Source organism: Caretta caretta, chromosome 2 (assembly GCF_965140235.1).
Source record: "Caretta caretta isolate rCarCar2 chromosome 2, rCarCar1.hap1, whole genome shotgun sequence".
NCBI lineage: Eukaryota > Metazoa > Chordata > Testudines > Cheloniidae > Caretta > Caretta caretta.
The window spans coordinates 258,580,868-258,706,666 of NC_134207.1; the positions used below are offsets into that span (position 1 = coordinate 258,580,868).

The window sequence follows — 125,799 nt, forward strand, 5'->3', positions numbered from 1 at the left end:
TTGTGATCCAACAGAGTGTTTCCTTGAGGTGCAGGATGAGATTTCTTCTGAGCAACAGTGTTACAAGGAAATATCTAGGGAGGAGTGTGGACATATATACAATCCGGTTATTTTCTCTGTTTGTGAAAAATCCTTATAGGATTTAATAGAAAATGAAAATATTTATATTTTTATAACTATCATATAGACTTCAAATAAGAATTGAGGCCCCCCCCCCCCGACACTATTATAGGATGTTCGTTCAAACAAAACAAACTCACTCAAAAAAACCACAACCAAACTAAAATAAAAAAGTGTAGAGGCCGGCTCTTATTCTCTGTTTAAATTCTACAGGTGTTTAGAGTCATTTCTACAGAACCCTTTCAAATTTCCATAGGACTGTACTTGTCTCATTCCTGTTAAATTCTATCAGACATTTCCATAACGGGACAATAGATGCTTTTCCTTGACAGCCTGCTCTAGCAAACCTGGGCGCTGTGACATTCGTGTGGAAGGATGGGTTTGACAGTAGTGGGGTTGTGTCTGACTCTAGGTCAAGCTGGGAGGAAGAAGGAATAGGTCCAAAATTGACCTAGGAGGGGCCCCTATCTAAGTGGGCTTAGGTTATGCCTCCACACTAGGCAGTAGCTACACTGTCTCATGCACAAGGCCGGCAGGACAGTGTCAGCAGTAGGTCAGGGTCCATTGCGAGGGTAACTGAATCGGTTGGACACAGCACTCAACTGGGAGGATGGAAGACTACAGGCCCCAGCAGGCAAAGCGCCAAAAGTCTGTCCACTCGCGGTGGCGCGTTGCATCCTGGGGCCTGTAGTCTCCCAGGCGCCCAGCCCTTCAAAGTAGGGAATTGTCACCGGGCGCCATGTTATGTAAATCAGGGGGCGGCCCCTCACTCGCTCGCCCTTGGCCCCGCCCGCAGGGCCGGCGTGGGGCGGGCCGGCTCTGTCCCAGAGTCCCGCGCGGCCGCAGGCTCCGGGAGGCCGCTGGCCGGGGCGCGCGATGCAGCGGGTGACGGTGGTGCTGGGGCACCTGGCGGCTAGGCCTGCCGGGGGGCCGGCGCTGCGGGCGGCTCAGTGCGGGGGGGTAGCGACGGCGCCCGGCCACGACGGGGAGCAGGACGACGTGGTGGTGGTGCACGGGCGGCGGACCCCCATCGCCAAAGCCAAGCGGGGCGGCTTCAAGGTAACCCCGGTTGGGGGAATCCCAAGGGGGCCCCGGGGGTGCGGGCTGGGGGGCCAGCCCCTAGAGCCGCAGTGGTTGGCTGGGGCGGGGGAGCCCTGAGGGGAGGAGGGGTTTTGGGGTAGGGGGCTGGGGGGAGGCCTGAGGGGGTGGAATTTGGGATTGGGGGGTTGGGAAATTCAGGGGAGTAGGGGTTGGGGCCGGAGCCCCCACGGTAAAGGGTTTTCCCTCTCTGCTCTTACCATGTGTGACCTCATCTCCCCTGCTTTAAAGGGGGCTCTGCACTTCTTTCTCTGCACCTCTGTGTCCCCTTCCCCTGTGTTCTCGGGCTCTCCCCTCTCTGCACCAGGGTGGCTATATGAGGGCAAATCCCCAGTGTGGACCTGCTGCACGGATATTAGAAGCGTGCAAGTGACTTTATTGGTGCGAGTCGCTTTCTGCACTAGTGCAGTGTCTGAGGGCATAGACGCTGCTGCAGTGCAGCTGCGCCACTGAAGCGTGCCTGGTGAAGACACTCTATGCCGACGGGAGAGCTCTCCTGTCAGCATAATAAAACATCCTCTGCAAATGGCAGAAGCTATGTCAGCGGGAGAATGGGCAGTGGTAAGAGCCACCTAGGGAGCCCAGGCTGCTTTGGGGAACCCTGGACCCTCCACCTGCCCTGGGCAGGGGCTAGGGTGCCTGAGAGCGGCCCCCAGACCATGTCCCCGCCTCCAAGGGCACACCGCTGCCCATGGGCCCTGGTGACAAGCTGCACCTGCTGCCAACTGTGCTTTGTGCCTGTCAAAGTCAGATTCAGGACTCGCATAATTTGTCAGACCACTCTGTTTATTGGCAAAGCACTTTGCCAATGCACCCAGATATGTGAGCCCCTCTCTGAGGCTCAAGCTAACTTATTTATACAGATAAACCAAAGCCAATTTAACATAAGAGACAAAAGGAAGCAGAAACTGACAAATATACATACATATCTTATTTGCATACTAACGTTTACCAATCTCCTAGCTCAGTAGGAGCTCTAAGTTAATTAGTTTGAGGACCCATTGTCTCACACTCCTTAATGTTTCTCTTCCTGACAACTATATTTCAACAAACCCTTCAAGTAGCATTTCTTTAATGAATTATAATTTCAATATAATTCATTCTACTTTCACATGCCGAAGGCAGCTGTCACGTGCAGCAGTGCGCCTCCTGTTGCCTCTGGCCTTCCCAAATTGCAAGCCTCGGACAACGCCCCCCCTCCATTCCCCAAACTATGCCCATGCCACTGCTGCTCCATGCCAGCCTGAGGCTACTATGCTGATGTTAAAAAATGGGCGGGCATGACCCTCCACCTTTTGAAAGCGTTGGGGCCCTGGCTTCCCTGGTTCTGGGCTTGCAGGATGTGGGGGGCCCAAATGTTCTTTTTGCCCAGACCCCCAATAAATCTTAATTCACCTCTGATTCATAACTCTGAGAGACACAAGTTATGCCAACATAAACTGTAGTGTAGACACAGTCTAAGGCATGGAACCAGTGGATCTAAACTGATAAATCCCCAATGTGTTGTGCACAAACTTCTGCCCTGAAGCCCCGGCCTGGCTATCCCTGTCTGCAGGAGGTCTCTTGCCTACTGTAGATTTGTGACCTGAAAAGCTGCTCTGTTTCCTCTTAAACAGTGTATGGAAAGAAGATTGATGTAGTCATTAAATAAAACTAGTTGGCCAGGTTGCAAAGGCCTTGCACTCAACTTGCGGCTGTTTGCCTGAATAATGCGAAGAAGAGCTCTGTGTAAGCTGGGAAGCTTGTCTTTCTCACCAACAGACATTGGTGTAATAAAAGACATTGTCTCATCCACCTTGTCTCTCTAACATCCTAGGACTGACACGGCTACAACAACACTGCTTACATTAGTAATGTGATAACATTTGAACACTGCATCTGATCAATTCCAAAATTTTAGAGAATATTCTGGGCATCAGTGGTCAAAACCCTACTGATTTTGAGGAAAACTGGGGAACTGAAAAGGGGGGAAATTGAAGACACACGAAGCCTCTGCCTGCTCTTTTGCAGAGGGTCTCAAGACTGTGTTATCTATAGATAGGGCTTCTTATTTTAAGCTTTAACTGATAAACACCCTGTAGTGAGGCGGAATAGCCTCCCTCCAGACTTGAGAGCGAAGGACCACTACGCTCCCCCTGGTGGGCAAAGCCGAATCTGCCCCGCCACTCTTCCTGGAAGTACCAGAGCGGGACAGGAAGTATAAAGGGAGGACTCTGCATCTCAGTTGAGCAGAAGTCAAGGAAGGAGATGGATGCCTCCACTCTGCTGTGGCACCCTGGAACGGAACATGCACTCTGCAGCACCTGCCCTCGGAGAAGACTGACCCGGAAGAGGAGTTGCCGGGACTGCTGTCCACTGCGTACCCAGAGGAGCCCGAGGACCTGTGGACTACAGAGGTACCAAACTCTGGGGAGATAGGAAGTAGCCCAGGGATAGCCGACTACTGTCTGGCTATGTTGCTGGCTGACTCTAGGTCAGTGTGTTGCTGCTGGATCCCCGCTGACCCAGTGGCGGACCACTCCGCCATTGTTAGGGCCCTGGGCTGGAACGCCATGGAGTCGGGCGGGCCCGCATTCCCCTGCCACCCTAACCTTGGGCCAGGAGGCCTGTGTAAGTCTACTGTCTGCCAAGCTAGGATTGTAAGCTTGGCTGGCTCTCCCCCCAATGGAAGCCCCTAGACTGTCGGGACGCTCACCCCTGCCAGAGCCTGGACTGTGGGCTAGTCTACACTGGCAACATTAAAGTGCTGCTGCAGCAGTGCTTTAACGTAGCTTGTGTAGTCGTGGCAAAGCACTGGGAGAGAGCTCTCCCGGTGTTCTAAAAAAACCACCTCCACAAGGGGCGTAGCTCCCAGCGCTGGCAGCATGGCTCCCAGTGCTGGTGCACTGTCTATACCGGCACTTTACAGCACGGAAACTTGCTGCACTCAGGGAATGAAATGAGCGCTTATCCAATAAACACTGGAAAAACAACAGAAATGGCTACTTGTTTCTAAGGGCTTGTCTATGTGGAGCAGTAATGTGCACTATGGGACGGGGGCGGTGATTTCTAAAGCTCGCTAATGTGTTGCAGATGAATTAATCCTTGTAGACCCTCTTGGTGGGCACTAAAGGTTCCCTAGTGCACTTTAATGTACTACTGTTTGAAACGGTACCATATTAAAGCACCCCAGGGAACATTACAAAGACTAGTCATTACAGTATATGCTATTGTAATGGTACATACAAAAAGCCCTGAAAACCCCTGCGTTTTGGACATTTACATAAAACACAAATGCTGCTCTCCCCTCCTACCCTCTGACAAATATAATTTATAAACCCTCAAAACCAGAAGTCCTATCTATAGAGTAAATAACTGGTTGATCGCACCCATTATGCCTTTTAGCCTAACAGTTACCCTATCTCATTTCTGTTCATCTTCCCAAAGGAGTTTAATAGATTGACATTCAGAATGTCAGTCTCCTAGACAAATAATAATGTGGGTTGGGGGGAAAGGAATGATGGTACATGTATTGCTCCTGGTATGGGGGAGTAGGATGGGGGGACTGTGATATGAGGGAAGGGGGACCCACAGAACCTCTGGCAGGGGGGAAGGTGGAAATGGGGGGGGACATACACCCAATGGCATAGGAGGAATGGGGAGGTGCATACACAGTGGCATGGGGAGAAGGGGAGGCCCTGGTATAGGAGGAATGGGGGCACACAGAATCTCTGGCAGGAGAGAGAATGGGTGGAGTAGGGAGTTCCTGAAAGAGAGAGGGATGGGGGAGTGGCACACAGGGAACTTGGGGGAAGGGGAGGGATGCAAGAAGCCCCAGGTGTGGTGCAAGTAAGGCTATGAAGTGTGAGACCTCATAGCTAAATGAGGATTTTAACTGTATGTTGCGATTTGGAAATTGAGAGGAATTGAAGCAGTAGACAGAGGTTAATAGGAATTAATCTCTATACTGAACTGGATATTAAATAAAAAGAATTATAATGGAATGGCAGCTTGGTTATAAAAGACTACTATTGTAAGCATTCTAAAATATACATGGTGACTCAGATTGTCTTGAAATTTGCTGTGCCTCGCAATTTGGGGATAGGTTAGAGGTCCAAAGTTGGGTCATATGAGCTAGATATTCCCAAGATAAAGCCCCTTAATTCATGAGTTTACAAAATCGTTTAGTTCTTATGTTTTTGTGCACATCCAAGGCTCAGACTAAGGTTCTGAGCCTCTCCAAACTGATATTGTTCTGGATTAATCTCAGATAGTGCATGGCATGTTTTTTCACACCCCTGACAGACAAAAATTTTACCGACAAAAGTGCTTTTGTAGACAAAGCCTAAGTTTGTGGAACTCCAGCTCAGCTTGAACCAAACTGATGCTTCAAAGGAACTGAAGCGTATGTGTGCAAAGATAGAGCTCCTGTTGCAAGCCGGCAGGTTTGCTGGCAGCCAGTTGTCACAGTAATTGAGTTGCTCAACATGAACATGCTGTTGCCGTTGGCACTGCCACTGAGCTACACCTATGTATTGAGTTGGAGCGCTATTCTTGGCCTCTTTCAGAGAATGTGTCGTGTGCATGTTCCTGGCTCTGCCTGCATTCTGCAGGAGCTACTTTTGGAAGCTTTATCCTGAGACCAAAATTTCTGGTTTAACAGTGATATTAAAAGTGTTCTAAAATCCACGTACAGATTCTGATTTTCAAGGAAATTAATGCTAATTAGAGGGAAGATGGAAGACTCTAGTAAGCAGTTAGGGTAATGTAATCCTGCCTCATTCTCCTCAACCTTATCTATCCACATTGAGGATGCCCCAACATGCTAGTAATACACATACTAGTGCAATGGATTAGGGAGTACTGAATTGGGTGTGATGGGTTGGACCCCCGCCCATCCGGGATGCCACGTGATGTACTGGAGTTTCTCTGAGCCCTCCTGCTCCACCAGCCTGGATTCCCTCTCCCTGTTTTGCTTAATTAGGCTCTCTGGCCTCTTGCAGCGCACACACACAGAGGTAGAACCACACCCATCTGCAGACACAGACTGAAGTCAGCTCTGTGTGAGTGGACTTATCCAGCATTCATGTGCACACCCCTCAGTGTGAAGAGAGATATGCACATCTTCTTGCCCCTTCAGTTAGAAATTTTACAAACTGGGTTTAATAATAAACAAAACAAATTTATTAACTATAAAAGGCAGATTTTAAGTAGTTAAAGGAAGAGCAAAAAGAACAAAGCAGGTTACTAAGCAAATAAAACAAAACACGCAAACGAAGCTTGATTCACTAAAGAAATTAGCTACAAATAGTAATTTCTCACCATAAATATTGTCACAGGCAGATTACAGAGAGTTTTGAAAGTCGGCAATAATTCCAAAAGTTCCATCACCAGCATCCAGCAAGAAGTCCACAGCCTGGGGTCAAAGTCACACAGGTTCTGCGATGGGTTCTCATGGCGGACACGCCTTCGTCCTCTGTTGTTCAACTGCTGAATCCATAGGGTTGTCTCAAACTCCCCTATTTATAACCATTCATACCCAGCTCTGACTGGCTTAGTCATGTATGCCACCAGACTGCAGACAGTCCCTGTGACAACAAAACCCCTGTGCACTGTTACTGACATGTACAGAACTCAGTACTGAAATGATGGGTACTTGATCCCTCAAAGTACATCTGCGCTTCTTATATCAACTCTTCCAGTCTGCTCCAACTGATCCCTCTACAATTCAGTACAGCTACACTAAACACAGCTGGAGTGCATGCAAATAAATACTACAAGAATACAAGACACACAATGGCACATTTTCTTAGTTGTCCTGTACATCTACATATTATGGCACTACCCTTACTGAACCATTCCCAGTGGCTATTACCAGCTTAATGGGATAGGTCAAGATTGCGTTGTGGGGTGGCGTTTTTCTTAACTCTGCATTTCCTGGTTGTCAGACTTTTGAGTGTAGTTGAATTCGAGGTTCTGGAAGGGCACAAGGCACCACCAGGCAGGGCTGAATCACCCAATACGCAGACTAAACATGTGCCTAGGGCACCAGCAGGGCAGGGGCACCAAAACAATGAGAGTGGTTTTTTTTTTAAATTTGATATTTGATATTTCAAAAAAAGCATCGAAGTAGTCATCATGGGGAAAAATCAGAACCTTGTTAGACTTTCTTACATGCCACTACACACTCTTCTCCCATTTTTCTGTTCTCTTTTTATTACTTATCCCCACCTACCATGTGCTGCGCGCACTCTCAATCTTGTTGGCCGCGGTGCTGCTGGTTGTTGTCCGGTGGCAGTACCTTTTTTCTCAACAGTCCAGTTACTTGATACCTTTTTCTCTGCCCCGACACTCCAATGGGCAGTTCTTAAACCATATTTGGGCAATGATTGTGTGTTGAAATCTCTTTCTAATACTCGCTGGGAGGCACATGCAGTGGCAACAAGTACAATTCTGGAGTCCTACTCAAAGATTGTGGATGCATTAGAAAGTATAGCTGAAGACCAATCACAAAAGGGAGAAATTATACGAGAGGCAGAAAACATTGCAAGCAAGATGCAAGAACTAGAGTTTGTATTCATGTTGACCATGTGGAATGAAATTTTACAACACTTTCACCACACAAATCAAGCTCTCCAAGAAAGAGAATTGGATTTGAAAACGTGTGCAGACCTCTGTCAGTCATTAGCAGACCACTTACACACTTTGAGGAATGACTTCGAAAGATTTGAAGACATATCAAAAGATCTCTTGCCTGGTACTACCTACAAAGAAGCCCAGTCCCGCAAGCGAATCGGGGAAAAAACAAGCAAATGATAGCTGTGCAACAGAAACAGCATTGAATCTTAGAGACAAATTTCACGTATCTACTTACTACACTATAATTGATACACTTGAAGCTCATATGAAGAGGAGAGGTGAAGTGTACAAAGAAGTATCAAGTAGATTTTCTTTTCTAAACAGTATGGACTTATCTGACCAACAATATTCGCAAGTTTTCCAAAAGCTAGTTGACTCATACCCTGTTGGCTTGAACATGAATCTCTGTGGAGAATTGCGGCAGTTCCACTGTGATATGCGCGCAAAGTTTAATGAAACAGGAAAAATGAAATTCAGTCACATTGATCTTCATGACACAATACTGAAAGACGGAATACAGTGTGTATTTCCAAATGCAGAGATTGCACTATGTATTTGTCTAACATTGATGATTACTAACTGCTCTGCAGAACGCTCTTTCTCAGCTGAAAAGAATAAAAAACTCTCAGAGAACAACAATGTGTCAGCAGACATGTTTTCGTCGAGTCAGCTTCAATGAACTTATCCAGAATTTTGCAATCAGAAAATCTAGAAAGAAGCTATTTTAATTTCAGCATACATGTAAATTGTGTCATTTCGAAAAATAAAATTTTATTTTACGGTATGGTATTGTTTTTATTTTGAATTACATATGGGGGGCACCATAATCTTTTCAGTGCTTAGGGCCTCTAAAGGTCTTAATCCAGCCCTGCCACCAGGCAACCTTATTTCTGCATTAGTGAAGCTTTTGGACTAAGGTTTAAACAACAAAGGCTCTTTCTGGGTCGATTTAGTATAGCATCAATCCTGTGAAGCACCAAGCTCCTTCAACTCAAGTATATCAGCTTGTGGGATCTGGCCATATATCTTCCCAGTGACCTCTTTCTTTTGCCAAAGTAAACCCAGGAACCATAGAATCTAGTCTGAAATGCTGGGCTGTTGTGCACTGTTATGGCTAACAAACTGGAGCTGCTTTTGAATTGGAAAGATTTACAACAGCACTATTTCTTGTACTTACCAAAGCAGAATGGAAGGCAGCGTGTTGTCACAGGGCTTGAAAAATCCACAATGTAACATGGACAATATACAAATGTTGCACTAAATTGCAGAACATGTGGTTAGTTACTGGTATATTGGCTGGTAGGATTAGTAGATCTGCAAATTTTTCAAGCCCTGTACTAACATAAATCAGTTGGCCATTAAAATAGTATGGGGGCAAGTCAGTGGGAGGGCATTGTTTCTAATTTCCCCTTAAAGCAACATTCACTCTCTTAAATGCTCTTCATAGCATGTTTTATTGGACTGAGTTCTGTTGGTGAGAGATCCAAGCTTACACAGAGTTCTTCGGGAATCAGGTCTGGGAAAGGTACTCGGAATGTCACAGATGAATACAAGGTGGAAGAGATTGTTTAGCATAAGTAGTTAACATGTATTTCAAGGGACCATTCAAGGTGAAGTGGCCTGTTAACAGCCCTCTAGTCATAGGGAGGAAAGAAATGGGTGTTGGGGGGGGGGGGGGAACAAAGGCAGCTGGGCGGGGTTGTTAGTGAGTTATAGATTGGATTTATGGCTTATTACCACAATGTCTATATTCAGTCCATGGTTTTTGGTGTCTAGCAAAGTTATTAATTTAATCTCGCAGGCTGTCTTTTGAAAGTGTTGTGCAGATTTCCTTTGAGGATGAGAACTGAAAGGTCAGATATAGAGTGATTGCTTTGTGAAAAGTGTTCAGCCACAGGGGATGTGGTGTTTTTCTCTTATCATTTTCCTGTGAGTTCATCTGAGAGCATAGTGAGTGTCTGGTTTTACCCACATAGTTGTTGTTGGGGCTTTTATTGCATGGGATGAGATACACAACATGTGATAGGCATGTGTATGACCCATAGATCTTGAAAGGTGTTTTGTGGGGGGTGTTGATCATTGTAGCAGTGGAGATATGTCTGCATGTTTTGCATCTGTTGTTCTGGAAGGATCTGGTGCCACTTTGAGTTGGTGTATCCTAGTCCATGGGGAGCTTGCTTCTGATGATGAGCTTTGGAGAGGTTTGGTGGGTGGTTTGAAGGCCAGAAGATGGGGTTTAGGAAAGATTTCTTGGAAGATGGAGTCGCCATTGAGAACGGGTTGTAGTTGCTTGATGATGCCCTCTATGGTTTCCAGTGTGGGGTGGTAGGTGAAAATTAGGGGTGTGTAGTTGGAGAGGGTTTTAATTCTGTACTGAACAGGTTCTCTGTGGATATTTGGGTGCCCGTTCCATGATGCAATCTACTTCTCTGGTAATGTCCTTGTTTGGTGAAGGTGGTTTTGAGTGTGTTACGGTGTATATCACAGACTTTCTCCTCAGAACATATTTTGTGGTAACTGAGTGCCTGGCTGTAGATAACAGATTTCCTGGTGCGTTTGGAGCGGTTACTGGATTTATTAAGTTAGGTGTAAAAAGAAAAGGAGTACTTGTGGCACCTTAGAGACTAACCAGTTTATTTGAGCATAAGCTTTCGTGAGCAACAGCTCACTTCATCGGATGCGATCATCTATGGCTTTTTTGTATATAGTTGTCTGTCAGGTTCCAGTGCTGAAGCTGATTGTGGTGTTCAGGAAGTTGATGCTAGTCTGGGAATGTTCCGGAGAGAGTTTAATGGATGGGTGATGGCTGCTGAAGTACATGCCTCAATACAGAAATAACCCACACTTTGGCTGCACACCTCTTTGCTTGAAAGTTTCTCTTTCTCTCACTAACAGAAGTTCATCCAATAAAAGATATTACCTCACTCACCATGCCTCCCTAATATCCTGGGACCCACACAGCTACAACAACACTGCATACTTCACAGGATGTGCCGTTTTTCCTTTCAGGATACTACTCCTGATGAGCTGCTATCTGCTGTTATGACAGCTGTCCTTACAGATGTCAGTCTGAGTCCTGAGAAAGTGGGAGATATCTGTGTTGGTAAGTGAGCCCTCTTCATTCTGAACTTAAACTTCCAGTCTTGGGCCTCTCTCTGAAAACAAGAGTGCCCTTTGTGGCCAATGGATGCCATCTAGGCAGAGCTCTGAAATCAGCAGGGTGTTAACACTACACTAGAATAGTATTAGCTTAATCTCCAGTGTGTCCTCTGCTGGTGGGCTGTTTCCTCTTCTGTCAGGGGTATGGGCTCTGATTTAAGAGTTCTTCTAAAACGCTGACTGTCGTGATCTTAATATTAAGATCTTAATACGCTCAAGCGTCTACAGAGTGTTAAATAGCCAGGGTAAAGAAAATGCAGCTAATCAATTGGAATTACATGTCTTTGCATGCAGGGAATGTGCTGCAACCTGGAGCTGGGGCTTTCACTGCAAGAATTTCCCAATTTCTAAGGTAAATTTTTTTTCTCCTTGAGTGAGACTCCTTTCATTGTGTTCTCTGGCACTGAGTTCTCCTGGATACTGAGAGAAAAGTGGAGATGTGACTCTTGAACTCTTCCAAAGCCAATGTCCCCTAATCTTTAAACTAGAAGTTAAACCTTGACTCACAGTTCAAAGTCCCTGCTTATTTTATATTGTCTCACACATTTCAGACTGGGAGGAACAAGCTCTATTGCATAATATATTGTTAGCTTTTAATATATTCTCTTACATGTAGTTACCAATTTCTAGCAAAACTAGCAAAAATGAGGTAGAAAAATAATTTTGGAAGTCAGGAAGGAAATTGGTAATGGTATGAACAGCTTTTCACCCATAGAGGTAAAGTCAGGTTGGGTTGGTAGTAACTAAGTCACTACTGCACAAATGATTAGTGGCTCTTGTGAAATGATTTGTTGGCTCTGCCCAATACCTCGTGAATCATTGTCTCAGTTTCTTGCACCAGCACAACTGGCAATGATAACAGAGAGGTTAAGGACTGAATTCTCTTCTCACTGCTAGTTGGGTTCACTGGATGCCAGGGCTGTGACATGGGTGCTGTGTGACTAAACGCTTTCTCCAGGGACTTACTGTACCTGCTGCTGTTTGTACCACAATACAGATCACTGAGTAGTCTAAAGGTCTTTTCTACACTACACAGTCAGGTTTCGTCGACAAAACAGTGGAGGTGTACACGCTGCAGTGTGCCTTCCACCGATTTAACTCTCCTGCTACACCAACGTAATTAAACCATCTCAATGAGTGGCATAGAGCTTTCAGTGACCAAGTGAGAGCGACACACTGTAAGTGTAGACACTGATCTCCAGGAGGTATCCCACAATGCCCATCGTGACCACTCTGGTCAGTAATTTGAACTCCACTGCCGTGCAGCCAGTAACACAGGCATGCGCCCCTCCCCCTTTAAAGCCCCAGGAATTTTTGAAATTCTACTTTCTGTTTGCTTGGTGTGGACATTTCACATAACATATTTCCAGCTGGCCATGCTGACTTTTCACAGCAAACACGCTCCAATCTGGAGTACACTGGAGTTGTTGGGTCTATGAGGAGAGGAGGCTGTGCAGTCGCAGCTCCGATGCAGCCCTAGGAACGTTGACATCTACGAGCAGATTGCTCATGGCATGGAGGAGAAGGGGTACGAAGGGGACATGCAGCAGTGCCATGCTAAGATCAAGGAGCTGAGGCAGGCATACCAGAAGGCAAGGGAGGCCATCGGTTGCTTTGGTGTGGCACCAAAAGCATGCCACTTCTACAAGGAGCTGCACGCCATCCTCGGCAGTGACCTCACCTCCCCCACCCAGAGCCTGTGGATGCTTCAGGGGGACTGGAGGCAGCAGCCAGCGGAGTCCACCCCGAGGGTGAAGTGGTGGACGAGGAGGTAGAGTTGGAGGAGGATGTGGGAGAGGCAACAGGGGCATCCGGTGGTGTGGCAAGCCAGGACCTCTTTTTGACTCTGGAGCGGTCTAGCCAGTCCCAGTGCTTTGGCCTCCCTGAAGCAGAGCACTGGTAAGTACTCGTTTTGATACTACACGGTTACATGAGGTAGAGATGTCCTTAATTTTGTTATACGCTGCATGTGGGAGAAGGGATAGAAACTAACAACACTAGCTACTGTTTTCATCTGCTTCTCATTCCCCTATGCAGCTATACAATGTGGGCCCTGCAAAAAAAAGTTTAATGCACACCGGGATCACCTGGGAATCCTCCATAGAGATCTCTAGGAAACTTTCCTGAAGTTACTCTGCAATCCTCTGCCAAATGTTCCTTGGCAGAGCTGTTTTGTTTCTTCCCTCCATTGTAGGAAACTTTGCCATGACAGTCAGCAATTACTTCTGCAGGAACCAAAGCAGCACACTGGCAAGCAGCATGCGGACTCAGTCTGAAGTCACACACGTGCAGGAGATGCACCCTTGCATCCTTGATTACCCTCAGTAGTGAGAGATCCACTTCAATCACCCACATCTGTGGAAAACGGTGCCAGTATTCAGAATAGTGTCCTAGTGTTCCTAGGCACTTGTACTGATCCCCTTCTGAAACCACCCAGACCCTTTGTATCATCCTGCACACCCTAGGCCAAACTCATCATATTTAGTGTTCTGGCCATGCTGTGTGCTTGCCAAGGGAAAGTGAGAAAGACATGTATGTAACTTTTATGATTCAAGATTGCGAGTGCACACACAATACTGACTCTGTGTATTGTTTCTTTTGTTTCTGCAGAGGTGCCCTTTAGGACCAGCTCCTACACACCAGTGTAGCGCCTCCATCAAACAAGCAGGCAAATGAGGAGTAAGGAGGACATGTTTCGAGAAGTGGTGCAATTGTCAGAGAGAGACAATAAATGAGAAACTAGAAATAGATACCCAGGAGAGGATAATAGAGGGTCAAAGGAGCAGACGGTAAAGCTCACAGAGAAGCAAACAGATGCTCAGGTCCTGACTGTGCTGCAGTTGAAACATATTCATGCTAGAGTTCCCTGGCAGCCCATACAGAACTGCGTTCCATGCCCTCCAAAAACTCTCTTCCCCCCTCCCCCGCATTCCTCTCATGGCCCTGGCACTTACCCCCTAGGGACATGTTCCATAATGACAGCTGGACTTACACACAGCTGTGGAATCTCATTTCAGAGAGTGCTGCTCAGTGTCATGTTTCCTGTAAGAAATGTAAATCTGTGTATTGCTGTCTTGTAAAACTGAGTTTTTATTAAACAGTGGTTCTTTATTTGTGTCCTACACGCAGTGGTTGCAGCAGAAATTCATACCCAGTGGCAACTGGCACATTTGCAGACTACAGTTGACATTGAGGTAGCAATCATTACAAGGGTCGTTCAAGGTGGCAAGTAAACAATGACTGGCTGAATGCTTTACAGAAAGATACATTACTGGAGCTCTCTATCAAAATGCAGCTTCAAAGCCTCCCTGATTTGAATAGCCTCCCTGTTGAGTCCCTCTAATAGCCATGGTGTCTGGCTGCTCAAAATGAACTGCCAGGTGATCCAACTCAACGCTCCACTTGTGGGGAAACTTTCTCCTTTGGCTTCACAAATATTATGTGGAGCAGAGCAGGCTGCTATGACCATGGGAATATTTTCCTCATTGAGGTCTAAATAGCCAAAAGGACAGTGCTGCGACCCTTTCATCTGCCAAACACACATTCTGCCATCATTCTGCACCTGCTGAGCCTGTTGTTGAAGCAAACCTTGCTGCTGGGAAGATTTCCGGTGTAAGGCTTCATGAGCCACGGGAGTCAGGGGTAGGCTCGGTCTCCCAGGATCACAATGGGCATTTAAACATCCCCTATTGGAATCTTCTGGTCTGGAAAGAAAGTCCCTGCATGCAGCTTTCTGTATAGACCAGTGTTCCTGAAGATGTGTGCGTCATGCACCTTCCCTGACCACCCTACATTGATGTCAGTGAAATGCCCATGGTGATCCACAAGTGCCTGCAATACCATAGAGAAGTAACCCTTTCTGTTGATGTACTCCCTCGCAAGATGGTCTGGGGCCAAAATTGGGATATGCATGCCATCTATTGCCCCACCTCAGCCATCCACCATTTCCTGCACGTTGCTCAGAGTTACAGTCCTTTATAGCAGAAGGTGATTAATGGTCCTGCATACTTGTATCACTGCAACCCCCACAGTGGACTTCCTAACCCCAAACTGATTCACGACTGACAGGTAGCAATCTGGAATTGCCAGCTTCCACACAATGATTGCCACATGCTTTTCCAGCTTGAGGGCAACTCTCATTTTAGTGTATGTGCACCACAGGGCAGGGGCAAGCTCTGTACACAGTTCAAGGAAGGTGGCTTTGCACAGCCATTGCTTGCCATCCCATACTTGCATCACAATCCAGTCCCACCAGTGGGTGCTTGTTTCCTGAGCCCAGTAGCAATGGTCCACTGTATACAGCTGCTCCGTGAATGCCAATATCAATCTTGAATTGCTTCTTTCCGTGGTACGTAGCAGGGCAGGTACCACGAATTCCTGTTCAGATTTGCAGCTCATGAAATACTGCAGGATCAGTTGCGTTGTGTTCGTAACACTCATCACAAGACTGGAGAGCAGTGCAGGATCCATGCTTTCAGGCAGAGATGGCAGGTGCAAAATTTACAGGGGCATTTGAAAAACAGTGCGATACATATTTGGAGTCCCATGGGATGATGGGATTTAGAAAACTGCATCATGGGGCTGTGAGCCCACCCCCATGATGCACTACAATCCATTCCCAGAAATCCAAGCGGCAGAAGGTGGCGATTTGCACATTAGGATAGTTACCCACAGTGCACTGCTCTCCCTGTCATGCTACAGCACCAACTGCGAACAGGCTTCGCCAAAAGAAGGAGCGTTTTGTGAACATGCACAAGTGATGTAATTACAGTGGTTTATGATCGTTGATGTAATTTAAGTCGACTTAACTCTGTAGTGTAGACATGGCCTTAGAGGAGTCTGACAACAGGTATGTCTGTCATTGTGTTAGAATTGACTGAGTTAAAGATAATTTAAGAGATTAGTTTCCTCTTTAAATTTGTTGTTGTTTTGGTATGTGGTGTCTTTCACTCTGTGCCTTTTCTGTTGTGTCTTCTGTTCTAGTGGCATTCCAGAGACTGTACCCATATCATGTGTTAACAGACAATGTTCCTCTGGGTTGCAAGCTGTGATCAATATAGCTGGTAAGCATGTAATGAGCCTTATGGGCAGTCAGAGAATCAGAATTTTCCTTTATTGATGGTGATTTAGACTGCTGGAGCCAGACTCTGAAATAATGATTTGATCCCTAATTTCTCTCTCCCCTATGAATTTCTTATACTTTTGTGTGACTGAATATAGCCTTTACGTCTGAAAGAAACTTTCTGTGAAGATCCCATAATTCTACTCTGTAGAAATGGTAGCTAAAGGAACTCAATATACTCCTAACAGTCCTCTCTGAAAATTATCACTGTCCTTGAAAGAGTGGGCTACCTTATTCCAGGAAAATATGATCCTCTGAGTAACAAGATGCTGAACAAATATTTACTGCTAAGTGGTGGTAAAAATGTTTACACAGTACTTTTGTTGCAGGTGGCATCAGAAATGGGTCTTATGACATTGGTTTGGCCTGTGGGTAAGAAAATTTCTATATACACGTTTACTCCTGTAGACTTCTAGATAGTACTTTGCCTTCTATAACATCTCTCATATGAGAATCTCAAAGTGCTCTCCAAACAAACTTCAGAACTCCCTTGAGGTAGGCATTATCCCTGTATTACAGATGGGTGAACAGAGTCTCTGAGATTAAGGTCTGGACTTTTTAAAAGTGACTAGTGATTTTTGGGTTCCTCATAGGAGACGTTTTAAAGTGGCCTGACTCTTTCAGAAAGTTTGAGAACCCACACCCTGAAAACCAGGCTCTTTTAAGGTGTGTCAAGCAGGGTACTCAGTGTACCTAGTTTCTCTTGGAAAATGTAGGCCACAGTTACTTGTCCACAGGGTCACAACAAGGCAGTGAGTAATCAGAGAATGGAACCCAAGAACAGAGTGCTAGTTAGTCATCCATCCCTTATAAGTCTTTTTTTAAAGAATTGGTTTGTTAGGCCCCTCTGGTGCCCTGCCATCATGTGCACTTTTTGTGTGTGGAGATCTAAGGACCTGAAAAAATGCCATCTGTGATTGGCTTTTTATAAGCCTCTGGTCAGTTTGTGTTGATCTCAGATCCCAGTTGTCTCATATTTGGAAATGAACATCTCATCTGTTCTAGTCACTGATGTTCCAAAGCAGTGTAACAGATATTTCTTTGTGCACTGTTATAAATTCAGTTGAATTAATACATGGTGCTTCTCTTAGTGCTGGTGACTTTACTGGAACAGTGAGTGGGATGAAATGTACTAATGCTGTACAGGGTAATGAAATCATGAGCTGGGATGTAACACACTTCAGAAGAATCTGAATTATACAGAAGCAAAATCTTTTAGATTAAAGTGGTGAGTGTGTGTTTACCTCTGAAGTTTCCAATCTGGCTTGGGTTACTAACTTAAATCAGTAAGGAGATCAATTTGTAACCTTCAGTGACAATCTGTTACCCTAATCATTGCTCTTATAATTCAGCATCATTGAAAATCTCATCTTATGAGAAGATTTATAAGAGTTAGGGTATGTCTGCAGAGTAGCTGGGTGGCGTAATTCTCCAGTCACGTAGACATACATGTACTAGCTTTGCTCGAGCTAGTGCGCTAAAAATAGCTCTGTGGCAATGGCAACTAGGGCTAGCTGCCCAACGAATACAGTCCCACTGGAGCCCCTAGGTATGACTCCCTAGGTATAGCCTAAGCTCCTGCCTGTGCTGCCATGGCCACACCGCTAGTTTTTAGGCACTAATTTGAGCCAGGCTAGGGTGTGGATGTCTACTCGAGCTGGGAATTGCACCCCTTGACTGCTGTGTAGCTGTACCCTCAGACAAGAGAACTACTCACTACCCTTCTTAGGACTGCTGTGAAGTAACTAGCATAGCAAGGTAACAAGTCTGTCTCATGGCTGGATGCATAGCAATTGGCATGTACCTGGAACAGCCTTGTGCTGGCCGAATACTTGGTACTCTGTTATCATTCAAATTCACTTCTGTTAACATGCTTGTTCCAGGAAGTCTTTCAACAGTAACCCACTGAGTTGATGCAATTTAAAGGCCCTGGATGGCTCATGGCACTGGATCCAGTCCTTTCACCTCCTGATCCACAAGTTGTTGGGCTCAGTGCAGGCAGGAGTCGCTGACTGAAATTCTACGGCTTGTGTTATGTGGGAGGTCAGGCTGGATGATCACAATGGTCCCTTCACATCTTGTGTTTAGTAACTTTATGGATATTAATGAACAAATGTTAAACAAAACAGCTTTTATGTGCTGATCCCTTTACGAAACCAGACACTACCTGTGGCAGTATTCCCCCTCCCACTTGTCTCCCTTTACCTTAATCATGCTCAATTGTTGTCGTTCACTCTAATTTAGGGCCTGAGTTTTGCCACCTTACTCTGAGTAGTTTCAGTGGAGTCAATTTAAGTAAAGAATAAGATACTACTTAGAGTAAAGGTGCAGGATTAGACCTCTAAATTGTAGGCTCCTTGGGGTGGGGGCTTGTTTTCCTGCTTGCCTGATGGTGGTATGTAAATAATATGGCTGGAAAACAGATACACAGATGGCATAGAATATAAAAACAAACCCTTATCCCGTCTTAGGACTCATGGCTTGATTTAACTTTACATTAACTTATTAGTGTAATAAATGGCTTCATAATCATGGAATCGATATTTTCATTTCTTAATCTGTTAACTCACTTGTAGGACAAAGGCTGCAGCTCTTTGTTGGATAGTAATCCTTTCTTGTTTATCTTGTGCAATACAAGACAAATGACACCACTTCCATGAAGTCTCTCTGTAGTGGTTTCCTTATCACTTGCCCTGTTAGGATCCTAGCCAGCTTTTTTTAAGATGCAACTCTTGTATTTTTATTGCTTTTGTTTATATTTTACCCGTGGAAACTCCTGCCCAGAAACCTTTGCTTTCCCCATATGTTTACTGCAGAGAAGGGCTCCAAGAACGACCAGTAAACTCTCCTTCCCATGCTGTGAAAACACTAGAAATGAACTGACACTGTGATATTCTTCCCTAGAAAAATAACAGGCACCTTAATCTGTAGGGAGGTGGTTTTATTGCTTTACATTTATGTTGCAGATTGAAACCAGAGTGAGGCACAGGTTAGGTGCCGGTTGCTTCTGCAGTATGATGTACAAGGTTTTTATTCTGAGCTTTTGACTGTGCAAATGGTACTAAATTTGCATGAATTCTTCTAAGGCAAACAATGGTAGTAAATTCTAACTTTTCTTCCTGTTCAGAGTGGAAACAATGTCCCTCAGAAATGTAGACACCCCTGGTGATGTTAGCTCACGTATGATGGACAATAGTAAAGCCAGAGATTGCCTTATTCCTATGGGGTAAGTATTATTTTCCTTCCTAGAACTTAGTGATTTTTCTTGACTGTGTATCTCATAAGACAATGTTTTGTTGTATTTTAAAATGCACCAAACTTATTGTCTCAAACTCACTCTCTTTAATGGTTGACCTTTAGATTCGCTACTGAAGTCTGTGCACTTCAGCGTTTCCTGTGGTTATGGTAGAAGATTAATTGTATAAGGACTGGTAGTAGTCCAGACCTTTTGAAATCAGTCGTCGTTGTCTTACAGTAAAGATCAATGGCTTAATTAGCAGGAGTAGGAGAACATTTTGAGGGGCTCAGAACTGCAAATTCTACCTTTTTAATGTTTCTAGAAATTTTGCTGCATTTCACAAACGCTGAAGTTTCTATTGCTTTCCATTGTGGAGATGTAGCCAGAATCACATTAGAGGCTACCTCTGCACTCCCCTTCCCCCCAAGGGCTGCGTGTGGAGCCTCTGCATCTGTCCCAGTCCCTCTTCATTTGGAAAGCAAGTGAGCGGATTTGAAACGTGACATAATTCTGTCATGTGGTACTGCAGAACACTAAGCCCACGGAGGGATCAGTCAACTTGAGAGTAGAGCTTGCACTCTTCCCTCTCTGCTTGTCTTTGATGGCAAATGGAATTTTAATAAAATTCTGTCTCGGTAGATTAATACCAGTGGTATTTTTTCCCAGAATGACCTCAGAAAATGTGGCAGAAAGGTTCGGCATTTCCCGAAAGAAGCAAGATGACTTTGCCATGGCTTCTCAGCAAAAGTAAATACATGGGTTTTATTTGTGTGCCAAGGAAATAAAAATTACATAGATAATCTAAAATGCTTGATTTCTATAGAGAAAACTTTCCTATTTCCCGTTAACAGTTTTTGTGTTATCCTGTGGTAAAGGCTTAAAATGTAACATTTCAAATAACAGCAATGTAGTGAAGTGTAAATAGGCGACTGCCAAGGGAATGAGGATCGTGGAGGTGGGGGTAGCTGTGACTCCTGAACTGTAATGGGAGTCACATGACTAAACCCCCTTCTTCTTAGCATATACACAACATGCCTGAGTTGACACGTGACCAGGATTCATCACCAAATTTGGTCTGCTGGTTGGATCATTAGCTTCCCTAGCTCAGGCCAGGTACTGACAGGGAGTGCAATGTGAATGCTGATCCAAGCCCCCCACTAAGCCCACTGTGTACATATCGCTAGAAAACTTAGTCAAGAGTGTTTAGAGTATCTGTAGTTGAGATCAGGCTTTCTATATTTCCCACCACTCAAATGGGTCACAGCTTTCATGGTTTCTCTGAAACCCAAAATACAGTTAAATGCGCTTTAGCTAGATAGCTTGAGATCCCCTTGGACTGAAGTCTAATGCTGTGGTAGAAGGAGGCTTTTCTGGAAGGAAAAGTGTGGGTGCAGACACAAAATATGTCACTTCTAGAGAAGCCCTAAACTTGTGAGTGTAGCTGGCGGTCATTGCCGTGGATGTTTTGCTTCATATGAGCCCAGTACAAACTCTAGTAATCTATCCTTTCCTTAGATTAAATTATTGCAAAAATAAATTGATTGATTTCCTGGTGACAATAGAACTGTTCTGATAGATAATCTGTTGCTGACTATGGATTATCTGCAACAATTGGTACCAAGGAGTTAAACTAAATTACAGTAACAGTCTAATCCAGTGGTTTTCAAACTTTTTTTCTGGGGACCCAGTTGAAAAATATTGTTGATGCCCGCGACCCAACGGAACTGGGGATGAGGGGCTCAGGGCTGGGGCAGAGGGTTGGGGTGCGAGGCTAAGGGCTGCGGGGTGGGGCCAGAAATGAGGGGTTCAGGAAGTGGGAGGGGGCTCTGGGATGAGGTAGGGGGTTGCGGTGTGGGAGGGGGTCAGGGCTCTGGGCCGGGGATGAGGGGTTGGGGTGGAGGGGCTCCGGGTTTGGGGGGGGTTCAGGGCTGGGGCAGGGGGTTGGGGTGCAGGAGGGGTGCAGGCTCTTGGGTGGGGCCAGGGATAAGGGGTTTGGGGTGGAAGAAGGGGTTCCAGGTTTGAGGGGGGCTCAGGGCTGGGGGAGGGGATTGGGGCGTGGGGTTGGGGCAGGGACTTACCTCCTGCGGCTCCCAGTAAGCTGCTCAGCCAGGGTGCAGAGGCTGGCTTCCCGCCTGTCCTGACACCGCAGACCACGTTGCACCCTGGAAGCAGGTTTGGCTCCTGGGCAGAGGCGCGTAAGCAGCTCCAAGTGGCTCTTGCCCACTGGCACCACGCCCTGGGAACTGGCCAATGGGAGTGCGGAGCCGGTGCTTGGGGCGGGGGCAGCACGCAGAACCCTGTGGTCCACCTGCCTAGAAGCAGGACCTGCTGCTGGCTGCTTCCAGGGTGGAAGTGCAGTGTGGGATCAGGTAGGCACGGAAACAGGTAGGCACTATCCTGCCTTAGATGGTAAGCACCGCTGACGGGAGTTTTATGTCCTGGCAGTGCTGACCAGAGCCGCTAGGGTCCCTGGGTGCTGAGCAAGGCGACCCAGTGGCTTATGTGGCCCAAACTTTGAAAAACACAGATCTAATCAAGTGTTGCCTGGTCCAGCTATTTATGTAATACAGGAAGCCACTGCACAAGCTAGTTAACCTTTAGATTTTGGCCCTGCTCCTAGAAAACTTGGTGTGGTAACTTTTCTTATTGATATTGGACCAGTAACGTAAAAAGGTATGTGTACACACTCATCGCTGTGAGCAGGAGAAGTGGGTGCTGCTCTGTCCTTGGTCTTGGAGTATCTGCGACTGTATTGGCTCATCCTACAGCATTTCACTCTTATCTTTCACTTTCCTGAACCATTACATTTGTTTAAGCATCAATTCACTTTTTGAATGAAAGCATGAAGTGGTGGGGTTGTATTTGAGCAACTCTTAATAGTCACCTATTCAGTAGATGGCACTCTTCTCTGACCCATAGGAATAGGAGCATGTGCTGTTGGAGGTGCCATTTCTCAAATCAGATGTCCAGTAGGGGTCCTTAAACCCCTTGTTGGTGTAAAAGAGCCCTTCGTACTTCCTGAAACAGAGTATTGCATCGTAGTGTCAAAATCAGATTCCAGTTTGGTTAATTGCATTCAGCCCCTCCTAAACAGGACCAGTAATTTTAGTTCAATACAGTATTTTTATTTTCTGTCCCAGACTTAATATTTCTCTGTGCTGAAATAGCTGCCACACTCCACTCCACCTGCATTTTGGTGCTAGGTGAAGTGATTCTGGTGTATGTAGTTTGATAAATTATGTCACGTGGTCTGGAATCCTTCTGGGATGAAATTAGATATTTAAATGTTAGTGCATTATGCCAATAGATTTCAACACCCCAGCATAAAGTTCAACTTCTCTTTATTGGAAGGCAGACGAGTGGGAGAAACTTGATGCATTCTGTGGTAACTAGCAGGAAAACGTAACTGTCGTCATGCTGCTTAGCTTGCTCAGCCTGTACTTAAACTCTTAAAGAATGTAAGAGTCCAACCGTATGTTTTGTTTTGACATTTTTGAAGTATTTTGATTTTAGATTTGAATTGACCTTTTGGTTCAGAATTTCCTTTAATTTTATTTAAATAATTAAAAGTAAGCGTGTGTGTGCGTGTGTATGTGTGTGTTTGAATTGCCAGAGAATCAAAAAAAATCCATTATTCACCCAGCTCTAGTGATAGCAGGGGTAGAACCTGGCTCTTCCTGCTTCAAAAACATGGCCTCCAACCACTTATGCTAAAGGAGAATTTTCATTATGTTAGCAGTATAGGGCCCATTGCACACAGTTGTACAGTTCTATTTCTATTTGTTAAAGAACAACACTACACATACTCGACTATTTTTAAGCAATGAATGATGCATCTGTAAACCAATCCCTTCATAATTTATGTTGTCATTAATTAGCTCTGGTGATTTTAGAAGCATTTGGTACAGTCCTACTCCAGATTTTTAACCATTCATGCATTCTATACTAATAGAGCTGCGAGAGCTCAGCAGATGGGATTGTTTAAAAATGAAATCATTCCAGTGAGGACCACTGTTAAGGATGACCAGGGCAATCAGAAAACTATTACTGTACTCCAAGATGAAGGGATCAGACCTAGTACAACTCTGGAAGGCTTGGCAAAACTGAAGCCTGCCTTCAAGGAAAATGGCTCCACTACAGCTGGTAAGCACTCTCAGTAGATGAATAGTTATTTGTGAATCCATGTTCTGTTGGCATGTACTATTAGCCATTTTGTTATCCTCCCAGTCCCACCTGCATTACTGGTAACTAAACATGCCCCAGGCAAAGGTGATATTGTCAGTGAAATCTCTCTCGACAGGGAACTCCAGTCAGGTCAGCGATGGAGCTGCTGCAGTTCTACTGGCAAAACGCTCTAAAGCAACACAGTTGGGGCTTCCAGTCCTAGGGGTGTTAAAATCTTATGCTGTGGTTGGAGTCCCACCCGATGTCATGGGCATAGGGCCAGCCTATGCCATTCCAGTAGCTTTGGAGAAGGCTGGTAAGGTATCATGTTTTTTGTTCTGTTATACTGTGACAAGCAAAATGGGGTCCTGGTCCATGAGTAGGGGTCCTAAGTGCTGCAGTATTATAAATTATAATGTGATCTCGATCACTTCAGCTCATGGAGTTATTTAGCAGCAGTGGGAATACTGATTCATTAAATTATAATCTTAGAAGAAATTCTGCCTAGGATTATTGTAAGATTCTATTCACATGCATTACAAAATATAAATAATAATTTCATTTGTATGTGCTCAGAAACTTGCCTTGAAACCTTTTACAGTTCCAGCAAAGCATTAATAAGTGTAGTACATGATTTGTTCTCTGATGTTGTGCTTCTCTCATCTTAATATGGGTGAGACACTCCAGTCTGAAATCACATGCCTGTAAATTAACCTCATTATTAATTAATACTCTTCCAGGAGAGGCCAGTTCAAAATGACAACTACTTATATTCTGTAAATAAGCATAGTATTTTACATGTTTTATCCATGGAATTTGAGCTGTTTCTGTAATTCCTTTCATACTCCAGGAGTCTCACAGAATGAGTTTGGCAATGAGTTAGGTAAATTTAACAGCAGTTCTTTTGCTCTCACATCCTCTCTGAAAATATCCTAAGATCTTTAACCTCTACAAGGGTTGGGTGGAAGGGAATTTTGTTTATATCTTATCCAAAAGTCTAATAGTGATACTTAAATCATTATGCATAATTTTAAGTTTTATGACCTTTGATATCCAACTATGCTGCAATTACCCATATATCCCCTCATTCCTGTGATGGGGAAGTGGAAATGTTTCATTGAAAGCCTTCTATTTAGGAATATTTTCTTTCGGACACTATTTTTCAGTTATTAAATCTTCTTTTAACTTCTGGTCTCTCTCTAACACACAGGTTTGACTGTGAATGATATTGATATATATGAAATTAATGAAGCCTTTGCTAGTCAGGTGAGACTGCCCATCTTGTTTAATTTTGGATTTCTACGTTGCCTGGTGACTGAGCAGAATTACATAGTGGTTACAACTATAAATGTAACTGATCTAGTAAGAGGGGTGTTTAATAAAAACCCAGATGGAATCTTCAATATAGTGTCTTCTGCTCTAGAAACCAAACTCGGGTGTGTTTAAAATCTCCCTAATTGTATCTTATGGCTTATTTTATAAAGGTGAATTTATAAATGTATCAGTCTAGCTCAGTTTCCCATGTGTCTTGGGTACACAATGTAGTTCCAGTGTCTTTCATAGAGATGCATGTAGATGCTGAAGACAGACTTACGAATATCTTCACTCTCAGTATGCAAGACACATCATGTAGGCTCAGTTACTAACACAAATTTATTTTAAATACTTATTTGGAGTGGTAAATCTGAATGCCATGCTTTTCCTTAAATTATATATTTTGAGCTAAATTCATCCGTGGTGTAAATCCACTGAAGACAACAGACTTACACTGGGAATGCACGTAGCCAGTTGGGTTCAGTATTCCATTGAATGTACAGACCTGAGTTTACTTATAAGCTTTGCAACTGTATACAAATGCAAGGTGCCTAATACTAAGATGGGTGAACTTGAGTGCCTGCTATTAAATGAGGATATTGATATAACAGGCATCACAGAAAGCCTCCAGCTTTCACCCTGACCACACCACACGATCCATCGTCTACAGCCAAGCTTGGCGATACAACTGCATTTGCTCCAACCCCTCAGACAGAGACAGACACCTACAAGATCTCTATCAAGTATTCTTACAACTACAATACCCACCTGCGGAAGTGAAGAAACAGGTTGATAGAGCCAGAAGAGTTCCCAGAAGTCACCTACTACAGGACAGGCCTAACAAAGAAAATAACAGAACGCCACTAGCCGTCACCTTCAGCCCCCAACTAAAACCCCTCCAACGCATTATTAAGGATCTACAACCTATCCTGAAGGATGACCCAACACTCTCACAAATCTTGGGAGACAGGCCAGTCCTTGCCTGCAGACAGCCCCCCAACCTGAAGCAAATACTCACCAACAACCACATACCACACAACAGAACCACTAACCCAGGAACCTATCCTTGCAACAAAGCCCGTTGCCAACTGTGCCCACATATCTATTCAGGGGACACCATCACAGGGCCTAATAACATCAGCCACACTATCAGAGGCTCGTTCACCTGCACATCCACCAATGTGTTATATGCCATCATGTGCCAGCAATGCCCCTCTGCCATGTACATTGGTCAAACTGGACAGTCTCTACGTAAAAGAATAAATGGACACAAATCAGATGTCAAGAATTATAACATTCATAAACCAGTCTGAGAACACTTCAATCTCTCTGATCACGCGATTACAGACATGAAAGTCGCTATTTTACAACAAAAAAACTTCAAATCCAGACTCCAGCGAGAAACTGCTGAATTGGAATTCATTTGCAAATTGGATACAATTAACTTAGGCTTGAATAGAGACTGGGAGTGGCTTAGTCATTATGCAAGGTAGCCTATTTCCCCTTGTTTTTTCCTACCACCCCCCTCCCCCCTCAGACGTTCTTGTTAAACCCTGGATTTGTGCTGGAAATGGCCCACCTTGATTATCATACACAATATAAGGAGAGTGGTCACTTTGGATAAGCTATTACCAGCAGGAGAGTGAGTCTGTGTGGGTGGGTGGGGGTGGGGGGGGGGGATGAGAAAACCTGGATTTGTGCTGGAAATGGCCCAACTTGATTATCATACACATTGTAAGGAGAGTGGTCACTTTAGATAAGCTATTACCAGCAAGAGAGTGGGGTGGGAGGAGGAATTTTTTCATGCTTTGTGTGTATATAATAAGATCTGCTAAACTTTCCACAGTATGCATCTGATGAAGCGAGCTGTAGCTCACGAAAGCTTATGCTCAAATAAATTGGTTAGTCTCTCAGGTGCCACAAGTACTCCTTTTCTTTTTGGTGGAATGATGATAATCATTGGGACATGGTAAAGTCAGGGTATAAAATAAATAGCAATCACAGTATAGGTTGTACTGGTGGGGGAATGGCACTATATGTGAAAGAAAACATAGTCCAATAGCGTAAAAATCTTAAATGAATCAAACAGTACCATAAAAACTCTATGGGTAGAAATTCCACGCTTGAATAATAAGTGTATAGCAGTAGGAATATATTACCAACCTGACTGGCATGATGATGATGATTGTGAAGAGCTCAGGGAGATTAGAGAGGCTTGAAAAACAGAAAACCTAATAATAATGGGGGATTTCAACTATCCTCATATTGACTAGGCACATGTCACCGCAGAATGGGTTTTAGAGATAAAATTTCTAGATACCATTAATGGATGCTTCTTGGAGCTAGTCCTGGAATGCACAATGGGAGAGGCAATTCTTGATTTAGTCCTGAGTGCCATACAGGATCTGGTCCAAGAAGTGAATATAGCTGAATTGCTAGGTAAAAGCAACCATAATGTAATTACATTTAACATCCTTGTAGGGTGGAAAATACCCCAAAAACCAAACCATCGTAACATTTAGCTTCAGAAAGGGGAACTATGCAAAAATGAGGAGGCTAGTTAAATGGAAATTAAAAGGAACAGTCACAAGAGTGAAATGCCTGCAAGCTGCATGGAAACTTTTTAAAAACACCAGAGTAGAGGCTCAAACTACATATAAACCACAACTAAAAGTTAATAGTAACAGGTCAAAAAATGCCACCATGGATAAACAGCGGAGTTAGAGAGGCAGTTAGAGACAAAAAGACATCTTTTAAAAATTGGAAGACAAATTCTACTGAGCATAAACTCTGGCAAGTCAAGTGTAAAAGTATAATGAGTCAGGCCAAAAAAGGATTTGAAGAGCAACTAGCAAAAGACACAAAAACTAACAGCAAATTTGTTTTAAGTACATCAGAAGCAGGAAGCCTGTGACAAAATCAGTGGGGCCACTGTCTGATTGAGGTGCCAGTGGAGCATCAAGGTAGACAAGGCCGTTGCAGAGGATGTGCTGGAGATTCCCACACCTGAGCCATTCTTTTTAGGTAATAAATCTGAGGAACTGTCCCAGATTAAGTTGTCAGGAGAGGTGGTTTTGGAGCAAATTGATAAATTAAACAGTCATAAATCACCAGAACCAAGTGGTATGCACCAAAGAGTTCTGAAGGAACTTAAATATGAAACTGCAGAACTACTAACTGTGCTATGTAATCTGTCATTTAAATCAGCCTCTGTATCAGATGATTGCAGAATAACTAATGTAACACTGATTTTTTTAAAAGCCTTGAGAGGTGATCCTGGCAATTACAGGCCAGTAAGCCTAATTTCAATACCAGGCAAATTGGTTGACACTGTAGTAAAGGACAGAATTATTAGACATACAGATAAAACACAATTTGTTGGGGAATCCCTGGCTTTTGTAAAGGGAAATCTTGCTTCCTAATCTATTAGAATTCTTTGAGGAGGTCAACAAATGTGAACAAGGATAATCCAATGGATATAGTGTACTTGGACTTTCAGAAAGTCTTTGACCAGATCCCTCACGAAAGGTTCTTTAGCAAAGTATAGGCAGTCATGGGATAAGAGAGAAGGTCCTCTCATGGATCAGTAACTGGTTAAAAGATAGGAAACAAAGGGTAGGAATAAATGGTCAGTTTTCAGAATGAAGAGGGGTAAATAGCAGTGTCCCCCTGGGATCTGTACTAGGACCAGTGCTGTTCACCATATTTATAAATTATCTGGAAAAAGGGGTAAGCAGTGAGGAGCTAAAATTTGGAGATGATATAAAATTACTCAAGATAGTGAAGTCTAAATCTGACTGCAAAGAGTTACAAAGGGATCTGACCAAACTGGGTGACTGGGCAACAAAATGGCAGATGAAATTCAATGTTGATAAATGTAAAGTAATGCACATTGGAAAACATAATCCCAACTATATAAACAAAATGATGGTGTCTAAATTAGCTGTTACCACTCAAGCAAGGGATCTTGGAGTAATCATGGATAGTTCTCTGAAAACATCCACTCAATGTGGATGTCAAAGAAGCTAGCAGAATGTTAGGAACTATTAGGAAAGGGATAGATAAAAAGACACACAAAATCATAATACTACTACATAAATCCATGGTATGCCCAATCCTTGAATACTACGTGCAGTTCTGGGGGCCCCATCTCAAAAAAGATATATTAGAATCGGAAAAAGTACAGAGAAGGACAGCAGAAATGTCTTGGGGAATGGAACAGCTTCCATATGAGGAGAGATTAAGAAGACGGGGACTGCTCTGTTTAGAAAAGAGACGACTAGCGGGAGATATGATAGAGGTCTATAAAATCATTAATGGTGTGGAGCAAGTGAATAAAGAAGTGTTATTTACCCCTTCACATAACACAAGAGCCGGGGGACCTGATGAAATAAATAGGCAGCTGGTTTAAAGCAAAAGGCAGTAATTCTTCACACAAGGCACAGTCAACCTGTGGAATTCGTTACCAGGGAATGTTGGGAATGTTAAAAGTGTAACTAGGTTCAAGAAAGAATTAGGTTCAAGGAGGATAGGTCAATCAATGGCTATTAGCCAGGATGGTCAGGGATGCAATCCCATGCTCTGGATGTCCATAAACCTCTGACTGCCAGAAGCTGGGACTGGAGAACAGTGTGGATCATTTGATAGATTGCCCTGTTCTGCTCATTCCCTCTGAAGCATCTGGCATTGGACACTGTCAGAAGACAGGATACTGGGCTATATGGACCATTGGTCTGCCCCTGTATGGCCATTCTTGTGGCAATCCAGGCTGTTCCCCAGTATAGGATACATGCTGAGAACTGACACATAACGTGATTAATTTCACAAGGACATTCTTGATATGTCTTTCTAGGTTGTGTATTGTGTTGAGAAACTGGGGATCCCAAAGGAGAAGGTCAACCCCCTTGGAGGAGCTATAGCATTGGGTCACCCACTAGGCTGTACTGGGGCTCGTCAAGTGGTCACTTTGCTCAATGAACTGAAGCGAAGGGGAAAACGGTGAGCATTTAAAATAATGTGGTAAATGGTTGTTTCTGTAAAGTATCTACAAGGTAATGGTCAAAGCTTGTGATGTCCCTTCCTTAAAATGGAGCGTTCATGTTTCTACCATAGCCTAGAGGACAGTAGGAGATGGCAGGCTATTATTGCTAAACAAATTGAGTAAGAGCGACTCCGGTGTCTTCAAACAGAGTAGAGAAACTTAGTTTAGAGTTTCCTGGTGGATTTACACACAGCGTATTTCCCCACAAATTCTGATGAACAGCATGAGAGTTTCATTGTACACCTGGAGTAGATCATAGCTGAGCTTCCTGAAGAGTAGTAGAGGGAGGCAGTTTGGTGGTTTTCTTGTGGCAGTATTCTGTACTGATCCCATCCCTTCATCTCCGAGGGGGAGTTTCTTCTTCAACACGACCTCAATCAAAGCAGAGTCCTAAAGCTCACCCCCTCTATAACCCACGTCCCCCGTTAATTTATCTTCTTTGATCACTGAGGGGCACAGTTCTTACAGTGTGCCACTCCCGGGAGAGTGGATATATCTGTGATGCCATTGGGCATAGAAGAGTTGGCTGAAAGGAAACTTGTATAAGGAATCTCTCTTTCCCACTTTAGGGAAATAGGCACCAGAGACTGTTCCTGAATTAGAATCTTTTTGTATCTAAGCCAACCTTTAGGTTTGTGGGCAGTATAAGTTAACTTTATTCACTGATTTTTTTCAGGCAATCTAGAACCAGGGTTGTTGTTTCTAACCACACACTAACTTGTTTTGTTCCAGAGCGTATGGTGTTGTATCCATGTGCATTGGAACTGGTATGGGAGCTGCAGCAGTATTTGAATACCCAGGGAAGTGAATTCCATTGTACAAGAGAAGCACCGCATCTGACTCTTCATTTTCCAATGATGATGAATAATTTGCACTGTAAAAATGCAAGTGGGTTCAGGAATTTGTTTAATGGAACTTAAAGGGTATAAATGTCTGTGCACTGTATACTGAAATACTTTGGGGTGGGAGGAAATGAGCTTGGTGGCTGCCTCAAAGCTAAGGTATGCAAATGCCAGGGGACATGGATGAGCTCAGTTCAGTCAGTTTTGATCTTAAAAATAGAGGCCTCAATTCACATGCATATTAGTAATCCCACTGGAGTCAATGGTACTCATAGGTAAAATTACTCCTGTGGAACCAGGGGATCAGGGCTGTAATTCAGAAAGATGAAGTTCATGTGGATCTTGGTTTTTTTAATGACAGATGTTAAGGTACAGTTGCATAGGCAACTGAATGTTGATGCACATGGAGCAATTTTTCCAACACACGACATATGTAGATTTTTTACTACCTAACGATAACGTTTTTAAGGGATCATCCTGGGATGATTGATTAAATCAGCAGCAACAATGAAAATGTTTTTTTAAAGTGGTTAAGCCCTGGTATTTCACCAACAGCCTGAGTGATTACATTCAGGTTATAACGATCCTTTATGGCTCATCTAATTTGTCCACTTGCCCAGTATGTGTGGTGTTTTTTTTTTATTATTAAAAAACTCCCATGTTTTTCTGTTAAACAAATTTGGGCAGAGTAGATGGAATTGTATGCAAGTTTGTCCATTCACGAATAAGATTTCTCTTGTAAATGAGAGGAGTGAAATAAAAGGCAGAGAAGGGCTGAGCAGGCTATGCAAACTAGTAATTGTAAAATAAAAGCTGACCATTCCATCCTTAACTTTATAGCGTTTTTACTTAATGTTAGCTTGTTTTGTGACTTCTAAAAAAATCAGCCTTTTTTCTGAATTAACATTTAATAAAAGCTTATTTTGTATCTCACTACCCTAATATAGGACTGATTTTGCCCCCCCCCCCCTTTTTTTTCCTGTTAACTCTACATGAATATCAGTAGCATTCTCCCTGAGTCAGTATGGTTTTATTACCAGTGCAAAGACATACTTTTTGTATTGTACAACCATTTCGCTTCTTCAGTAGCAAGCTAATGTACTTTGGTCACATTAGGCGTAGAGTTGGAGATAACCTTGAGACAGTTATTATGGAAGGAATGGTGGAGGGTTATCGTAGTAGGGATGACCAGAGAGGAAATGGATGGTGTGTGGCAGATCACCGGAAGGTTAGCTGCTAGAAGTTAGTGATAGATTGTGAAGGCTTCCAAAATTTCTGCTGTGATGTCACTGGTATTCAGACATGAATAAATGGATTTAGTTACTACCTTCAAAAGACCATTTAAACTCCTAATGCTAACTATTTTAAAAGGAAATGTACTTATTGTCATCTGACAAGCTGAAAAGTTGTGTCCTGTTTCTTGGTTATGCACTTAACATAATTGGGTACTTGAATGTAATTGCTATGTTCTAAAAATCGGGATCAGTAATTAAAGGCCACAGTTAAAGATGGGCTGATTTTTTATATTCTTTCCCTACGAATGGGGAAAAAACGCACTAAACTAGTCACACTTATTCAAATGGTATGTGAGCAGCATGCTAGAGTTCCAAGGCAGAAGTCTGAGGTGGGGCTGCAAAGTGAGATGCTGAAATCAGAGGGACAGGGAGGCCTCCAGTTCCTATCTCTGGAAAAATTAGACTGTTTTGATTTAGATGAGTTACTACAGAGAGAATTCTTTCCCAGGTGTCTGGCTGGTGGTCTTGCTGACATACTCATAGTTCAACTGATCACCATGTTTTGGGTCAGGAAGGAATTTTCTTCCAGGTCAGATTGGCAGAGACCCTGGGGCGTGGGTGAAGGGGGTTGCCTTCTTCTGCAGCATAGGGAAGGGGCCACTTTCTGGTTTACACTAGAGTAAATGGTGGCTTCTCCATAACTTGAAGTCTTTCACTCATTAGTAGAGGACTTCAGTAGCTCAGCCAGGGGTTATGGGTCTATTACAGTAGGGTGTAGGTGAGGTTCTGTGACCTGTGATATGCAGGAGGTAAGCCTAGATGATTGCAATCAGCCCTTCTGGCCTTAAAGTCTGTGAGTCTATGAGATGCCTCACTTTGCATGCCCACATTTGAAAATTCTGGCCCAGGCTTTTATGGATACATGGGATTGACTGGTTGAACAAATCTGTCTGACGCTTGCTAAAACTACTTCTGTTTCTGCTCTTTGCCAGCAAAGATTCCTCACACACTGTCTGCAAAATACTTCTGTTGCAGGATGAGGGTGGGAAACTGTTATGCTCTCAGAAATGGGAACATCAGAGTGACTTTCAGTTTTGTTGGTATTACTGTAAACAGGAAAGTGTGAGTAGGTGAGAACCAAGGGAGCGCAAGAACATGAAGTGGGGTGGAATCCCCCTTCTATAGTTGCAGGGGTAGGGGACCATGACCAACTCCCAGACACTTACTACTTAAAAAATACCAACCTAAATGTTTAAAGGTGCCTAAGGGATATAGATACCCAGCTCCCATTGACTTTTATATTCCAAGGCACTGAAAGAAACTGAGGCAGTCAGAATGATGGTCTTGTTTGCTATTTCTAAGTCTCTAGTTTGCACCTAACTATTATTATGTGGAATTAATGGCTGACTTACTTTTAAACCAAGGAGCAAACTAAACTGTTACAGGAGCCTCCTTCTACAAAGCAGGGCAATTTAAAAAGAACTGTGAAACAGATACCTTGGAAGTATCAATGGGCATATGCCAATAAAAGGTAACTATAAAACTCAACACATATTAAACACCTGTTGAATGGGATTTGTCCAGTAGACAATTATCCTAGTTCAGTAAAATTCTTTGTTATATACTACTTGGAATTTATTTTAAAACTACAATTTTTATTTAAATCTTAAGTACATGAAAATATGGGCAATGTAGTTTAAATAGTGGCATTCAGTATACATATGTAACTTCCAGTGACTTCAATAGCCAAGAATGTGATCTTGACACCTAATCTATACCATCTCTCTTATATTAAGCGGAGATCTTCATATTTCTCATCGTAAGATCCTCTGCCTCTGATCTGTAGTTTGCAGGGCTTTTCTCCCAGCATTCCAGAAACAGTCACTGTAGTTTCATATTGCACATTATTCCTAAAATACAAAGGGAGAAGACATTCAGTTAGTTTGCCATTCTACTACATGCAAGAATACAGCACAGTTCTATAAGGGGGCTGGGAGGGGGAGAATGATGCTGTTCTGACATTTGTTGTGCTGGCTAGCTATCTGATACTGCAGAAGTTAACTTTGCTTTCCTTATGGGTGAGTTTTGACTACTGTAGCCTGGCCCAGTTTCATGTACCATCACATCACATCACATGTAGTAACTGGGTACCAGTATGCTTTTTAACAGTGTCTTACCTAATGGTATATATGATGTTGAATGTGTTAATGTGGTGTTTGGAAGGAAAGCTTCAGTGTTCTTTTTGTTGTGTAGTTGTATTTTTATAAATATCTAAATGACAGGTATTATTGTGATGGCAGGGAATGACGCTGAGCTTTCTCCAGGGGACAGCTATTGTCCTATGGAAAAGGCAAGTTAGATGAGAGAATTTTCCCATTGGTTCTAATAGGGCAGGAGGCAGTCAACTGAACGTTAGCTTTAGGCAAACATTTACAGTAAGTGTAGTTTTGGTTAACTTGTGACGTGTGAATTCTAGATCTAGAGCAGGAGTCGCCAACCTTCAGCAAGTGGCCCGTCAGGGTAGTCCACTGGTGGGCCACGAGACATTTTGTTTACGTTGGCAGTCCGCAGGCATGGCCCCTTGCAGCTCCCCGTGGCCGCAATTTGCCATTCCTGGCTAGTTCAGCGTGTAGAGACAGTGTGGTAAGCTTCTTAGTGTGACTTCACAGAATACTATGTGGAACAGCAAGGGTTCAACTTTCCTGAGCACTTGTTGGGCACCATGGGCAGGATATGAGCCCTATGATAAGGAATTTAAAATCTAAGGAAACAACCAGAGGGCTTGGAGATTGGCCATGCACAGCAGTTTGTAGTACCAGCACAGAAACAGTAGCTGTAAGAGCTTCATCTCAGCGGGGTGCCTCTGAACTCTAATGATAAACTCATGGTAATATTTCTAAAACGTCATTGCCTAAGGTTTGCATGAAAAAGCGTGTACCTTGATTTGGGCATTTACTGTACCGTGACTCTTGTGTGCATGCTGTGGAAATGTATGGGCAAATGGGAATTAAGATGTCTAAATCCCCTTTGTCCGGGTACATGCAGGAACTGCGCAGTACAGCCATGTTAAAATGTATTCCCATGTGTAAATGGGCCTCTGTTGACTGAATGTCTCAATAATTCAGCTACATAATGGCTGATAATTTTAGCAGAAGCATTTGTTCTTGGATTATGAGGGAAGCAAAACCACTTTTATTCTCTTCTCATAGACAACACTGTAGCCCAGAGAACTGGGCAGCTGTTCGGTGGAGGCACACACTGGGGTAACAGTTAATTTCTGTTTTAACTACTCCTTACACCATAGCAGTCTGCAAGGCCGTTCTTACTCAACTCCAAAGACAGCAAAACTTCTGTTCTCTTACTCTACCTTGCGGTAAAACTGATCTTTAAAGCTGCTTTGGTGGGTAAGCTGCCTTCATGTGCCTCAAGAATTCCGTGAGTGGGGCAGATGGAAAATACTGCCATGCTCTTATGCTCTTCCTGTTGGTCTGCAGCAAAGTATGAAAATATCAATTGACATGATATAAGAGCCTTGTGTATAACACAGTATTCATGTAAGTAAACAAAACATCTCCTGACTTGCCAGTGAAAAAGTGTCTGGTATTGTCACATTTGACTTGTCTGCATTTTCATTTGCAGGGCAAGCTGGGGTAGTGGGAGTTGTAAATGGCAAAATAAAATGGTCTAGTCCTGCTCCCACTGAAATAAACGGGCATTTTACCATGAACCTCATTAGAAGCAAGCTCAGGCTGAAGTCAATGGGAGTTCCTGGTGCTCACTTCCTCTTAGGATCAGGCCTTAAGTTAGAAAAGAGAGATCAATAAATATGGTGGGTCTGATTCTATTCTCTGGTGTACATCTGAAGTAATTACTGAAGTCAGCGAAGAAACATTGGAGTAAAAATAGTGAGATCAGAACCTGACCTGCTTCTTACTGAATGGTTGTCATCATGTCATATGTATTGACTAGATGTGCGTGCTCATCTTACTAAAACAGAACACAAAGTGTTAGCCTAGCCTCTTATAACAAAGGGAATCTATTGCACAGGCTTAATACCCAGTAAAGCAGTCCAGTAACTTCTGCATCTGCTCCTGTTTAACAGGAAGACCTCTTCTGTCCTAGTTTGGTCTACAAAGCAGGTCTCAAAATCAACTGTCTCACAAGAGAGCTCCAATAGTGGGACAGTAAGGTATGCAGTCACTGGCACGAGCTGGAAGAATACAAGAGAGGAAGGGAGTTAAAAAAACAACAATCCATAACTTTGTCCAAAAAGTAACGAGCACTGAAGTCTTTAAACCACGATTTGAGGACTTCAGTAGCTCAGACATAAGTTAGGGGTTTCTTACAGGAGTGGGTGGGTGAGATTCTGTGGCCTGCTTTGTGCCGGAGATCATCATAATGGTCCCTTCTGACCTTTAAATCTGTGATTATTTAGGGCAAGCCCACGCTTAAAACACTGCATTGGCACAGCTGTGCTACTGTAGCGCTTTAATGAAGATGCTTTAAGCTGCCAGGAGAGAGCTCGTCTGTCAGTAGAGTTAATCCACCTCCTGAGAGGTGGTAGCTATGTCAGTGGCAGAAGCTCTTCTGCTGACATAATGCTGTATACAAGGGGGATTAGGTTGCTATAACTACGTTGCTCTGTGATGTGGATTTTTCACACCCCTGAATGACGTAATTATACCAGTATAGGTCTAGTGTAGACCAGATCTTAGTTTCTCAGATGTTGGCTTAGGCAAGAGATTACACTCTATAGTTCAGACTTTGTTTAAGCCAGTGGCCTATTACAACAGTTAAGGGTGCTGTGTTGCTTTTTCAGGGAGGTTTTCAGAACAGCAACATTGTATGTCCTCAGCAAGGTAATGTTCATTGTACATTCTGATGTGTGAAGACACAGACATTCTAGTTTCTCTTCCTTCTTTAGAGCTGTATCTGGCACATAGTTGCAAATTGTTTTTTTACACAGGCTGTCTACAGTTATCATTATGTTGTCCATATCTTAGATACCACAGTGAGCAAAACTTTAGAAATACCTTGAATGAAAAAATTCTGCACAGCACTGAAACTGCTGATTTTATAGCCTTCAGTCTGGAAGAGGTCAGTTTCAAACTGTGGGGGCTGTGATCATATCCCATCCCATCAGCTAAGCAGCCACAAGAGACCTCCAAGGAATATTGCTGCAGGAGGTGATGCTGGTAACTCAGTCCCTAGCACTCTCGCTGAGTCAGTACTGAGCAAATGCCTCAGCATGGTGTCAAGGGGCAAAGTCTCATTGGGGGGTGCTGTCTTTTGGCTGAAATCTAGGCCTTCCTGTTGTACAATCAAAGAACCTATGGGACTCTTTGAATTAGGCCGCCACACTGAGATTAACCGTCTGTTATCCTGAGAGTCCCCTGCAGTTTCAGTTGAAAGCTATTACTTTTGTGCAGTGCTGCTGTTCATTATTGGTTAGTTGGCATACTTTACCCTAGAAGCAGCTGCATTTCAGTGGTGGGTAAGTTATGAAAAATAACTGATCATTCTGTATTAAAGGTCCATCATGAACATAAGTTTTTAGAGTTACTTTTGTTCTTCAGTACTTGTTACCTGGGTCGTTCTGTTACTGTATTCAATAACCAGATTTTGACTGAATTCCACTTTCCTGTCTCCATTCTCAAACTGGAGCACTTTGATTCCCGAGAGCAGCTGGTCAGCTGGCAGATTCTGATAGGTAAGTAACTCCAGAGTTGTGTGAAATGTCACTTTCACCTGGGGGGAAATTCAGATGAAAATGTGTGAAGTAACTGTAGGAAATCCACAGCTCTGCCCCAGAGCGCACATTTCCATCATAACCCAAAAGAATCATGCCAGTGCCCAAAATCCCATGGGATCCTGTACAACAAGGCAAAGGTTTAAAAAAAATCTTGACTTTTTTTCAAAATCCAGAACTATTTCCTAAAGGCGAGTGCAGTGAAACAGAGGGCGAAAGGTGAACTGTAATGCTTTAAAATATGAGGAGAAAAACCCGCAAGTTGAAGATTGTGAATTCTCCAGATTCTCCTCTCCCTAATTGCACTTTTACAGAAGTAATTCTGTTGCCTTCCGTGGAGGAGTTAGTTTTGCTGTCAGAATCAAGCCCTGTGTGCCCATGTTGAAGTGTAGTTATTTCATTCTTTGCTGAGTGACTATTCCCTGACACCAACATATACACCTAAAATGAAACAGGATTCTTCTGCCTTCCCCTGTCATCTAACATAGGAGTTAGCAGATGGGAAGCTCAGGCCTTGAAAGGAAGAGTGGAAAGCCAAATATTTTCTTTTACATTGTAAATACATCTATCATTATGATATTCTGATACTGATTTAGTGCTTCCTGCAAAGTGACTTCAGTGGGACATTGCCAGTAAGAAAAGCATAACAAGCACCATTGTACAATTGTGTTTTTCCTTCCTCCCCAAAGCTTTGCAGTTCACCTAGGCCATGTTTGTATACTAATTACTAAGGGCTTGTCTACATGGAGGATTAATCTGCACTAGAGAGGTGTAAATTCTAGTGGGTACCAGAGTGGACACCAGTCCCTGCTGAAATAGTACTACATGAACATGCACTAGGGAACGGCTAGTGCATGCCAGCAGGGTCCATGTGGGCCAGTTAGTGTGCAATAGAATTGACACCCCTTTAGTGCGGACTAATGCACTGGGTTGACAAGCCTTAAACTGTCCTGGCCTGAGGGGCTTTTTTGAACCTACCAGCACATTTTGCTGTGGATGAAGTAGAAGTTGCTTCCCTTGCTCCTCCCTGTCGCTGTGGGATGTTTTCAGGCTCCTGTTGGGGTCGATACTGGACACAGTGAAGGGCACAGATAGAAGGATCCTGAAGTGCAGGGGAGCCTCTGTGGAATTGGTGAGTTTCAGGTTGTGAGTAAGGACTGACTCTGTCAAAACCTGAAGGAGAATGTATTTATTAAACTACTTTCAATCTGAATTCCCTCCAGAGGCTTGAAGGCTATCTAGTCTCTCGAGCCATTCCATAGCATCTGAGATTTGGAGATCCTTCCCCAAACCACTTTCTTTTTTCTCAGTGTGGGTTCTTCAGAATCTCTTGATTAAAATGTAAAATAAAAATATAATAAAAGGTTTAAAAACAAAATTTGATAGAACTTTGTGAATCACCAAAATTCACAGACATGCTGGGAGCTAAATCACCTTCATTCTGCTCCAGAATCTTTTAAAATCTGAAAATGAATAATTGTTTTGATACTTAAAAGATCACTACGGTAAATTAACCTAACACAGAATAGCCGTCTTCCTGAAATAACATCTCCCTTCTTGACTTACAGGTAATTATACTCTAGTCTCCTCTGGCCTAGTTTGTAGTCTACCAAAAAAAATAAAGGTATTGCGTTGTGGGTAAACATTTAACACTGCATCACCAGGACGTGGTCAGTAAAAACATTATTTTACAGCAATGTGAGTGTTGCCATGAATGATCTTAACAGCTGAGCAGTATATTTAAATACACCTTAATATAGTAATATGTTAGATACTCACTCCAGAAAGGGGTTGATTTGGTATGAGATCACTTGCCATGGAATGAAACACCATTCCTCCATCATGATCCATTTCTATAGTTAACCTGAACGTAAGGAATCACAGGCTGTTAGAACCCTTTCCTTAGTCTCTGATTTCATTTAGTTGTTTACTGTAAGTTTATGACCTGTCGGAGCTGTTGTACTCACAAAGCAGGCTTTACAAAAGCTTGCAAGTCCATTCGGAATGGTGCAACTCCATAGCCATATGAACGAGTCACCTTGCCAGGTATCCCTTGTGCAAGCTGATAAGAAAAGGAAGAATACATGAGGATCAGACTAATGTGTCAAAGCTGAAGCACTAACTTCAATCTGAGAGGGTGTTTCTCAAAGCTGTCAGCCATAGATGAACTCTGGCAGTGTTTGGCCTATTCTTTGTAGTAAATTATGCTACCTCTATAAAAATTCTGTGAATAGCAGAATCTGAGCTATATTTGCATTTTGAATGCAAACAAAAATTCTTAATAAATTAGGTGAAAGCCTCTCATTAATATGGGGGCAACTCATATGTTCTAAAATTTTATAAAATTTCTTTACTAAATATTTTATTATAGTTAATAACACTTTGTGCTTCACAGCTGAGGATCTCAAAGTTCTTTACAAACATTATTTAAGCTTTGCAGCAGCCTGTAACTTGTACTCCAATTTCACCAGGGAAGAGTCTGATAGAAGATAGGTGACTTGTCCAAATTCACACAGTGAATGAGAGGGAGAGCTGGGAATAGCACTCAGGAGTCTAAGTCCTAATTCCCTATTTCCTTATTAAAAACGGTTTTAGTATAAATTAGCTGTGTGTGCCGTTATTAGCTAATCAGTAGCAGAAATCACCATTCACCACCTGCTCCCCATGTTGTAAGGAATAAATAATAAAATAGCTTCACTGTTACTGATCAGCATTCAGTGCAGAAAGAAGCAAACGGAAGTGACAATACCACTTAGCTAAATACTTAGCTGTGCTAGTACATTTACCTTGCTGTCTAGACTCATGAAACCCAATGCAAACCCCTCACATTCCGTTTTGTTAATGAGCTTTGGTAACGTGAGTGGAGTGAAGGAAATATGGATGGAGGCACTGCCACCTGCAGGAACAACCTGGAATCAAAATATTATACAGACATTTAGCTAAAGCAAATGAGCAGTTTTGCATTATGGAAGCATCTTAACAGATCTACATCTAAGGTTGCATTGAGCTTTGCAGTTAAAGCATACATAATCTCTTTGGGCTGCTCTATGCCCAGACTTGCACAAAAATGACAAAATATGAATTAAAACCAATGTAACTATTTCCATGCAAATCTATGTGGGTACACTCAACTTTAGCCACTTTTATTCTGAAATAAAGGGGTCCATGCATACACGTGCACCAAAATAACTAAATTAGTTTTAAGAAACTGAATTAATTTTCTGAGAACTTAGTTAAGTTTCTAATTACTGTTGAGTTCCAAGAATTTACAAATGACCCCTTTAAAATTTTCTTTTATTAAGTCTAACCATGTACTTTAACCCTTCGGCAAAGAAGTTTCTTACATTTGGGAATTGAAAATTGATACACTGCTAGATTAGTCCAAGATTTAAGATGTGGTGGGTTTTTTTAAAAGTTCATTAATGTTCAAATTTTTGATGTATGGACACACACACTCATAACTTTGTTTCCAATAAACTGTTTGTCATTTTTTTCCTGTCAAATTTCTGAGCATATTTTATTCTAGATCTTGTGGTCCCTAATTGATTTTGCATCAATTATTTTTGAAGCAGTATGAGTTATACAGTATATTTGTACAGGATGAGTCACCTGTGAAGACAGCCTGAGGTCGAAAGGCCTGCATTCAAGCTCAGCCAGTTATGCTTGCCTGTTCTTCACAGGGCAAAGGACCTGCTTCCAGAGCTTGGTACTTGGACTTCTTGGACCTTGGGAAGTCTGTTGGAGACCATTGTTATCCTGTTGACTTCCTAAGGTCTGCAGAAGTATTTCTCCACACCTTCTTTAAGATTTCGTTTTTCCACTGCTCTTGCCCTGTACCAATGAAAAGCCTTCCCTTTCTGTCCCGTCTCCCCAGTCCTATACAGTTGGCTATTTGCAAACTATAAGGACACATAAGAGCCACAGCTTACGATTTGTGTAGGAGTTATACAGTAGGGATAGTCAGAAGGAAACCCTTCATGAGCTTGTACAAGGACAGAGATTATTTTCTTTTGATTATTTACTGGTCTCCAGACTTCAGAATCACTCCTTCCTTTCTCTTCCTTGTTGTCTACATCTGACTCCTACAGGTATGAAAGGGTAAGGAATGTTACATATTCAGCACAGGACTATGGGAAGGCAGAACCATCATTCTCAAAACAAAAGGAGAGAGCAAAAATAGCTAATATCATTTTGTCTCACTTTCCAGCATAAACCCTGGTTTCTCCCATTAAACACTGTGACTCGGGGTAACTCCTGCGGACGCTGGATGCCCTGACCTCCCACTGAAATCAATGGAAGGTCAGGTACCCCAATGCTGTTCAGATGACAGCAAGACTGAGCCTTAGGAGTGTCTTGCTCATCATGCAAAGCAGCATTCCAGCCCATGGCTTCCTAGATTAATGTTTTCAAAACAAAAAATAGTGTTGGTTTAATACCGATACATAGATTCTAAGAACAGAAATTACCATTATGATCATCTAGTCTGACCTCCTGTATAACAAAGGCCAGAGAACTTCTCCAAAATAATTCCTAGGGTAGATCATTTAGAAAAACATCCCATCCCGATTGATTTTAAAATGGTCAGTGTTGCAGGATCCACCATGACCCTTGATAAATTGTTAACAATTTTTAATTACTCTTACCATTAAAAATTTATTAATTTCCAGTCTGACTTTGTCTAGCTTCATCTTCCAGCCATTGGATCATGTTATATCTTTCTCTGCTAGACTGAAGTGCCACTTATTTAATATTTGCTCCCCAAGTAGGTACTTATAGTCTAATCAAGTCACCCCTTAACCTCTTTTAAAAAAATGACACATTAGCTCCCTTCCAATCTTCTGGAACTTCCCCTGTGGCCTCCACAACATCCTCTGGCAAGGAGTTCCACAGGTTGACTGTGCCTTGTGTGAAGAAATACTTCCTTTTGTTTGTTTTAAACCTGCTGCCTATTAATTTCATTTGGTGACCCCCTAGTTCTTCTGTTACGAGAAGGAGTAAATAACACTTCCATATTTACTTTCTACACACCTGTCATGATTTTATAGACCTCTATTATATCCCCCTTAATCATCTCTTTTCCAAGCTGAAAAGTTCCAGTCTTATTCATCTCTCCTCATATGGAAGCTGTTATATACTTCTAACCATTGTTGTTGCCCTTTTCTGCACCTTTCAAATTGCAGTGTATCTTTTGAAATGGGGCAGCCACATCTGCCCGCAGCATTCAAAATATGGATGTAGCATGGATTTATACAGAGGCAGTATGATATTTTCTGTCTTATCATCCAGCCCTTTCCTAATGATTCCCAGCATTCTGTTCGCTTTTCTGATAATGGGGTTTAGAAAACCAGGCTGCCATGACCTTACATCATCTGTCACGAAGGAGACTGGAGAAATGGTGTCTGGGCTGCTTGGAATTTTATCCCAGTTTAACACAATTTCAGTCTCTGAGGCGCTCGCAGTTGACTCAATCTCATTCTCCTCTACGTTCTTCATAGGAAAGTGAGGGCCATAAAACAGCAAGAGGTCCACCAGCTTCTCATGATCTTTTTCTTGATTGTAAGTTTTCCAGTCCATGCGAATGTCTGAATGAAAAAGGAAAGAACTATTAATCTTAGTCAGGCCAACAATAACATAGCTTTTTTGGCCCTTGAGAAAAAGTGGACTAGTTTGACAATGGCACACGGACACACGGATGCCAAGTGCACTTAAGTGGAAGTTTTTTACTCTCAGGACCAGTCAGGGATTCCTCAAGGATCAGAAGAGCGTAAATGTGACTTAAACCCATCTTTGCCTGTCACTGGTCTTGCACTAGACACAGTCTAGCCAGGTCCATGGATCCCAGCCTAGCTCGTATATCTTAGAATATGAAACCAGCCTTACCACAGGGAGTGGGGTTGTTGAGTCTGATGCAGCGGGTGACAGTATCCCCACCAGAGACATGAGCACCAAACCTGGAAAGGAGGAATAAGTTAATATTACAATGTGCAATTGTTAAGTCAACTCCTAAGAATTTTTCTTTTAAATGAGTCATTAACAAAGTGGAAACAGATCAGCTTAAAGAGTTACTGTTGGCAGTTTGTTGTATTGGAAACCAGATAATCTACAGTCAATCTAGGAAACAAAGTTATTTTGTACATTCAGATTACATTCCATTATCCATTCCCTCCATATTCTGATGACATAGTTGTCTCAGACTCGTGTGTGTGAGCAAATGTGCTTATGAAAGATGGTGGATAAAGAAGTCAATAGAAGCGTTGGAGTGGCAGAGGCTACCTCCTCAGTGACAGGAGTAGCAGGACTTTTTCCACCATTGGTACTGGCATGCCAGTGATCTCTGTCCATGCTGGCCCTGAATCAATTGAGCCTGGAATGACTGAAATTCAATCAGTATTAAACCCCGAGAAAACAGTCTGGAAGAATGGTTGGTAGCATGGTTGATGAAGGATTTAGGAGATGTTGTATATGGAAACAGGGCATTTTACAGTCATGCTAGGAAACACAAACAAAGCGGTATGCTAAACTTATCTACATCAGATAAGGCCTTAGTGTAATGTTTGACTGTCTAAACAAAATAAAGCACACACTGTATTTTGACAAATATACCATTGAACATTATCAGCCTTCTTACTGAACAACAGCAAATGACCAAAAATGAACACTGTAGGCATAGTCTAATGGCATTTGAAACGTCTGACGTCCTTACAAACAGCATTTGGGGGGCTATACCTGATTATTGGTATCTTTGTTTGGTGTTCAGTCTGGGGTCCTGTCATCTGCAAGAAGATTGGGCAACCTTTCACAGTCATTTGCATAGGAATTAATGTAGGCCGTAAGTCTCCCACCTAAGAAAAAACAATGCATCTTGGCAATTAGAATTAAATGCTACCTTAGAACGTGGGTTACTAAAGTATATCGTAGCCTTTGAGCCAAATGGATTTTCAGTTTTTTTTAACTCTCTCTTTTAAAGGACATTAGTGAAGTGAGAGATCTAATGAGGACTCTTGTCACCAGAAAAGTCCTGTACCTAATCTATTGGTCATTCTGCTTAATGCCTTTCTAAGGCTATGGCTACACTACGAGGCTTTTAGCAACACGGTTTTGCCGCTACAGCCATGCCGCTAAAAGGCACGCCATGTAGCTGCTGTTTGTCAGCAGGAGAGAGCTCTCCTGCTGACAAAAAACTTCCAGCCCCCACGAGATGCAGTGGCTTTGTCGGCAGAAGAGCGCTCCCTGGTGACAAAGTGCTGTTCACAACAGTGCTTTTTGTCGGTAAAACATTCGGGGTGTGTGTGTGTGGTTTTTTAACACCCCGGAATGACAAAAGTTTTGCCGACAAAGTGCCAGTGTGGACAAAGCCTAAGAGCCCTTCCACCAGGCACAACAGCACAACATATTGGGTTGGTGGAGCCGAGTAGCGACTGTTACAACTGGATTTTGTAGATGGAACAAAACTATGTTGTGGAACTCTGTTACAGCCTTCTCAAAAAAAAGGCCTTCAACATGTGGCCAAAACCAGATCCATACATTTTAACAGGAGAGGACAATTGTCAACTAAACCTTGTCAAAAGAAACAGTCTAGAAAAAGCTACTCTGAATCTTCATTGAAATCCTGACAAGCAGAAGAATGTGTTTTAGCAAAGAGGAATTTGGGGAAAGACAATTGGCCTCAAACTGACCATGCAGATTTGGTTATCAGAAGAAAAAGCCTCACCTACCCTACAGATGAGATCATCATGGTACTCTCCCCACATGTTGTTATAAGCTGTTATTTCTATAATTAGCTGCTGGAAGGCTTTCAGAGTTCCTGTGGAAGGTTGGGCATGGAAAGCCACTCCTCTCCCATGAGACAGTAATGCCAGCATAAATGCTGAAAGAATAGAAGAGCATTTGATAAGATTTCTAGGAAATGGAATAAGGTTTGTTTTTCAAACAAAATACATGTTCAGATCATCAGCTGGTATTAATCAGGGTAGTTCCACTGGCTTCAGTGAAGCTATGCCTATTTACAAAGTTGAGAATTCAGCCTCTAGAATAGTTTCCCAAACTTTTCCTGTTGTATACCCCCTTCCAGAGCTGCCAGCAGCCCACATACCCCCTTCCAGATCTACCAGCTGCCCATGTACCCCTACCCTTCTTATCACTGATACTTTGTGTGTTCTTCTTAACACTATTTGTCTTTAGCCATCTGTCTGTATTTCACTGTTATATACGGATATAGGTATAGTGCAATGTATACAACCGAAAAAAACCCTAAGTTCTGAGCTCAGATAGACTAGACTGGACAGTTGCTGGGCAACTGAACCTGCGCTGTACAGTGATTGGAGGTGAGGGCTCTGTACGTCAGCATCTCTGTGTATTTGTGTTCTCACTGGTACATCTTGAAGTAAATTAACTACCGTACTTTATATAACAAATTCCCACAGAATTTTAAAGCTTCGTCTGAGTAGCCTATTATGAAAATGCAATAAATAAAATAATAAATAAAATCCACCATTACACAATTTCTCCTGCATACCCCCCAGTGGTGTCTCACATACCCCAGGGGTACATGTACCACAGTTTGGGAACCACTGCTCTAGAATCAAATCATTTTCACTCCAGCTTCCTATTCAGTGGTTCTCAATCTGTTTTTATATTACGGATCACTTGTTAAGACAAAGATTCTTCCAAGGACAACCTCCCCTGCCAGCCTCCTAGTTCTGCACTTTTCTGTCACAAATGTAATGCTTGATTACATGAAAAAGCAATATTGGTAAGATGAAAGTAAATTGACTCCAATGGGATTGGAGTGACTGATTGGTTAACTTCGTGATCTATGCTACCTATTTATTTCTAGATGTCTGCTAGCCCTCTAGTTGTGGTAGCGTCTGGAAATCTAAACATCTAACAAACACCTGACTAAGATATTTAGCAAGCACTCCAGATGTAGATAAGGACTTGTTTGTTTACTTGATCAAAAAAATGTCCCAGAAACCCCAAGACGGTCCTGACTGGATAATACGTGGTAGGAGGCATCACTTCTTGAAAACAGAGATGCTCTGCTATTGACATAGATGCAGCTCCATGGACCATGTGGAAGTGCATCACAGGATACAACGTGAGAACTAATGTTAGGCATTTACTTCTGGGGAAATTCTGCGCCAAAAAATTAAAAATTATGCAAAATTCTGCATATTTTATTTGTCAAAATAAAACAATATAATCACACCAGTTTACATTATTTTTGGTACTTTATTTCAAAATTCCTGTCAGTCAGTCAGTATGTCTGTAACAATACAGACAATGAAAAAGATTCAGGAAATGTTTTTTGACAAATAGATTCCTTACTAGGCATATAAATATAGAACTCTGAGTAATTAATTTAAATGACAATACAGACCCTATTTCCCACACCCCTCAGAAGCAGGGCAAAGGCTTGGGGGAGTCAGAGGTACCAGAGGAGCTGAGGAAAAAAGGATCCTGGGAGTGTACCTGGAGGGTTGTTGGTGGGAGAAATATGAAACAGGGTTTTTTGGGGGAGGAAGGGCAGGATTGTTAGGCAGTTGGGGCCTCTCCCCCAGACAGACCCTTGCTGACTCCTAGCCTCTCCCATTCAGTCAGGCACATCTACCCCTGTCCCCATGTGGTCCTGCGCCTGTCTGTCCTGCCCCACTAGCCCTTAGTCTGTGATGCCCCCACCAGCCCCGTGTGCCCCTCGCTGCCTGTCCACCCATATCCCCTGTCTTCTGTCCTGGCCCCACAGGCAGGGCGCTGCAAGGAACACAGTGTTTTCTCTTCCCTATAGCAGCAGGGGAGGGCCCCAGAGTGTCTGCTCTGTTCTAGAGCCACAGCGGACCCTGGTGGGCAAAAGGTGTAACTGCAGCAACTTTCCGGCAGAAGTTATTTTCTGTGGCACATGAATTATGCGCATGCGCACTGGTACAGAATTCCCCTGGGAGTAGACCTTCTATCGCATCTTTTAAATTATGTTTCATTTGCTATTGGCTAGATTCTGATATCACTACTCACTCATAGCACCTTACTTTATAAGTAGTCTCAATGGCTACTTGTGAAGTAAGGTGCTCCTGTAGATGAATAAGGGTATCAGCGTCTGATTCTTTGTACTGGTATAATACCTTGCACAACGGAGCTGTGAACCTTCCTGATTAGGACCTCTGGGAGCTACTGCAATATAAATAATAAACAACAAAGGATCAAATCCTGTCTGGTCAGTCCATCCAACCCTACTAAAATCAATGAGGCTACAGGGGATGGAAATCAGCTTGGAATTTGGCCTAATTTTTTTAAATTTTAGAGCTTGTAAAAAGGACCAGATTGACTGCCCTGGGGCCTGGACTCCTCTATCTACAGACTAGACACTGAATGCTGTGGGCAAGCCCCACAATGTCCACCAGTATGTTTCAGTCCTGTCCTGGAGGCCCAAACTCTAATATAAAGGGATTTCCATTTCCATTCAGCCCTCTTTCCATAAATGCTGTTGCTGAGTGTGCCAATTGTGAGGAGATATCTTTCTGGCCAATAAAAATAGCTTTTCTCATACCTGATTGTGCTCTCTTGGCTCCATCTCTTCTGGTATGTGCTGTTCTTTTCACCAGGCTGGCTGTGGAGCTTGTAAAAGGAAAAGACTCAATGATAAGTCCGTGAGCCGCACAAGTCTTTGCTAACTTTACAAGCTAGTTCAACCAAACTCCTAGATTGTGGGTAACTATTGCTCAAAGACAGACCTCCTAGAATCACCTGCTAAATGAATTTTTAAAATAGCTTCTTTATATGTGAAGCCATTTAAATGCCAAGACACAAGTTCAGGATTCCGTAAGCCAGATCCTCAGCTGGTGTAAATCAGCATAGCTCCACTAATGTCAATAGTGCAATGCTATTTACACCAAATGAGAATCCTGCCCTTTGTGTTTCCTGCAAAAGTTGATGGCCTGCAACCATAGTACCTCAGCCAGAGGATTCATCATTTCTCATAAGCAAAGCAAAGTCAACTCAAGAAACACCCAGTATTGCACGAAGTGGCATGGCAATAGGGGATTGTCCCCTCACACCAGTATACCTCCATTTCAATGAAATTATTCCAAATTTACACAGCAACATGAAAGGAAAATCAGGCAGAGAATCTGATTCATTAGCAAAAAAGGCACAACTTACAGACTGTTTCCTTGTTCCTCTGTGGTAACTGGACAGCTACTGAAATATTCAGCTTCTAGTGTGAATGGAGCATCGATTCCAGTATGATTGGTAAGTATTAGTTGGCGTGTTACTATGCTCTTCAATGCAACTTCAGATCCAAAGTCCAATAGAAGATCTTGAGGACTTCGTAACATTTGCTTCTCATCACTAAAGATAAAAGTGACGTCAGATATTAAAGCTAGCACTCCTCTTTCTTCATAGCATAGAAACAGTTTAGGCAGAGTTGAGATTTCCAACATAAGGCAATTTTGATGTCCCTTGTTAAAAGGACCAGCTAGCCTAAGATTTATACCACCAGCATTTGCCAGTATTGGTTTCCCTCAATTATATTCCTGTAGGAATTTATTTCAGGTGTAGTGATTATGCTGATCTGCCAAATTAAAACTATTTCTGGCTCACCTGAAAAAAAGAAACAACAAGGACTTAAAGTACATCCTGAAACAGAGTAGTCATGTTAGGTATCACAAGGATACAATTAAAAATACCAGGCAGACGTAGGCTTTGAAATTATCAAGGAGAGTTGCATTTGTTACATACCAGATTTGGCAATGTGGCAGGAAAACTTCGAAACAGCCCAGGATATTTGATCTTAAATTGTATGGTATAGAACTCAATACTTTAATATCCATATCTGAGAGTTAAATTTACATATTTTAAACATTGCAGACAGTTACTTTGGCTTGTGAAGGTATGATGGGCATAGGATCCCCATCCCTTGGCTGGCAGCGAGAGGGCTAATTCTTTCACTCCAAGCAGAGAAAGCAAAGATATTCAATCAGAATATAGATGGACTATTACAGTGTATTAGATGTTAAAAACCAACAAACAAGTCTGGGTGATTATTTTATAACACCTTCATTTACCTGGTAACGTTACTGTCACAAGGTATCAAGTATGTGACATGCAGTCCCTTTACTTGGCCAGAAATGCCCATAAAAAGAGGTTCAATCATATCTTCTATGCTACAGCAGAGGGTAAGGTCATTCAGCTCATCCTAACAGGAGAAAGTCACATCTTCTTTGTAAATGGAGTCAAACATACAGACGAAAGATGTCATCATCAAAAATGTATTAGTAAAACAGGTAAAAATCTTACTGGATTAAAAAAACCAACAGAATTGCAGGGGAAGACTGAGAAGTTTTACAGGTTGCTTGACATGGATTTCCTACCAAAACACTGCATCAGATTTGTTTGGTAGTAGATACCAAATTAAAAATTTGCTGATGTTACTGTATGTTTTGCATCAACATCAAATACTGTAAACCTAAAAATGCACCATTACTGATTTTTGCCACATTTTCTGGTAGAAGCCTGTCTTTTCAGTGCAGGACTGCTTGTGGAAATGGAGCTCATTGTCTGGACACATTAATTCTGACCTCCCTCCTTTAAGTTTTTCCAGGTAAGGAAGAGTTAGGATATGTCTACACTACAGATGCTACAGTGGCATAGTTATGGCGCTGCAGCTGCACAGCTGTAGCACCGTAGTGTAGACACTTGCTACAGTGACGGAAGGGGTTTTCCCATTTCTCTCAAGAGGATGAGAGGTGGTAGGCAGGTCGACAGAAGAATTTTTCTGTCAACCTAATGGTGTCTATAGCAGGGTTTAGGGTGACAATTATGTCTCTCGGAGGTGTGAATTTTTCACACCCCTGAGAAATGAGCTAGATTGACCTAAGTTTTAGGTGTAGCCAAGCCTTAGAATGAGAGAGAAAAATGGTGAGAATTAATGTAAGGAAGATGTTTTCAGGACCATAAAGTAAAATTTAATCAATTTAATATGTATTAAGAATAAAGGTCAAAAATAGTTTTGTATATTACAAAAGCAGCATTAATCATTAAGTGTAAAGAAAAGGGCATAGTAGAAAAAAAAATAAAACAAAGCAGCAAGCAAGCCGATTACAAAGTCAATTTAAGGTGCCTATAGTTTAAATCATATTATTATCTTCTGTCTTCAATCATGTAGTCTATAAAGCATATCTGAAAGGCAGTTTGAGACAGATTCTATGCACAATTGCATTGTACTGTACTTGCAAATACTGTTTTTGCCACATGGTCTTGAAATAAGAATCCCAGTGTTCTCTGTGCTATTAAAATTAGACCAGTTTTTAAACTTACCATAATATTAGCTGTTAGCTCTATACACAATTCTTTTTCTTCATGTGGGCCCAAAGTGCCATTTCTTGGGGAGACACTGGCAGAGCAGAAAGCTGACTGACTTCCGATAAGCTATCAAGTAGGATAAACACTTGAACATTCAGTTAACTGTGATGAAATCTACTCCATTAAAAATTCATCTCCAAATTGGAAATGATTATCAGGATGAAGCAACACAGAGAATCTATATGTTTCAGGAAAATGATAGATCTGATATGTAGAGTCTGGACACACTTTACATGCACTTTAATTCCACTACGTTCAGTTACTTAGATGCTTTTGTCCATTACTTTTTTTTTTAATAGTAATTAGGGCTGTCAATTAATCACAGTTAATTCACGCAATTAACTCAATTTTTTTATCACAATTAATCGCACTTTTAAACAATAGAATACCAATTGAAATGTATTAAATATTTTTGGATATATTTCTACATTTTCAAATATATTAATTTAAATTACAACACAGAATACAAAGTGTACAGTGCTAACCTTATATTATTGTTTTTATTACAAATATTTGCACTGTAAAAATGATAAACAAAGAAATTGTATTTTTCAATTCACCTCACACAAGTACTGAAGTGCAATCTCTTTATCGTGAAAGTGCAACTTACAAATAAAGGTTTTTTTTGTTACATAACTGCACTCAAACAACAAAACAATGTAAAGCTGTAGAGCCTACAAGTCCACTCAGTTCTACTTCTTGTTCAACCAATCGCTAAGACAAACAAGTTTGTTTACATTTACGGGACATAATGTTTCCTGCTTATTTACAATGTCACCTTAAAGTGAGAACAGGCGTTTGCATGGCACTTTTGTAGCCGGCATTGCAAGGTATTTACGTGCCAGAGGTGCTAAACATTTGTATGCCCCTTCATTCTTTGGTCACCATTCCAGAGGACATGCTTCCATGCTGATGGCATTCGTTAAAAAAAAATGCAAATTTGTGACTGAACTCCTTGGGGGAGAACTGTATGTCTCCTGCTCTGTTTTACCCACATTCTACCATATATTTCATGTTATAGCAATCTTGGATGATGACCCAGCACATGTTGTTCATTTTAAGAACACTTTCACTTCAGGTTTGACAAAATGCAAAGAAGGTTCCAATGTGAGATTTCTAAAGATAGCTACAGCACTCAACCCAAGGTTTAAGAATCTGAAGAGGGACGAGGTGTGGAGCATGCTTTCAGAAGTCTTAAAAGAGCAACACTCCGATGCGGAAACTACAGAACTGAACCACCAAAAAGGAAAATCAACCTTCTGCTGGTGGCATCTGACTGAGATGGTGAAAATGAATATGCGTCAGTCCGCATTGCTTTGGATCATTATCGAGCAGAACCCGTCATTGGCATGGACACATGTCCTCTGGAAGGATAGTTGAAGCATGAAGGGACATTTTTAACGCATCTGGCATGTAAATATCTTGCAACGCTGGCTACAAACAGTGCCACACAAACACCTGTTGTAATTTTCAGGTGACACGTAAACAAGAAGTGGGCAGCATTATCTCCTACACATGTAAACAAACCTGTTTGTTTGAGCGACTGGCTGAACAAGTAAGACTGAGGGGACTTGTAGGCTCTAACATTTTACATTGTTTTATTTTTGAGTGCAGTTATTTTTTTTTTACATAATTCTACATTTGTAAGTTCAGCTTTCATGATAAAGAGATTGCACTACATTATTTGTATTAGGTGAATTGAAAAATACTATTTCTTTTGTTTTTTACTGTGCAAATATTTGTATATTTATAATAATAATGTAATATTATAATATAATATATATAACATAAAAATAATAATATAAAGTGAGCACTGTACACTTTGTATTCTGTGTGGTAATTGAAATCAATATATTTGAAAATATAGAAAACATCCAAAATATTTAAATGAATGCTATTCTATTATTCTCTAACAATGCAATTAATCGTGATTAATTTTTGTAATCACTTGACAGCCCTAATAGTAATTATTATTATATGTACACTTTTCCCACACAAGTCTGCCTCCAAAGCCCAAATGTGGTATAGAAGTCCAGAATGAGGGATTTCTCAGTTACCTCATAATATAATCACAGAATCATAAATTAACTCCAATAAATCAATGGAATTCCTGACACAGCACAATACGTTGTGTAACATGCAGGCTAAGTGTGTCCTGTCGCTTCTCTAGTGGCCAGTCAACATAGAGAATAAGATAGATCTACTGCTCCCAGTTAACAGAGTTACTCCTTTAGCTGAAGGGGAAAGGATTGTGCCTTAGTCCAGGGGTTCTCAACCCTTTTCTTGCTGAGGCCCCCCTCAACATGCTATAAAAACTCCAGGGCAAAGCAGGGGGTGGGAAGGGGACCCTTGGGCATAGGCATAGTTTGACTTCTACTTTGGGAGGTGAGGGCTGGTGGGGCTCGGGCCAGCTCCGCACAGGGGAGTCCAGGGAGGGAGCACCACCTCCACCCCCTGACTCACCTCAGCAGGCCACCCAACCTGTCTGGGTTGTGGAGGGCCGCAACCAAAAAATATAACTCAAAGGGGGGACTCAGCTCAAAAATTATGAAAACCACTCAGGGTGCAGGCAGGGGGGCACCTACGGGCTGTGTGCAGTGAGGGCTGTGGTTCAGGGTGCAGGGAGGGCATAGCTAGGGGCTGTGTGTGGGCAGGGAAGTAGCGCAGGGTGCAGGCAAGGGATAGCCCCGTGCCGCTCCTGGCTGGGGAAGGGGGATGCTGGCTTCAGCCCCGCACCGCTCCCAGCTTCAGCCCCACGTGCGGCTAGGGGCACCGGGTTTCAGCTGCGGGACCATGCGGCCCCCCTGAAAGGGCTCACAGACTGCCAGGGCGCCACGGACCCCGGGGTGAGTACCGCTGCTTCAGAGCAAGAGTTCCCAGATTTAATTCCTGCTGATGACCCAATCAAGGGGTCACCACACATAGGACACATCGCAGAAGTTATCTTATTATTATTTTTTATTATTTGTATTGTGATAGCAAATACAGAGCTCAGCCCCTATCTTGTGTCATAGAATCACAGAATTCAGAGTTGGAAGAGACCTCAGGAGGTCATCTAGTCCAACCCCTTGCTCAAAGCAGGACCAATCCCCAACTAAATCATCCCAGCCAGGGCTTTGTCAAGCCTGACCTTAAAAACTTCTAAGGAAGGAGATTCCACCACCTCCCTAGGCAACGCATTCCAGTGTTTCACCACCCTCCTAGTGAAAAAGTTTTTCCTAATATCCAACCTAAACCTCCCCCACTGCAACTTGAGACCATTACTCCTTGTCCTGTCCTCTTCCACCACTGAGAATAGTCTAGAACCATCCTCTCTGGAACCACCTCTCAGGTAGTTGAAAGCAGCTATCAAATCCCCCCTCATTCTTCTCTTCCGCAGACTAAACAATCCCAGTTCCCTCAGCCTCTCCTCATAAGTCATGTGTTCCAGACCCCTAATCATTTTTGTTGCCCTTCGCTGGACTCTTTCCAATTTATCCACATCCTTCTTGTAGTGTGGGGCCCAAAACTGGACACAGTACTCCAGATGAGGCCTCACCAATGTCGAATAGAGGGGGATGATCACATCCCTCGATCTGCTCGCTATGCCCCTACTTATACATCCCAAAATGCCATTGGCCTTCTTGGCAACAAGGGCACACTGCTGACTCATATCCAGCTTCTCGTCCACTGTCACCCCTAGGTCCTTTTCCGCAGAACTGCTGCCTAGCCATTCGGTCCCTAGTCTGTAGCGGTGCATTGGGTTCTTCCGTCCTAAGTGCAGGACCCTGCACTGGTCTTTGTCGAACCTCATCAGATTTCTTTTGGCCCAATCCTCCAATTTGTCTAGGTCCCTCTGTATCCTATCCCTGCCCTCCAGCGTATCTACCACTCCCCCCAGTTTGGTGTCACCACTGTCACAGTAGAAAGTCACTTACCTCTTCCCAAAAGTATTTTGCCGGCAGCAGTGTCTGGTTACAGAGTTTGACAGTAGCTTGCACTGGAACTCCGACAGAAATGTCACTGAACACCAAGTGACTAGACACCAGACACGCCCGGGGGGTCTGAACTTCAACAAGAACAGGAAGATGACTGGAAATAGACCCAGAAATGGCCCAGTTTTACTGTTGCGTAGTTAGTGAATTTACACAGACATTCTGGGAAGCATGAGGGTAGTGTTAATTTAGCAATATGTGTAATTGAGCAGCTTATTGATATATTACACTGCTCTGAGTGCTGCAGGTGTGGGTCATTGTCCGTGGTGTTTCAGGAGACAAAAATATCAAAACTAAAATATGGCTTAAAGGAAAACTTCCATTTTTTTCCTCACCTTCCTTCTCCATTTTCGACATCTAGCTCTAATACTGTCTGGAGACGTTGACATAGCAAGGACCTGAACAGAACTGACACGCTGCATTTGCCCAAAGGAGGTAATTCTCCATCAGATGGCTGAATCGTAAATGGGGATGCCTAGGTGATAGAGAAACAGATGTGAATGTCACTCAAAACCTTGCTAGGCAATGTAAAATGCTGAACCCAAGTTCTCAGTTTGGTAAGCGCTTTGCATACCATGCAGCTAAAGACCCAAACTGAAGAACTCAGGATATCGATCAGGAGACTGAGAATACAGCACATGACATTATGGATCTTCCACTGTTTAAGGTAAGAAGTAACTTTTAATTAACTAGATAGGGTCCCTCATTTAGTTCTGCTAGCCTGACCCATTCTGTCCAAGAAAGCTGTGCTTACAAAATGTCTTTAGACCAAATTTTGGCCAACAATCATGTCCAACTTCTACTGACTACAGTAGGAATTACATGAACAACTCGAAGGGCAGAATTTTGCCTTCTTTGTTTTAGAGATATGGACCTACAATGATTCTTTATATAAAAATAAAAAGCATCTATCCCAGATTCTAGGTGCCCTAGACATTTATTTTAAAACACAAAGCATGACAAATCCAGCCACAAATGCAACCATATGCTAGCAATAATCAGATATCCGATACAGCTCCCTATGCTCCTCAGAGTCAACCCTCTGCCACCAGCCTCCCTACCCCCAAAATCCTGGATTTGTAGCATGGTCTGAAGGTCAACATATTCTGGCTATCACAGACCAAAGTGGGGAGTGTGTTCCAAAGCAAACAGGCCCTCCTGGGAAACACCCTGCCAGCAGCCCCTTCTCTTTTAAACAAGAAACCTCCATCTTGCTTCTGCTGACCTTAACTGCAACTGTATAATATGAAGAGAGACATGATCTTTCAAAGTAAGTAAGTTTCAGGCCTTTATATGTCAAAGACAATCTTAATCATCATCTTAATCCAGAAACTCATGGGCAGCCAACTCAGATTACAAAGGACCAATGTAATGTACTTGCTTAACAAATTTCCAGCATCAGGCTCCAAAGAGATTTAATATGTACCCCAGGCAGAGTATGACAGTGGCATGAATCACTATGTCCAGATCTTTCCCTTGAAAGAACATGGGACCAAATCTGGTTTTCAGTGAGGGTGGCAGAGATACACCTTCCTGTTCATAATAGTTCTCTGTTCATAACAGCTACGAATGTACCAAGATGGACAGTGCCAAAATATTCTGGGGAGCGAGACAGATAAATCTGGCACTGGGGACAGGTACACAAGAACATTAGTGTGACCACCATTTTAAACCATGTCTAAGCCAGTTCTTGGCCAACAGATACTATCTAAGAGAAGAAAGATTTCCTCGACAAACAATGGGGTCAAGAATGTGGATGGAATATATTTGATACGTAACATTCTAGGTGATCATAAACAATGCTTTTGGTATTTTGTTGGGTATGAAGTTTTATAGTTGTTTTTGTGACAAATTTGCACTTTTTCAAATGTATTGTTTAATAACCATAAGGCCCAATCCTGCAAGGTGCTGATATCCTTCCAGGAGGCTCCTATTAACAGCAGTGGGAGTTGAGGTCATTCACTGCCCCTGAGGATATGCTCAGCATATCACAGAATTAGGCCAGCAGGGAATTTGTCCTAGGCACATTATAAATAGAAACAAAGAAAAATAGCTAAACATTATTGCACTTAATAAGACTTGTGCTGTACTTTCTTGATGTGCAAAAATCAGTTTGTTCATCATCATAAGAAAACTGAAAATTACTTTTCTGATTTGGGGGATGAAATTTAGTGCCCTGGGAGCTGAGACACAAATGATAAAGAAGATAGTGTAGCTGGTTCTGGGCAGAGTCGTACAGAACTATATTACCAGTCTTATAAAGAACCTCTTGGAACGACTTACATCTTCGTTCCTTTCAGCTAAGCAAGCTTGACTTTCTTGCATTCTCCACCATGCTGGCAATTGACTTAGGTTTTGAATCTCAAAGGTACTTAACACATTTTCTCCCAATTTAATCAAACCTAAATGGAGTGATGGAACATCGATAGAGAGAGCTGGACCCTAGGACACCAAGAAATATACATTAAAATGGATATCAATACCGAAATTGCCTGATTAAAAAGCATACATTAGCTAAGATTTGTGTTTACATTAACTTATAACAGAAAGCAAAGGTTCAGTTTCTAATACAGAAGAGATCATAAAATCATCAAGAAAATATCCTTCTGACTAATACATCGCACTACACTGAGATTTCATTTGTGGCCCGGGAGTCCCTCAATGCTAACAGGCAGACGGCAGCCCATACCATAACTCACCTCTGGCCTGATACAAACACATTCCTCCACTGTTGGCATAATCTGTATCTAAAAGGTGTCATGTAAGGTATGCAAACCAATAACATGCTGGTCATTAATATTATTGAATGATGAATGTATGGGTGGTGTATAAACAAATATAAATGTGTGCTGGAAATATGTTCTTAAAAGGTGTTTTGGAAACAGTCTGTCCTAGACAGGCCTAGACTCTAAGCCCAGCCTGTCCTAGACAGGCCTGTCCTGGCCTGTTTTCCTATGTCTCCAGTGTACACTGAGCCAGGTAATACCTCAGAAGACAATGAAGATTACATCTACATATAAGATAAAAAAAGCCATCAAGCTAAATGCATGGGGTGGGGGAGAAGACAACTTAATGATTATGATGCAGCCTTCCTGGCTCTTGAAAGGGTGACAGTCGACCTTGGTAAATATAAGCAGAAAGAGAGTGACAGTCTGGCATCCATCACCTGGGAGATAAAGGGGAAGCAGCACCTTTTGAGTTCCTGAAGAGTGGATCCTCTTGGCCTGCACACCAAGAGTAGCTGGAAATGACTTTTGGTGAGAAACCTGCTTCAACAAAATTGTAACTTGCTGAAGTTAAGTTTTAGTCACTAGAAAGTGTGTTTTGTTTTATTTGTAATCATATCCGTGTCTTCTATTCTTACTTATTATCATTTAAATACGTTCCTTTTAATAGGCAATCCATCTCAGTGCTGTGTATTAAACGGAAGGGTAAAGTCCTCAGCTAAACTAACAGCTCTTTGCTCTTTGGAGGCAGCAAGCTTAACAACCTCTGTCAGTATCCAGTGAAAGGTATTGGATACTGCAGGTCCAGGTCAGATGGTTTTGGGGGAAACTCGGGACTGGAAGAGCTGTTGGTGTTATCCTGCAAGGAGTAACCAGGCTGAGGCCATTGTGCAGTGAGCATGCTTCTGGTGTCAGGGCTCTCAGCCAAAACTGCACAGTACAGAAGCACTTAGGGTTACAGGACAGGTGGTGACAGAATCGTTACTATCTGGGTGACATTCATGCCAGTACTTTTATGTGAATTTAGTACTCCTGAAAAGGCTTCTGATAACCCTAAAAACTGCAATCCTCTTTTCGGGCCTGATCCAAAGCCCACTAAAGTCAATGGGAGTCTTTCCATTTACTTCAGTGGGTTTTAGATTAGGCCCTTTCTGCAAAGAACATATACAGCACAGGGAACAGCAGAGGAAGCCTGCCCATACTGCCTCACCTGTATCTTCCCTATGCTGTGGGCCAGACTTCTCGAAGGCCCAGGCTACCTGTCTGTAGCAGCAATTTGCAGCCACACAATTTGGACCTGCAAAAATGAACTGCGGGCACAAACTGCACCCACAACTCAAATGTGCCCTACCTACCCAATTGTGGGCATAAACTAGATTACTCCGATTTCTCTTCATCATTTATTTGAGGGGTACAAACTGTATGCAAAAAAAAGGAGGCAGGCCCTTTAAAAACTTTAGCCCCTTGAAAATCTAGCCTTGTACTTCAACCCGAGGATTATCTCAGAGCACTGCCTATACCCTAGAAAAATTACTAATTAATTATAAGAGTGTCAGCCCTGGGTCCTGTCTCTGTTCCCTCAGAACAAGGTTGAAGAGAGTTTGGCTGCCTGCGTAGACAGTGCCACATACATTTGGCTTACACTCAACTTGATGGCATTTATCTGTTTCTGTGTATGAAACACAATAACACCTAATTAATTTCAAAATGTCCAGAAATGTTTTAGGCAGCAATGGTCAGAAACCTATTGACTCTGGTGAAAACTGGAAGAGGGAAAAGGGGGACACATGAAGCCCCTGGCATCTGGTTAGCGGAACAGCAGCTTTAGCCACCTCTGTAATTGTCTCAGAGAAAAATGGAAGAACTGGTTGATGGCAACCATTAACACCTTCCAGCATAAAAATACCCCCCATTTCATTTCTGCTTATTGTCCCAATACAGTGTAAAATGCTGAATGACTTATCTTCCAGACAGAAAGAAAAGAAATACGATGGGAGGGAATGGGGGGGCATACACACAGCCCCTAGCATGGGTCGGGGAGAAGAATGCAGGGATCTTGGCATGGGGGGAAGGATACAGAGGTACTGGCATGAGAAGACAGGGGTAGGTACACAAATACACAGTGTGACACTGCACCCCATAATCTTCACAGTGATATTATTATGATATGATTATAGCATAATTATGATGCATTTTATGCAAGACGGGTTATGTGAGATGTCATTGGAAAGGTTATGATTTGCTGAACATGATTATCCTATTTGTATGCATGTATCATTTTTGAATACATTGGAAGGGCCAATTCAGAGCAATGGGCCATCAGGAAAAAACAACAGGCCTTAGGAGAAGCTTATCCCCCACCTGGTAAACCTTCCTGTCAATGCTCCAAATAGGTTGTGAACGATGGCTGCTATGACTCTACAAGGACATGTGATGAGACCACGTCTCTAGACTCCATCTTGGGATGTCAGTATTTTTCCACAGACCAGTCTGGAAACCAAGCTTTGGGAACAAAGGATTCCCACCATATGCAAAAGTTATATAAGGCAGGTAGTGACATCATCTGGTGTTCTTCGCTCCCCACACAAGAAAACTCCTGAAAAGACCTGAGGAATAAAGACTGAACTGGGAGAAGTGCTGGACCCAGACTAAAGGGATTTTTAGCCTGTGAATGAAACACCTGGGGATTCCAAGCTGTAAAGCAAGTGCAGCTTGCCCCTTAAGAAACTACAGCCTGCTTGTATCATCTCTTAGGGTGAGAATCTGCTATTCATATCTAATCCATTAGTATATTACGTTTAGTTTGCGGTTTTGTTTATTTGCTAGGTAATCTGATTTGATCTGTTTGCTATCACTTATCACTTAAAATCTATCTTTTGTAGTTAATAAACTTGTTTTTGCTTTATCTAAACGAGTGAGTTGGAGTGAAGTGTGTGGGAATCATAACTCAGGGGCTGTTGCGTAACAAAAGCTGTTGCATATTCCTCTCCCCATTGAGGGAGGGGGGTGAATTTTATGAGCTTACGCTGTACAGTTCCCTGTGCAATGCAAGACGGTATAATTTTGGGTTTACACTTCAAGGAGGTGCATGCCTGAGTAGCTGAGAGTAGCCTTCCCATGCAGGGCTGGTCAGAGAGCCTGCTTGTAACTGCAGCTGGGTGTGTCCCTACCTGTTTGTATGCTGGTGAAAGTGCAGGCTGGAGGGCTTTGTAGCTTGTCACAGCAGTACAGTGTGAGAGGGAGTCCAAGCTGGTGGGTCAGGGGGCTCAGTGGTACCCCAGTTCCAGGTGGAGAGCCCGGGAAGAACCCGTCACACATAGATCCTATGGCATGGGCAACCCTGGTATGGAAGGCATGTGGGGATGGCGGAACACGGAGCACAAGAGCTCCTGACATCACAAGGGGAGAATGGGGGACAGTGGTATAGGGGGAGGGAGGAATGGAGGACACACATCCCCTGGAATGTGGCAGAGGGGGCAATGAAGGGGCATACAGAGCCTCTGTAATGGGGAGGGAGAATGGGAGACGCTGGAATGGAGGGAATGGGATAGGGTGCAAACAGAACCCCTGGCATGGGGTAGGTGGAAGTGGGTTGCAAGGAGTCCCTGAAATAGAGGAGGAAGTTAGGGTAGCATAAAGGGACCTTGTGGTGGGGAATGGAAGAATGCAAGGAGCCCCAATGTGTGCCATGAGCTCAGCCTATAGAAGCAACGAATTGTGCAGCCCTCTAGTTTATGTACACCTATTACAATAAGAGTTCTAACTAGTGATGAAATAAGGGATTTCTTCTAGGTATTGGACTGAGACCACCAACTCATTTCACATAGGCCACTCACCAACCATTAGATAGTACCAAACGTCAGACACCCAAAAGGTGAAAGGTTATGTTTATACATATATCATTATATCCCATCATTATCAGCTCTCTCAGCCAGCCCATCCTCCTGAAATGTTGTATGTGTTGTCACCTTAAAAGCAGCCTCCACATGCAGCACAACTGGCTCCACAGAGTGTTCGATTTTACAATGCAGGTTATGGCTGGCATATCCAGGTTTGCTTCCAGTAAAACTCAATTCAAATTCACAGAATTCATTGGCTTCTAGAAAAGAAAAATTCAGTTTCTTCATAATCATCATCTTTCCCCTCCTCCCCACTTTACACGGCTAAATCCCCAAAGCCTTTGAACGTCAATGGGAAGACTCCCATTGACTTCCATCTGCTTTGGATCAGGCCCTAATTTCACAAACATGTTGACAACATCACACTCTACCATTTCTTTCTTAATGTAACACTCAACAATTTAAATATTTCTACTAATAATTATTTACAAAGCACAGAAACTTTACCTAACACTCCAGTATAAGGTTCAACTTCAACTATATCATGTGCACTGATTTTTCCCCATGTATATTTGATGGATGATTTGCTGTTATTCCACATCTAAAACAATTGAAAAATTAATGAGCTAAATAATGCACTTTATGCTTTCACGGGAGTCTGCAAAATGCCAATATGTTGTCAATAGTGCTGCCTTAGAAACAAGGTATTTCAGTGTTTGCACTGTTTCAATTTTATCTTCAACAGTGAACTCATGTCAAAACCATTCTACTATAAACATGCTAAGATCAGTTTTAGGATGTGACAGGTCTATCTAGTTATTTGCATGGCCTGTATCACCATAGTACTTGAACCCCTTCCCTGAAATGAATCAAGAACAAACAAAAAACATAAAACCCAAGAGTTTAAAGCAACATTGATGGTTAAAGTTAAATCCAGAAAAATGTGGCTAACCAAAGCTACTGTTAGAATACAGCAATATATGCGCTCCCATTACGCCCATGAAGCCTAGTTACATGCACTGAACAACAACATAAAGGTAGAAGCAAACAAACCTTAAATGTTTTTTTTACATTTACGCCAATAAAGTTTTCTCCAGGGATGATAATGATATAGGGTTCCAAAAGGAGTTGAAATGGTTCCGTTGAACCTTTAACTTCTATTTCCAGTGCAATCACATCATCTGTTCTGGATTCTGAATTTCCAAGCATCACCTGCTTTTCTGAGCTGTGTGAGGAAATCATTAGAATTACTGAGCAGATTTTGCATTTATATATGATCTGATCTAGTGTGATATAGGGGGTTTGATTTGCCTTTAACTTACACTGAAGTGAATCAGCTGTAACTTTACTGAAGCCATGAAATAAAACTGGAATGACAGGAGAATCAGACCCAGGGTATCTAGTGGTTAGAATAGGACACTGGGAGTCAAGACTCCAGTGACCTATTGCCTGGTCTGCTACCATATTGCCTTGTGATAATGGGAAAATGCTTAGATTCAAATTTTTAAATTGTGTGTCTCCATATTGGGGTGTTTTAAACACCTAAGATCAGGTTCCCCACTCAGTTATATCCAGAATAAATCTGTTGGCTTCTGGATATACACCAGTGTAATTAAAAGCAGAATTTGACCTCTAGGATGTGACCCTCAGAAGTATTGAGCACTCCTAGCTCCCAGTGACTTCAGCTGAAGTTGAAGGTGCTCACCACCTCTGAACATCAGGTGTCTAAAACTGGACACTTAAAAATCAAAGCACCTAAAATTACAGGCCACTTGTGGAATTGTGGGCCTGTAATGTGCCTCAGCTAAAAATCATGATAAGAACATTCCCTTCCTTATGGAGGTGTTGTGAGAATTAATATTCGTAAAGCACTTTGAGCTCCACAGGTGAAAAGCGCAGTGCAAATACAGAGGGTTACTGATGGGTGAGAGCAGTGTACACTGCAGCTAAACTTTACTACTGCCAATTCCCATAACAGGTCTCTTTTGCAATTGCTCATAACCTTCTCAAGCAAACTGAGTCTGAGAGGAAGTTTTCCATGGCAGGCCTCAACCCTGGCAATAAATATTTTTTGGCTGATCTTCTTTTGAATTATACAAATGTGGAAAATATAATCGTCCTTCCTTCTACATGAAACGAGTTTAGTCATCCCAGTTCAATTTCTACTGAGCAGGTATCCATATCACAAAGACCACTATGACAACTGGCAATAATGGGCAAACTTGTTGGTAGTCTCAGCAGAAAGGCCACGGAATTAATGGGCATGGAGACTGAATTACCTCCTGCCCACATAGGTGGTCCCTCTGGGAAGTACTAAAGCATGTGGGAAAGCTTGCAATGATGCTGTCTGCTATCTATTCTGTGGATAAATTATGTAGCGTTGTCGATCCAGGACCATTCACAAGCATTACAATCACTAGAGAAATAAACCACCACCAATAAACTTAATGCTAATAATTTAATTACACTATTATGTGTCTGTTGCATGTCACTACTGCTTCTCAGCTTACCTAGGTGGCTCTGGGATGTCCCTCAGTACAATTTGAATCACACTGTGATAATCTTTCAGCTATATGAAAGAGGACATAATTTAAATCATTTATGCTGAGGTATCCATCTCCCCCCCCGCAATCAAGAACATTTAAAATGGGGAAAAGTGGATGCAAAATAATCTATAATTAAAAGTTAAAGGACTACAACTATATTGCATGGTTACAAGAAAAATACTCGTTACAGTAGAACCTCAGAATTAGGAACAGCTTGGGAATGGAGGCTGTTCGTAATTCTGAAATGTTCATAACTCTGAACAAAGCGTTATGGTTGTTCTTTCAAAAGTGTATAACTGAACATTGACTTAATATAGCTTTGAAACTTTACTATGCAGAAGAAAAATGCTGCTTTTAACCATCTTAAATGAAACAAGCACAGAAACAGTTTCCTTACCTTGTCAAATCTTTTTTTTAAACTTTCCCTTTATTTTTTAGTAGTGTATGTTTAATACAGTACTGTACTGTATTTACTTTTTTTTTAGGTTTCTGCTGCTGCCTGATTGCATACGTCCAGTTCCAAATGAGGTGTGTGTGGTTGACCAGTCAGTTTGTAACTTTGGTGTTCGTAACTCTGAGGTTCTACTGTAATTCAGACTTTTACCTTTAATTTGCCCTAGTATATTACATACTGTAGACAAATATCTGCGAGATTTCCCTAAATCAAGAATAAAATTACTTTAATGCCTTAACAGCTGAAGTATTTGTCTATCCATCCCACTAATATCAAAATTCAGAGGTCATCAAACTCCAAACAGTGCTTGAAAAAGAGGCACTGTTGTACCTGTTGGCAGTACTAAATTTAAAGATGGCTCTTCTTTTATGCTAATAGTGTGAAGGAATGACATACAGTCGGACCTTAATACTGTAATGTGTTACAAAGAGCTCACTTATTTATAAATACCAGTAATCTGAATAATGCAATATGTGTCATTTTATGTTTTCACTAATGAAACATTTATTAATTCAGTTTTCTATTAACCTGTATTAAGATCTTTCTTAAACCACAATACATTCCACTCCTGTTTAGGCAGTTATGTGACCCTAATCACCCTCAACTCTGTAATCTGTTTGGATCAAGTCTTTTTAAATACACTAACCCAATTCTGCTCTGATGCCACTGTAAATCTCAAGCATCTCAGATGAAGTTAATGGAGCTGAATCAGTATAAAACTGAGATCAGAATCAGGCTCGATATTTTGCAACCAAAACATATTTTCCTTTAATAACGCTGTAGATTTTTAATACTATGTATCCCAGCATCACAACAGTTGATTAAACTTAATTCAAAAATCTCTACAGCAAGGTTTTTATGACTTGCATAAAAATACACAGCTGGAATTTATAGGAAATAAGAAATCTTGACCCGTACCTCCTGCGGAGCATAAGTGAGAATAAACTCGTGATCAGTGTGGGGCTGCAGAATTCCCAGGTTAGGATTTATAGAGAAAGCTGACTCTACATCTAGGTGGTACTTGACCTTTGCAAGGTCCCCAGTTTCTTCAGGCATTAATGGTTGCAGATTAGGCTTCATTATCTGCCAGTAGAAAGGAAGTTCCACATGACTGGAAATAGATTAATAAACAGAAAAAGACTATAATACCAAATATTTAGATAGATTTTTTTCTGTAAGATCATAGTATAAAATTGTACCACAGTCCACAATATCCTTTTCCTTAAAGATCATAAGAAAATCTCTACTAGTCACAAAACTGATAGAGTTGTGTAGGAAGATTGTTACAGTATAAAAATACAAGGAAGCTGCGATAAACTATATAAGTATTGAAAAGCTATTAGCACAAGATGTGGACAAACTGGAGAGAGACCAAAGGAGAGCAAAAAAAATCGTAAAAGGTTTAGAAAACTTGACCTATGAGGAAACGTTAAAAAACTGGCCATGTTGAGTCCTGAGAAAAGAAAACTGAGAAGGGACCTGATAACAGTCTTCAGATATGTTAAGGGCTGTTATAAAGAGGGCTGTGATCAATAGTTCTCCATGTCCATTGAAGGTACGACAAGATGTAATGAGCTTAATCTGCTGCAAGGGAGATTTAGGTTAGATATTAGGAAAAACTTTTAAACTATAAGAATAATTAAGAGCTAGAATAGGTTAGTAAGGGAGGTTGTGGAATCCCCATCATTGAAGGCTTTTAAGAACAGGTTAGACAAACACCTACCAGGGGTGGTCTGAGTATACTTAATCCTGCCTCAGCACAGGAGGATGGATTAAATGACATTTTAAGATCCTTTCCACCCCTACATTTCTGTGATTCTAGCCTTCTTAACCTATAATGTAGTGCAGCATTTAGGTGACAGAAGTAGCCTTTGCTGACATCAAACTTTTCCCTTTCTGGAATTTCATCCAAAGCCCACTGAAATCAATGGAAACACTCCCATTGACTTCAGTGGGTTTGGACTGTACTGCTAGCTATTATGTAGGTAGGTTTCTATATTTAATTGTAAAATGAGGTCAGGCTTAGACTCTTGACATGTAAGTAAATGACTATGCATTGTTAGCCAATCATGCCACTTAACTAGAAAGCAGTAAATAAGAATGCTTGCTTAATTGAGTTGCTTCATGGGGAATTTTGTGTAATTTAATAGGCTTTAAAATCCACTTCACTGTGACATCTAAAACCTCACACTACACAATAGGTATGGCAGGAAGCTGATATTTTAATTTCTGAGTGCAAATGAGGTGAAACTAAAAGAACAAGTGCAATTTTTATACTGCCTGGTATGACAGAAACTATAAAACTATTCTTGATAGTCACCTGTTTACTACTGCATTGTATGCAAGTTTGTTTCACAAAGTATAGGTTTGTTTCATACAAATGCTTTACAATAAAAGTGTGGTGACCATGCCAGTGCAATTAAAATGAACAGAAAATGTGATGCTGGATCCTCAACAGGCGGGAATCACAATAGCAATGGAGCTCTGCCAATTTACCCTAGTTGAGAATCTGACCCGTCGTTTATAAATCCAAACACAATTCTCTGTCACTTTTCATTTTGCTGTATACAGTTTCCATGTCAGGTTCTGCACTCCAGTGAAGTCAATACAGTCAGTAAGGATTTACATTAATGTAATCAAGGTAAGTATCTGGCCCATTGATGCTTTGGTTATCTGCAAACCTCTAACTTCAGTTATCAGAGATATTGAACTTATTGTTAATTATATTGTTAATTATTATTAGTGTTACAGCAAAGCCCAGTGGTCTCAAGCAGGATCAGGGTACCATTGTACTAGGCACAATATAAATGCACTTTAAGATGTGGTCCTTATCCCAAAGAGAGTTTATAATTTAATCTATTAGATTTAGGTGTTCCCACTAAGGGCATTTTGTCCCCAACTCCCCCATTTACAAATCTTCTGGGGCTGGAGGGATACAGTATAAAGAGCTGAAAATGTATCAAAATACGGCAGCAGATCAGCCATTCAGTCAGGAGTGTGATCTGTGGCTGCCTTTAGCACTCTGATATATGTATATTGTGCCCATGGCTGCTATTGCAAACAAGAATAACATTTATCCATATTGCTGATTAATTGCACGAATATTTCCCCAACCCAGGGGATTCTTGCTGTCCCAGTCTAACAGAAGAGTGTAGCACATATTAGGTCATAAAACAACACTCTACAGTCCTAACGTGCTATTATATTACTAGCAGCTACGTACGTAGAGTTTCTTATAAGGAGTTTCTTCTCTGTTGTTGCATGTGGATTTTGGGGGTCAAAACGTATGAGGTGCTGTGCTGCTATGTCTGTAGGCTCACCAGGGGCTGGGTGACTTTCTCCACCAGTGACAGATAAAAGCTCTAAAGCTATCAGCTGTCCACTTCCTGCAAGAAAATAAATATGAATCGCTGTTTACCATATGGCAGTTAAGTTTATTCACACTGCTTGCTTATTCATGACCATACCTATAGCAATGGACACTACTGATAAATCTGGGTTTTCCTCAGCCTTCTGCGCTCCAACGTGCTAAGACTACAGTACCTTCATGATATCATTTCACTGCCAATCTACACCAATATATACAGATAGTTTCCTTATGTATTTAACACATTTTGGGGTTGCAAGGCCAGCTCATCAGCTAGTATAAACAGATATGATTTGATGTAAACTGGCATAGTTCCACTGAAGTCAATTGAGCTATGAGAGTTCAATTGAGAATCTGACCCCCAATCTTTATCACAGAAAATAACCAATTAAAAAAAAAGAGTTGTATATTAACAACTACAGCAAATAGTAAAAACCTTTGCACTGCTGCAAATTTTTCAATAAAATTATTAGGAAGCCTGGAAATTATATATAATTTCTTAAGTATTTACAAGTCCTTGGTAAGAAAAGCATTTAGGTTAAAAATCAAAAGGTTAAATTAGCAAACATAACACAATTGCCTACATAGCTTAAGACTGGGTATGCCACAACACGTTTCAAACCCAAATGCATGTCTTTCCCACAAAAACTGGAATTTTACAATTTGTCACCGTATATTCTTGATATCATAAATATCAAATCTTGAGTCAATGCAAAATGGTATAAGGCCAATGAAATGAATCACACATTATTTTAAGTTTTCTCCCTTGCTAATTCCCCTCATTGGCCACCTAATTCATACTGAGAAAGTAGGGCAATCAGCTAGTTATCTTGGATGCCTGTAAAACAAACACCAGAAGCTTTGGAAACAAGCAGGAAGAATTGGAAGTCCTTGCACAGTCAAGGAACTATGATGTGATTGGAATAACAGAGACTTGATGGGGTAAATCACATGACTGGAGCACTATCATGGATGGGTATAAACTATTCAGGAAGGACAGGAAGGGGAGAAAGGGTGGAGAAGTTGCACTCTATGTAAGAGAGCAGTATGATTGCTCAGAGCTCCAGTATGAAACTGGAGAAAAGCCTGTTGAGAGTCTTTGGATTAAGTTTCGAGGTGAGAGCAACAAGGATGATGTCATGGTGGGTATCTACTACAGACCACCAGACCAGGAGGATGAGGTAGGCAAGGCTTTCTTCGGACAACTAACAGAAGTTTCCAGATCACAGGCCCTGGTTGTCATGGGGGACTTATAATCACCCTGACATCTGCTGGGAGAGCAATACAGCAGTGCACAGAAAATCCAGGAAGTTTTTGGAGAGTGTTGGGGACAACTTTCTGGTGCAACTACTGGAGACCCTGAACTTCAGAAAAGCAGACTTTGACTCCCTCAGGGAACTGATGGGCAGGATCCCCGGGAGGCTAATATGAGGAGGAAAGGAATCCAGGAGAGCAGGCTATATTTTAAAGAAGCCTTATTGAGGACACAGGAACAAACCATCCTGAGGTGCAGAAAAAATAGCAAATATGGCAGGCGACCAGCTTGTTTTAACAGAGAAATCTTTGGTGAGCTTAAACATAAAAAGGACACTTACAAGAAGTGGAAACCTGGACAGATGACTAGGGAGGAGTATACAAATATTGCTCGAGCATGCAGGGGCGTAATCAGAAAGGCCAAAGCACAATTCGAGTTGCAGCTAGCAAGGGATGTGAAGGGTAACAAGAAGGGTTTCTACAGGTATGTTAGTAACAAGAAGTTGGTCAAGGAAAGTGTGGGACCCTTACTGAATGGGGGAGGCAACCTAGTAACAGATGATGTGGGAAAAGCTGAAGTACTCAATGCTTTTTTTGCCTCAGTCTTCACAGACAAGGTCAGCTCCCAGACTGCTGCACTGGGCTGCACAGTATGGCGAGGAGGTGAGCAGCCCTCAGTGGTGAAAGAACAGGTTAAGGACTATATAGAAAAGCTGGACATGCACAAGTCCATGGGGCCAGATGCAACGCATCCGAGGGTGCCGAGGGAGTTGGCTGATGTGATTGCAGAGCCATTGGCCATTATTTCTAAAACTCGTGGGAATCGTGAGAGGTCCCGGACGATTGGAAAAAAGCAAATATATTGCCCATCTTTGAAAAAGGAGAATCCGGGGAACTATAGACTGGTCAGCCTCACCTCAGTTCCCGGAAAAAATCATGGAGCAAGTCCTCAAGGAATCCATTTTGAAGCACTTGGAGGAGAGGAAGATGATCAGAAACAGTCAACATGGATTCACCAAGGGCAAGTCATGCCTGACCAACCTGATTGCCTTCTATGATGAGATAACTGGCTCTGTGGATATGGGGAAAGCGGTGGATGTGGTATACCTTGACTTTAGCAAAGCTTTTGATACGGTCTCCCACAGTATTCTTGCCAGCAAGTTAAAAAAGTATGGATTGGATGAATGGACTATAAGGTGGACAGAAAGCTGGCTAGATCGTTGGGCTCCATGGGTAGTGATCAACGGCTCGATGTCTAGTTGGCAGCCAGTATCAAGGGAAGTGCCCCAGGGGTTGGTCCTTTTCAACATCTTCATTAATGATCTAGATGATGGGATAGATTGCACCCTCAGAAAGTTTGCAGATGACACTACGCTGGGGGGAGAGGTAGATATGCTGGAGGGTAGGGATAGGGTCCAGAGTGACCTAGACAAATTGGAGGATTGGGCCAAAAAAAATCTGATGAGGTTCAACAAGGACAAGTGCAGAGTCCTGCACTTAGGACGGAAGAATCCCATGCACTGCTACAGACTGGGGACCGACTGGCTAAGCGGCAGTTCTGCAGAAAAGGATCTGGGGATTACAGTGGATGAGAAGCTAGATATGAGACAGTAGTGTGCTCTCGTTGCCAAGAAGGCTAACAGCATATTGGGCTGCATTAGTACGAGCACTGCCAGCAGATCGAGGGAAGTGATTATTCCCCTCTATTCGGTAAAGCCACATCTGGAGTATTGCGTCCAGTTTTGGGCCCCCCACTACAGAAATGATGTGGACAAATTGGAGCGAGTGTAGCGTAGGGCATCTAAAATGATTAGGGGGCTGGGGCACATGACTTACGAGGAGAGGCTGAGGGAACTGGGCTTATTTAGTCTGCAGAAGAGAAGACTGAGGGGGGATTTGGTAGCAGCCTTCAACTACCTGAAGGGGGGTGCCAAAGAGGATGGAGCTCGGCTGTTCTCAGTGGTAGCAGATGACAGAACAAGAAGCAATGGTCTCAAGTTACAGTGGGGGAGGTCTAGTTGGACATTAGGAAACACTATTTCACTAGGAGGGTGGTGAAGCACTGGAAAGGGTTACCTAGGGAGGTGGTGGAATTTCCATCCTTAAAGGTTTTTAAGGCCCGACTTGACAAAGCCCTGGCTGGGATGATTTAGTTGGGGTTGGTCCTGCTTTGAGCAGGGGGTTAGACTAGATGACCTCCTGAGGTCTCTTCCAACCCTAATCTTCTATGATTCATTATAGGACTTTCTCACATAGTTTAAAGGCCAGCGTCATGCATCAAGTTAAGAGGTATGTTTCTAGTGCAGTTGGGATTCCAAATGTTTCATTTAGTAGAATAATGTAACAATAATAACATACATTGAACATTGACGTTAACATCTTCAAAATGCTTTGCAAACACTGATTAATCCATTGATTTAAAAATGTTTAAAACACCTTGTACTTTCCGCTTTATACAATATCTCAAAACACATTAGAAACAAACCTGTAACTGTGATGTCATTGATCTGGCAATTATCACAAACAATAGTGAATGTCTGCTTCAGGTTTTCAGGAGACGAGGGGGAAAACAGTATCTAAAAGAGACGATTACACACAGTGAAATAGCAGTGCCCATAATTAATTTCATACAATTCTTAGACTTCTATACAGAGATGTTCATTACAAAAAAACTCTAGCGATCAATTAATCAATTATAAAACCTTACATATGTCATAAAAAGTCTTTAATGTTCAGAGTCTGCTCTCAGTTACTTTGAGGTAAATCAAGAGTAGGCCTTCTGAATTCACTGGTGTTCCACCAATGTAACTGAGGGCAGAATCAAGTCTTAAATATGGGATAAATATACTGCAAAAGAGTGTGGATAGCATGTAGAGATCATTATCAACGTTATTCATCCATCCCTATGCATCCTTCAACCAATCAGCACTCTGCAGAAGATCTCTGTGTAATCTGGATCTGAGAAAATGGGAAAGGACAGCAAAGCAAGCAGTACAGATCAGCAAGATCTATATGTTAATTGGAGTGTCCCTCTTCAAAAAGAGCACAACTGGCATCCAAAATGGAGCATAAGCATCTGCAGGCATGCAACAAAGGAATTTATGCTCCAAAAGGAAAGAGGAGGAGAGATTGCCCTTCCTTCCCAAGGCAATCTGTGAAGGAAAGTGCTTTCTTGGATTTGACTCTCTCCATTACAGTAAGGGATGTACTCCTGTGATCTCAAACTGTTGTTGTCTCTGGCTTCACACAGGATCCCTTGATTAGGGTCAGACTGGGCTTGTCCCCTGGATATGTGAGCAGAGCTGGAAGGGCACAGGAGCCTTCTCCCCTTACAAGCACCTATAATTGCAGTCTCTATGCTCTCAAATGCTACTCACTAGCACCTCCTGGAGTACAAGCCTCCCCAAAGGCATAGAAAGGTGATAGGGCCATGGAACCACTCCCCTCACCACTGTCCACATACGTGAAAGAAAGGAGTGTACACTACAGCCTCCTAATGGGTGGCTTAGTGAGTGCATTCTTCCTATGCATGGGAGACCTCCAAGAGGCATGTATGTACATGTATATGTACAGGTGATATACAAAAAATTATAAATACAGGCTGGAAATATGTTCTTAAAATGTGTTTGGCAAGTAAGGCTTAAATCATCCTGCCCTAGACAAAGGAATATGGTTGCACCTGCTTGAATGTGTCTCCAATGTAAACTGAGCAAAGAGAAAGCCTACAGAAGTATATTTACATAAAAGATAAACAAAGCCATCAAATTAACGAGTGGGGGAGATAACCATTTAACTATCATGATGGTGGTGGAGACTATAAAAATTAATGTGGCGTCAACTCCATGGTGGATGCAGGAGGGCTTCTTGACTTTGAAAACAAAGATAAACTTTGAGGATATAGGCAGAGAGAAAAAGCCAATTTCTCACACTTCACCTGAGGAGACAAAGAAATCAAGAGCTTGAGCTTTGTTGGATCCTGGCTAAAGACTGGCCAGCCATGCTGAAAGACCAGCTGTGGTGAGAAATCTACTTTGAACAGAAGACTCTAGTTTGTTGAGTTAGGTTTTAGTCTTAGAAGCGTATTTTTACTTTTGTTTATTTGTAACCATTTCTATCTCAATTCCTTACTTGGTATCACTTAAATATCTGTTCTTTGTTAATATATAATCTTCTTTTATTACACAAATATCAAAGTGCAGTGTTTCAAACTGAAGAGTAAAATCCTCAGCCAAACTTACAGGCTGGTACTGCGTACTGCCTCTTTAAAGGAGCAGCGACTTGATAAGATTTTGTTAGTGCTACAGTGAGAGGGGCTGCACACTGCAGAGGAGATGGTTTTAGGTAGACTTGGGACTGGAAGGGCTCTTGGTGTCACCCTGGAAGGAGTAACCAGGCTGCTGGAAGCCAGGGGGAGGCCACTGTGCTGTAAGCAGGCTGCTGGTGTCAGGACTCTGAGCCAAAGCTGCACAGCACAGAAGCAGCCAAGGCTATAGGGCAGGCAGTGACACAACCCCTTACTGGTCTGGGTGAACCCCCCAAGCATCACACTTAGGGATTTTAAAATGGCCTATATTGCTCATATATTTGGTAAAGTACAAAATATTAAACACTAATTACTGACCTCTAATAACATAGCTTGATCTGGACCTAGCTCAAAAACAGCAGGTCGGATCCCAAATGGACCTTGCTCCACAAAACCAATAGTTGCAACAGCCTTGAAGTGAAAAGAACAAACAAAATAAATTGATCATGTTGGGTTTTTGTAGCCAGCTATTTAGAGTAGGTGACATCCTGTGACAATTAAAGTTTTTTCTTTCCATATAATTCTTCTTCTTCTTTAATAAATCTCAAAGGTATATACCATTGCTTAATTGACAGAAAATCCTCATGGTTTTCTGGGTTACCTGGGGGGAGCAGAGGGCAGGAAGGGTGCTATTGTCACAATCAAGTGGCAGATACAAGGGGCCTTTTTTGAAGTTTACAGAGGAGCATGTATGACTTCAGGCCAGCCCTGCTGATTGTCATGGCCCACAAAGTCTTTATACTTTGAGATACCTAAACTGTGTCCAATGGTTCCTCCCAATCACTTACCCTGAAATTAGGAGGTGGCCATACTTTCTTTGGCATAATACAGAACTTTCCATTACTGGACCCTTCATTTCTGCACACAAATTCTGTCATTTTTACTCCCCCCACAAGGCAGGAACCACAATTGATGATGCGAGGCACTGCAACAAACAATACAACAAAGGAAAATACGCATGTAGTGAAAGCTAACTGCAGGAAAAATAGTTATTTAATCAATTACTCTTTAAACATGGACTCATTGAATATGAATTATTAAGACTCTAAAGATGCTAAACATTTTAAATGGTTACTTTAAAGGTGCAGCAGTTTGAGCTGTAACTTGCTATAACTCTCCCATATTAAATGATGCTTCCAGCTCCAAGTACTTAAGGATTGTGTCAAACTTTGATAACAATAAAGAAGATTTTGTAAAAGAGCTTTGTGCTGGGGGAAAGTAAATCACTGATGGCTAACAAAAACAGCACATCTTCAGCTCGTATAAATAGGCATAACTCCATTGAGCTATGCAGATTTATGCCAGTTGAGATTGAGATTTGAGATATTACAGGCTGGGCTAGATATTTTCAGAGGAGAGTTTTGCAGTAAACAGCACCCTAGATATTTAATGTTTAACAATTGAGGAAGTGATGGACATAGCAAATATATAGAATCTGAGTTTCAAAAGTGGCTTCAGATTTTTGGGCCTCTGGCTCTGCACCCTGAAAATAACTGTTGGCACAATTTGGCAGATACAAATAATTAAGGGAGTATTTTACAGCATTTAAATGCCTATTAATCAGATTATGCATGTAAATCAGACAGTTAGACACGTAAGTGGTATGAAATGCACCTGCAACATTATTCTACAATCCTCCATAAAGTTGGAGACAGTCAAGGCCCTTTAAAAATCAGAGACCTAAAGCTTAACAGAAACTATTGAGTGCTTGCACCTACATGTTAATACAGGAGGTGGTCTCCTAGCTTCTATAGGGATTAGGAGAGAGTATGGTGCTTGCGTCTCCACTAGAATATAATCTTCATAATTAGCTAAATATTCAGGAATAAACTGAATTGTGTACTGGCAAGTCATCCCAGGAGCGACAAGTCCACCCTCTCCTGGAAATTTTCCTAGGAAAGAAAATGCAGGTGATTTAAAATTTCAAATACAAAAGTTGTTCTATGCTTTCATGACCATATTCTGCCCTTTGAAAGCTGCTCTTAGTGAACTCTTAATATGTGCTATCTTAGATAATTTGCCATAAATGGTGTGACCATAAGAGAGCCTGACCCTGCAGTCCTTATATATCCATGGCTCCCTCTGAAGTCAATGGGCAGTAAGGGACTCTTTACACTGATTTCAATGGGCATTGAATCAGGACCTAGATGAGTTTTTGCAGTCTCAGGGCAGGTCTACACTACGGCAGGGATCAATGCTCTGAGATCGATCCACTGGCGGTTGATCTAGCGGGTCTAGCAAAGCCCCGCCAAATCAACTGCAGATCGCTCTCCAGTCAATCCCTGTATTCTACCCCCGACAAAAAGAGTAAGGTAAGTCAATGGGAGATTTTTTCCTGTCGACCACCCGCGGTGTAGACCACGCGGTAACTCGATCTAAGGAACGTCGACTCCAGCTACGTTGTTCACGTAGCTGGAGTTGCGTAGTGTAGATCGATTTACCACAGTAGTGTAGACACAGCCTACGTCTAGATGTGTTATGCATACCATTTCTTTTGTTTCAGTCTGATCTCCCTACATTTCATTTTTAATTAGACCACTAGCGTCTCAGACTTCTGTCTGGGAGTTTCATGTAGACTGTCCTAGACAGGTAAGACAACCTCTAACTTCTAAGAAGTGATATGAGACTCTATGGGATTAAGGATCTGCCCACCTGGATTGCATTGTAGATGGGACACACACAAAAATCAATGTATTATATTCAAGTAGACAAATTAGTTCTTGTACAATTTTGCATCTTCAGAGATAGTATAGCAACTTACCCAGCCCAATGGCAAAGGCTGAAGTAGATGGAGGAATGACTCTTACATGGCGACACACTGAAGTCAGGTTCTGCAGCTCTATAGTCATCTTTGTTTAAAAAAGAATAGAATACCAAATAACACTTATGCACTGTTCATTTTCATAATACTCTGCATACAGCAGTGAATTACTTCTCACAACACGCCTAGGAGGTAGGTATTTTGTAAATGGGAAAACTGAACATTTCTGTCAGCATCTGAAGTAAAGGACATGTCACACAAAAGCAACCTGAGGTTGAAAAGGATCACACTTAGTACTCCTTGCGGGAAGTTCTGCTGATGATTGAAAGAGAGAGGAAAATGAGGCTCAGGAAAGTTTAGTTAGCTATGTGAAAGTCTGCATAGGGGTGGGGGAACTATGAAAGTCATGGAGAGACATCAAGTTTCTCAGAGGTAGAATAAATTCTTTGTAGATGAAAAAGCTGTTACCTCATAAACCTGACCAACTTCATACTCAGAAAACAAAACAGCGGGCGGGGTAGCTAGAAATACAGGAACAGACTGAGGATCACTGAAATAAAATAATGGGAGAAACTTTGAGAAATATTCAGTGAGCTCTTACACTGTCAGTTATTTATCTATGCCTTAAGAATGTCCTGATTGCATCCATAAGCATGAATAACAAAAATTATAAAAACCTTGCAAGATATTATTTCTGAATGATTATAATCAAGATACACAGGAGAAAATACTGTTTTGGCTAAACTGGTATAAAACCAGAATAACTCCAAAGCAAAACTCTCTGCAGGATCAAGAGTCAAGGTACATACCTTTTATCAAATGTCACTTTTCTTCCTGTTATCATTCGATCTACCTTCTTCTGAGGAAAAATAAGAGATTTTCCTCCATTAAGAGTATTTGGTGGGAAAAAGCGGGGATTCTTCAGGCAATTATGTCGGTTCTCAAGTCTGGCAAGGTAAACGCGGTCTTGTTCTCTATCCGCTTTGTACATATCATCTTTCCAGACTGATTTGTGAGAGGAGCTAGATTTCTTTGAAACAAACAGAGAGTGTGATGCAAAATTCAGTGTCAAATACAGCAGCTTTGGGGGGGGGGGGGTTATATAAAATACCTATTCCTGATTACTTAGGCTTTATGTAACAGTAAAGAATTTCACCCTCAGCAAACTACTGTATTTTTCTCTTCTCCAACATGGAAAGCAACAACTTACACTAAAATAGCAATGTGCTAGGACTTGCCTCTTTCTACAGGGATAGCAATAAGTCCTAAACTGTTTGATGGGCTAAAAAGAGTGCATCTCTGAAATATACCTTACTTGATGGTTTCTTAGTCTGATGTCTAGGCTCAGGAGTTGAAGACAGCGTTAAGGTGGATAAAGATACATCTGGCAGACTATCTAATGTTTTCCTCAAGTGTGGGATTTCTGTATGTTTCTGATCCCGTGGACTTTTAGAAATGAGTTGTTTAAAACTAAGCGTCTCCTTGATATAGTCAGGCTCTTTTTTTCCTGCAGTTCAAAGAAAAGTATTGACATTTTCTGAGCAATAGGGAGAAAAGTATTCATTTTAGAAACTTACTGTAAGCAGAGAAACATTAATAGGGCTGTCAATTAATTGCCGTTAACTCATGCAATTAACTCGAAAAAATTAATTGCGATTAATCTCAGTTTTAATCAAACTGTTAAACGATAGACTACCAATTGAAATGTATTAAATATTTTGGGTGTTTTTCTAGATTTTCATATACATTGTATTCTGTGTTGTAATTGAAATCAAAGTGTATATTATTTTTACTACAAATATTTTCACTGTAAAAATGATAAACAAAAGAAATAGTATTTTTCAATTCACCTCATACAAGTACTGTAGTGCAATCTCGTTATCGTGAAAGTGCAACTTACAAATGTAGATTTTTTTGTTACATAACTGCACTCAAAAATAAAACAATGTAAAACTTTAGAGCCTGCAAGTCCACTCAGTCCTACTTCTTGTTCAGCCAATTGCTAAGACAAACAAGTTTGTTTACATTTACAGGAGATAATGCTGTCCTCTTCTTATTTACAATGTCACCTGAAAGTGAGAACAGGCATTTGCATGGCACTTTTGTAGCTGGCATTGCAAGGTATTTACGTACCAGATATGCTAAACATTCGTATGCCTCTTCATGCTTCAGCCACCATTCCAGAGCACATGCTTCCATGCTGATGACACTTGTTAAAAAAATAACATGTTAATTAAATTTGTGACTGAACTTTTTTGGGGAGAATTGTATGTCCCCTGGTCTGTGTTTTACCTGCATTCTGCCACATATTTCATGTTATAGTCGTCTCGGATGATGACCCAGCACATGTTATTTGTTTTAAGAACACTTTCACCGCAGATTTGACAAAACGCAAAGAAGGAACCAATGTGAGATTTCTAAAGATAGCCACAGCACTTGAACCAAGGTTTAAGAATCTGAAGTGCTTTCCAAAATCTGAGTGGGACGAGGTGTGGAGCATACTTTCAGAAGTCTTAAAAGAGCAACACTCCAATGCGGAAATTACAGAACCCGAACAACTAAAAAAGAAAATCAACCTTCTGCTGGTGGCATCTGACATAGATAATGAAAATGAGCATGCGTGGGTCAATACTGCTTTGGATTGTTATGCAGCAGAACCCATCATAAGCATGGATGCATGTCCCCTGGAATGGTGGTTGAAGCATGAAGGGACATGAATCTTCAGTGCATTTGGCACGTAAATATCTTGCGATGCCAGCTACAACAGTGCGACAAGAACACCTGTTCTCACTTTCAGGTGACATTGTAATCAAGAAGCGGGCAGCATTATATCTCCTGCAAATGTAAACAAATTTGATTGGCTGAACAAGAAGTAGGACTGAGTGGACTTGCAGGCTCTAAAATTTTACATTGTTTTATTTTTGAGTGCAGTTATGTAACAAAAAAATCTACATTTGTAAGTTGCACTTTCACGATAACGAGATTGCACTACAGTACTTGTATGAGGTGAACTGAATCCTACGATTTTTTTTTTTATAATTCAAATACTTGTAATCAAAAATAAATATAAAGTGAGCACTGTACACTTTGTATTCTGTGTTGTAATTGAAATCAATATATTTGAAAATGTAGAAAACATCCAAAAATATTTAAATAAATGGTATTCAATTATTGTTTAACAGTGCGATTAATTGCACTATTTATCATGATCAATTTTTTTAATTGCTTGAGAGCCCTAATTATTAATAATACAAGATTGGTCTTGGAGTTAGCAAAACAACTAAATATTTAAGTGCTCTAGTGTTTCCGCCATATTTACAGTTTATTTTGTTACAAGTAGGTTAATCTGTTTCAATCACAAATCATACTGATAACATTTAGGACAAACTTACAATGATCAAAATACAATAATAATAAAATAATAATAAATAAATAAATAAATAATAAAGATATTACCTCACCTACCTTGTCTCTCTAATACCCTGGGACCAACACAGTTACAACAACACTGCATTCAACTTCTTTAACACCCTTTATTTGAGGATCTTAATATGATCTAAAAACAGTTAATTAAGCCTTATAACTCCTCTCTGAGGTAGATAAGTTACTATCTCCACTTTACAAATGGATAAACAGAGTTGATAAAAAATGGAATTCTCACACTGAAGAAATTCCAAGATTTGAAATTTCATATCATCCTTAATTTGGACAAAAAGTAGAAACCACGGATTTTTTTGCAAAATGAAATGTTCTGAAATATTTCATTTTGACCGTATTGAAATGTTTTGTTTATATATGTGTGTGTGTGAAAATGATAAAATCAAAGTGGAACATTTCACCTTATTGAAAAAAAGTTTTGATAAAGTAAAAATGAAATATTTTGACATTATCAAAAACGTTTTGATACTTTCCCATAAAAATTTCAGACAAAATTAATATGTTCTCATAACACATTTCAATTTAATCAAATCAGCATTTTAGATGGAAAAACATTCTGTTAGAAAATTTTTGATCAGCTCTAAAACAAAGGCACAGAGATTAATCAGAACAAATTTTTAAAATAAAACTGCTTTCATTTAAATAATTTAATTATTTGTCTGCTCTGTTTATCACATAAATACTGCTGCATTTGCTAATGCAGAAGAATCACAGGGTGAAACTGACCACCACAGATTCGCTGTCTAAAGTGAGTGAGCTGAAAAAAATAAACAAACAGCATTGGTAATGAAAAGTAAATTTGATATTTAAAACAAATTGCAGTTTTAGTAATTTATTAGTTACACAGAAAGGTGAATTTTTGTAATATATTACAAATGTAATATCTTTACTGTGTCCTTTAAGCTAATTCTTAGTACTTTAAATGTTAGGGCTTGTCTATATAAACACTTAGTTCACAACAAGCTGGGTGCAAATCTACCTCACACTAGCCTGCAGCACACAACATCTCTGTGTGGAGCCGGTTGCCATAGACTAAACAGTCTATCGTCCTCCTTAATCTATTCCCATTTCAAAGCAGGGTACATTAAAGTGCACTAGAGAACTGTTAGTGCTCAGCAACATGGTCTACATGGACACCTAGTGCACAACAGGCTACAGCACAGTCAATTTACACCCCAGCTTGCCACGAACTAAGTGTTCATCTGGTAAAGCCCTTCGTGATTCTGTTCATTAGGCAGAAGTACAGAGCATTATGCGCAGGCTATCCATGTCTAATTCTTCAGAGCATTATCAGAAATCCGTATTAGTCTCTACTTTAAAAGTTACCTTTAGGTGCTTTGGTAATGGGTATTCTATCAGTGATGTAATCTTCAGGGCAGATTAAATTATGTTTTTTGAGAAGGTCATTATCCACACACCATCGAAAGGAGGACTTCACTACAATATTTAAAAAAAACAAAAACAAACAAAAAGATTGGTGTTTTAAGATACACTAACAATGGTTGGTCCACATTTCTGTTGTTTCTCCTTCACATCACTACAATGAAGTATTTTGGAGAGAAATATGGTCTGTAAACTGAGCACAGAACTTGAATCAAACAACTCCAGAATTTTAAATTCAGTTCTGATTCATGGCTCTGGGGCCTTGGACCAATCACTTAATCTCTGTGTCAGTTTCCCTGCCTGTAATAACACTTATCAACAGGGCAATTGTGAAGACATTTGTATTAATGATTTTTGTACAGCTGTTTATATATGCTTGCAACAAAGTTAAGGTATAGAACCATTAATGGCAGGTTTCAGGCATTGAAAATGACCTGCCCAATTAGTTTCTTATTATGTAAGATTAATTTTTTTCTTTTTGATTCTCTCCTTACAGTTTCTCAGAGCTGCTCTTTTAGTATAAGTGGTATTAAACCCTGGCATTATGATCAAAAGTTCACTGAAGTCAATGGGAGTCTTTCCATTGACTTAAATAAGCATTGAATTTGGCTCCAGATCCCATAAATGTGTACTGGGATAGGTAACATTCCCAGAAACCTCACCTGGTGGCAATCCAATGTTGTGGAAGTCCTCCCCAACATCTACCTTCAACATGTTCAGAGCCCTTTCTTCTGCTGCTGCTGCTCGAGCTCTTGCCTGAATGATGTGCTTTTCTACTATGTCAACTTCTGTCAGTCGATGGTTATATTCAGTATGAATCTGGCACGTAGATTGGTGAATGTAAATAAATAAATATATTTTTAGCTATCACAAATTATTACTAATTTCAGTACATGTAATAGAAAAATAAATGTTTTCTGTTTCTTTCTGAAGTCTTGCTAGAATGTTTTTGCTTTACAAGAATAAACTCTCAGAAGAGAATGCATTATTTTCTAACATTTAACTTGTGGTGAGGCTTGAAACATTTACCAGATGCCTACCAGTCAGATCACTAAACTTTATAATCAGAGGCAGATATGACGAAAGGAGCCCCTTTACCAATGAATTCCAGGGGCAATACCCTACTGAGAAGCCTGACCTTCAACCTCTGCTACTGGAAAGAGGGAAGGTGCTATGCTTGGACCCTGCTTGTGTTCCAGATACTATATCAGGTATATGATTAAATTTAAAGTGTTCTCTCTCCCCTAGTTACTAGAAAGTTTTTTAATTCACTGATTCAGAGCAGGGATTTGAACCAAGTCTCCCACATCCCAGGTGAGTGTCCTAAATAGTAGGCTACTGACTATTCTTCTCTCTCTGTCCTTCTTCCCTGATCCCCCAATTCCATCTTGGATCTGAGAAAATTTCAGTTTCAACAAAATAGCATTCATCATCCATTTTTTCCTACTGGTTTTGAATATCAGCCGTGAAAATGACCCAAGTCTTGTTGATTTCATTCCACAGCTGCTCCAACAAGAGAGGTTTTAAGATTACCTGTCTACAGACTCAGAAAGACTGCACATCTGTTCAGATTTAGGACTAAAAACAACTTTTAAAAACCCTTCAAAACCTGAAAGCTTAAAATCTGCAGTTAAAAGTGAATTGATAGCTCAGTTTCACCCACCTCTAACTTGTAAGTTTTCTGTTCTCCAATAGCAAGCTGGAAAGTGGATTTTGTAAAGCTCTGATTTGCACTGAATATACAGCACATATTGTACCCGTTCCTCAGATGGATAGAGCACCACCCACTTTAAAAGAAAATCTAAATAACTTTCTGATAACATGGTTTATCTTAATGCTAACTACCGCATATACTCGATCATAAGCCGGTTCGTTTATAAGCCGACACCTCCTCCCCAAGAGGGATAAGTAAAAATGGTAAAAACTGTATGACCCTTTCATAAGCTGACCCTATATTTCAGGGGCTGGCAAACTTTGGCTCCCGGCCCATCAGGGTAAGCCGCTGGAGGGTCAGGATGTTTTGTTTACCTGGAGCATTCACAGGCATGGAGCCCCTCAGCTCCCAGTGGCCATGGCTTGCCATTCCCAGCCAATGGGAGCTACGGGAAGTGGTGCCACTTCCCGCAGTTCCCATTGGCTGGGAACGGCAAACCGTGGCCACAGGGAACTGAGGGGCTCCGTGCCTGCAGACGCTCCAGGTAAACAAAACGACAATGTATTAGATATTCAATTCAATGATTTCATAGAGTTTTAAATCATCAAATTTTGGTGTAGACCCGTTTATAAGCCGACCCCCACTCTTTGATGTGTCACTTTTTTACCAAAAATATTCAGCTTCTGAACGAGTATATATGGTACTTCTTTTGGGAAGCATCTTACTTTAAATGACAAGATGTCCATGTTTGAGGAGAGATCATTCAAACACACTACTCAGATATTGTCAAGAAAAAGCAGACTCCATTCACTGGTACCTTCTTAAGAAACTCAATTCAGGAGAAAAATATAGAATCTGAAATTCATGCTCGTCTGTCTTGCAGTCTGTGCATAGGTGATGTGTTGTGGGGTATGCAGGGTCAGGTGCCACACCAGATTTCTGCATGGGCTGCCAGCATGGGGAAGGAGAGGGGCTCTATCCTTCTCCCACTGCCCCTGTCCCCTGGCATGCTCGGCCTCTGACTGTGGCTGCCGGGCCTGGGCAGGAAGCAGAAGGGGCAGAACCAGCTACTTCTTATGCTAGCCGTTCAGGGTCACTGCTCTGTGCGGCATAGTGGCTGCCTGAGAGAGCCTGGTTGGGAAGGTGGCAGGCCGCCCCCCAGCTAGGCCCAGCTGCTAGGGACAGGGGCCAAGTGAGCCAGAATCCCCTCTCCCCCCAGGCACATTTCCGGCTCACTCAGCCCCTATCCCCAGCAGTCGGGCCCAGGTGCTACCATCTCCCCAGCCAGGATCTCTCGGGCAGCTGCTGCGCTGCACAGAGTCAGCGACCCTCAGTAGCCAGCTTCAGCTGCGTGAGAAATGGCTCCGTCCTGCTCCCCGCCTGGGGCCGGCTCCCAGGGAGAGCAGCCGAACATGCTGGGGAGGGGGGAAGGCACAGCGGGGGAAGGACAGAGTCCCCCCCTGCAGATAATGTTGGTGGGGCGGGGAGAGTGCAGAGGTCCCAGGCTGGGCACAGGGCTTGGGGCACCAAGCAGGGGAGACACATGGTGCGGTCATGTCTCTTTCCCTTTAGATTTGTGCCCCCCCAATATGGGGAGGCACGAATCATCTATGAGTCTGTGAACAGTACGAAGAGATAGATGGTGCCTACAAAATTAACATCTGTTGCCAAAATCAGAATATCTGTTCATTTTAACAGTGATCTCGTCTCCTATTCTCGCTCAGCACCTACTGAAGCAATAGGATTACAAAAAATACTTTGCACTTCTATAGCTTTTTTCATCATTTTTGTCTCAAAAGTGCTTTGCAAACATTAATGAATTATGTATCACAACCCACCAGTGAGGTAGGAAATGGTTATATAAGGATCACTTCACTCCATTCAGCAGCTCCTTAAGAGCATACAACAACACTACACAACAATTTATTGAAGGATAGTAAGAAGACTATCACATCCACTTGAAACTGCAGGGAGAATGTAGGGTAAAAGCAGATAGTGCTTTAGGAACTTTAAAGAGAATTGTTTTTTACTTCACATCTGAAAAAAATTCCCAGAACAACAGTTAGGAGCATCAGGTGGCTAATACATATTGAGATGAGAGGCTCCACAAGCAAAATTGGTCTTAAGAAGGGTATTTGCCACTAGCATTCAAACTGCTCATGAAAATCTCGTTGCGATTCTAGGAAACCATTGTGAAAAAAAATCCTGGGAGGTCTGAATTAACATTGACAAACATTTTGCTAAATCTCAGAACAGCTCTGAAAATTGCCTCTGTTTTTTGTTTATTTGCTTTACCTTTTGCAGCTCCTCCACAAACTTCTCATGATAGAGATTGTCTCCTCCACGGGACTTGATCAGATTTGTTCCAGTGTCCATCCCTATAACATCTGCAGTATACGTGCTCTTAAAGACGCTAGTCAACAAATGAGAAATGTCCTGAAGGGGAAAAACTTAGGGTGAGAAATTGTTAATCTTTAGAAACAGAGACAGGATTGAGGGTGAGGGGCATGAATATTAAACCATACATGCAACAGTGATTAAATCAGTTTGCAGAGTAACAGCCGTGTTAGTCTGTATTCGCAAAAAGAAAAGGAGTACTTGTGGCACCTTAGAGACTAACCCATTTATTTGAGCATAAGCTTTCGTGAGCTACAGCTCACTTCATCGGATGCATACTGTGGAAAGTTTAGAAGATCTTATTATATACACACAAAGCATGAAAAAATACCTACTCCCACCCCACTCTCCTGCTGGTAATAGCTTATCTAAAGTGACCACTCTCCTTACAATGTGTATGATAATCAAGGTGGGCCATTGCCTGGCCCACCTTGATTATCATACACAATGTAAGGAGAGTGGTCACTTTGGATAAGCTATTACCAGCAGGAGAGTGAGTTTGTGTGTGTGGGGGGGTGAGAAAACCTGGATTTGTGTTGGAAATGGCCCACCTTGATTATCATACACATTGTAAGGAGAGTGATCACTTTAGATAAGCTATTACCAGCAGGAGAGTGGGGTGGGAGGAGGTATTTTTTCATGCTTTGTGTGTATATAAGATCTGCTAAACTTTCCACAGTATGCATCCGATGAAATGAGCTGTAGCTCAAGAAAGCTTATGCTCAAATAAACTGGTTCGTCTCTAAGGTGCCACAAGTACTCCTTTTCTTTTTGTAAATCAGTTTGGTTCCACAGCAGTAGCTTCAGATTACCAGTGCTTTGGTAAGAAAGGAGACTATGTACATAATGTTCTGGATATAGAAGCTCTGTGTATCTATTTGCTTTATAGAAATCTAGGTTATATAAAGATATAGGCTGCAAAAGCAAATTCCATTCAGATCCTCCAGAGAATGGCTGGGTGGGTGGCTAGGTGTGGACTTTCTAGGGCTGGAAGGCTCTGTCTGGAAAGGACTATCTGCAGGGGGAATTGGGGTCTGCCAAAGAGGGGACTTAGGAGGTAGAGGAAATGTCAGATGGTGGTGGAAAGGGGGTCCTGTCTGCAGTGGATACTATAGGGGCACAGAAGGGGGGTTCACAGGAAGGTCCAAGAGAGGCGTGTCTGAGAGGGAGTGTGTGTACAGGGGTGTCTTTCTGGATAGGCTGGGGGGTGTTTCTCCAAGTGGGGCAAAGAGGCTCCCTGCTGGAGCTCTGAATGGGTTGGGGTGTCCAGGCACAGTGAATGGGCTGCTGGGGTGTGTATGTGTCTCTCTCTTTGTGATTCATAGATCCCTAGCCCAGAAGGGACCATTTTGATCTTCTGGTTTGACTTCCTGTATATCACAGGCCATAGAAATCCCCCCCCCGCCCCCCGGCAAATCCCAAGAGCAGATATTTTAGAAAAACATTCCATCTTGATTTTATAATGGTCAGTGATGGAGACTCCACCATGACCCTTGGTAAATTGTTTCAATGTTTTATTACCCTGTTAAAAATCTACACCATGTTTCTAGTCTGAATTTGCCTAGCTTCAACTTCCAGCCATTGGATCATGGGTGGAGGGGTGTCTCTGAGGGTGGAGGTGGCATCAGGGTGTGGTTGCGGGAGGTATCTCTGTGGAGGGGGTCTCCAGCGGGGCAGGGGGGGGTGTCTCTAAGGCAGAGGGGCGTCTGGGAAGTGTTGGTCTGGAGGGGGGAAGGCCCGGGGGGGGAGTATTGGAGGGTGAGAGAGGGAGGTTTGTGTGTGTGGAGGGCCCTGCGGGGGCGGGGGAATCAGTTTTTGAGGGCAGGGGAAGGACCGGGCAGGAGCATTGGTCTTTGAGTGCAGGGTAGGGGGTTGATCTCTGAAGGCAGGGGAGGACTTTGGGGGGGTGGGGAAGAGGAGGTTCTGAGGAGGGAGGGCCCTACGGGGCGGGGGGGGGGGGGTCGGTCTCTGAGGGGGGAGGGCCCAGCTGGCCTGGTGGGGTCGGTCTTGGAGGGGCCTGCTGCGGGGGGTTGGTCTCGGCGGGAGAAGGGTCCTGGGGGGTCGGTCTCAAAGAGGGGAGGGTCTGTCTCGGGGCGGGGGGGAGGTCCTGCTGGCCTGGGGGTCTGTCTAGGAGGGGAGGGGGTTGGTCTCAGAGGGGGGAGGACCCTGCTGGTGGGTCAGTCTCAGCGGGGGGGGCCCTGCTGGCCTGGGGGGGGTCGGTCTTGGAGGGGGGGTCGGTCCCGGGGGGGCCCTGCTGGCCTCGGGGGGGTTGGTCTCGGGGGGGCACCCTGCTGGCCTGGGGGGGGCCTTGCTGGCCTGCGGGGGTCGGTCTCGGGGGGGGGGCCCTGCTGGCCTAGGGAGTCGGTCTTGGGGGGGGGGGCCCTGCTGGCCTGGGGCGTCGGTCTCGGGGGGGGGGGGCCCTGCTGGCCTAGGGAGTCGGTCTTGGGGGGGGGGCCCTGCTGGCCTGGGGCGTCGGTCTCGGGGGGGGCACCCTGCTGGCCTGGGGGGGGCCTTGCTGGCCTGCGGGGGTCGGTCTCGGGGGGGGCACCCTGCTGGCCTGGGGGGGGCCTTGCTGGCCTGGGGCGTCGGTCTCGGGGGGGGCACCCTGCTGGCCTGGGGGGGGCCTTGCTGGCCTGCGGGGGTCGGTTTCGGAGGGGGGCTCAGTCTCGGGGGGGGCCCTGCTGGCCTGGGGGGGGTCGGTTTCGGAGGGGGGCTCAGTCTCGGGGGGGCTCCTGCTGGCCTGGGGGGGTCGGTCTCGGGGGGGCCCTGCTGGCCTGGGGCGGAGGTCGGTCTCGGAGGCGGGGAAGGGCCATGCCGGGGCCGTTACCTGAGTCCGCTCGGAGGCGGGTCTGTGTCTGCCCATGGAGGGCTCAGGGCTGCTGGGGGCCCCGCCCGCCGCCATCCCCCACGCAGGGCCCGGAGGCCAGGGCAGCCCCGGCCCCGCCGCTCGCACCGGGCAGGCTCGGCCGGAGCCTGTCGCTAGGGGAGCGGCCGGCTCAGTTTACCAGCGCCCTGCCCTAGCGACGGCGCCTCCTCCCAGCCAGCAGCGGGTTCCTCCCGCGCCGGGGCTGGCGAGCGCCTGGGCTGCCATCGCCCCCCTTCCTTGGGGAGACCACCCCGGGGGCAGCAGGGAGCGCAGAGCTGGGGCTGGGCGGGTAGCAGTGTTTGTAGCCCCCGCGCCCCGTCCCCTTTGTGGAGGGGCGCTGTGGTCGTCACTTAGCGGTATTCACCCTCTCCCTCCTCTCTGTGACATCGCCCCTGCCCCCTCGCAGGCTGCCCCACAGCCTGAGATCTAGCCCTGGGCTTATGACCCCGGATTTCGCTGCCCACCAGGCCACACTTCCAGCTCTGGGGGCGCCTGGTAGCCTTTGATTTTCCTGTCTCAGTTCACTCTAGGTCAGTGGGTCCCAAACTTTAACAGCCTGTGAACCCCTTTCACGAAAATGTCAAGTCCGGCGAACCCAAAGCTCCTAAAAAATGAATGTTTCCGGGGATTTTCTCCTTTACCTGAGTATAAATTATAAAAGCAGTGATCTTGGAAATATACAATTTGTTTTTATGACATGCTTATTACACACGATTTATTATTAATTATTATTTATCATTACAGTAGTTTTATTACATTATGAAAACAGCAACACTCTTCCAAGATCTCACTTTGGTATCTTGTATCACTTTGAATAAGCCTGTAATAAGACAAGGCTCCTATGTTTCATCAAGGAATATCCGATGTGAAACAGCATGAAGGTATTTAAGAAGCCAACGCAAACAGTTTCTCCTCCACAAGCATTCAGGTCTTGAGCAGTCCAGGTAAACGACACATTAAAACAAAGCTTAAACCTGTTCTTCATAATAATTTTAAAAACAATACTAGCTGCCTATTTAATTTTAAAAACAGCAAAAAATATCCACCTCCCTTTCCATTTCTTATAAGGAGTCTTGAAGTTTAAATCTCCTCAGTGTGATAGATATGCTTGCTTTGATCTGCTTCGCTCTTGGAAGTCCAGGGGCTCCAGGCTGCTGGCCCCATGGTGCCTGGGGTCTCTAAGGACAGCTCTGTCTGCCATTAGGGAATTTTTCCCTGAGAACCCCCTGTAACATTTTGTGAACCCCAGTTTGGGAACCACTGCTCTAATGCATCACAGCTGGGCTAATATCCCATTTCAACCCCCTCTCCCCTCTTTTCCCCCTCAATAATGGAGAAACTATGAGGCTTCCTGACACCATCCCACTATGTAATTATTATTAATAATAAAAATAATCGGAACTGGTCAACAATGCAGCAAAACAATTCTGAAAAAATGTGAAATTTCAAAGAAGTTTTTTTTTTCTTTTGCAGGGCTTAACAGGGATCCTTTTGTCATTTTTTGCAATATTTTTATCAAAGTAGTTATGTAAATTAATAAGCACTTTGATTAAATGATTTAAAATGGCAAAAAATAAAAAAAATGGAGAAGGTTGATAGTTTTGCAAAAAAAAAAGGGGGGGGGGTTTCAACAAAAAGAACATTTCATTCAGAACATTTCAGCCAGCTCTAATACTGGTTTATTAACCTGCTCCTACTAAAGTCATTGGGAAAGCCCCTACTGAGTTGAATGGGAGCAGGGCATTTGGAGCACTGCCCTGAAGAATTTACATGGTCATTATGAATGGCGTAATCCTGATAATAATGAGAACCTCAGTGCTCAACACCTCTTAGAATTAGGCCTAAAACAAACATAAAACCAGACAAGGTAGGAACCTCATATCTGACTTGGAGGGAACACATCTAGGGATAATTAACTAAGCTGACTTGATAACTAAGATAATTAACTACAGTTGACTTGATCACTCAGTTCTTGCCCTTTCTGTTGAGACTACCAGCAAGTGCTAGAAGCAATAGTAGATTTTGTAGTAATGGACTGAAATCATCATCTCCTGACATATAAGCAGTCAAAAAGCCATACACTGTTCCCTCTAAGCTGTGTGCGTGTGCGCGCACACGCAGATCCTAAACCCCGCACACACGGTGAAACACCGTGTGCACAAAACTTTGCACAGAAGCACAAAATTTTGCCCAGAAGAAATTTTTTGCACACATGGCCTGTCAAAAATTTGCGCAGAAGAAATTTTTTGCACACGCAGCCTGTCAAAAATTAGAGGGAACATTGGATGGGAATGACTTTTACTCACTACCATTATAGGTGGAATATAAACTGGTTCCCTAGAAGTGAAAGGCTTCTTAATTCAGTCCTCCCTTTTTTCTGTTCCTATCTAATTGTATAAGCTTGGAACATGTTTATAGTGGTTGTACTGGCAGTCTTATTTTGGTGGTAAAATATGACAGTGCTGTTTGCCATAACTACATTCCCAGTATTTTTTATTTTGCCGCCACCCCCCCTTTTTTCTGCTTCTGACTTAGACTGAGAGAGCTGCACTGTAATTCATATCACTTTTCTACAACCACCAAGGTAGTTAACCAGCATGAAGGCCTCTTCAGATATGGCTTGGGGCAGAAAAATACATGATGGTGTCAAATACTGGCTAAGGTGCATGCATGCTTCTGCCCCTTGGTGACTGCTGTAGCTCACGAAAGCTTGTGCTCAAATAAATTTGTTAGTGTCTAAGGTGCCACAGGTACTCCTTTTCTTTTTGCGGATACAGAGTAACACGGCTGCTACTCTGAAACCTTAATTTGCAGAAAATAGCCCACCTACAGAAGCTACTCCTAGCTAGTGGGCATTCGTTCATTCAGAGTGAGCAAAAAAGTCCTGGGTTCTTTTCTCTCTACTCTTGTGCAATGTTGGGTGACCAGATAGCAAGTGTGAAAAATGGGGACGGGGGTGGGAGGTAATTGGCACCTATATAAGAAAAAGCTGCAAATATCAGAATTGTCTCCATTAAATCGGGACATCTGGTCACCCTAGCGCAATGTAGCTAACAATAGTTGTGTTTATATGTATGCAGTGCATGGATTAATTACAATAGGATAAATGGAACAATCCTTCCTACATCAGGCCATTAAACTCTGCATTTCCCTTGTATAATATGTTATCAAATGAGATTCTTAGAAATCTAGAGATCACATCGTTTACTAGGAAATGAAAATGCCATAGTTTCTTATCGCGTGCAGGGGAAGTTCAGGGTTTCTAAAATATCCTGCTTAGGAGACTAAGGCCAATCAGAGAAATTGCTGTCATCTGGCACCAGTTTCAGTTTTCATCTAGTATTGCCAGGTGCAAATGTTTTTTTCCCATAAAAAAGGATTATGACTATTCTTTCTGATGGCACCCTGTGAATTTACATATGTTCTTGCCTTTAAAACTGGCCCTGCGTGTCAGCATGCAGATGTGTCAGTCCTTCAAGATTCCAAGTTTTTTAGTCATCTGTTGTTACAGTTGACTATAACATCTATGGACTTACCTGGAAAGTCAATAAAATCCAATATTCTTTTAGCAGTTCTTTCCGGTGGACCAAAATAAGCTCAGATAGAGTAGTGGCAATCGGAAAGATGTTTTTGTTTAAAATAATGTGTGGTTCAACACTGAAAAGTGTCTATCAAAATAGCTTTGCGGGGTTTCATATTTCTTGTCTCACAATTACTTATAAATCAGGTCTGTTCAGTTTTTATAGGTAAAAATGTTTTTTTCTAACTTCTGCCTTGAAAACTCACCCTGGAATCTGAAAGTCAAGCTGGAGTCTTTCCGTTCACTAATCAAATAAGGAACCTGCAGTCAGAATTTAAGGGCTGATTCAAAGCTGACTGAAGTAAGTTGAAAGTCTCCCACTGACTTCAGAGATTTTAGATTAGGCCTACTTTCCACCCCCCCATTATTAACATATGTAAACTGAATATATATATATAGTTTCAAATGAGCCAGATGTTTCTCATTAACATGAATCTAATAAATTCACATTCCCACACAAGTACAGTATTACAAATCTTATTAATAACACACATACCTCACCTTCTAATTCCACCTTATTTAGCCATCAAAGAAACAAGAGGGTTCTCAGAGCTCTAGCTTATGACAACACAAATACCAGTTTAGAAAGCACTGTCTAAAGTACACATTGTCCAGATATAAATAGTTACTCTTACTTCCAATGTATGAGATCTTCCAGAAACGTTTCCCTTCTTCTGGCATTTTTCCTCTGTATATTATGTAAGTCATAACCAGCTGCTATCTATTTTCCTTCATATATGAGTCATTTGCCCTGTTTCTCTTCTGGTTATTCCACCTTTAAAAGACCCATTTCTGTCTGATCACCCTTATATCATTGTCTGTATATTTATTTTGTTCAAACTCCAGAAATGGTAACCACACATTATAAAATGTGCTTGATCCTAATAGAAGATTATCATTTTTTTTCTTTTGCAATAATTTCCCATGTCTTATTTCTCCGTGCCATATAGATCATTGTTGCAACCACTGTTATATATTTGCAACAAATCTTGTACAAAGGTTATCAAGTGAGGTGTCTATGAAAAAGTTATGATTTGCTGCTTATGATTATGCTATCTGTATGCATAGATAATTTTTGTATTTGAAGTTATGAATATTGGCTCTATACCTGGATTTCAAATATTTGCTCCTAAAGTAACACCCAGGAAGTAGTTAGCCAGTACATCTTGGAGGAACTATTCAAATTGAGTGGTCCATCAAAAGAACAATGGACCATGGGAGACACCTATTTACATTTAATGGAATTTCCTGCAATGACTAGGTGAAATGCGTGGACATGTGACTTGCCCATGTGACTCCAAACTCCATCTTGTTGCTGTAATCTTGTTGCTGTAAGAACAATGGGTTTCCCTCCACATGGCAGAGGATATAAAAGGACCTGGAAACCCCTCCATTTTGCCTCTATTTTGCTCCAGCTCAAACCTCTGGACTATGAACTTATATTAATGGGAGCATTCTAACCAATGGACTGAGGACCTTCCAATGATTTCGAAACAGCCAGAGACTTGACTTAAGCCAGCAGTTTATTCCATCACTGCTACAAGCCTGAACCAAGAACTTTGCAATTACTGTATGTATTTGATTCCTTAAACCAATTTTAACTCTCACTTCTTTCTTTCTTTCTTTCTTTCTTTCTTTCTTTCTTTCTTTCTTTCTTTCTTTCTTTCTTTCTTTCTACAAATATCCTTTTAGATACTAAAGGATTGGCATCAGCATGATTTTTGGGTAAGAACTGGGTTATATATTGACCTGGGTGTGTGGCTAGTCCTTTGGGATCAGAAGAACCTATTATTTGATGAGAGAGGGCCGGCTCCAGGCACCAACGAAGGAAGCAGATGCCTGGGGCTGCCAATAGAAAGTGGCGGCACTCCGTCCATTATTGGGGCGGCACGTCCGGGTCTTCGGCAGCAATTCGGCGGCAGGTCCTTCATTCCCTCCCTCCCTCTTCAGCGGCAGCTCAATTGGGTTTTGGTTTTTTTTTCTTCGCCACCCCTTCCCCATCATGGGAATGCCTTTGGGTTGAGGGGGAGGTTCGGGGAGAAGAGAGCTCTTCCTTCCTCTTCTGATTGGTTGCACAGCTCCAAGAGGCATGGCAGTAGGGAAGGCAGCCAATGAGAAGGGGTTCCCCCAGGCAGGACTCATATTCGCTACAGGGCTGGAGCTTCTCACATCTGTGACACTCTCCAGGGGTACCCAGGGTTGTGAGATGTCTGCCCACTACCTGCCCTTACTGTAAAGCAATCTGATGTAGGCTTGCTATGGGTCAGCTCCCAGAAATGAACAGCCTCTGGTAACACAAGCACTGCCTTCCAGGCCTCCGCAGGCCTCGCTTGCTCGCTGCAGGCTAGGAGCAGGCACACACTAATCCCTGAGTCCTCTGAGTATTCTCTGTAGCATCCAGCCCCTTTTTCACTGAACTCTCACAGAATGACCAGGCCTGCTGTTCCCAAAGGAGCAGTACACACCAGCTTGTAAGATTCAACTCAAGATCACCACTTAGCTTAACACCACAGCACTGAGATCTATTTATAGCTAAAAGCAAAATAAATGTTTATTATCAAAGAAGAGAGATTCCAGTGATAGCGAGTAAGACTATTGGAAACAAACAGTTACGTATAAAAAGAATTCATAACACACTTTCAAGAGACTAAACTCAATGTACAGGTTACCCTCCTATCTAAAGAAGCTTATCTCACCCAAAGTTCTCCAGAATTTTCAACCAAGCCTGGTTGAGACCCCTTTTTCATGAAGCAAACTCGCTGTCCTTTTACTTGGTCAGTGAAGAGTGAGCTGGTGTCTTCTTTTCCCTCCAAATATAGTGGAGCAAACCTTTGATCTGCACCCGCCAGACAGGGTTCTTTCCCTCACCCCCTGTTTTTGTCTTTGTATTAGTTTCCTTCTTTGAAGTTCTCCCAATCCTTCATTTGCATTCATTTCAGACTGGTGATAAGGGACCCCCTATGAACAAGACAGTACTCAATTTGCATATAAACATGAATAGATAGACAAACATCTCTTGTCTGACAGAAATCCTGTTTTTCACCTTTGCTGGTGACCAGTCCCTAGACACACTTTAAGAACGTATTTTCAGTGTATATACATAACTCCTCAGATAGTATATTTACGTACATTTCACAATGATATTGATGACTCATGTGACACCGGCTTTTATTTCAGACTTCACAAGATGTTCTTTGGTGAGCTGGAATGCACATACCAGACTCAGGAGATTCTTGTAACCCCTGTGCACCTCCTCTGTGCCCCATGCCAGATTGGCACTAAGAGGTTCTTGGGTAACAGCATCATTGCCAGTCTGGGCTCCTGCCTCAGCTGAAATCCTATCATAATTGTCTATGGGGATTCACAAACCGATACAATTACTAGTCTCTACTACACTGAGCTTCTTAAATTAGACTAAAGGGAGAGAGAGAGAGAGTAAGAGCAAAGGATGTGAGAGCAAAAGGTGCTGTGATGGGCATAGGCAGAGGTAACACGTAACTGTGGCTAGTGGCGGGGGGGGCGCATGACCCCCAGAACCTTTCAAGATTTCTTGGGACACCTCTGGCACAGATGTCCAGTTGTGAGGAGGCACCAGTCCCACTGGTGGCACATGCAACAAGGGGATGGAGGAAGCAGTAGGCCAGCTGGCTGCCGGCTGAGCTCCTTCCCTGCCACATGGGCTGCTTCGCCTTCTCTGCTGCTGGAGTCCTATGTGTTGCCTCTGCCTCCATCCCCCAACTCAGTGGATGGTCTGCAAAGCAAGCAGCAGCGCTGGGACAGCACAAGCAGGGAAGGAGAAGCAGCCCAATGTGGCGGAAAGGAGCTCAGTTAGCAGCCAGCCACTCTTGCCAGGGGAAGCGCTGCCTCCTCGCTGCTGGGTGTCCCTGCCAGAGGTATCCTAAAAAATCTTGGGGGGCATGTGACCCTGCATGCTCCCCCCCCACGCGCTGCCTCTGTGCACAGGTGCAAGAACCATCTTTAGCCCCTCCTGCTTAGCTTCCTGCTACAGATTTAAAGAGAGTTAACATATCATTACACCAGGAATATATACTAGGGCTGTCAAGCGATTAAAAAAATTAATCGCACTGTTAAACAATAATTGAATACTATTTATTTAAATATTTTTGGATGTTTTCTACATTTTCAAATATATTGATTTCAATTACAACACAGAATACAAAGTGTACAGTGCTCACTTTTTATTTATTTTTGATTACAAGTATTTGTGCTGTAAAAACCCAAAGAAATAGTATTTTTCAATTCACCTAATACAAGAACTATAGTGCAGTCTCGAACAACATGTGCTGGGTCATCATCTGAGACTGCTATAACATGAAATATATGGCAGAATGCAGGTAAAAAAGAGCAGGGGACATAAAATTCTCCCCCAAGGAGTTCAGTCCCAAATTAATTAACACATTATTTTTTTAACGAGCATTATCAGCATGGAAGCATGTCCTCTGGAATGGTGGCCGAAGCATGAAGGGGCATACGAATGTTTAGCACATCTGGCATGTAAATCCCATGCAATGCCGGCTACAAAAGTGCCATGCAAATGCCTGTTCTCACTTTCTAGTGACATTGTAAATAAGAAGTGGGCAGCATTATCTCCTGTAAATGGAAACAAACTTGTTTGTCTTAGCGATTTGCTGAACAAGAAGTAGGACTGAGTGGACTTGTAGGCTCTGAAGTTTTACATTGTTTTGTTTTTGACTGCAGTTATGTAGCAAAAAAAATCTGCATTTCTAAATTGCACTTTTACGACAAAGAGATTGCACTACAGTACTTGTATGAGGTGAATTGAAAAATACTAGTTCTTTTGTCTATCATTTTTACAGTGCAAATATTTGTAATAAAAAGAATGTACACTTTGATTTCAATTACAATACAGAATACAGTGTATATGAAAATGTAGAAAAACATCCAAAATATTTAATAAATTTAAATTGGTATTCTGTTGTTTAACAGTACGATTAACACAGAGATTTTGAATTTTTAATCGCGATTAATTTTTTTGAGTTAATTGTGTGAGTTAACTGTGATTAATTGACAGCCCTAATATGTAGTATATCTTAATGAGGGCTGACAGCAAATTTAAACATCCTTGTACCAGTCTGAAGCTATATGATGAATCTCTACCACTATAGTCAGACTAGATTAGTAGATTCCAAGGCCAAAAGGGATCATCTAGTCTGACCTGTATGACACAGGCCATAGAACTTCCCCAAAGTAATTCCTAGTGCATATGTTTTAGGAAAACATCCAATCTTGATGTAAATATTGTCAGTGATGGAGAATCCACCACAACCCTTGGTAAATTGTTCCAATTTTTAATTGCCCTCAGTGTTAAAAATGTATGCCTTATTTCTAATCTGAATTTGTCTAGCTTCAACTTCAACTGGATCATGTTATACTTTTCTCTGCTAGACTGAACAGCCCTGTAGTGGGGCCGTTGCCCAACTTTGGCAGACAAAGGATTGATAGCAGTCCTTGAAGCGTCTGCGCAGAACCCAGCCAATCAGAGAACGGCAGAAAGGCAGCCAATCAGGGCCAGGCTGGGCCCTATATAAAGGCTGCAAAGCAGAAGCGACAGGGTCTCTCCCTGACCAGCAAGGGAGGAGGCCTGGCTTCTAGAGGATAGCACCTTAGATAGAGCAGCGCTGGGCAGGCTCAGGGGAGCAGAGGGAAAGCTCCAGGCTGAGGCCCCTGAAAGAAAGGGCTGAGAAGGTGCAAGGGCCAAAGGGGAAGTGGCCCAGGGAGCACAAGCAGTAGAGGAGAGACAAGGAAGGCAGGAATGGCTGATGCCAGAAGGTCCCTGGACCGGGACCCAGAGTAGTAGGTGGCCCTGGGTCTCTCCCTCCCCCTTACACTGCACCTGGCCGTGGAGGAGCATGGCCCGACACAGACTGTGGCTTGCCCTTGAGGCATGGGGTTAGACTTTGGTGCTGCAGCTGACTATGAGGGCAGGTGCAGACTGAGGACTATGGATTCCCCCGGAAGGGGAGAAAACTGAGTGGGGTACAGCTGGAGGGCTGTGTCCAGAAGAGGATGCCACAAACCAGGGAGCAATGCAGGTCCCAGACAGCAGAGCAGACAATGGGTGAGATATCACCTGCAGATGGTGCTCCACAGCTGGACAGAGCTAATTCCCAGAGCTACCAGCAGCAGGTGCTGCAGTTGTGAGTCTGTAACCCATCACAAGCCCCTTATTAAATATTTGTTTCTCATGTAGGTATTTATAGATGGTCATCAAGACACCTCTTACCCTTCTCTGTTTTAAACTGAATAGATTGAGTTCCTTGAGTCTAATCTGTTTATCATTCTCGTGGCTCTTCTTTGTACCCTTTCCAATTTATCAACGTCCTTCTTGAACTGTGGGCACCAGAACTGGACACAGGATTCCAGCAGCGGTTGCAGCAGTGCCAAATACAGAAGTAAAATAACCTCTTTACTTCTACTCAAGATTCCCCTGTTTATGCATCCGAGGACTGCATTAGCCATTGTGGCCAGTGTTGCATTGGGAGCTCATGTTCAGTTTATTATCCACCACAACCTCAATCTCTTTCAGAGTCACTGCTTCCTAGGATAGAGTTCCCCCATCAGGTAAGTATGGCCTACATTCTTTATTCCTAGATGTATACATTTACTTTTAGCCATATTAAAACACACATTGTTTCCTTGTGCCCACTTGCCAAGTGATCCAGGTCACTCTGCATCAGTGACCTGTCCTCTTTATTATTTACCACTTCCCCCAATTTTGAGTCATTTACAAACTTTATCAGTGGTGGTTTTGTTTTCTTCCAGGTCACAGATAAAAAAGGTTAAATAGCATTGGGCCAAGAACTGATCCCTGTGGACCCCACTAGAAACATACCCATTTGATGTTGATTTCCCACTTACAATTATATTTTGAGACCTATCAGTTAGCCAGTTTAAGCATTTAATATGTGCCATATTCTAGTTTTGTAATTAAAATGTCCTGTGTTGCCCAGTCAAATGCCTTACAGAATTTTAAGTATAATACATCCCCACTATTACCGTTATCAGCCAAACTTGTAATCTCATAAAAAGAAAATCAAGTTCATTTGAGAGGATCTCAGTTTTCCATAAACCTGTACTGATTGGCATTAATTATATTACCCTCTTTTAATTCTTTATTAATTTAGTCCCGTATCAGCTATTCCATTATCTTGCCTGGGATTGATGTCAGACTGACAGGCCTATAATTACCCAGTTCATCTCATTTACTGTTTTTAAATATTTGCACAATATTTTTTTCCAGTCTTCTGGAACTTCCCTGGTGTTTCAAGGCTTATTGAAAATCAACATTAATGATCCAGAGAGATCCTTAGCCAGCTCTTTTAAAAATCTTGGATGCAAGTTATCAGGACCTGCTGGTTTAAAAATGTCTAATTGTAGTAGCTAATGTTTAACATCCTCCTGAGATACTAGTGGAATGGCAAGTGTTACCATATGATATGACTATATCATCATTTTTCTCCAAATATAGAACAGAAATATTTATTTAACACTTTGCCTTTTTTGCATTATTATTGATAATCTAGTAATGGATCAGTACTATTGTTAAGATTCTTTTTGCCCTTAACACTGCTGGCCATAGATTTCCCCTTGTGTCTCTTTGCTTCTCTTATGAATTTTTTACAGTTCCTAGCTTCTGATTTATATTTATTACTATCTACATCCACTTTCCTCCATTTGTTTGTTTATTTACTTATTTATTGCTGATTTCACTTTCCTTCTAAACCAGGTCAGTTATTTAACCAGTATGGCCTTCTTCCTTGATTGTGGGACTGTGCCTTTTGGGGCATATAGTAAGGTGTTCAACAAATTCCTAATTTTCATTCACATCTTTCTGATTAAATTCTTTCTCCCCGTTGATTTGGCTCATCATTGTTTTCAGCTTTGTGAAATTGATCCTTGTAAAGCATCAAGTATATAAATCACTGGTCTGGACTTTATTCTCTTTGCACTTGTATCTAATTTTTAGTTCTGTGATCAGTTGCTCTTTATCTGCCAAGATGAGGTCTAATATAGAATTCTCCCTTCTTAGATGCAACACTTTTTGAGTTAGGAAATTGTCATCTATGATATTTAGAAATTCCAAGATGGTTTAGTACTGGCAGAATGAAACCTCCAGCATATGTTACTCAAATTGAATTCCCTCATGATCATGCAGCTTTTTCCCCTACACATAATAGATAGGTGTGTAAGGAGTGTGATTTGGTGGTCTGTAGCAGATACCAGCGAGTATACCATCTTATGCTTTATCTGTTAGGACATTCATCCACAAGCACTTCAAGAACATAAGAACAGCCATACTGGGTCAGACCAAAGGTCCATCCAGCCCTGTTGCGGTCCAAATACAAGACAGCACAAAGCTTTAAGCAAGCAAGCAGGCTGGTCTGCCAACAGGCTGGTCCTGTCAGCTTTCCACCCTCTCCTTTTTTCTTTCTCTCCCCCTGCGCATTACATTCTCCAACAGATAAAAGGAATACATTGGCTTTGTTTAACATTCTTATTTACCAATTTCTATCTACCACATTCCTTGCTCTCGGGCCTTGAGCCCAGTCCTGGGAGGCTTCCCACGGTTCATGTCATCTGGGCGAGATTCCAAGGTTCATGCCCTTGAGAGGAGCCGTGTGTGCACTGCTCCTACACAACACTCCGGGTGCGCCCTGAATGTTGCCAAGTGCAACATTGTCTGAATGCTACATCCCCTCCTTTTTTGTTTATTTGTGTTCGGCCATCTCATGGTAGCCATCAATTTGCTTTTGCAAGCCAATTAACTCCCGGACAAACAAGGTCATAACTCGTGGAGCCTGCCAGGGCGGGTCTCGACAAAGCCTTAACAAAAAGGAAATACATTGCACACAGCAACAGCAAAAAATAAGCCCAAGAAGGTAAAGTGTAATTGGCCGGGCCCCAATTAGCCATGCTAGAGTACTGGGAAGAGAGGTTCGCATAAGCAGCGAGCATCATCTCATTCCCTATTTCCTCAGGGTGACAACATACTGGAATAAGGCACGTACCTAACAATTCTTCAGCTGCTACAAAATCAGATAAACAAAAGTGGGTAACATTTACTATTAAAGCCAATCTTTCCCATAGGTTATATGTCATTCGGGCCCGTAATGGAGGAGGCGCTCCCGGGCACATAAGGCACACAATCAATACAGAATTAGTAGTAATTTGGGCGAGAATGGCCACAAACAGAGTCTCAGGAGTCTCTGACTGTTGGTTTGCTGCCAGTCTTCGTTGAGCCGTGGTGACCAATGCTTTCACTGCTCCCCATGTCACGGGCTGGCTTGGGACGCTACGTCTCCTCCGTCTCCGTCCCGCCATTGTCGACCCGGGAGGCACCGCGTTCTCCTCCAAGGTCAGCTGAAACTCCGGTATGGGGTTCGACAGCCCCTGGTGCCATGCCATGCTGTTTCAGTGCCGGTCACACACACCGGGCCGGAACCCACAACGGTCCTGCAGGGAGAGACACAGCAGCATATCCCTGACCCCAAGTGATTAAAGGTACTGGGCCCAACCATTGCTGATCGGGCAGCTGACGGTAATAGACACGCGGTCTTTCCAGTACCTCGGACTTATGAAAATGCCAATCCGCGGGGGTCTGCTGATCTGTATTCAGTGTTAAATTATTTAAAGTAAACAAAAGGACATGCAATTGTTGCTGAATGTCTCCTAAGGTTCGGAGACGCAGCTCCCCTTGTTTTAATTGTTTGTCAAGCAAGGTTTTTAGCGTGCGATTTGCACGTTCAACAATAGCTTGGCCTGTGGAATTATAAGGGATCCCGTGTTTGAGACGGACGTCCCATTGGCCACAAAAGGTAGAGAGGGCTGTGGAGCAATAGGCTGGGGCATTATCCGTTTTTATCTGGCTCGCGCGACCCATAACAACAAAACAGGCTAGCAAATGGTGAATAACTTTGGGAGTGGCTTCCCCACGCTGTGGGGTCGCCCAGAGGAATCCCGAATAGGTATCAATGGAAACATGTAAAAACGAATAGGGGCGGAATTGTGGCACGTGAGTGACATCCATTTGCCACAGCCGATTCGCTGCGGTACCTCTGGGGTTAACGGCATAAGAAAAGGTAGGGGCAGCAGCGGCACAGTGGGGGCAGGAACGAACAATAGAACGTGCATGATCAGCAGGAATGTGAAATTGTCGGGCCAAAACGGAGGCAGACTGATGAAAAAAGGAATGGCTTTCGATGGGGTCAGAAAAAAGGGAATTTACCTAACCACGTAACGCGTGATCGGCGCGCGCATTGCCCTCAGTGAGTATCCCCGGCAGAGGGGTATGACTGTGAATATGAGCAACAAAATAAGGGAAATTACGAGTGGTGATGAGATACTGTAAGGACAAAAACAGGCGGAGGAGGTCCGCATCAATCTGAGGGGTAATGAGGGCAAGGGGCAAATGATCGATTACCTGATAAACATAATGGGTGTCCACAATTAAATTAAAGGGACAATCAGCAAAAAGTTGAAAGGCCAAAATAACAGCAGCCAGTTCTGAGCGCTGCGCGGAACGCTGAGGCAGCGTAAAACAAGAATGCCAACAAGGGGGGTCACCTAATTGATAGGTGACAACACCGTGATGTGGAGAGCCATCAGTAAAAAGAGTGATAGCTGAAACAATAGGTCGAGAGCGGCTAAGACGATGTACGATTAGTGGCACCTTTTGTGTAATCACCAAATGAGGATCTTTCGGGGGATTATAAGAGAGCTCTCCCACATAATCACAAAGAGCAACCTGCCAGGCCAAGGAGGTGTGGTACAAGGAATCAAATTCACTACGTGACAAGGGGAACACAATGGCAACTAAATCAGTGCCCGTGAGTTGCACTGCACGGTGGCGGGCTTTATGAACAAGGTCGGACAGGGCGTCTAAATAAGGATAAATGTTCCGAGGAGGAGTGGAAGACAAATATATCCACTCTATAATAGATACGGCTGTGTCTGTATGAGGTACAAACAGAGCCGCAGTAGGCATATGAGGGGTGGCAAGGAGAACTAACCGCAGGGGACGAACCTCAGTGAGTCTATCCACAAACTGCTGACTCAACACTGCATTGATCTGTCGAATGCAGGCAATGTGCGGCTCAGTAATGGCAATAACTGCGCCCGGTGCCCGAGCTCCACGTAGGAGCTCGAACAACGGCCGCAGCATCGATGTGGGGAGACGGAAGTAGGGTCGAATCCAATTTAAATGACCCAAAATTTGTTGTAATTTAATGAGGGTTAGGGGTTCGGGTAGGACCACTTCTGGGCAAACAGGGGCAGCATAGGTTTGTAAAACCTTATGCCCGAGATATTGGTAGGGATAAGAGCGTTGAATTTTTTCTGGTGCTACTAACAGGCCATTTTGGCCAAGAATCTGAGACAAATATTCAAGCTGTTGTGCCGTAACCTGGGGACCGCTAAGCAAAATATCATCCATATAATGGTAGACCGTTAGTGTGGGGTATCGGGCACGAAAAGGGGCAAGGGCCCGATCCACAAAAAATTGACACAAGGTTGGACTATTTTGCATTCCCTGGGGCAAGACCTTCCACTGATACCTTTGAGAGGGTCGCTGATTATTATATCTGGCACCGTAAACGCGAATTTTTCGCGATCTTGTGGGCAAAGGGGGATGGTGAAGAAACAATCTTTTAAATCTAACACACAAAGCTGATCGGTTTGAGGAATTAAATTCGGGTTTGGCAACCCAAACTGCAAGGGGCCCATGGGTTGGATGCGTTTATTTATTTCCCTTAAATCGTGTAACAGCCTCCATGCACCAGATTTTTTCTTAATAACGAACACTGGGGTGTTCCAAGGACTAGTGGAGCTCTCCAAGCGCTGTGCATGCAAATATAGTTGCACAAGCGAATGAAGCGCTTTCAGTTTTTCTAGGGGGAGGGGCCCACCGGTCAATCCATACGGGCTCTAAGGATTGCCATACCAATGCGGAGGGCAAGGTGGGTGGGGGAGGGTTTTGGGCCATTATATATTAATATCGAGGGTGGTGTCCAGCTTTACAAGTAAGTCACGGCCCCAAATATTGAGGTGGACAGGGAGCACAAAAGGGCGGATCGTAGCAAGGGCACGGCCTCCTGGTTTAGAGACCATGACCCAAGACAAACTTTGGCACCTGGGTTTGCTACCCCCGATTCCCCACAACTCTTTAGAAGGAACTGTTGGCCATCTGACCGGCCAGTCCTGATCACAAATCACCGTAACGTCAGCTCCAGTGTCCACCAGCCCTGTAAAAGGAACATTATTTAAGAGAAGTGTTAACTGAGGTTTCGAGGGGCTGAGCGACATTGTTAGAGCAACAAGTGGAGAGGACGTGTTGTGAGATGGCAACTGAGACAGCGTCGATCCAAAGCCGTTCCCGCCCCGGGCTCGATCCTCTGTGGCTGGCACCTGATAGGGGACTAAAATCAATTGTGCAATTGACCGTCCACGCGGGAGCGACTGTGGAAGATGGGTCCACACCTGAACCTTAATAACGCCGGTGTAATCGGCATCAATGACCCCTGGGATGACAAAAAAACCCTGTTTCCCAGCGTGTGAGCAAGGGGGAACCAGACCCACAAATCCGGCAGGGAGAGGTCCCATCACCTGTGTAGGTATGGCGCAAACCTCCCCCGGCAACCGAAAATCAGTGTCCTCCTGCATAATCAAATCAAACCCTGCACTTCCGGCAGTCGACGCCCTCATGGAGTCTATGGATTTTAAGGCAGAGGAACAGTTGTCTGAGTGGGAAACACCCCCGTTTGGCCCTGGGTTCGGGAGGGACCCGTCGTGTGGTTTCCCGACCCGCTACGACACTGATTAGCCCAGTGATAGCCCTTCCGACACTTGGGGCACTTCTTTGAGGGGCGGGCGGGTGCCGTCGATGAGCGGCACTCCCGCTGAAAGTGACCCTCCTTACCACAGCGGTAACAACGCTTCCCCTCCTTCCCGCTTTTCCACAGGGCGGCGGCCAGAACCCCAGCTTTATGTGCTTGTGTGCCGATGTTTTGGCACGCCCGCAGCATGTCCGACAGCTCTAGAACGCCAGCGGCTTGTGCCGCCTGGAGAGCACGGTGGCAATCCTCGTTCACATTTTCAACCGCCATTTTTAACAGGATCTCCTGAGCTGCCGCAGGGTTATCCACCTGTCGGAGGATAGCCTCCTGCAATCTGTTGGTAAAATCCATAAAGGACTCTGATGCACCCTGACGGATACTGGCAAAGCTTTTGGTAGGCTTGCCTGAATCCGGGACCTTCCGGAAAGCATGCTGGGCGCAGGCAGAAATAATGGGGAAGACGGCCTGAGGGAGTTGAGATTGCATCTGAACGGTAGCAAACTGGCCCTCCCCTGCCAAGTGCTCATAAATGACACCTTGCTCTCTATATACCTGGGCTTGGCGTTCTGCCATCTGCCGATACTCACTAAGCCAAATAACATACTGACGGGGCGTCAGCATCATGTGCAACAGCGCTTTCCAGTCTTCCGGGACCAGGGTGTACCCAGTACCTAGCCCTTCAATGAGACCATGTACATACGTGCTAGTGAGGCCGAACTCGCGAATCGCTTTCTTTACGTCTCTGATCACCGAGTAAGGCAAACTGACCCAGTTTGCAAGCTCGTTGCCCTGGCCATCATCCTGCCAGGTCGCCGGGCAAACTGAGACCAGATCAGCTAATTCCTCTGCTGTAAGATCTGGGCGAGTCCTCGCTGCGTAAACCATTTGTTGCACCAGCGAAAGCCCCTGAGCAGATGCGGATGACCCCCCGGGGGGCCTCAGAGCATGGGGCCCCACGGGGGGATGGTGACCACTCACCAGCTCCAAAGGAGGCGGCAGTAATTGAGGCACTGGGGGCGAAGCAGGGGGAGGGATGGCTGCAGGAGTGGACGGGGGTGGCGAGATCGGCAGCCCCTCTATTGGCGCGGGAGAGGGTCTTTCCGAGGCGACACGCTGTGTCGCATCGCCAGGAGGGGGGATGGCTGCAGGAGCGGACGGGAGTGGCGAGATCACCAGCCTCTCTATTGGCACGAGGGAGGGCCTGTCCGAGGCGACACGCTGTATCGCGTCGCGGCAGAGGTGCCAGGCATGTAAAGCCTGCACGGGCGCCCGAGCCTCTTTGTGCAATGTCTGGCCCAACCGCTCCCAGTCCGCTAGCTTAAGGGTTCCGGCTTCAGGGTACCACGGGCATTGGGCACTCACCTCCTGTAGCAGGAGAGTGAGTTCTCGAGTGGGGCAGTCATGCTGAGCCTTACGCAGCAAATACTGTAGCTCATTGCGGTGTTGCACTTGCAAAGCAGAGAGGGAGCTTCCCATACTTACCACAATGAAAAATACTCACCGGGATCTGCGGAGCGGATGAGTGACGCGTCTGAAACCCTTGCCGGGCGAGGTGAGTGCTGAGGGCCCCACGTTTGGGCGCCAGTTGTTGCGGTCCAAATACAAGACAGCACAAAGCTTTAAGCAAGCAAGCAGGCTGGTCTGCCAACGGGCTGGTCCTGTCAGCTTTCCACCCTCTCCTTTATTCTGTCTCTCCCCCCGCGCATTACATTCTCCAACAGATAAAAGGATACACTGGCTTTGATACACTGGCTTTGTTTAACATTCTTATTTACCAATTTCTATCTACCACATTCCTTGCCCTCGGGCCTTGAGCCCAGTCCTGGGAGGCTTCCCACGGTTCATGTCATCTGGGCGAGATTCCAAGGTTCATGCCCTTGAGAGGAGCCGTGTGTGCACTGCTCCTACACAACACTCCGGGTGTGCCCTGAATGTTGCCAAGTGCATGAACCTTGTATGAATGCTACACAGTCCAGTATCCTATACTCTGACAGTGGCCAATGGCAGGTGCCCCACAGGGAATGAACAGACAAGTTATCATAAAGTGATCCATGCCCTGTCACCCAGTCCCAGCTTCTGGCAAACAGAGGCTAGGGACACCATCCCTGCCCATCCTGGCTAAACGCCATTGATGGACCTACCTTCCATAAATCTATCTAGCTCCCTTTTGAACCCTGTTATAGTATTGGCCTTCACAACACTCTCTGGCAGAGAGTTCCAGAGGTTGACTGTGCATTGCGAGAAAAAAAAAATTCTTATTTGTTTTAAACCTGCTACCTACCAATTTCATTTGGTGCCCCTTGTTCTTGTATTATGAGAAGGAGTAAATAACCCTTCCTTATTTACTTTCTCTATACCACTCGTGATTTTATAGACCTCTATCATATCCCCCCCCTTAGTCGCCTCTTTACCAAGCTGAAAACTCCAAGTCTTATTAATCTCTCCTCATACGGAAGCTGTTCTATACCCCTAATCATTTTTGTTGCCCTTTACTGAACCTTTTCCAATTCCAGTATATCTTTTTTGAGATGAGGCGACCACATCTGCACGCAGTATTCAAGGTGTGGGCATACCATGGATTGATATAGAGGCAATATGATATTTTCTGTCTTCTTATCTATCCCTTTCTTGATTATTCCCAACATTCTGTTCGCTTTTTTGACTGCCGCTGCACATTGAGTGGATGATTTCAGAGAACTATCCACAAAGACTCCAAGATCTCTTTCTTGAGTGGTAACAACTAATTTAGACCCCATCATTTTTTGCGTTTAGTTGGGATTATGTTTTCCAATGTGTGTTACTTTGTATTTATCAACATAGAATTTCATCTGCCATTTTGTTGCCCAGTCACCCAGTTTTGTGAGATCCTTCTGTAGCTCTTCGCTGTCTGCCTGTGACTTAAGTATCTTGAGTAGTTTTGTATCATCTGCAAATTTTGCCACCTACTGTTTACCCCTTTTTCCAGATCGTTTATGAATATGTTAAATAGGACTGGGCCCAGTACAGATCCCTGAGGGACACCACTATTTACCTCTCTCCACTCTGAAAACTGACCATTTATTCCTACCCTTTGTTTCCTATGTTTTAACCAGTTACCAATCCACGAGAGAACCTTCCCTCTTATCCCATGGTTACTTAAGAGCTTTGCTTAAGAGCCTTTGGTGAGGGACCTTGTCAAAGGCTTTCTGAAAATCTAAATACACTCTATCCACTGGATCTCCTTTGTCCGCATGCTTGTTGACCCCCTCAAGGAATTCTAGTAGATTGGTGAGGCATGATTTCCCTTTAAAAAAACCATGTTGACTATTTCCCAACAAATTATGTTCATATATGTGTCTGACAATTTTACAATAGTTTCAACCAATTTACCCAGTACTGAAGTGAGGCTTACTGGCCTGTAGTTGCCATGGTCACCTCTGGAGCCCTTTTTAAAAATTGGCATCACATTAGCTATCCTCCAGTCATTTGGTATAGAAGCCGATTTAAATGGTAGGTTACAGATGACAGTTAGTAGTCCTGCAATTTCACGTTTGAGTTCCTTCAGAACTCTTGGGTGAATACCATCAGGTCCTGGAAACTTATTACTATTTAGTTTATCAATTTATTCCAAAACCTCCTCTAATGACACCTCAATTTGGAACAGTTCCTCAGATCTGTCACCCAAAAAGAATGGCTTTTCTTCCAAGATTATTTTCTTCCAAGATATCAGTGACTTGGAAACATGAAATGCCATTTTTGATATAAAATGCCACTCTCTTCCCTTTTGTCCACTCAATCCTTCCTAAATAGGTTATAACCATTGATTTTAACATATCAATCATGGGAATTATCCCACCAGGTTTCAGTAATCCCAACTAAATCAATGCTCCTAAATGAGTAATTCCAAGTCCTTTTGTTTGTTACTCAGGCTCCTGGCATTGGTATACAGATAATTAAAGAATTTCTTCTTTTCACGTCCTTTGGGTCCTTGATTTAGTTTTGTTCTTAACATCTCAATTTTGTGCTGTGTAGAACAGATGTACTGTACAGACCAAGTACAGAAAAGTTTGAGGAATTGTCCAAAGTCTCAAAAAAATTAATGGCACAGCCAGAAATACAATGCAGGAATCATAGAATATTAGGGTTGGAAGAGACCTCAGGAGGTTTTCTAGTTCAATCCCCTGCTCAAAGCAGGACCAACTGCTAATAAATCATCTCAGCCAGGGCTTTGTCAAGACGGGCCTTAAAAACATCTAAGGATGGAGATTCCACCACCACCCTAGGTAACCCATTCCAGTGCTTCACCACCCTCCTAGTGAAATAATTTCCTAATATCCATCCTAGACCTCCCCCAATGCAATCTGAGACCTTTGCTGCTGCTTCTGTCATCTGCCACCACTGAGAACAGCCTAGCTCCATCTTCTTTGGAACACCCCTTCAGACAGTTGAAGGCTGCTATCAAATCCCCCCTCACTCTTCTCTTCTGCAGACTAAGTAACCCCAGTTCCCTCAGCCTCTCCTTATAAGTCATGTGCCCGAGCCCCCTAATAATTTTTGTTGCCCTCCACTGGACTCTCTCCAATTTGTCCACATCCCTTCTGTAGTGGGGGGAGCAAAACTGGACACAATACTCCAGGTGTGGCCTCACCAGTGCCAAATATCGAGGGAAGTGATTATTCTCCTCTCTGCTGGCAATGCTCCTACTAAGACACTCCAATATGCTGTTGGCCTTCTTGGCAACAAGGGCACACTGCTGACTCATATCCAGCTTCTCGTTCACTGTAATCCCCAGGTCCTTTTCTGCAGAACTGCTGCTTAGCTAGTCAGTCCCCATCTGTAGCGGTGCATGGGATTCTTCCTTCCTAAGTGCAGGACTCTGCACTTGTCCTTGTTGAACTTCATCAGATTTCTTTTGGACCTATCCTCCAATTTGTCTAGATTGCTCTGGACCCTATCCCTACCCTCCAGCGTATCTACCTCTCCCCTCAGCTTAGTGTCACCTGCGAACTTGCTGAGGGTGCAATTAATCCCATCATCTAGATCATTAACAAAGATGTTGAACAAAACCGGCCCCAGGACCGACCCCGGGGCACACCGTTTGATACTAGCTGCCAACTAGACATTGAGCTGTTGATCACTACCCGTTGAGCCCAACGATCTAGCCAGCTTTCTATCCACCTTATAATCCATTCATCCAATCCATACTTTTTTAACTTGCTGGCAAGAATACTGTGGGAGACTGTATCAAAACCTTTGCTAAAGTCAAGATATATCACATCCACCACTTTCCCCATATCCACAGTGCCAGTTATCTCATCATAGTCTACCTCATCCTTCTGATCCAGTGGTCTATAGCACACACCCACCACAACATCAATTCTGACTCCCTCTTCTAACCAATAGACCACTCACTTAGCTGGCATTGTAGTTGCTTTATGTTAATAGCAGCCTCATGGTTTCTTGTTTCAATCTCTGAGTATTGTTTCCGTAGACACAATTTCCCCCAAGTTGCTTATATCCACTTCCCCTCCATTAACATCTGTGGGAAGTGTACATGTGTATCTGAGGGCTCTTATTACTTGAGAATCCTGCAAACAGGAGAGAGAAGGAAATGAATCATTTCAACAATAAGCTTTGACTGTATTGAGGCTGCAGATCTCATGCGGATGTGCCAAAAGATACAAACTCCTTATAAAACGAATGAAACTACTTCCTCAATGGGCAACCTTCAGGTTTCTTTCTACATTCTTTAACCATCATAGTAAGTTTCACTTCCACAAATCCATAGAAGCAACAGCATAGTTTGCTCTACTTGATCTTGCCATGATTACAGAAAATATAAGAGCATAATTATGGATGTTGCTTGTGCCTCCATTGTTAAGTTCCATTTTCCTCTTAAAGCAAGGATTCATCATCTTTGTTGTGTATGAAAAATACAGTATATGCTCCCCAAATTTACCGCACTTACTCTTTGAGTCTAGAACAGTGTCGCTGAGGCAGCGGTGTGCCAATGCACTTGGTTATGCCCGCACTGAATTTGGCTCTATACCTGCAATACCAGTTTTCTACTCCTATTGTCAGAATTTGCTCTCCATTACAGAGACATAAATGTGGAATAACGGTGCTGGAGTCAATGGATTAACTTCAGATTTATGGCTGTATTGAGCACTGGAAGCTCCCATTGACTTGCAAGCCTGCTTCTTTCTTAGGACCCAGTACTGTAACTGACTCCAGGTAGGCAGAGCCCTGTGCTCTGACAGAGGTGCCATTGATGTCAGCTAGGCTTCATCTATGTGAACAGGTCCGACAGAGTAGATCCAGTGGCAGGATTTGTCCTTAGATTCTAAGGTCTTATAGGCAGCGAATGCATCTTATTTATTCTCTGATGTGCTATGTCCCTTTAAGGAGATATAATCATAATATGCAAAATAAGGCCAAATGTAAGGGGACTGTTGCCCCCTTACTAACATTCAGTGGGGGTGTTTTAGTTGCTAGCTCCCAGTACTAAAAGGGGAAGGGTCTATGGGAAATCAGGACCCGGAGACTGATAGTCCCCAGGAACAATGGGGAGAGGCCAATGCTCCAGGTCAGCCTGAATGACAGGGTGGGCAGGCTAATCAGGGAGTCGGGAGGCCAGGGAGGTCCCGTCGTCCTCCGTGTGAGCTGGAATTGCCTGGGTCAGACAGAGTGGGGCCGAGCTAAGGAGAAAGCCGGTGCCTGAGCTGAGCTGGGGAGCAGAGCTGGGCCAGATCCAGAGGGACCAGAAAAGCAGCCCAGAGAGAGCAGACCCTGTCCTGGGAGCAGAGCTGCAGCCCCAAAGCCAGAGGCACAGCCCAGAGAGAGCAGACTTGCCCTGGGAGCAGAGCTGCAGCAACCAGAGCCAGAGGGGCCAGAAAATCAGCCCACGAAGCAGGTCAGTGCTGGGAGCAGAGCCACAGAAGCAGCCTGCAGAGCAGACCTGTCCTGGGAGCAGAGCTGCAGCAACCAGAACCAGAGGGGCCAAAGAAGCCAGCAGCAGTGCAGAGACAAGAGTGGTGCAGCTGGGGCTGGAGCAGACCGAAGCTGGGTGCGGTGAGCAGCTGGGGAGAGCAAGGGCGACCCTGGGAAGCGGGCCCAGCACAGGGAGACACCTCAGCCAAGAGGCTCTGCAGGCCAGGCTTGGATCGTAGCCCCGACAGGGCTGGGGCGACACTGGGTAGAAGGGTCCTAACACTTAGAGCCTGAGAGCGTGTGGCCACCACCAGAGCAAGTGTCCAACCCACAGCATCCTTGCAGCACAGCCAGGGCCTGAGCAGGAGGCCTGGGACTTACCAGGAACAGACTGTGAACTGCCCTGACATTCCAGAGACACTGTTTGTGATGTTCCCTGCCACAGAGCGGGTTGATGTGTTTCCTTTAACCTTTCCCATTTTTCCTTATTCTTTTTAAAATTAATTGTTCATTAAATAACTTGTATTTGCTTTAACTTGTATGTAATGGTCAGTGAGTCAGAGAAGTGCCTAGTGCAGAGAGAGTACCCCGGAGTGGGGACACCCTAGCACCTATCCTAGGTGACCACAGCAGGGTTGGGGGTCAAGCCCCCCCGGAATCCTGGGCCCAGCCTTGTTGGGGTTACGAGGACTCTGCCAGATAGGAGAGGGGAAGGGGAGTCCTCAAGGGCAGGGAGGCCACTGGGTAAAGGAAGGTTTCAGAGTAGCAGCCGTGTTAGTCTGTATTTGCAAAAAGAAAAGGAGTACTTGAGGCACCTTAGAGACTAACCCATTTATTTGAGCATAAGCTTTCGTGAGCTACAGCTCACTTCATCGGATGCATAAAGTGGAAAATACAGTGAGGAGATTTATATACACACAGACCATGAAAAAATGGGTGTTTATCATACACATTGTAAGGAGAGTGATCACTTAAGATGAGCTATTATCAGCAGGAGAGTGCGGTGGGGGGAGAGAAAACCTTTTGAAGTGATAATCAAGGTGGGCCATTTCCAGTACATTTCCAGGAGTTAACAAGAACGTCTGAGGAATAGTGGGGGGAGGGGAGGGGGGAGGAATAAACAAGGGGAAATAGTTTTACTTTGTATAATGACTCAACCACTCCCAATCTCTATTCAAGCCTAAGTTAATTATATCTAATTTGCAAATTAATTCCAATTCAGCAGTCTCTCATTGGAGTCTGTTTTCAAAGTTTTTTTTGTTGAAGAATAGTCACTTTTAGATCAGAAATTGAGTGACCAGAGAGATTGAAGTGTTCTCCGACTGGTTTATGAATGTTATAATTCTTGACATCTGATTTGTGTCCATTTATTCTTTTACATAGAGACTGTCCAGTTTGACCAATGTACAGGGCAGAGGGGCATTGCTGGCACATGATGGCATATATCACATTGGTGGATGTGCAGGTGAACGAGCCTCCAGCTTTCACCCAGACCACACCACACGATCCATTGTCTACAGCCAAGCTCTACGATACAACCGCATTTGCTCCAACCCCTCAGACAGAGACAAACACCTACAAGATCTCTATCAAGCATTCTTACAACTACAATACCCACCTGCTGAAGTGAAGAAACAGATTGACAGAGCCAGAAGAGTACCCAGAAGTCACCTACTACAGGACAGGCCCAACAAAGAAAATAACAGAACGCCACTAGCCATCACCTTCAGCTCCCAACTAAACCTCTCCAACGCATTATCAGGGATCTACATCCTATCCTGAAGGACGACCCATCACTCTCACAAATCTTGGGAGACAGGCCAGTCCTTGCCTACAGACAGCCCCCCAACCTGACGCAAATACTCACCAGCAACCACACACCACACAACAGAACCACTAACCCAGGAACCTATCCTTGTAACAAAGCCTGTTGCCAACTGTGCCCACATATCTATTCAGGGTACACCATCATAGGGCCTAATCACATCAGCCACACTATCAGAGGCTTGTTCACCTGCACATCTACCGATGTGATATATGCCATCATGTGCCAGCAATGCCCCTCTGCCATGTACATCGGTCAAACTGGACAGTCTCTATGTAAAAGAATAAATGGACACAAATCAGATGTCAAGAATTATAACATTCATAAACCAGTCGGAGAACACTTCAATCTCTCTGGTCACTCAATTTCTGATCTAAAAGTGACTATTCTTCAACAAAAAAAACTTTGAAAACAGACTCCAATGAGAGACTGCTGAATTGGAATTAATTTGCAAATTGGATACAATTAACTTAGGCTTGAATAGAGATTGGGAGTGGTTGAGTCATTATACAAAATAAAACTATTTCCCCTTGTTTATTCCTCTCCCCCCCCCCAACTATTCCTCAGATGTTCTTGTTAACTCCTGGAAATGGCCCACCTTGATTATCACTTCAAAAGGTTTTCTCTCCCCCCACCCCACTCTCCTGCTGGTAATAGCTCATCTTAAGTGATCACTCTCCTTACAATGTGTATGATAAACACCCATTTTTTCATGGTCTGTGTGTATATAAATCTCCTCACTGTATTTTCCACTTTATGCATCCGATGAAGTGAGCTGTAGCTCACAAAAGCTTATGCTCAAATAAATGGGTTAGTCTCTAAGGTGCCACAAGTACTCCTTTTCTTTTTGGGTAAAGGAAATGGGAGCGAGGACTCAGACCCTTTCTCTAGCCCACTTCACCGGGGTAGTGCAGAAGCCAGGAAAGTTCCCCACAATAGCGGGACTATTTCCCCGCTTACACAAGGTTTTCATATTTGTGTGCCTGAAGTTCGGTTTCTAAATCTACATTCAGATACCTAAATAAGTGGCCTCAGCAGCTCCTAAAATGAGAAACGCTATTGACATGTGAAAGTTTTGCGATTTTTTATCATATTATTTATATTACCATAGCTCCTAGAGAGCCCACCTGAGATGGGGCCGCTATTGTGCGAGGACCACACATACATAATAAATGACAGTCCCTGCCCTAAAGAACTTAAAATCAAAGTAGACACAGAGTGGGAGGAAAGATTCCACATACCAGCAGGAATGGTTGGCAAACAAAGGTCCATGTTCTGCATAAGAAGTGACCTTGGCCTTGATATAACCCTTTCTTTTACTTTGGCTTCAGTATCATTTCCTCTGCCATTCATATGAAAAATGGCACAGGCTAAACCTGGGAATCAAACCACTGAATATGGGCTACATTCCTTGCATCCTTGCTGTAGCATAAACCCCGAGCCCTTCATGCAGATGTAAGGAGACTGTTGGCCCCTTACTGAACCGTAGTGAGGTATTTTTGGTTGGCTAGCTCCTAGTACCAAAAGAAACGGGAAGGGGCAATGAGAAATTGGGACTCTGAGACTGAGAGTCCTCTGGGGCATTGGGGAGAGGCCCACGCTTCAGGTCACCCTGATTGGCCTGCCTCCCCTGTCAATGAGGGAGTCACGATGCCAGGGGGTCCTGGCTGTCCTCCATGTGAGCTGGAGCTGCCTGGGCCAGAGTGAGACTGAGCTAAGGAGAGAGCAGGAGCCTGGGCTGAGCTGGAGAGCAGAGCAGAACTGTACCAGCCAGAGGGGCCCAAGAAGCAGCCCAGGGAGCAGATCCATGCTGGGAGCAGAGCTGCAGCAACCAGAGCCAGAGGGGCAGTCCAGGGAGCTGTGCTGGAGGCAGAGCAGCAGCAGCCCTGAGGCAGAGTGGGGCTGGAGCTGGGGCTGGAGCAGTCTGGAGCTAGGTGTGGTGAGCAGCTGGGGAGAGCGAGGGGCACCCTGGGCGCAGGGTGGCCAGGTGCCTGGTTTTCGACTGAAAAGTCCGGTCAAAAAGAGGACTCAACAGTGTCTGGTCAGATCTACTGACCGGACACCCAATGTCCAGTTGCTGCAGGTGGGAGAGGCAGAGAGGTGCTGGGTCATCACCCATGCCAGCCCCTACTCAGTTGGGGCTGCCTCCTGCCTGGGTTGGGCGGCTGCAGCTCCCAGCCCTGGCTCTGCAGGCGTGTCCCTCCTAACACAGGTGGTGGGGGTGGGAGGGGAAAAGCAGCAAGCAACAAAAAAAAGGAATGGATGGGGGTGGGACCTTGGGCAGGAAGAGGCGGGGCAGGAGGGGTTCTGGCACTCTTGGTGGAGTGGCTGGTGTTTAAATATTACCAAGTTGGCAAGCCTACCTGGGCAGAGGGCTCAGCGCAGGGAGACGCCATCAGCCAAGAGGTCTTGCAGGCCAGACTTGGAGGGGGATCATAACCCCGACCGGAGGGCAGACACTGGGAAGAAGAGTCCTGCCATTTAGAGCCTGAGGGTGTGTGGCCACCACCAGAACAAGTGTCCGACCCATGCAGCATCCCTGCAGTACAGCCAGGACCTGGGAGGAAGGCCTGGCACATGCGAGGACTAGACTATGAGCTTCCCTTATATTCCAGAGACAGCAGTTTGTGATGTCCCTGTGCCCACAGTGTGGGGTTACGTGTTTTCCGTTAACCTTTTCCATTTTTTCCTTATTTTTTTTTAATTGGTTGCTGTTTAATAAATTGTATTTGCTTGAACTATATGCAATGATCAGTGGGTCAGGGAAGAGTCCAGTGCTGAGAGAGTACCCCAGAGTGGGGACACCCTGGCCTAAGTGACCATGACAAGATTGGGGGTTGTCGAGCACCTCTGCAATCCTGGGCCCAGCTCTGCCACATAGGAGAGTGGAAGGGGAGTCCTTGAGGTCAGGCAGACCTCAGGGTAAAAGGAGTGGGAGAGAGGACTCAGATCCTTTCCCTGGCCAATTTCACCCGGGTAGTTCATAAGCCAGGAAAGTTCTGCACAATAGCGGGACCATTCCCCCACTTACACAGAGAAAAGAAAGCTTCACCACAAACTTTGGAAGAGGTAACAGAGAACTTTTTCTTTGGTGAGGGTGTGTGGGCAACAATGAGGGGCGGGCAGAGACAGCCAGGAGGCACCTTCTCCTTAGGAAATACCTGGTAATCCTGAAATGTCACATTCCTTTGAGGTGATAAAGAACTTCTTCCTGTAAGTGTCATTCAACAAACACATTCCTCAGGCCTTCATTAGAAGATCAGCACATCCATCTCTGCTTAATTTGAGTTTCATTGTAGTTGAGTTTGCCTCTAAGTAAAAGCACAACAACCCTTCTTCCCTTTAAATTCCATAAGCATCTGGCTTCCCATGGATGGATTGTCCCTGATTTAACCTGTGTTTACATGGAATGTGCCAGGGGGTGGGGTTAGCTGTCCTTTACCCTACCCATTTCCTATTCTGTTGACGAATTTATCATTACAGTGAGTATGGAAAGCTAGGTGGGTGGTGGGGGCACTTTACACAGATCTCCACAGAGGTTACTCTGGTCTCCTTTCCACCCCACATGTCAGGCTAATCAAGGTTTAGAACTTTACCCTTAGTAAAATTTGTAGCACTGTCCTCAGAGTCTTTGGGGTTGCAGTAGAATTTGCTTGGGCAGCCAACTGTAAACCTACACTATATGTTAACCAGGCACTGCAAATACCCTGATCTTCCCTCCTAATCACATTGGGGAAAAGAGTCAATTTCTACACTGGTAACTGGGAAGTTAAGGTTCAAACTGGATGTTTTTAAACCTCTGTTTTTGCAAATTCCTTTCTGAGCATCTTAAATTGGCAGATGAAATTGAGCAAGAAAAGCAGTCTGTTAGAGCTCACAGTAAGCTCTTTGGCTGATTACACAATGGCTGAGATAAATCTGAGCTCCATTCATGCTCTGAAATAGCAATGCTTAAACACAGTAAGTCAGATTCTGATCTGAGTTACACTGGTTAAAATCTGGAATAACTCCACTGATTTCTGTGGAGTGACTCTGGATTGACACTATTGTAAATGAGATCAGAATCTGGCCCACTCACTATGGTGTATGAGCTATGTCATCAAAAGGAGATGGTGTCTTTCTGTTTCCTATGTATTGCACCTTCCAATGTACAGAATTCCCTGCTGCCATTTTGTGCTTCGCTCCAGATGGAGATTATTATTGAGCGAGTCACTATTTTCTCTTTCTGTCTCTGTCTTGGAATCTTTAGCCCTAACTCTGCGCTGTGGATGAACTGAGCCATGCAATATAGGGGACAAGAATAGCTGTGTGCCACCTTTATGCCTCCTTGATTCTGGAGACAGCTGGGGGAATGGGGCTGTCCCCAGCAAAAGCCAGAAGCTCTGGATGTAGACATAGCCTGTTTGTGAGAATCAAGGAGAGCACTGTGCTTGAAGACCAGTGTGTGTTACGGCATTTATTATGAATGTTGAAGACCAATGCCCCTCTCCACCTCCAGAAATGTTCCCTGGGGAGCACAGCCCCTTAGCACTCAGCATCGAGTGAATACATTCCAGGGTTTGTGCAGGAACTGTTTTTGTACAGGATTCAGAACCAGGTCCGGGTGATAGAGCTGAGATTTTAAGGACATGAACATCTGAAAAATCAAGGCGATGGTTTCCACAGAAGCTGTAAGCCCTGCCCAATCGGACAGTGGGCCAGATTTTGGCTGGCAGCTGGTGACCCTGGTGACCCAGTGCCCAATGTGGGGCTGAGGAGTGCAGGCCTTGCTCTTCCCTTAGCAACTTTGTGGCTCCTACCTATGTGAAAGGGATGGGAAGAGGTGATGTGAAGGTGGAGCCATGACCACTTCCCCTGTCTCATCTTTGGTCAGCAGAGCTAGCCAGGCAGAGAGAGGAAAGCATGTGGCACCATTTCTAAAGTTGGTGTAGCTATCATGCTGGTGTGTGTTGTCTGGGCACACTGGCTGTATATGCCTTAGTATACAGTGTGTGTTCAGCGTGTCAGTGAGATCTGTTAGACCATGGGGTAGTCATTCAAGAGTGGGAACGGAAGGTCTATTGCCTGAGTCATTTAAAACCGGATTGGAATACTGGAAGGAACTATCCTGCCCTGGCAGAGGATGGATACGCAGCCTATTACTATGTGTCTTCTGTAACTGGGATGGGTTCTATTAATGCTCACTTTAATATAAGGCAAATAAGGGTAGAAGGGTAATGCCGTATATGGACATTATTTACGAGGGGAGGATTGCATAATTCATGATGAATGACTGAGTGAAACCTGTCATTGTATGATGATCCCTAAGAAAAGCAGTGATGTACTTAATCCATCTCTCCTCCTCTTGTTGTGTGTTTTACTGCCCAATTTATTCAGCAGAGAGCTGGAAAACAATAGCGATGTGATGCACAGAGAACAGGCATAAATGTGTGATGACTAGGGCCCTACCAAATTCACGGTCCATTTTGATCAATTTCACGGTCATAGGATTTTTAAAATGGTAAATTTCAGGATTTCCGCTATTTAATTTTAGCTGAAATGTCGCAGCGCTGTTATGGTAGGGGTCCTCACCCAAAAAGGAGTTATGGAGGGGGTCCCAAGGTTATTGTAGATGGGGCATTGCAGTATTGCTACTCTTCCTTCTGTGCTGCTGCTGGCAGCGGCGCTGCCTTCAGAGCTGGGCAGCTGGAGAGCGGCGGCTGCGGGCTGGGAACCCAGCCCTGAAGGCAGCGCGGCTGGCAGCAGCAGCTCAGAAGTAAGGATGGCATGGTATGGTATTGCCACCCTACTTCTGTCCTGGTGCCTGCAGTGATGGGCCCTCAGTTAGCAGCCACCACCCTCTGGCCACCCAGCTCTAAAGGCAGGAGTGCAGAAGTAAAGGGTGGTATGGTCTGGTGCTGCTACCTTTACTTCTGTGCTGCTGCTGGCAGGGCGCTGCCTTCTGAGCTGGGCGCCTGGCCAACAGCTGCCACTCTCCAGCCGCCCAGCTCTGCAGGCAGCGCAGAAGTCAGGGTGGCAATACCACAACCCCCCTAAAATAACATTGCGACCCCCATGCACCTCCCTTTTAGGTCAGGACCCCCAATTTGAGAAACGTTGGTCTCCCCTGTGAAATCTGTATCGTATAAGGAAAAACACACACAAGACCAGATTTCATGGTCCGTGACGTTTTTCATGGCTGTGAATTTGGTAGGGCCCTAGTGATGACCAGAAGATATGGAGAGTGTAAATGATTGGTTCCTGGTCCATCAATGTAGTATTTTGAGTCCTGATCCGGCAGCCCTTATCCTTGTGCGTAAAGATTGCAGAATCTTGTATTAGATAGAGAATGAAGAATCACATAAGAACTGCCTGCAAAGAGCTTTCCTCTCTTTGATTTAGGTGCCATTACTCAGTTGCTGTTGTCATTTTTATTGTTACTATATTTCTTTCTTCTTCCTCCTCTCTAGCCCAGCCCTTCTTATTGACAAAGGGCGGGAGGGAAGGGATGGATCTTACACGAAGCTCTGGAGATGGGTCAATGTGAGACAGGTATGTTGCAGGGTTCAATCACCGACTCCAGAGCTGGCAGAGTAGGAAGTGCCGTGAAGGCAGAGCACACAGCCTTGAGTGGGGGGATGGGGATGCAGTTTGATTAGCACTGCTGGAGAATTCCATACCTTCCTCTTTGGCCAGGAAAAATGATTCTGGGACTAAATACCATGGCAACAAAGGGCGGGAAGGAAGGTCACTTCACAGCCATAGAATGCCAGCTCACTGGGATTTATTAAATAGAGTGCCCTAAAATGCACATAAAACACTGTGGTGAGAGGCGTAGCTGCACTCAGCTTTAAGGCTGTCACTCACCATGAGGTATCGGGTGCATGTGGAGTGTGCACAGGACACCGGAGCGAACAAATGTAGCTCCCCAAAATGAATTATTGAAGTATTTGTGGAATTCTGGATTTTCATCTTATTGACAGATCTGGTGCCTGGAATGGCTTCATCTGCCATTCCATAGTGGTGTCAGGAACAATCCACTCTGTGTAAACTGCAGCACTCAGCAGCCATTCAGATCTGCTACTTAAACCCTGATACCCTCTCTTGCACCTGCTCTGCCATCATAGCTTGTGTTAGAAAATACGAGGTGCAGGGCAGGACTGCTGTTTACTTTCAATAATATTAGTAACTGAAAACAACATGATGCAAGTTGCAAGTCTGGTGCCACTGTAAGCAGTGTCAGAATGAGCTCCGCCCTGACATCTGGTGGTGAGGTGTGGCAAGTTGTGAAAAAGAACTTCAGGGGCCGATCTCATTTGCATAGGCACACCCACCCCGCCTAGAATGAGGCCATAGCTGCCCAAATGGTCACTTTGGCTGCTGTGGGATCCCCAGTGTCTCTGTTATTGGAGCAGGAAGAATAAATTGTTATTACCCTGATTATGGGAACTGTGCTTGGAACTGTACTTGGCCTTTTGTTATGATGGAGGGACTCACCATCAACTAAGTAGCACTCGCTAGGCAAGGGTCATGGGTTCCAAAACTGTGTGAATTGAGAGAGGCTGGGGACAAGTATTAATACTTGGTGGCATGGGCCCTTTGGTGAGGGCCTTACATGTTAATTGCACTTCTCCTCTCTCCACTGTGGAATATCAGAGCTAATTTTGATTTCATTAGAAGTCTAGTTACAGGCTGCTGAGATCACTTTGGGCTAATAGTGCACTGAGGCTCCCCTACTATAAGCTGAATTCACCAAAGAGGTGAACTGACTAGGAGCTGAAATCACTGAGTGTTGTGTTAAGTAGTGGGGGAGCCTGAAGATATATTGTGGAGCAGTTCATAGGACAGTGGAAGCTGCTGGTGGGACATGGAGCAGTTTGTGGACTGGCTGGTGGGGCAGTTTGTGGGACGGCGGGAGCTGCTTGTGGGCCGCAGAGTGGAGCTGAGCGAAGCAGTTCATGGGGGCGGCTGGCGGAGCGGAGCCCTATGGAGCTGTGGGGTGGTCAGCTTCAGATCATTTAAGGTGCCTCTTACCCCCGCCCCCATCTCCACCCAGGTTGGGAGCTAAAAGCTCTGCAGATAAACTTTCGAACTCTGGGGCTGCCCTGACCAGGGACAGAGACTTTTGGGTCATTGGACTTTTGGGACTTTGGGTGATTTGGGGTTGCTAGACTCAAGAACCAAAGGGAAAGGGCATGCCCCAATTTGCTTGGGGTGGGTTTTTTTTTTGCTCATGGGTTGTGTTATGAATCCTGTTGGTGGTGTTTCCCCAACATAATGCCACATTGTTTCTCTCTGTTATTAAAAGGCTTTTTGCTACACTCAGACTCTGTGCTTGCGAGAGGGGAAGTATTGCCTCTTGGAGGCACTCAGCAGGGGTGGTATATATTTGTCCCAGGACACTGGGTGGGGGCTCGAGCCGGTTTGCATTGTGTTATTGGAATGGATCCCCTAGATATTGAACCCAGCCCTTGTTGCTGCCAACTCTGACGGGCAGAAGGGTTACACCACAAAGCTGGCTGAGCAAGGCAGAGCAGGGCAGGGCAGGGCTGGGCTGGGCCTATGTTGGTAGAGAGGCCCAACTATGTCAACTTTTCATTTTTGCCTGGTTGCAGTAGGAAGGAGACCTCCACGCCCAGAGGATTCTTCTCATATCCTCCCTCTCCCTCCACTATGGCATAGTGCCCCACCTTTTGGCCAGAGGAAAATCCCTCCTAAGTCCACATAGCAACCCTCCAGTTAGCCCAAGAGAGATCACTAGACCAGGGGTCTCAACCTCTTTCTTTCTGAGCCCCCCCCAACATGCTATTAAAACTCCACGGCCCACCTGTGCCACAACAACTGGTTTTCTGCATATAAAAGCCAGAGCTGGCATTAAGGGGTCGCAAGCAGGGCAATTGTCTGGGGCCCCATGCCACAGGGGCCCCCGTGAAGCTAAGTTTGGCTTCAGCCTTGGGTGGCAGGGCTCAGGGCCCTGGACTTCAGCCCCATGTGGTGAGGCTTCGGCTTGCTGCCCTGGGCCCCAGCAAGTCTAACATTGGCCCTGCTTGGCGGCCCCCCTGAAACCTGCCCATGGCCCCCCAGGAGGCCCCAGACTCCTGGTTGAGAACCACTGCACTAGAGAGCAATGCCAGGTGCTTTCTCAGTGCTCCTCCCCAGTTCCCTGTAAGTCGGACCAGAGCAATCCTGCATGGGTGGGAGATGGACCCGATGACCAACCTAGCGTGTCTTTTCCATTTCTATCTTCTATGATTCTATGAAGATGGAAGCTTCCTAGAAAGCAATGATGTGTGGTGATGTGGAGTTTGTATGGTGGAACTGAAACAAAGGTCACACATATATACACTTCTGAGACTGCCAGCACGTAACTCAGTGCTGATTGTGGTGGTGACGTTTTGTGATCTAGACATTTGAGACCTAACTTTCCAGAGGTGTAGTGACTACCCATAACTCCAGCGGAAGACACGGGGAGGAGGAGGCGCTCAGCTGCTCTGAAAATCAGGTCCGTGTTGCTCCTCAGGAAAAGGACTGAAACTACAAGTTCATTTCAATGAAACAAGCCATTGAGTGGTTGTCTGGTGGGAATGAATGACTTTTGGTTGCTACTAACTTGTTCTGTATTTGAGGAGTCTATCCAGGGGTAAAATAATCTTCATCCAATTACCATCTCTGTGATCCATTCATTCTTCTTGAAGATGGACATGCCTGATCTCTCAGATGATGACCCATCTCCACAACTAGTGCTGCCTTCTGGCTCATTCAAGAAAGTACACTGGTGCTGGTTTCTGTGAATGTTACCAATGGCATTTGCTCTGTTAATGGATGAAGCTTAGTCTTTACCTATCTACCTTGCTAGGTATTTATGTGAGTCACAGCATAGGAGCTGGGTATTTGAGCACCTAGTATCTTTAGAGAGTGGAAAGGTTAGCACAAGAGCCAACTTTAACTGCATTCAGAATGGGGCTAGAAGTTTGAAGATGAAGCACAGCACTCAGCACCCAGTGGGAAACATTGCTCAGCCTCTGTTAACTGTGAATTGAAATGAATTGTGAAAAACAAACACATTCTTTTGGAGCTTTCTGGTGACGGCTGTCATTGCGCTAATGTGTCTGTGACATTAAATTGGCTCCCATCCTGTTCTAATACAGGTTCAGCCAGATGAAGAATGGTGTTCTCAATGTTTCATTGTGTTCTTAAATTCGCCCCTCTTCACCAGCCAAAGCCCAAATGTGGGACGCAATGTGTGACAAAAACCCAAAATGAGGGTGTCACAGACTTCATTCATGGAGGAATCTTAAATTGCTGTGGGATTCCTCCCTTTAGTGTAAATGATTCCTTCCATCTCCTCAGTTTCCTAATTCTTTATTTCTGGCATAAATTATTTTCAACAAACAAAGGAGGGGAACCCCATATGTGCATGGAATGTAAGTAATGGTGGGACTAAAAGGAGTGCTCTCTCTTGAAATGAGGGCCAGCTGAGAGGTACGCAGCATCCCATATGCTTGCAATCAGCTGTAAGGCTCAATTATGTAAGTATATTGTCCCAGCTTCTGAAGTTTGGATACCATAGGCCTATCCTCTAGATATATAGGTACAACTCCCATTGATTTCCTTTATCTGAGGTCAGAACTTGGGTCCTAAGTGGGTTATTTTCTTGTTGGTCTATTTTGCCCTGAGTTTGCATGTATAACTCCTGCTAACATCACAATGTTATGTTTGTGTTCACCAAGGAGACAAAACACACCCATAAGGCTGTGAGTTAGTGAATTGGCTGATTCATGCACACAGTTTAATCTTCTCCTTTCTGTTTCTGGTACCACTGGTTCCTGAAGCCTTTCAAAGTGCCGGGCATCCTCCATTCATCTCAAGGGATGAGAGCACAGAAACTCAAACAGTTTCATTCATGTACATGAATTCTCCTGAGCTTGAGAGGGCCAGGAGCATGTGGGCTGGATCTGAGGGAGCCCTATCCCAAACATAATAATTCTCTGCACTGCTGTGGTGCGACTATTTCTGGAATACTGTTTTGGGTTCTGGGCACTACTTTACCAGAGAGATAGTGGTAACTGGAGAGAAACAGAGAAGAACAAAATGATGACAACATTTAAGTTTCGTGTGACCACTTTGAAATAACTCTGCCCCTCTTCACTTATCCCCTCTTGTCAAGATTAGGGTTACCAGACAGCAACTGTGAAAAAACGGGACAGGAGGTGGGGGGGTAATAGGTGCCTATATAAGAAAAAGTGCCAAAAAATGGGACTGTCCCTTTAAAAATGGGACATCTGGTCATCCTAGTCAAGATCGTGTTGCCCCCATCACTTCAGCTCCACTAATGTTCCCAAGCTTCTTTGCCCATTTGCCAGTTTCTTGTGCAATCACCTCTATGCTTTCTTCCACAGGGCCCACTAATATGTGAGGAGGGATAGCTCAGTGGTTTGAGCATTGGCCTGCTAAACCCAGGGTTGCAAGTTCAATCCTTGAGGTGACCATTTAGGGATCTGGTGCAAAAATTGGGGAGTGGTCCTGCTTTGTGCAGGGGGTTGGACTAGATGACCTCCTGAGGTCCAAACCAACCCTGATATTCTATGTGTGATAGAACTTCCCTGAGCACATCTGTAAAGCCCCTACCCTGTCTATGTCAAGACCTATGTCCGCTACCTTCCCTATGATGAAACTAGTTGACTTGTATATAAATTGCCTGTTCCCTTCCCCAGCCAATGTCTCCATGTTTGTCCTGAAACAGTGAGGTCCTCAGACCAGAGACAGTCCTCCTTGAGTATTTGGAAAGTGTCTGGCAAATGGTGGGCGTATAGATGTTAACAAATAATAATAATAGTAACAACAGCAAGGGGGACTGGTTTGTAGAAAGGCAGTGAAAGAGCGGTCTACAGCTTGGTTAAGATTTTAGATTGTAATAGGGTGACCAAATAGCAAGTGTGAAAAATCAGGACAGAGGGTGTGGGGGGTGGGAATAGGAGTCTATATAAGAAAAAGCCCCAAATATCGGGACTGTCCCTATAAAATCGGGACATCTGGTCACCCTCGATTGTAAATTCTTTGCGGCAGGACTTTCTTTGTGTTCTGTGTCTGTGTAGTACCTATCACAATGGGCTAGGTGCGACTGCAGGACAAAGACTAATAATAACGATTCAGAGAGCTGGTTGAAAATGTTTCATCGAAAAGGTGTTTTTTTTTTTTTTTTTTTTTACAAAAAATGACTTTTTGACCAAAATGAAAAATTTCAATTTGCTTAAAATTTTTTATCTTCTTGACCCCCCCCAAAAAAAAGAAAAAAAAAGTAAACAGAAAGGAGAATACTGTACTCATTTTGTTTTGAAAACTTTCTCTTTTTGTGTTTTATTTTTTGGCTGGGCTTTGCCACTTTTTTACTTTGATCCTCTTTCCCAGTAGACAATAGCAAAACTGGGAGTTGAAGGGACTAGGTGAGCTAATATCACTTGTTTTCAACATCTGTGTCCCAGATCTTCAGCTGCGGCAAACTGGCAAAGTTCCACTGATGGCTATAAATCTATGTCGATTTATACCAGCTGAGTCTCTTGCACTGTATCTCTTCTAGTTTTGTATCCAAATGCCCCTGATTAAAAAACAATTAGTTTTT

The 125,799-nt window shown here is 43.5% G+C and overlaps 2 protein-coding genes across 7 annotated transcripts; one reads left to right on the forward strand and one right to left on the reverse strand.

Annotated features, from left to right (window-relative positions):
- The first annotated feature begins 949 nt into the window (after positions 1 to 949).
- Positions 950 to 32,228, forward strand: ACAA1 (acetyl-CoA acyltransferase 1). The gene is made up of 12 exons (XM_048837478.2): positions 950 to 1,179; positions 10,846 to 10,939; positions 11,290 to 11,347; positions 15,979 to 16,058; positions 16,447 to 16,489; positions 19,245 to 19,343; positions 20,022 to 20,102; positions 23,308 to 23,498; positions 23,656 to 23,835; positions 24,730 to 24,785; positions 29,686 to 29,831; positions 30,607 to 32,228. Exons 1-12 carry the CDS (start codon positions 997 to 999, stop codon positions 30,680 to 30,682), a joined length of 1,287 nt encoding a protein of 428 aa, XP_048693435.2. The 5' UTR covers positions 950 to 996; the 3' UTR covers positions 30,683 to 32,228.
- Positions 32,229 to 33,585: 1,357 nt separating this feature from the next.
- Positions 33,586 to 88,136, reverse strand: DLEC1 (DLEC1 cilia and flagella associated protein). Of its 6 annotated transcripts, XM_048837473.2 has the most exons (38): positions 87,977 to 88,131; positions 85,048 to 85,188; positions 81,761 to 81,917; positions 81,042 to 81,152; positions 77,588 to 77,784; positions 77,087 to 77,307; positions 76,746 to 76,827; positions 76,278 to 76,365; positions 75,235 to 75,408; positions 74,305 to 74,441; positions 73,835 to 73,927; positions 71,699 to 71,789; positions 67,816 to 67,978; positions 65,511 to 65,703; positions 64,103 to 64,161; positions 62,646 to 62,817; positions 62,100 to 62,193; positions 61,722 to 61,852; positions 57,311 to 57,469; positions 55,363 to 55,502; positions 54,971 to 55,124; positions 51,009 to 51,119; positions 49,757 to 49,887; positions 48,852 to 49,040; positions 48,241 to 48,308; positions 45,416 to 45,567; positions 44,427 to 44,542; positions 43,581 to 43,651; positions 43,065 to 43,282; positions 41,630 to 41,782; positions 40,487 to 40,609; positions 39,668 to 39,762; positions 39,480 to 39,564; positions 38,679 to 38,873; positions 37,538 to 37,699; positions 36,008 to 36,161; positions 35,319 to 35,439; positions 33,586 to 33,861 (listed from the first exon to the last, which is right to left on the reverse strand). In XM_048837473.2, exons 1-38 carry the CDS (start codon positions 88,049 to 88,051, stop codon positions 33,738 to 33,740), a joined length of 5,100 nt encoding a protein of 1,699 aa, XP_048693430.2. In that variant the 5' UTR covers positions 88,052 to 88,131; the 3' UTR covers positions 33,586 to 33,737. The 6 variants fall into 6 exon arrangements, with proteins under 6 accessions (XP_048693430.2, XP_048693431.2, XP_048693433.2 ...); XM_048837474.2 differs by lacking the exon at positions 41,630 to 41,782 and having other exon boundaries at positions 87,977 to 88,136; XM_048837476.2 differs by lacking the exon at positions 35,319 to 35,439 and having other exon boundaries at positions 87,977 to 88,136.
- Between the last annotated feature and the right edge of the window lie 37,663 nt (positions 88,137 to 125,799).

What these genes read in the sequence shown, in the direction of transcription:
- ACAA1 (XM_048837478.2), top strand. Translation starts at nt 997, where the DNA reads ATGCAGCGGGTGACGGTGGTGCTGGGGCACCTGGCGGCTAGGCCTGCC. An exon ending in AGCTGTGATCAATATAGCTG is followed by an intron (nt 16,059 to 16,446) that starts GTAAGCATGTAA and finishes CTTTTGTTGCAG; the next exon opens with GTGGCATCAGAAATGGGTCT. An exon ending in CTGAAGCGAAGGGGAAAACG is followed by an intron (nt 29,832 to 30,606) that starts GTGAGCATTTAA and finishes GTTTTGTTCCAG; the next exon opens with AGCGTATGGTGTTGTATCCA.
- DLEC1 (XM_048837473.2), bottom strand. Translation starts at nt 88,051, where the DNA reads ATGGCGGCGGGCGGGGCCCCCAGCAGCCCTGAGCCCTCCATGGGCAGA. An exon ending in AAAGTGACATTTGATAAAAG is followed by an intron (nt 76,828 to 77,086) that starts GTATGTACCTTG and finishes ATTTTATTTCAG; the next exon opens with TGATCCTCAGTCTGTTCCTG. An exon ending in ACCTTATACTGGAGTGTTAG is followed by an intron (nt 61,853 to 62,099) that starts GTAAAGTTTCTG and finishes TTTCTTTTCTAG; the next exon opens with AAGCCAATGAATTCTGTGAA.